At 39.8% G+C, this 144,179-nt stretch overlaps 2 protein-coding genes across 2 annotated transcripts; both read left to right on the top strand.

Annotated features, from left to right (window-relative positions):
- Positions 1 to 38,204: 38,204 nt before the first annotated feature.
- LOC114645728 (apolipoprotein L3-like) lies at positions 38,205 to 65,879 on the top strand. The gene is given in 7 exon segments (XM_028793552.2): positions 38,205 to 38,410; positions 46,099 to 46,166; positions 54,930 to 54,969; positions 55,848 to 55,899; positions 61,194 to 61,781; positions 61,783 to 65,202; positions 65,248 to 65,879. Coding segments are annotated over 5 exon segments (954 nt in total). The 5' UTR covers positions 38,205 to 38,410; positions 46,099 to 46,118; the 3' UTR covers positions 62,009 to 65,202; positions 65,248 to 65,879.
- A 24,602-nt stretch (positions 65,880 to 90,481) lies between these two features.
- Positions 90,482 to 143,682, top strand: LOC114645727 (apolipoprotein L3-like). The gene is made up of 6 exons (XM_028793550.2): positions 90,482 to 90,696; positions 108,819 to 108,872; positions 123,152 to 123,232; positions 126,660 to 126,699; positions 132,058 to 132,109; positions 137,750 to 143,682. Exons 2-6 carry the CDS (start codon positions 108,828 to 108,830, stop codon positions 138,540 to 138,542), a joined length of 1,011 nt encoding a protein of 336 aa, XP_028649383.1. The 5' UTR covers positions 90,482 to 90,696; positions 108,819 to 108,827; the 3' UTR covers positions 138,543 to 143,682.
- The last annotated feature ends 497 nt before the right edge of the window (positions 143,683 to 144,179 follow it).

The following is a 144,179-nucleotide window of genomic DNA, read 5'->3' as shown; positions in this document are numbered from 1 at the left end:
TCAGCATGAGCTCAAGCGCATGCAGAAGGAACTCCGAGTCTAGCTCAGGGCGGCGAAGGAGCAGTACAGGAGAAAGCTGGAGCAGAAGTTACAGAATAACAGCATGAAGGAAGTGTGGGATGGGATGAAAATCATCACTGGCTGCAGCTCGAAGCGGGGTACCACCATCGAGAGAGACGTGAAGAGAGCAAACCAAATGAACAACTTCTTTAACATGTTTGACCACCATAACCCACTCTCACACTCACCTCTGAGTATTGCACCCTCCACACATCCTTCTTCTGATACCAGCATAGGAAAGACATCCCCACCCATAATTACAACAGCGCAAGTGAGCAGAGAGCTGAGGAGACTTCGTGCCAGCAAAGCAGAGGGTCCAGATGGAGTATCGCCACGATTGCTGAAGGTGTGTGCATCGGAGCTGGGGGGTCCTCTACAGCACATCTTCAACCTGAGCCTGGAACAGGGGAGAGTCCCGAGGCTTTGGAAAACATCTTGTATCACCCCAGTCCCAAAGGTATCACGTCCTAGTGAGCTGAATGACTTTCGGCCTCTTGCTCTGACATCACATGTGATGAAGGCCATGGAGAGGCTGCTGCTTCACCACCTTAGGCCACAGGTTCAACATGCCCTTGACCCTCTGCAGTTTGCATATCAGGAGAAGGTGGGAGCAGAGGATGCCATCATCTATATGCTACACCGATCCCTCTTTCACTTGGACAGAGGCAGTGGTGCTGTAAGAATTCTGTTTCTAGACTTCTCTAGCGCCTTCAACACAATCCAACCTCTGCTCCTTAGGGGCAAGCTGACAGAGATGGGATTAGATTCATACCTAGTGGCATGGATCGTGGACTATCTTAAAGACAGACCTCAGTATGTGCGTCTGACATTGTGGTCAGCAACACAGGAGCGCCACAGGGGACTGTACTTTCTCCAGTCCTGTTCAGCCTATATACATCGGACTTCCAATACAACTCGGAGTACTGCCATGTGCAAAAGTTCGCTGATGACACTGCTATTGTGGGCTGCATCAGGAATGGGCTGGAGGAGGAGTATAGGGACCTAATCAATGACTTTGTTAAATGGTGCGACTCAAACCACCTACACCTGAACGCCAGCAAAACCAAAGAGCTGGTGGTGGATTTTAGGAGGCCCAGACCCCTCATGGACCCAGTGATCATCAAAGGTGACTGTGTGCAGAGGGTGCAGACCTATAAATATCTGGGAGTGCAGCTGGATGATAAATTAGACTGGACTGCCAATACTGATGCGCTGTGCAAGAAAGGACAGAGCCGGTTATACTACCTTAGAAGGCTGGCGTCCAACATCTGCAATAAGATGCTGCAGATGTTCTATCAGACAGTTGTGGCGAGCGCCCTCTTCTACGCAGTGGTGTGCTGGGGAGGCAGCATTAAGAGGAAAGACGCCTCACGCCTGGACAAACTGGTGAGGAAGGCAAGCTCTATTGTTGGCATGGAGCTGGACAGTTTAACATCTGTGGCAGAGCGAAGGGCGCTCAGCAGGCTCCTGTCAATTATGGAGAATCCACTGCATCCACTAAATAGTATCATCTCCAGACAGAAGAGCAGCTTCAGCGACAGACTGCTGTCACTGTCCTGCTCTACTGACAGATTGAGGAGATCGTTCCTCCCCCAAACTATGCGACTCTTTAATTCCATCTGGGGGGGTAAACGTTAACATTTAACATTATACATAGTTATTGTCTGTTTTTCACCTGCATTATTATCATTCTTTAATTTAATATTATTTATTGTATTAGTATGCTGCTGCTGAAGAATGTGAATTTCCCATTGGGATTAATAAAGTATCTATCTATCTATCTATTTTAATTGCCCTTTACTATTTCTGATGTACTTGACCTCCTCCTTGACTGTTCTTTTACTACTAAAATACTGAAAGAATCTCTTAGGGTCTTCTTTTGCCTTATCTGCTATATTCCTCTCCAACTGTCTTTTAGCCTCCCTGATATCGTTATTAATGGTTGCCCTCATGTTCTCATACACTCTACGATCCACTTTGCAGTCATTAGTATAATATGCCTTATAAAGCAGTTATTTCCTTTGCAACTTCTTTTTTAAATCTTTATTAATCTACCGTGAAGTTTTTTTTTTTGTTGTTTCCTATTAATTCCAAATTTAGGTATGTATCTGTCCTGCATTACATGTAAAACATTTTTAAACCTGTTCCATTGCTCCTCGACTGTCTTCACACTTAAAAGCTTATCCCAGTGTATCCTACTTAGACATTGTCACATCTGCTCAAAATTAGCCCTACCAAAGTTCAACTTAACAATTTTAGTCTTTGCATCTGTACTCTTACAAAAACTGAGAATTGTATTACATTATGGTCATTTGACCCTAGTGGTTCAATCACCTCTACACCCTCAATTCTATCCTGATTATTACAAAATACTAAATCCAGACAGGTTTCACCCCGTGTTGGTGCTTTAACATGCTGTGTTAGAAAACAGTCACTGATTACTTCTAAAAACTCCTGCCGTTGTGCTCCTCCATCTGCAAGGTTATCCCAGTTAATATTTGGATAAATAAAGTCCCCCATGACTATAATATCTCCCTATAAACTTGCCTTTTTGATATTACTAAAAAGATGTGTTGAAATTACTGTCTGAATTGGGTGGTGCTATAACAGTCCTAAAATAAGACCTCTTTGCCTAATATTTTCCAGGCGAAGCCACATGTCCTCACTAAGATGGGGCTCATCATCCAACTGAAGAGGACTTACATTTAAATTCTGTTTGGCATAAACAGTAACCCCACCTCCTTTTCTGTTCTGTCTATCCTTCCTATTAAATGTGTATCCCTCTATGTTACACTCATCCCCATCTTTGTTATTTAGCCAGGTTTCCATTATTGCTATAATATCATAATTATGCTCTGCTACATACAACTCCAACTCACCTTATTTTTGATACTCATAGCATTAGGGCAAGCTATTTTTAATGTTTTACTCCTTCTACATTTAAATGTTTGCTTAGAATTTACATTACTATGCAATTTTATTTCTACACCATTGTTTGTTCGTCCATGTATAGATCTAAACCTGGCCTGTCCTAAACTCCCTAAACCCCCATTCCCTAGTTTAAACAATCCTCGACTAGCCTACACATACGTCTCCCCAATACATTGGTGCCCCTCCAGTTCAGATGTAACCCATCACGGTGGAACAGGTCCCATCTGTTCCAAAAGTAGTCTCAATGCCCCATAAACCTATACCCTTCTACCCTGCACCAAGATTTGAGACACGCGTTAAGCCTTCTAATCTCCTCAATCTTACCTGGACTGGCACGTGGCACAAGCAGAACTTCAGAGAAGACTACCTTGTCAGTTCTGCTCCTCAGCTTGGCACCTAACTCCTTGAATTTGGATTGCAGAACTGACAGACTACCCTCATGTATGTCATTTGTTCCAACTTGGACAATGACAACTGGATCCACCCCTGCTCTGGCCAAGAGCCTATCCACCCTTCCAGGGAGGTCTCCCACCTGTGCTCCCAGAAGGCAACACACCGTGTGAGACTGACTCTCTGGAGCACACCTGCGCTTCAATTCCCTTAATGATTGAGTTAACAACTATCACTACCTCTCTCTTTTTGGGAACTGGTTTTGAGGTGGCCCATTGGGGCTCCTCATCCCTGCCTACCACCTCAGAATTATCAGAGACACCGTCCAGCTCCGCAAGGACATAATGGTTTGACACCTCTAATTCTGGGGTTGATGCCCTCGGACAGTGTGCACCCTTTTCCTTATGCCTTGTGACCATGACCCACCTATTTCTACCTGTCTGGTCTGGAATCTCCTCCCACATCACCTTGTGGGTTCACACTGTCTCTCTAAAGGACACCTGGGCCAAGTCCATCAATTCACTATTACAGTGCAGGTCAACCAACTCCTCCTCCAGTTCAGCGACCCTGAGCTCAAGGTGCTGGATCAGCTGGCATCCCTTGCAGATGTAGCCCTCAGACAACTGGCTCTTCCAAACCATCATCTAAAAAGTCCAACATCCAACAGGACTTGCATTGCACTGGCCTCATTATTTAAATTTGATTTGGGATTAGTAAACTGCCTTAACTTTTTTTTTTTTTTAATTAAATTTCTTCTTCTTTTGGCTTCTCCTTAACTTAAAATGGTAACACTAAGATCTGCTACAGATATTTTACGCCTTTTCCCCTTAAGCTCCTGTACTGTTCTTCCTGTCAGCTCCCTGCTATTTGTCTTTCTAGGAGGTTAACTTTACTTTTCTCTGTCTCTTCTCCCAACTTTGTGCTCCATAAGCTCTCCACTTGCACTGTTTGTATTCCCCCGTATTAATGAACCCTTACACCACAGGTGTTTTTACTGCTAAATTAACTTCTTTTGCTTTAGTTTTAATTAACTTGACTCAGGCCCCTTAATCATCTTTTTTCTTAATTAGTAGCCAAACAATAATGAGACATCAAACAAGCCATCATATGACCAGGTTGCCCATCACACAATATCTGAAAATAAATAAAGGTGAAGGTCTCAGTAAGGTTGATCTCTCAAGTCATTGAAACATTTTGTTGGTGTTCTTAGAAAAAACAGAAAAATCAACAGATTTGGAAATGTCTGCTGTGGCAGAATGAGAGCAGCAACAAGCCATGGAATTAAATAACGGGCTTAATTAACAGCAAGGATCAGCTTCTCATTAAGAGACTGTTTGGAGTGAAATTGGGTGGAGTTTGAAATCCCAGTTTAGCTGGTCATCTGTGGGCTCGTTTCACGTCTCATTTCTGTTTGGCTGCAATTTAATGATGAAACAAATCAATTCAGATGACTGAATCCTTAAAAACAGGACTATTGAAATGAAGGGAAAATGAGGTAAATTAGCATTGAAAACTACTCACTGATTAGGAAAAGGGTTAGAATGAAAACCTGTAGCTACTGCGGCCCTCCAGGCCCGGAGTTCGACACCCCTGCCTTACGCTATCGTCCACTTTACTGCTCTACCTATGCGCCGTTAAGGACTGTGTAATCTAAAATAAACAAATAAAACTTTACTACCTTATTTGCTCCTACAGCCCCTTGTGCCCGATCGGCGTCTTAACACTGGCTGCTTACCTTTGTACCTGAGCCTTCTCCGTTTACTGCTTGAAGGCAGCCGCTGCCTTTTTTTCTTTTACTTTAAACTAAGAGAAAAGCCAAGCAAAATGACACCTTTTATTGCCTAACTAAAAAGATTACAATATGCAAGCTTTCGAGGCAACTCAGGCCCCTTCTTCAGGCAAGATGTCCTTTAAACTAAGGAATCGCTGTTACGACGACGCGGTTATTTGCTTACAAATGCCGATATCAGTTACTGATACTTTCTACCCTACCTCCTCGATGTTAATTCAAATACAACACGAACACGTCCAAGTAACTTTTCCAAGCGCACCTCCAAACACCCAGCTACTTTTGCTCTTGTGCGGGAGAAGAAAAAAGTAACAACAAAAAACACACTTCAAAAGGGGAAAAAAGCTTTAAAAATCCCCACACGGTTCTTTAGCGGCAACCAAAACCCAAGTTTTTAACAGCAAAATGTATTTTTTTATTTAAATCTCACTACAGAACAGAAACTCTCAACAGCCTCTAGCGTTTGCAAAGCACACGTCGGCCACCATCCATGATCTATATCGGTTCGTGTGGTATATTGTCGGTTTGTATGTGAACCAGCACAAAAATATATGATTTATGGCCTGTTTGGCTCTTCATACAATTGCTTTCCGTCTCGACAGCCAGTAATCAGCTCGCCTTGCTGTCCAACAGCCGCTAGTCCACGGAAGCCGCGTAAACTCCTGGAGGAAGGCTTTAGTGCGAGTCGTGGTGGACATACAGGGATAACGGTAAAGAGGTTAAAGAGGATTGGATCACCCAGCCTAGAAGTAAATATATTTCGTTGAAAGCAACGAACAAAGATTTACTCATATGATTACTTACGGATGTCCCGTAGCCAGTGTTACCGCCGTATACGCTTTAAACTAATAATCCAATACGCGTAAAAAGATACAGCAATCTGCCATTTCTTGCCAAGCTTTGATAAACTGAAAATAAAAGTATTTTTCATTTAAAAGTGTAGTACTTCCCCTTTTCAACATGTATTTTACTTAACATAAGGGCAGGTCATCCAAATTCAATGCAAAAAAAGAAGAAATAAAACTATCAGGAAATGCTGCGCGACTTCATACTCGATTTTTGTTAATCACTGGAAAGTTTGCTAATAGAGGTTAACAAATTTCAGTTCAACAAATGATTTTCAAATCATCACAGCACACAGTATACAAACTAGGCTACAATCCAGCAGATGCCTTGGGCCAATTAATGTAGTCGCCCCAGCGTGTGTTAAGTGGATCCAGAAATTGCACCATTTGCTAAAACGACATGAAACGATGCACTTAATTCACACGGCAATACTTGTTTTTAAACAGGCTTCACGAAACAGTGTATTCTGTGAAAAACGGACGAAAATATATATTATCGGTTAAGATTATCTTTAAAACAATAAAGCACAAAAAACGTATTAAAAACAATACAAATGTATAATATGAAACTGTGTGACGCTCTTCTAGCACACTTCTCTAAATAACTTAGCTGCTTCAAAGCGTCCTGCAAGCTAAAAGGCGGCTGCCCTTTTTTCAAAGTACGTGCGGTGTGAGTTTAAGAAATTTCTAACATACATTGTAACTGTCACCTTAAACAGATAACAAATTAATACAATTTCACAAAATGGCATAATCAGTATTATGGTCTTATATTAATACTTGCGTTAAAACTCTGCAACTCTCCTCCTCTGTTGTACACATCCATTGTCTGGTCCCCACCCTCTTCCACCTTTAGTTTCCTCACTCCTAATACACTTCACGCCGCACCTCTGCCGCCTCTTAAGTCTCAGCCCTGTCACTCACCTGAAGAGGCGTGTCCGTCCTTGGGTGCCGCAGTTGTAGACCTGCAATTACAGACCTGGAAGTGACGTCACTTTCGTTTCAGGACTGACTTCGTAAAATTACTTTTGGAAGGTTTCGACAGGTCTCGTCAAAGCCCGGAAAATAACATCGGGTCAAAGACCCGTTCAGAAATTAAGCAATAAATATGACAAGAGAAAAACAGCACATCAAACCAAATAATAGTATCATTGTGGAATTCAGAGGATTTCTGCCATCACGTCGTGTCATACATCAAACTAAACAATACGGATCGTTTCTTTGAAATACACCATTAACATTTACTTTGTGTTCGGGTCTATGGAAACCATTTAACATGTCGACAAAATTAAAATCATCAAGATTTGTGTTCACTGAAAATTGTTTTTCGTTTACATTCATGAAACGAAATATACAATATAATTACAAAGTTTACACCACGTTAGAGTTTAGTAAAACGTTAATAATAAAAGTTATTGCATTTTTTTAAATGTACAATGCATGTGTGCAATATTGTTCTAAACCAATTTAGAATAAACATTTAAGCCAATCTATTATTTTTAAACATGTATGTGAAGAAAACGGCAGTACATATTCTACACTGAATTATGCTATATATTAATTGCCTTATATAGAACTGCTGTAGTTTTTGTCACTTATTATTATAAACGGTGGGCCACCAAAAGAAAAAAAAATTAAAATACTAATAAGAACACAATTTATTTATATAGCACCCTTCCTATGCCCAAAATTCAGAAAGAACAACAGGACCTATATAACATTGGCTACAAATAATATCTTCACTAAATAAAGATAAATACAGGATATACAAAACATTCAAATAGAATTAAAGACAATACTGCAGACTAAAATACAACATATAATACTACAAAAAATCTTGAACAAATAACATAAATTGTGATAAAAATGCAAACCCTGAGTACCTGGATATATAGAGGGGGTAAACTGAAAGAAGGGGCAGAATGTCTGGTCTGTTTAGTGTCCTCCTAAACAAATGAGTTAAAAAACAAATGAATAGAGTCAGCTGATCTCAATAATTTTGGGAGGTCATTCCACAGTCTGGGCGCTATATACTGTAGATGCTATATAGTGCAGGTTAATGGGGGGCACAGAATCAGAGGACCTTAGCGGGCAGGTCAAGAACAGAATTTGATATTCAATCCTGTAAGACATAGGGAGCAGTGAAGGTGCAGGAGGATGGCTGTGATGTGCTCGCTGAGAGCCTCACCTGACCGCATGTCCCTGTTTTGCAAGCAACTCCAAAAGTAATTCAAAATATACAAAAATAAAAATACCACCATTATAATAACAATTTCCAACCTTTTTAAAATTGTTTCTCCGGTGCTATCGGTTTATTCATAATAAATGATGCGCCACTGACGAGACTGAACAGTAGCGCTTTGAGAACAGACCCGAATGAACTCATCCAGATGTCCAGATGCGTATGAATCTGCAGAAGAAGAAAATCTCTTTGAACCGTCTTGCAACAATAGGCTCAATGTAACATTTGGCTGCATGGATCTTACTGAATTTTGGCTATCAGTAAAAGATGAATATCTGCTGCTAAGTATAAAGCACAGTGAATCTGAATTCCTTTTGAAAAATAATTATGCAAAACTGAGTTTTCGGCGGTTGCCGTGATAAAACGCAAATACTGTGCGAAAATCAACGTAGAACAGGAAAGGAGGGTGGCTGTATCCATTATGATTCCTAGATTTGAAGAGATGTGTAGTGAACAACTGTCTCACTAATTATTCCCATCAATAAATTGTTTGTGATTTTGGTGATATTTGTTTTTGAATCTTTTCAAGAAAAAGATTATTGTTGGTTCTTAACAATTATATTAATTTAAGTGTAAAAAGAATATAAATAACTTTTAATTGAATAAATTACAATGTATATGAAAACATCACTGCGGTGGGTTGGCACCCTGCCCGGGATTGGTTCCTGCTTTGTGCCCTGTGTTGGCTGGGATTGGCTCCAGCAGACCCCCGTGACCCTGTGTTCGGATTCAGTGGGTTGGAAAATGGATGGATGGATGGACGATAAGTCATCATAGTCAACTAATTCAGAAAATCTGCCTTTTTTCAACCATATGGTGCACCTCAGAGAAGAACTGTTTAAAAACTATTCTAAATATTTGTGATAATTCACGTTAAATTTTTAAATCTAATCACACCAAGCCACCATCTGCGCACTGCAACGGTAAGGTATGTATTATAGCACTATAAACTATACTATGGTTTAACTTGGGGCGCCATGGAAAAATCTTGAAACATTAAGTGCGCTGTGAACAGAAAAAGTTTGAGAACCACAGGCCTAGAAAAAGTCTGGAGTCAGATGTTAAAGGAGATCAGGGGCTAACCGAGTGTTTAACTGCAGAGCAGCAAGGAAGTAAAAATCCATGTACCTCAAATTTTCACTGTTATCTGGTATGTTTTAATTATTTAAATGATTTCATTTTTATGGGGATTTTAAATGGTTTATATGTTTTGGAGATTTTAAATGAAGAGAGATGAATCACGCTTCACTATCTGGCAGTCTAAAAGACATTTCTGGGTTTGGTGGACAGAAGAAGAATACTACTTTCTGGACTGCATAGTACCTACTGTAGAGTGTGGTGGAGGAGGGATAATGGCAGAGTTTGGGCTTGGCTCCTTGGTTCCAGTGAAGAGTATTATTAATGCTGCAATGTACAAAGACATTTTAGAGTATGGTGCACTCCCAACTTTGTGACAGCAGTCTGGAGAGGCCCTTTTCTGTTCCAGCATTAATTGTGCCCCTGTGCACAAAGCCAGGTCCATAAACATATGGAGGAACTTGAGTGGCAACGTTTTTAAGGCCCAGGAAAGCAGTGTTATGCCATAGACAGTTTGGGCGATCTCTGGCATGCAGTGCAGTGGATGAGAGTAAATAAACTGGTGGGCAGGACCAAAGGCATGACAAACGTGACAACTGAGGGAATATGGGAGGAATAAAACATTTTACTTGACTCCTTGTTTAGCCTTACCTGATTCTGCACATTACAGTGAGGGGTACTTGTCCATTCCTGGCACGCTAAAAAATATTCATTTGATGTTTATTGACAATCTTTAAGAAAAACCTGGATAAGATATTGGGGCAGATTGGGCTATTAGCTAAACAACAGGCTTGATGGACTAAATGGTCTCCTCTTGTTTGTCAAATTTCTTGTATTCTTATGTTCTCCCTAGTGGGAAAAACAGATCTCTTCTCTTCTTCAAAACTCTTGTATTCCACTTAAGAATTTGCATAGCCTGTCCTGGTAACATAAGAGCAAGTTAAGTCCCAAACCCAGACCTAACGCCAGACCATCTCAGGGCACACATACTTCCTAAAACTGGAGTAGGTCAGAATCACAAATCAGTTTTACCTGCTAGTGTTTGAGCTGGACAATGGTTTACCAGAAACATAACATGCATGACAAGGTGAGAACATGCAGACTCCATACAGTTATCTATTAGACTCTCCCCTTAGTCAAACACTTGCAAGGTGTGATGTATTGTAATGAAGATTTTCTCTCGTTCTCTCTCTTTATTTTTTTATATTTATAATTCGTTTTCTGTTCACTCTGTACACCACAAACTACAAATATAACACCAAATATTACACACTGTAAAAAATAATGCGTTAAAAGTACTTAAAAAAAAAAATAAGGCAACAAATTACAAGCAATATTTTTGAGTACATTTAATATACTGCACTATTGAGTAAACTTAATTTATTAATTTACTCAAATTTACCTAAAATAAATGAGTTTGATTAAATATAAGTAGTCAAAAATGGTTTTAGTTTACTCTGATTTTCATTTGAATTACAGTACTCAAAAGAAATTAGTAATAATGCAGCGCTGGACAATAATGACTGTATAACAAATACTGTACATGCTAAAATTCCATATATCCTGCGGTGGGCTGGCAGGGTTTGTTTCCTGCCTTTCTCCCTATGTTGGCTGGGATTTGCTCCAGCAGACCCCAATGACCCTGTAGTTAGGATATAGCAGGTTGAATAATGGATGGATTCCATATATCTTTATTTATTTGAACATACACAGATAGTCACAACAACTGAGTTATATTTTCAAAGGAAAATTAAATCAAACGTCTGAGGATAATTTTTACTGAATTACTCACATTCAAATGTCAATGCAAATTTTCTTTTTTTAAACTTACACAAAAAGTATATCTCAATCAAATAATGTTCCAGGAATGAGTGGGAAACGGGAAAGAAACATAAGAGAGTGAAAGAGTGAAATCTTGAGGCATATGGCGCTCTTCAAACACTCCCTACATTTACGCCAACATATCCGCTTAAATGAATGGCCGCCTTTTCCACTACTTTTCAGTATGCGATAGCGAAAATCCTGAAATAAAAAAGGACGTAGGAAATCAAACATCGCTAAATAAATCACAGTGTTAAAAATTAACCAGAAAATATATTACCTATGTAGAACAGTAATTAAGAGGTCAAATAATACCGTGACGGTTAGGCAAACGTCTTTTTATGTTGTTTACAGGTCGTAGTTTAGGACAAACGCCATAGCGTTCTCAAACTTATCTCAAAGTGTCATTTTCTTTTTCTGTGTAAAATCTGTAGTACTAGGGTGTTGTACCGTGTTAGCCATTATGAATGTAGAGAAAAGCCAAGCAAAATGACACCTTTAATTGGCTAACTAAAAAGATTACAATATGCAAGCTTTCGAGGCAACTCAGGCCCCTTCTTCAGGCAAGATAAAGTGAAGAAGGGGCCTGAGTTGCCTCAAAAGCTTACATATTGTAATCTTTTTAGTTAGCCAATAAAAGGTGTCATTTTGCTTGGCTTTTCTCTGTGTAAAATAAAAGTTTTAAAAGATAAAAAAAAAAAATGAACATACGTAACTATCCGAGAAATGTGCTTGCTTTTTAAAGCAAACCAACGAGGTAGGTTGTTAGAAAGACGCTACCTTGCTCGCCATGTTTTCCACATGAAGGGAAAGGTTTCATGAAAACAACAAATGCTTACGTCTGTAACTATACGAAATGAAATACTAGTTATTCATTACGGAATTAATATGCTTTATACTTACACATTCGTAGTAAAATAGCTCTTATTATGGACTAGCAAAATACCCGCGCTTCGCAGCGGAGAAGTAGTGTGTTAAAGAGGTTATGAAAAAGTAAAGGAAACATTTTAAAAATAACGTAACATGATTGTCAATGTAATTGTGTTGTCATTGTTATGAGTGTTGCTGTCATATATATATACATATACACATATACACACACATATACAGATATATTATATATACATATACACATATATTTGTTATATATATATTTTTAATATATATATATATATATATATATATACACATACATACATACATACATACATACATATACACACATAGATGCACTTACAATAACATAGAAATCAATATAAACAACATTAACATCATTATCATATGAGAATATGAAGTAATATATAAGAAGCACATTTCATATAAATATAAATAATTAAACAGTAAAATCTTCTTGTATAATTTGCTACCGTGGCTTTTCGTTGGTCTGTCCAGGATTTTAAATCACCTGTAGCTTGCAAACTGTTTCACCTATTGACTTGAAATCTGGTACACATATAATACGTCACGTCTGCTATCCGCTTTATGGGTGATGATTGTATTACTCTTTTTATGTTTATTTTATTTTAGAATCAACTCCTATCTGCGCACACCAGGGCGGCCGTGGGCAGATGCGTATGGTGTATTCACTCCATGTTATCGTGCATTGCGCTGTCACTGGTATTTTGATAAAAGAATTTGAACAATATATAAGAAGCGTATAAATTATTAAACAGTAAAACATTAACATTTAAGAAGTAAAGTTACATTGAGTACTACTGCAGTGCCTTCGGGTATACCTCATTTTTTCTTTGCCCATTACATGCTTAAATGTATACATTTTTTGGTGTACCTACTCGAGAACACGCGACATATAACCGACCGTGGGAGAAGCATGGATTTTAAAGAAGCGTTGAGTTCATCTGCTGGTCTCCCTCGTGGAATAACTGGTAATGTTTCACTAAAATCTACAGCGAGTAAAACGACATTACCTCCTTTTTTTTTTGTACGATCTCTGAGATGTTGCTTTTTTCGGTTCACGGCTTCATAAGCTCTTTTATGTTCCATGGTGTACTTAATAAGTACTAATTATCCCAAACCATCATCTTTGAATGTTGCAAGACTTTCGCCTTGTATGTAGATCGGGGTAATTACATTCATTGCATTCCTAGTCTGAATCACAATGTGATTGTATGGGTGGTTACCTGGCACTGTAGGGTTGCCACCCGTCCTTTAAAATACGGAATCGTGCCGCGTTTGACAATGAAATTGCGCGTCCTGTTTTGAATCAATACTGGACGGGATTTATCCCGTATTTTTTTAATCATTTTTTTTTAAAGCAGCGTCTCATGCAAATCATCCCACACGCATTTTATGAAGATGCCTCCTTTCCTACTTTTGATTGGGTAATACTTGATGTCATCGTTAGTTTGATTGTTGTTTTTAACTGTCCAGTGAGGAGGGCGTGTCTTTTAAGTACAGTCTGCAAAGTGTTGGCACTGAGATGTGGCGTCAGCACCATACTTGAAGCCCCTAACGTTGCGGTCAGCAAGTCGGCTAACATCCGCCATGTGCCGTCTTTCAGTTGCGAGAAGCAGATCATAGAATGGTTGAAACTGTTGCCCCTAACGTTGCGCCACGGCGTGTGGTTCGTTTATACCTCGTGTCTTCTCATTAAACTTTTATCTCACGAATATGTTATTGGAATCCGCAGCGGGAGCGTTTCTATAAACTTTATTTAAACTTACGTTTTACACCGTGGTTTGTTTCCCTTATGAACATGCTTGTATGCTTAACTCGCTCCGTTCTCAATTGTTTAATTAATTTTTTGCTCTTCGCTGTTTGCGGCTGTTCCTCCATTTCCCCCTACTTCGTTCTTTTATCTCGCGAATATGTTATTGCAATCCTTAACGGGAGCGTTTCAATAAACTGATTGAAAACAGTTTTGCATTTACCTTTTTAGTAAAAGGCGAGCTTTTAAGCCTGAGAAATCACCCCGTAAATGCACACGTTTAATTGGACATGTGTTAATATGTATGGTTACACAGTATTAAAAGACAGTGAACAACGTCAGTTACCTTTGTTCCCGTGTTTGATAAAAGGTGAGCTTTTAAGCCTGAGAAATCACCCCGTAAATGCACACGTTTAATTGCACATGTGTTAATATGTATGCTTACACAGTATTGAAAGACAGTCAAAAATTAACGTCATTTACCTTCGTTCCCGCGTGCGACTCGTGCTGTAAATCTCTTCCTTGTTTTTAGTTCACGTGATTACGTAGGAGGCGTGATGACGCGATACGTGACTCCGCCTCCTCCATTACAGTGTATGGACAAAAAATATGTTCCAGTTATGACCATTACGCTTTGAATTTCGAAATGAAACCTGCCTAACTTTTGTAAGTAAGCTGTAAGGAATGAGCCTGCCAAATTTCAGCCTTCTACCTACACGGGAAGTTGGAGAATTAGTGATGAGTGAGTCAGTGAGTGAGTGAGTCAGTCAGTGAGGGCTTTGCCTTTTATTAGTATAGATAAGCGTTACAGCTGAATGCGCTGTTGTAAAGACCAAGAAATCGATGTGAGAGGAAGTGCAGGGTCATTAAATTTAACTTAACTTAAATGTGTTCAATTTACAGTATAGTTTTTTTACATGGAATAAGTTATGAAAAAATGTTTACATTTTAAGAAAAATAGTGTTAACATTATTCTTAATTTTTTATTGAATTAGAAATAAATAATCAATTAAAAGGGTTAAACCCATTTTTATTAATTAAGGAAATGATTATTTTGTGTATAGTCGTCAGCTATTTTTTAATATTATTTTTCATACATGCAAGATTTATTTTTTACAGTGCAGAAATTCTCAGATGATTTTATATGTAATGGGTGTATTGATAAAAGGGATGACATAGAGCAGAGGAGTCAGGTGGACAAGTTTGTTTCTTGGTGCAAAGAGAATTGTCTGCATCTTAACATCAGCAAAACCAAGTTACTAATTATTGACTTTCACCACACCAAACATCCTTTAGGTTCAGTCAGTATTCAAGGAGTGGATTTAGAGGTGGTCCACATCTACAAGTACTTTGGGTTCCAGATCAATGACAAGTTGGACTGGTCTCTGATAACACAGAGGAACTACATAAGAAAGGGCAGAGCAGTCTCTTTTTTCTTAGTAGACTGCATTCCTTTAATGTGGGAAATGACACCCTTCACATGTCCTATAACTCTGTGATGGCCAGTGCCATTTCCTAAGCTGTGGTGTGCTGGGCTGGAAACATCACTACAACCAAGGCCTACCGAATCAACAAGCTAATTAAAAGGGCAGGTTCAGTTATGAGACACACACTAGACTGCTTAGAGGTCGTAGCAAAAGGGAGAATTAAAACAAAATGGAGCGCTATTATGAACAATGCTGCACATCCTATCTGAGACATTGACATTAAGGACTTTCTGCCAATTAATTATTGTGTCAAGAAACACTATGGGGGCGCCTTTATACCAACAGCAATACATGTGTATAATGCCTTAATGGGAAGAGGACTGCCAAGTGAGAAGTTTTCTTTCTTTTTAAAATTTCTTCCTTTTTTAGTCATTCTGGTGTTTGTTCAGACCATAGTGTGTGTGTGTGTGTAGTGTCTGGTCACACTTGCAGGTAATCTAACCTAGACACAGTTAAAATATTCAACTACACCACCCAGTTTTAGAAGACTGTGAACTCTTGAGATTTACAGATAGTAGCACAAAGTTTTCTTTAAATTGGGCGGTGAGTAAACACACAATGAAAGACACAGCAGCAATTTCAGGGAAAGAAACAATAACTTGTATCACACAAGACAATATAAACTACACCATAAAGATAAAAGAACATAAAAATCTAACAATATCAGGAATGAAAACACCTTTTTAAAAAGAAAAGCACACAGTCCACACTCTAGAAATCCATTAAAAAAATCAAGTGGAGGATACAACCTTTAGTGGTGCAGAGTCAAGTTTGTGCACTGTGTTGCCCCAACAATTAATCGTCCAACTGTCCAAGGATGCACTCTCTTTACTGGACGCTCGTTTCCCAACAAACGTTATGCCAAATTGTCGAATCCCTCACTGTTCCTCAATCTATGCCATCTCAACATCACTCACTGCCCAGAAGTATATATCTACTTCAGTCTCTGCCTAGATCAACAGGTTAAACAATGGTACATATCAATTTCCTGCACTTGACAAATAATGTAAACACAGGTTAAACAAAAAGTATTGCTGCCAACTATCAAGGAGTACACATATGCTGATTAGGACCCGAATTTCCCCAGATATGTTAATTTTCAGGCGGCGCAGTGGGTAGCGCTGCTGCCTCGCAGTTGGGAGACCTGGGAACCTGGGTTCGCTTTCCGGGTCCGCCCTGCGTGGAGTTTGCATGTTCTCCCCGTGTGTGCGTGGGTTTCCTCCGGGCGTGATTCTTTTGCAAGGCAGATAAATATCAATGTCCTGTAGACAGCTATCACAATAACTTTTAACACAATTACTCAGAAAGTTTACCTTTCACCCCAATACTAACAATGGGTGTCTACTGCCCCTTCATGTACTGGCTTGCACATTTAATATTTAAATGTTTCTTTGCCTAAGAGAAAAAAGAAAGCACCCAGTGTGCAAAAATGTTCCCCTCTGATTTTATTTATTTATTTATTTTACTGTCAGTTCACTACAGTCCTCAAAGGCTGATTTACTGTGTGCTAAAACGAATGAATTACAATTCATCTTTTTCTTTTTCTTTCGACTGCTCCCGTTAGGGGTTGCCATAACGGATCATCTGTCCGCATATGGATTTGGCAAAATTTTACACCGGATGTCCTTCCTGACGTAACCCTCCCCATTTATCCGGGCTTGGGATCTGCGTGAAGAAACACACTGGTTTGTGCATCCTCTGTGGCTGGGTTAAAACGAATGAATTACAATACAAGACGTATAAAAATCATATCTCTGTGTATTCAGAAGTTCACTTAATAATCAAAGAAAGCAGTGACCCTCAGCGGCTGATGGCAGCATAAGAATGTAGCCTCCTGAAGGTGTTTGTTTGCTTTTTGTTCTTTTTCCGACTTTTCTGCAATGAGCACATAAGGCAGATGAGAGTTATTTTCCGTCTTTAGGCATTTCTTTAATAAGGTTTTTGCAAATCATCCATCCATCCATTTTCCAACCAGCTGAATCCGAACACATGGTCACGGGGGTCTGCTGGAGCCAATCCCAGCCAACACAGGGCACAAGGCAGGAACCAATCCCGGGCAGGGTGCGAACCCACCGCAGTTGCAAATAATATCCCATAAAGAAGTGCCCAGTCCTGCAAAGAAATCTCTTTTTTAAAATTCGTCTGTTCCATAGTGCATTTTATTAGATAATATAGTGACCAGAAAAGTTCAGAATTGTGGTAGTACACTAATTCTCAGGGTCATTTTCACTCGTTGTCAGTAATTATTATATGCGCAGTAGAAACGCAGGTTAGTTGGTTGCCTTGGTGAACGGACGTCCGATAAAAGCGCTCCGTACTCTGAGCCAGAGAAACGACCTGTTAAGCAGCATCTACTTTATTAAATTCAGTGTGTATGTACTGCTGAATACTTCTGGATACTGTGCAGTTAATTATTAAAGGCTTCCTAACAAATATATTTGTCATGGACCAGTTTTTACCCACGCGGCAAGTGTCAGCATTGGGATGGATTCACAGATTTAGAGGACAAATAAAACAGCAGCTGCAATGAAGTAAGTGCTTCCCGTGATAATGAACTTGAAGACCGAAGCGTTCTTATAAGCGCTGATACGACAAATTAAACTAAAATTAATAAAGTGGAGAAAGCTAGGAAGACAGCCGGCGGCCCTCCAAGGCCACGTAATAAGGGAGCACGATTTTAGCCTGAAGCACCAGAGTAGCCCGCGGCACGGGACACGTTACGGTGCACTCAGTAACCTGCAGTTTATCATCGGGTACGGCTGGATAAAAACCCCACAAAAACCCTAGCACTGAGAGCTTACAGAGACTGTATTGGGGGTAAAAATAACAGCACTTTTGAAACTGCTATTCAGTTTGCGTGATAACATAAAAGACATTTTTTAATATTTTAGTTTATTAATGAATTGCAAAAGTACCATGCATATATAAAATATATAATACAACAAAACATACATACAACAATACAGCAAAAAAACAATTTTCATATTTACACAATTTGTAATTAAACAGAGCACACATAAGTCAGTTTAAATGGCCTTCTTTGCTATAAAAATATTAGAAAGTCAAAATACTTCCTTATAACATTTCATAAAAGAATGACTAAGGCAGCACAGTTCTCATTCCGTTAATGTAACCGGTTGGACCTTCAAAATATTGTGACGTTCCGCAGAAGAAAACACGCTCAGGAGCCGCTTTTCCAGGGGAGTCCTCCAAATGCCGACAGGCTTTTTATTGGATATGCCGCGATTTAAATGGTGCCCTACCGCCACCCGTTGTCTGGGTCACGGGGACACCTCCAAAATAACAAAAATGATTCGCCTTCTTCTTATCTACCTCTTGCCTGCTCTTTAAATGTTCGCTCCCTTCTCAACCTGATGCTGTCTTCCTCTTGCTCCAGCAACAACTAGTTTCCTGCATGCACCATTAATTAACCTTGATCCCTGTCACTCAGCTGTCTCTCTCTCTATGGAGGTGGCCCGAGCCCTTACAAAGTGTGTTTCCCAAAGACTCCACCCCAACACTGCTTCCACTCCCTACAGCCCATGCAGTGGCAAGACACATCACAATATGCACAGTGACCTGCTCCTCTGGGTTGTCCTATCTGGTATCCGTCAATAAGGGCGCGCACATAAAGGCGACCTTCAAAAGGGCGACCTCAATTGGGCGCGGCGAATAAAAGCGCACATAAATAAAAGCGATCTTCAAAAGGGCGACCTCAATTGAGCACTGAATAACTGCGCGCATAAATAAAGGAGCGCTTCAAAAGGGCGACCTCAATTGGGCGCAGCGAATAAAGGCAAACGCAACAAAATTACAGAAAATTTATTAGATAAAGGCAATGATTGAACGTATAAAAAGGTGAAAGCAAGAATATTAAAACATCCAATTAATTAATGCATGAACTTCTAACGAACTATTTCTAAAGCTCTCTGTATTTCGTTGTTTTCAAAATTACAGAAAATTCGATTAAGGCAATGACTGAACATATTTCGTTGTTTTCAAAATTACAGAAAATTAGATTAAGGCAATGACTGAATGTATAAAAAGGTGAAAGCAAGTTACACTTGAAGCTGTAGATTATGTGCAATGCCACGTAGATATTCGAGATGCGGTCTATTAGCATAATCAAGGACAATTAATTTAATTCGCTCCGAAGGTCATCCTTTTGAAGCGCTCCTTTATTTACGCGCGCCTTTATTCGGCGCTCAATTGAGGTCGCCCTTTTGAAGTTCGCTTTTATTTATGTGCGCTTTTATTCTCCGCGCCCAATTGAGGTCGCCCTTTTGAAGGTCGGCTTTTTGTGCACGCCCTTATTGAATAGAACCGTTGTGTCCAAACCGCTGCTCTCGCCTCCCTGTCTGCCAGTAAGAAGTACTCAGCAAAGCTTACATTCAGCTCCTTATATACTGTGGAGCTCTTTGTCAGTCGCCACAGTTCATCCGTGAAATGTCTCATTGCAAATTGAATAACAATATGGCGGTGTCTGCCCTCCTTTTTTTTCCCCAAGTCTATGAACTGAATCAACCATACTTTCAATCTTGGTGTACCAATTTGGAGATACTGTTGTCAGAATCTGTAAAACTCTCTCTCTATTATTTTCATTTTCTTTTTCTTGGGGCCAGCGTAGTTTCAAATTCCAGCATCTTGTATAACGTTCCACAGCCATCATTCTTGCTTGCAAGCTGGGATTTTCCATACTAGGCCTTGTACTGCTGAGTATCAATATTAAACTTATACAACCTTTTATTTCTCTTGAATTAAATTCTACACTTTTTACGTAATTCTGCAATCAGAATAGTGTTGGTTTGTTATTTTGTTCACTGTAGTTTTGCATCGTAGTAATTAGATTATTCACAGCTTCAAGTATAGTAGCATTAGACACCTCAGTTTCATTTCTCAACTCATGACTTTTAGTTGGAGTGTCAGGAAGAGAGTGGCCTGCCTTTAGAGATAAGGTTTCCATCTTGACGTCATCAGTACAAAGCAGTGCCTTAACTGTAGTATCCTTCTGCTGGTTTGGCTTCAGCATAACTAAGTTGTTAATAAAAAAAGATTAATAAAAAATAATGGAAAAAGCTGACCTTAAACCAGAGAAAGGGGTTGTGAGTTCCTGTTTGGCTGAAAACCTTACTTGAGCATCAAGCCCAGCAGTTTCAATAAATAATGTCACCAACATTACAGAAAATCAAGGCTGCGGTGAGAACTTTTCAGAATGCTAGGTACAGTCCTACAGTAGTGCCTGAAGGCCCAGAAGTGACTGCCAGAACATTTGAAAGAATAAGACCCAGTTTGCTGTTCTGCCAAGCAATCAGATCAGATCTCCCCACCTCAAACACTGAAATGCACCCCCAGACCTGCACCCATGACAGCAGAGCAGCAGTTTGCTTTTGAATTAGAAGTCATTCACCAGCAATCCCACACCTCCAGATCTGCTGCCAACACCATTCAGATCACATTGTACACCCCTGTATCTTACATAGGACAGCTATGACACCTCCATCTTCCACACCTTCTGGAGCATGGCAGGCCCAGCAAAATATTGACAACACTACTCGACTCAAATAGCTACTACCTCCATCATGTACAGTAGTGGTTCTCAATCTGTGGAGCGGGACCCCCTAGGAGGGTGCAAAGTTGCAAAAAGGGTGGCACAAAGATGTGAAAAAAAGAAAACGAATCAAAAATATGAAAAATACATCTATTGAAACCAAAACAAATTAACTTAAACTACATTATGATACAAGAAAAATAAATATAGGGTTAGTTAGATAAATGTCGATAAACGTTAAGTAGGTATAATAAAATATGCATCTATGATATATCATTAATTAAAAAAGAACAAATTGGTATTAGTGGGCTCCTTTCAAAAAAAGGTTAGGGGGAGCGCGATTAAAACTGTTATGAAAACTCGGGTTGCAAATACTTAAAAGTTGAGAAACGCTGATGTACAGCACTCTGCAAGGTTATGCTGCACAAATGCAAAGCTAGCCACATTTGATAGGAAGGAAGATTGTGAGATATTTTTTTATTCCTTTTGTTGGGGAAACACATAGGCATCCGTGAACTGGTGCTGGATGAGTGGATCGGCTATATGAAAGGCTCAGAGGGCCCACTATGTGTTATGTGTGTTCACTTTCTGAACACATCCGGGAGGACTATGTCCTTCTGGTGGAGCAGCTGACCCAGTGGTTTAGACAGGTGGGCCCCCCAAGCACCATTTGCAGTTGACTCAGTGAGCTTCATTGGCAAAAAGTGCCTGTGGCTGAGTTAGCAGAGGAAGTGTGTCATCTGGTGAGATTAGGATATCCTGCAGTAAACCTGGACCTGCAGAACCAGTTAACCGCTGATGTTTTCCTGAGCTGCTGACTAAGTCCTGCCATCTGTTAGCCAAGGGGTTTTCCAACTTTTTGTAGGAACTGAGCTGTAATCTATAAACAGGACTCTGGTGCAGAAGTTTGTATTGTCCAGATTTGCCAGGATGGTATAAAGTATAAGGGCTATGACATCCTCTGTGGAGCAGTTGCAATCATGGCTATCTGGAATATTCTGTTTAATGCATCCCAGCACCAGTCTCTTAAAGCACTTCATCACATTTGGAGTGAGTTCCACCAGTCTGTAGTTATTTAGACATTCAACTTTTGTTTTGTTAGGCAGAGACAGACAGAAACAACAAATTCCCTCAGTGAAATATTAAAGATGTCAGCTAATTGGTTTGTACAGGTTTTTGAAACATACATAACTCTCCACCAGAGCAGGTGCCTTGTAGGCATTAACGTCTTTAGCTTTCTTACATCATGCACTGAAAAAAAGGAGGAGGAATTGTGTTGTGCAATGGAATACTGCGCTACTTGTTCTCATAATCAAAGCAAGTGAGGTAAAGATGGAAGAGTTGTAAACCAGTTATTTGTGCTCTCTTTATTAACGGATTAAATGCCTTCTGTGCCATGCTAGTGATAGGAGAGAAGTCAGGAAAGAAATGGATTTTATTGCCCTCATATATCAGGTTTGGATCTTGCTCAGCTTTCCACAAAATCCTTTTCTGATGTGTAAGATGATGTAAGAATCACAAAATTATGTGTCTTGGATGAGCAGTGCTGTTTGATTCGGAGTACACTTTATGTTCCTAAATTAAGTTATAAGATAAAGTTTCTTCATACTCTTAAGATTCTCAAAATAAACACAAAAATGATGTAGGTACTGTGATGAGGATATTGTGAATTTCTGTATACTGTGCCTTTGTATGATTCAACTACACTATTTATGTACAGTACAATACTTACGGAGATCCATAGCTTATCTGCATGTCTAAGTAAAAGCCAGGTCACATTACATGACTTTTCCAGTGATTTTCAGTCGTAGCCTCCATTTATGTGATCTTAGCGAGCCTGAAGACATCCGCATAATCAGATAGGACTGATTTTGTTTTTAGTTGTAGGCTCTGTGTACATGAAAGCTGACAACCAATGAACGCTCGTCTGGAAATAAATTCATATAATTCAGCAGGGTGGAATAAAGAATGCTGGTGTTTTGGATCTCAGAAACAGAGGAGCATCTCGTCTGTCTGATGTCACTAGTTTTATGTACGACAACAGAATAGAAAAAAGAAAAAAAAGGGCCTAGAGATTGTGTCTGAACTCACCGTAAGCTGTTAACCTTTCATACAGTGCCAGCTCTGTCAGGCGACACACTATTGGTTGTCAGAAAAAGGGGAAAGCAGGACTATTATGGAAGATCAACAAACAGTAAATATGAAATATGCTGCAATTTTCAGTTGTTTAAATTGATATAGTGCGATGACGAGATCATGAAGACTGGTCAGCAAGTCTAACGTGCCACACAACTGACAGTCACATAATGTGACATGGACTTAACACACTGCTTTTATACAGTATACTGCTTCACAGACATTGTGTGCCTTCTCAGTGTCATCAATCATGTAGTGAGTATGAATGTGGTGAATCTCACCATTATCCTCTAATATATGATCCTGAATTTCTTTGAGTCTTATAGCATTATTTACCAACAAACTGTTCACTATTTCAGTCCCTTGTTCTGGGGTGAGCAGTTAGTGTAAGCCACCTAACACTGTTCTCTGAATTTTGCATACAAGCTATGCGACTGTTAGTCATGCTTAAAAATTTTGTCATCTGGCTTCTATGAGAGCCAAACATCCTGTAAGGTCCTTTGTATTTTTACCCGCTCACCTGTTCTCATGAATCTCACTACAGTCAATTAGTTCAAACTGGGTCACACTCTCTATCCTCGTTCCATGGTTGATTACACAATAAATGTGATTGTCTCTTATTTCTTTTGAAATGTGTTGTGTTCGCCTACCTCTTGTATTACGTGCCATTTTTTTGCTCCAGTGTTTTCTTTTTATTTTGAGAACTGAGTGAAAGTATTTGACTGATTTTATTTGTTAGTGAAGATTGTTGTATTACATTGTCACTTTGTATGGTTACCGGGTCATAAATTGTATTAATAATAATGGCCTAAATGTTATTACAATAGATATTATGTTTAGACATTGAGGATTGTAAGAAGTGTTTAGTAGTATGAGCCACCCTCAGATGGAAATTAAGTTGAAACAAGTAGAATGTGTGCTCAGTTCCGCAGAGCAGGTGTGTTGTTCTGGAAATTCTTTATTGAGATCAAATTGCTCTGTGTGAGCATTTGTGCACAGCTCATGAGCAACTGAGCAAGAAACTGTAAATTTGTAAAATTAAATTTTATTCACTGTACTAAGTAATAAGAAGGCTGGTGGCCCACCTGTTTTCTTTGTGTTTAGAGTTATTATATGTAGTGATGAGACTGGCACTACTACCTCATAGTGGCACATTCACAGACTGGACAGCACCTGGGTGGTGTTTGTGTCTTCTTCCCATGTCTCTGTGGCTATTTTTTCCACTATTTTAGTTTTTCTTCCACATACAAGAAATAATAATAATTCATTTTATTTATAAGGCACTTTATATTAGTAGTAGATCTCAAAGTGCTACATAAAAATATTTAACAAAGACAAAACAAGATAAAAACAGAAATAAAATAACAATAGTGGCATTCTTGTTAATAGGCTTTCCTAAAGAAAAAAGTCTTTAGTTGTTTTTAAATGTGTCTGTTAACTCTTTGAGGGCTGAATATTTTTTCTGAAACGCAATGGCTTCACGCAGAAATCAACATAAAACATCTGTTGCAGCATGCTGTGGCTGCCGGTTTGCCAAGAATGTGCGGCAGGCAAGCTGCCAGGCTGTGTTCACGTGGCTGCATGGGGCAGCAGCAGAGGTCACGGTCACAGTGCATTGCAATCTGGTTTCTACCTCTTATCATTGTTAAGTGGCAGTCCTCCCAGGCGAACAGTGTCATAGGCTGTGTCAGCTAAATGAACCTGTTCAGCACCACGATTAGCTGGGGACCAATCCGCTGAAGCTGCAAAACCTCATATTCGTTTTTGATCGCTTGTATCAAAATCAGTGTACGACAAATCTTAGTCCCATTCAGAGAGAACAGGCTCGCTAGATGGCAGTGCCATTTTTGCTATTCTCTGCACCTTGCTACTCAAGGGAGCGCAGGAAATCTCGGTCAAAACCAATGAAGAGAACTTTCCTTCTACCAATGAGAGTCTAACTAAAACACAACAGTTGGTTTTGTCACAGCTTACAGCTGATTACTGATTATTGTCAGCTCCTCCTATTGAAAAATGTCGACATCATCCCTGAAAGAGTTAAGTTAGTTGACAACTGCAAAATAACCCACATATGAATGAGAGAGTGTGTGACTATTTGTGTGTGAGTGGTAGTGTGCCATACATAGATTGGCACTTACAATGCTGTGAAAAAGTAGTTGCTCCCTTCCCGATTTCCTGTACTTTTATATATTTGTCATAATGAATGGCTTCAGATCCTTTGTTAAAAGAAACCAGAGTAAACATATACTAAATTGCTAAAGTAATAAAGTTTTCCAACACCTATATTGCCCTATGTGCAAAGGTAATTGCCTTCTCAGTCAAGTCTACTGACCAAAGTTAATTGATAATTAGACTCGACAGACTGAACAAGGTGAGCCCTGTTACAAACCTTACCATACATTGACCCTTACCATGACATTGAAGCCACCAGCACAAGATTTCTGGAGGAACACTATGCCAGGGTCAAAAGAAATTCCAAAAGAGATGAGGATAAAAAAAGTTGTTGAAACTTACCAATTACAGTAGTAAACACTTACAAAGTGATTTGTAAGGCTCTGGGATTCCACTAAACCACAAGGACAGCCATTATTTCTAAATTGAGTGCATTGGAAAATCTTCTCAGGTAAGCCAGGCTTGCCAAAATTACTCCAAGGGTACAGTGCCAAGTCATTCAAGAAGGTAAAAAAAGTCTCAGAAGAACATTCAAAGAACTTGCAGGCCTTACCACCCTTAGCTAAGGTCAGTGTTCATGACTCAAGTAAAAGTAGAGTGAAAATGTAATTAATGGACAGACTTGCAATGTGGAAACCTCTGTTAACCAATAGTAACATCAATGCTCGGCTGACATTTACAAGAATGATGATCATCAAGCTTGTTGAAATAATGTTTTATAGACAGATGAGTCAAAAGTAGACCTCTTTGGATGTCACAGGCCTCTCTATATGTTTGGTGCTCAAAAGGAAGAACATCCTGCCTTGAAGAAAACATGGGAATGCTCAGGGTGTTTTGCTGCTTCCATGAACTGAAAGACTTGCCAGTGTTGAAGGAGCCCTTAATTATGCACTTTACCATAATAATCTTATAGTAAATGTCTGCTCACCTGTCCTTGATCTGAAGCTGAAGTCTAAGTGGGTTATTTGGGACATTGGCCCAAAAGGCAGAAGCAAGTCTGTGACTGAATGGTTTGGACAAAACAAATTTTAAACTTTTGTAGTGCCCTAGCCAAAGTCCTGATGTGATTTTGTGGCCTGACCTGAAACAAGTAGCTCAAACTCTCAGACATTCTATACCAAAGATTCATCAACAACGATGTGAAAGATTGATACCAATTATAGGAAGTGTTTAGTTGTGATTTTTGCTGTAACCAAGTATGTAAACAATGGGGGCATTTACTTTTTCACTTTGGTAATAGGGGTGTAATGATTTAGAAATCATATTGGTATTCGCTTGGGTTCTCTTTCTCTAATATTGCATTTTGTCTAATGGACTCCGGCTATTAATTATGTAAAATATGCAAAAACAGACGCTATGTCGTATTAGAACAGCACTGCACTTTGATGATAGCATGAAGTGTTTTGCAACATGAACCAAACTGAACTGCAAATTGAGTCGAAACAATGAGAATGTGTGTTCATTTCTGTAGAGCTGCTGCTTTGTTCTGGGAATATTTTCTAGCTCTGTGTGTGTGTTTGCCCACAGTATACTGTAAGAAGAAAGGAAGAAACTGTAAAGGTGGAAGATAATATTTAAGGAATAGGTGTTAAACAATGAAAATGCAAGTGGCCCATCTCGTTGTTTTTGTATTTAGAGTTATTGTAGTTAGTGATGTGATCAGCCCTACTGCCACTCAGATTCATAGTCCTGGATACTGCCTGGCTGAAGTGTATGTGTTCTCACTATGTCAGTAAGGTTATTTCTTCACTCTCTTAGTGTTTCTTCTTCATCCCAAAAATGTGTATGTTAAGTTAATTGACAGCTGTATGAGTGAGGGAGTACAAGTATATGTTGTGAGAATTCACCCTGCAACAGATTGGCACCCACAGGATTAATGTAATTCTGCTTTGCACCCAGCACCCCAGATCGGCACTGTCTCCTGAAAACTCTGAGGTGGATAAGAGGTTTAAAAAAAGTAAAGATGCAAAATTTTTATGGTTTAAGGAGTATACACTTGCAATATTGTAAAAATAAAATATGCCTAGGGCAGCACGTTGGCGCAGTGGCAGCACTGCTGCCTCACAGTTAGGAGACCTGGGTTCACTTCCCGGGTTCTCCCTGTGTGAAGTTTGCATGTTCTCCCCGTGTCTGTGCGGATTTCCTCCCACAGTCCAAAGACATGCAATCCTAAATTGTCCCTAGTGTGTGTTTGGTGTGTGTGTGTGTGTGTGTGTGTGCCATGCGGTGGGCTGGGGCCCTGCCCAGTGTTTGTTCCTGCCTTGCGCCCTGTGCTGACTGAGATTGGCTCCAGCAGACACCCGTGACCCTGTGTTAGGATATAGCAGGTTGGATGCTGACAGACTGACTAAAATATTCCTAAAATACACACACATATATATATATATATATATATATATATATATATATATATATATATATATATATATATATATATATATATATATTATGTGTAAATATACAGTATATACAGTATAAATATATATTCAGTATGTACTCACTGAACAGATTAGGAACACCATCTTATCAATGCAACTATCCAATTATCCAATCATGTGGCAGCAGTGCAATGCATCATATCATGCAGATACAGGTCAGTAACTTCAGTTAACGTTCACATCAAACACCAGATTGGGGAAAAAATGTGAACTCAATGACTTTGACCATGACATAATTGTTGGTGCCAGAAGGGCTATTTTGAGTATTTCTGTAACTGCTGCTCCTCTGGGATTCTCACTCAGATTAGTCTGTAGAGTTTGCTCAGAATGGTGTGAGAAACCAAAAAAAAAAATCCAGTGAGCTTCAGTTTTGTAGATGGAATTGCCTTGTTGATGAAGGAGTTTAGAGGAAAATGGCCAGACTGATTCAAACTGACAGAAAGCATACAATAAATCGCATACTGTAAGCTCTATTTACAACTGAACCTTGAGGGAGGATGGCCTCAAACACAACATTGGATTTCACTCCTGTCTGCCAAGAATGGAAAGCTGAGACTGCAGTGGGCACAAGCTCACCAACACTGGACAGCTGATCCCTGGAAACACATATTATGGTATGCTAATTTTTAATTTCTGCTGAGGCCCACAGACCATAATGTCATATTTTAGAGTCAACAATAACTTATGTAATGGTCCAGGCTAGTGGTGGTGTTGTGGTATGGAGAATGTTTTCTTGGCACACTTTGTGTCCGTTTATAAAAATCAATCGTTGCTTCAATTCTGTGTGTTATTTGAGTATTGTTGCTGAGTATGTGCATCCCTTCATGGTCACAATTATCCATCTTCTAATGGCTACTTCCAGAATGATAATACACCATGTCACAAAGCAAAAATCTTTTCAAACTGATTTCATGAACATGACAATAACTTTAGTGTTCTTCAGTTGCCTTTCAAGTCACTGGATCTGAATCCAGTAGAACACCTTTGGGATGTGAAAGAACGGGAGATTCGCAGCATCTAGCAAATCTGCTGAAACTGTGCAACGTAATCATATCAACATGGACGAGAATCTCAAAGGAATATTTCCAACATCTTTTGGAATTAATGTCCCGAAGAACAGAGACTGTTTTGAGACCAGTATTAGTATGTGTTCCTAATAATGTGTAATAACCCAGCAAGCATGCCCATAATGGGCCATCGTGGGGCCGGTTTGGGCTGAAAACTGTGGCCTCACTTAAGGAATGAAATCATTGCCACTTTTGTAGCAAAAAGTTAGGGGCCATCATGGGAAGCCCACAGCAGAACCAAAATTTGTGCAAGTTTATTTGGACAGCTTTTTGGTGAGCCCATTGAGCCTACATTTTGTGGTTTTGGGTGATTATTACAGCTTTGGGTTCCCCATGGGTAGACCTTATTTTTTACCATATTTAAAATGAGCTGTTAAGAATTTAAAAAATATATTTGTAAAATGACAAATTTTCAACACTACAGTATATCCATATAAAAGCTAAATTGTGGAAGGCAAATAAGGAAGCAGAGAACCAAAGAAAAGATGGGGTACCAACCTGGTCACCCTTTTACTGCCAGCAAAAATGAGCGTGCAAAGACACAACAGAAAACAGTTGTAAAAGCTGCCTCTTAAGCTTCAATGGCTTCTCAAAACTCTCATCTCAGTTGAGCAGGACGTTGGTCTAGGAGCATGTGCATGCTGGATGTTGTTCCTCCAACTGAGTCACCATCTTCCAGGAGCCCTCAGATTTATAACCTCCTGACCGGAAGGGGTGTGGTTTAATTGAGTGGGGACGTGACTGGGGTGCCCTCTTTGGCTGGCTTCTCGGGGATAAAGAGGGGAAAAGGGATGATATGGTTAGTGTTGTTGCCCACTTTTGTCCTGGCAGGTTACTGCATACCACGTCTGAGCCTGGAAGCTGATCCACAGATGCCCACATGTTACATGTATGTAATCAAACTGAATACTATGAACTTCCATCCATCCATCCATCCATCCATCCATTATCCAACCCGCTATATCCTAACTACAGGGTCACGGGGGTCTGCTGGAGCCAATCCCAGCCAACACAGGGTGCAAGGCAGGAAACAAACCCCGGGCAGGGTGCCAGCCCACCGCAGGGCCACTATGAACTTACAATATATAAAATATTACAAACACACATTCTATAAACATATAATCTATAATGAAAATAACAGGTTTAAACTGTGCTCACCTGTTGTTTCAAAGGTACTCGTTCTTTCTTCCTCCATGCACGTCTTTTACATTTTGGATCCAACGTTTAATGGCTACCTTGACCTGAGAGAATGCTTTTAGTGCTTTTCAGTATTGCACCTATCAAGAAAAAATAAAAACATTTTATATAATTTCAATTTGAAACATCTTTTGTATAATAATGTAATAATTTTACATATTTTTTTATTGAAAAGACAAGTGTTTCTGTATAAATGTACTGGAGTTGTCCATGTTACTCATCTATATTCGTTTTGCCCCACTGAGTGTCCATACAGGATTTCTTCTGTCCAGATCTCTTACAACAAGGCACCTCAGAATTCTCTAATGGTGGTGCTGGTGTCTGCTCCTCACATGAAGGACAGATATTTGGTCTACAGATCAAAAAGAAAATGCAACTTACTTTTTTTTGTTATTTATACAAAATTATACAAAATGGGTGTGACAGTGTACACATACTTAGGCCACTTTGGTCCTCCGGCTTTTCTTCGATTTCTTCAATGTCAGACAGTGTCCAAAGGAAAGGTGATGTCTTCTGACTTGGTAGTAGTAGCAGGAACTGGTTGGTTTGTGGAGTTTAATACCACCTTTTCACTTCCACCTCTTCTATCAAATGCTGAAAAGTGGTCAGACTGTAGCACTCCTCAGCTGTTTTTAGTAAGACATTTAACACCAACACCAGAGTCCCTGGCTTGAGAGTATTTCATGGTGATGGAAAAAGAGTAGTCACTCTGAAGTAGCACAGTGCTGTCTACATAAAAGGGTGAGACCATTCAACTTAGTTACTATAAAAACAGACAATTAAATTGACAATATGTAATTAATATTATGCCTAATATTATTTAGTACATTTTTGGGGCAATACGTCAAATGCACTCTGTCTGAGGACCTCTCCAGAAAGTCTTGGGTGAAGCTCAACCCTACTAATTTCATGTTCCTATCTATTATATGTGAAGCAGTGGAGTGATTGTCGTTCCACTTCTGAAAGGTCCTAGTGGGAACTTTGTTTGAACATCAGTGAATCCTGACAGCTCTTCAGTCCTGATCTCATAAAAATAAAGGTGCCTGAGTGGTCCTTTAGAGAGGAGTCATAGGGGAACAATTTTAGATTCCCTAAACACCCATCCACATGAAGGTTTTAGAAAGAACCTTCATTTATTTAGACAGACTCCATAAAGTAAATAACCATGAAGAGATTGCAACAAAGGAGTCCTGCTTTTAAAAGTACTCTTACAACATACAATAACAGGCTAGGTTCAGGTTTTCTTAATCTATTAGTGTCCTGCTAGGTAGCTTACCTTTAATTGTAACCATGAAGCTTAAGTTCAACAAAATCATCATTACAGACTCCTCACGAGACCTGATGTCTTTTTCCTTTGCAGTTTGAACATCTGCAGATTAAAGTTTTCTCCAGTTGCCAATGTGCTCTGCAACTTTATTAGTTTCATTCTTTCTTTTTTTTGTGGACCACCGGGGCATGTACAACCACCCTAACCTGACACAGACAGGCAGACACAAGTTTCAGTTCAACACACACAATTTATTTATAGTTGGGGAGTGTTTTCCTTCTCCCCACAGCTTAGTACCTAAGCACAATTTACAGTCCTCTTCTCTTCTCTTCTCTTCTCTTCTCTTCTCTTCTCTTCTCTTCTCTTCTGCCACCTCTCCCTCTCAGGCAAGCTTCATCCACCTCTAGTTCCCCAAATGGAGCAAGGTGGCTGCTTTTATTCAGGTCCCTGAGAGTGTTCCAGGTGGCTCATTGGTATTAACTGAAATCACTCCCAGGTGTGGTAGAAGTCCGCTCTTAGGGTCTGCAGCTCCCTCTGGTGCCCCTCATGGAACCCAACAGGGCTGCACCAAACTCCAGCTCACATCATGCCCTGCAGGAGTCCATGATGCCACAGCTGCCCAGGATGGCTGCCCTGTAGCATCCCAGGGGAGGTAATGCTTCAGCAATGCTTTCTTCTCCAGGTCCTTTCATTCCACTTGTGTCCCAGGTAATGTCCGTGGCCACCCGTCACACTTTCTTTCTTTCTTTCTTTCTTTCTTTCTTTCTTTCTTTCTTTCTTTCTTTCTTTCTTTCTTTCTTTCTTTCTTTCTTTCTTTCTTTCTTTCTTTCTTTCTTTCTTTCTTTCTTTCTTTCTTTCTTTCACAAAACACCAAAAAAGTACAATAATGTTGAAACTGTCACAAGAACTGATGTGGATCTCCACTGTGGCAGACAACTAGCCTGAGAAATGGTATCCCTTATTAATCAGACTCACAAAAAGTTCACATCTGAAGCCACACAACACAGCAGTAAAAAACAATCAATTGCCAACACACAATCCAGCAAACCAGGCAAACATGGAATCAAGATATGGGCAATCTGCCAGGTAGTTTTGAAATATACGCATTTAGACTTGCCATGCGTCTAGAAACCATCTTTCTGACTGCGATGAGGTAAGTAATACCATCCCGAAATGGAAACAAAATATTACACTTTTCTAGCAATCACCCCTCATCAAATAAATGAAGTTGTGTTAAAACTTTGTTCAAAAGGGGTTCCACCTTTACAATGTAATACAAAGGACATGAAAAACAGTGAAAGACTTTTATCTGTTCCATCTGTTCATATCAAATGGCTACACCTAGTCATTTATCAATCAACCAGTAAACCCCTGATTCTCTAAAGAATCGCAAATCCAAGAATGGCAATTACTTTCTGTTCCCATCCATATTTGTAGGGATGAAAAATCATGGAGGGTGGGAGCGTCCTGGGAAAGTTTTCATTTAATTAAATATATTTGTACTAAAGCTGTTTCTTTTTGGAGCCTTGACTCCTTTGGTTCTGGTGTTTCAGAAGTGCGTTGTAGGCGCCTTTGTTCATTGTTTTTGTCCATGCAGTCTCGTTTTTGTTTTTCTATGGGTGTGTTGTTAGCTAGAAGTTGTTTGCTGTTAGGAATCATAATTGAACTTACTTTTAACACTGAATTACCTTAATGTGATTCAAATAAGCCACACTGAGTGCTGGCACAGTGGATTAGAGCACACTGACTCATGGCACTGTGTAGTGGAGTACTGCTGGCACTGTTGAGGCACACTGACTGTTGGCACTGTGTAGTGGAGTAGCTGCTGGCACTTTGGAGTGGAGAACACTGACTGGTGGCACTGTGGAGTGGAGAACACTGACCACTGGCACTGTGGAGTAGCTGACTGCTGGCACTGTCAGTAGTCACCACTACCTCAAGTTTAAATACATACACATACAGTGGAACCTCGGTTCACGACCATAATTTGTTCCAAAACTTTGGTCGCAAACCGATTTGGTCGTGAACTGAAGCAATTTCCCCCATAGGACTGTATGTAAATACAATTAATCCGTTCCAGACCGTGCGAACTGTATGTAAATATATATATATTTTTTTAAATTTTTAAGCACAAATTTAGTTAATTATACCATAGGATGCACAGCGTAATAGTAAACTAAATGTAAAAACATTGAATAACACTGAGAAAACCTTGAACAACAGAGAAAACTAACACTGCAATAGTTCACGCTATAGTGCTAGAAACCGCTCGCTAAAAACACTTTTTTTTAATGAGTTTTAAGCACAGGGAGGAAAAAATTAACATTTGAAAAATCCGTAATTTAATAAACCACCAAGAAAAGTAACATTGCAACAATGCAGGCTACGAACTGATCACTGTAAACAGAACTGAAAACAAAAACAAGCCTTCTCTACCTTATGAGTCCCTCACTCCCTCTCTCTCTCTTTCTTTTGCGAGCCTGGAGCGCCTGTGTGTGTGTCTCTCTAGCACGCTCCTGTGTGTGCGCGCGCCTCTCTCTCCTGCTCCTGTGTGTGTGCGCGTCTGTCTCTCTCTGGCGCTGCCTGTGTGTGTGCGAGGCTCTATCTCTCTCGTGGGCTGCCTGTGTGTGTGTGCGCGGCTCTCTCTCGCAGGCTGCCTGTGTGTGTGCACGGCTCACTTGTGCTGCCTGTGTGTGTGCTGCCTGTGTGCGTGTGTGTCGTGCGCTCTCGCTCTCTCGCTCTCTCTCTTGCTCGCTGCACAGGAAATGCACAGGGAGAGACTGAACATGTACAAACCGAAAGGGAACCTGGCTTGTTCGTATACCGAGTGTGTGGTCGTGAACCGAGGCAAAAGTTTGGCGAACTTTTTGGTCGTAAACGGATTTGTACGTGTACCGAGACGTTCGTGAACCGAGGTTCCACTGTATATAGCTAGACGCCACATTCACTGTGTTTCCCAATTGACACAATATGCCAGAGCGTCAGCCTTATTGCGAGTGGCAAAAGTGCCATTTAAACTAATACAGGTAGACGTGGAAACCGGGTTTTCTGATGAAAAAACAATAATGTTTAAAACAGTATTGTTTACATACAACAGATTTTGGCGAATCGTTTAAATGCAATTATTTATATTAATTTATACACTAATAATGGCAATTTTTAAAAAATAATAATTATAATTATATTATTATTAAATAATTCCTCCCATATAAGTAACATTTCGGGGACTGCCTTCTACCTTCAAAACGTTTCTAGACTTCAGTACTGTGTTGCGTAAGAAAAGGACGAAGTATTGTTTAATGCCCGAGTCACCTCACGTATAGGTTACTGTAATGGTATTCTATCTGGCATCCCACAAAAACTTACTGTATCCATCGCTTACAACTTCTTCAAAATTCTGCTGCCAGGATAATATCCTGCTGTTCTAAATCCACTGAACATATTACACCTATTCTCTCTCAACTTCACTGGCTCCCTGTTAACTACAGAATACAATACAAAATACCGCTATTAACATTTAAAGCTCTCCACAACCTCACTGATCTCCTCCAGACTTACACTCCTCTCGCTCACTCAGATCCTGTAATTTGAGAGTATTCAGTCTGGCAATATGGTGCAGCCTTAGTTTGTGGAAGACAGACACAACTAAAGACATGAGCATAAAATGGTGGTTGTCAATTTCAAACTGTGTTTCCTCAATGTGCTCCTTGAGAAAAAACATCATCAAGTTTGAGAAATGTTAAAAGCTAACAACAATCTACATAGTTAGTGACTAAATACGTTTAGCCAAAACATTGTTTGGAGGGTCACTTGAGCACATAAATGCATAGCTTTGCTAACTTAGCCTGGCTTAGCTAAAGTAAAGATTATAAAACGGGATTTTTTAATGGCCAAATATAACCAAAATAAGTGTTCAGCCTTACCTATGAAATGTAATCCCCCAGGATCTGGTTTGGAGCGTACAGCGGTTTGTACAATCCCAAGCAGCACATTATTCCTTACTTCACTCCACAGCAGTGCCACTCACAATATGGCGGCGACGTTGACGTACGTTTCTGCTGGGCATGAGGCCTCTAGTTATTCTATGTCTATGTTTAAATATGTCACCATGGCAACTTGTTGGCGTGCACGCTTTACCTCAGGTTTAGTTTACAGGTTGTGTTGTGTTGTTTGGACGCCACCTACTGACTCTGGGAAGCCGCTGGGTTTGACTCTGGGGCGCTGAGGCACTGGGCGAGTGCGCGTGCGCTGAGGCATGGGTTGCGTCTGGCACCCGTGCATATATACAACCTTCGTAAACATTACTAAACAAAGGTTGTATATCCAGTGGTGTACACGTTCGCGTTCGGGCGGTGGTTGTATTGTGACCTGAAGTTTAGTTTACAGGTTGTGATGTGTTGTTTGGACGCCACCTACTGAGTCTGGAAAGCCGCTGGGTTTGACTCTGGGGCGCTGAGGTGCAGTGCGCGTGCGCTTCGGTGCGTCTGGCCTCTGGCATCCGTGCATATATACAACCTTCGTTTAGTAATATAGATGCGTACGTAGAAAATGCCACAGACCTCAGAAAACAATTGACTGTGGCCCGATCCCCCATTCTGTCTTACACAGTCTTCCCTATCACTGTTGTGTATCTGTACATACAGCTTGCATCCTCTCCAGATCAGGGATCAGAATAGCAAATAAGCCTGCAAACACTCGGCAGACTTACCTTTTTAATGCTAAAAGTAGGAAATCGGCAGCAGAGACATAACACAGTTTACAGTATAACATGTAGTGCATGCCCAGCGGTACACATGGGACACATCTAAAACACTCGCAACACACATACAGTACAAGAACATCGTAATGCTGTCAGAAGGAAGGACCCACGGTCTTTGATATACACACATGCACATACAATTCAACTGAACATACATGAAACTGGGACTCGCTGCAAATAAAATTCAGGGCTAATACTAAAAGTGCCAGAGAGCTGGCTGAATCATGGCTAACAAACAAAAACGCCATCAAAAGACATTTGGACATGAACCCAGCATATTCAGGCTTAAAAAGAACATCCACATAATAAATAAGACTTTACAACCATCACCCTTGGAACTCCACCTTATTAATCCACCCCACCTTACACTCTCCTACCGCCCCTCTTTATTTTTATCTTGATTCCTGTATGTCTAATCATTTTCTCTTGATTATGATTCTTGGTAGAGGTTGAAAGTGTAGCTTAGGAATAAAAAACAATTTTAAGATATGTGACTCATCTTCTTCCTTTGTGGATTTCTAACTACAAATATGCAAACCGTATCACAGACTTTCACTTCTGTATTTTAATTTGCTCCCAGTATCTTTGCAAAAGGACAAAGGTCCAAGTCTTTAAAGCCTGGTTCTTCCTGTTTTGCTATATGGTTGTGAGACATGGAGGCTGTCTAGTGATCTGAGACAAAGACTGGACTCCTTTGGTACTGTGTGTCTTCAGAGAATCCTGGGGTACCGCTGGTTTGACTTTATGTTGCTCATGGAGTCCCGAATGAGGCACATTACCTACATTGTGAGGGAGTGTCAGTTATGGCACTACGGCCATGTGGTGAGATTCCCCGAGGGTGATCTGGCTCACAGGACCCTCATTGTTGAGGACCCAAGTAGCTGGTCCAGGCCATGGGACGCCCACATAAAACATGGCTGCGGCAGATATAGGGTCATTTCCAGATGGTGGTACTGGACCAGGTGTCTACCTGGGGGGTTACAAATAAGGACCCTGAGCTGTATTGTCATGTGGTGGATGTGGCAAAGAGCTCTACCAGTGCATGCTCCCCAACCTGACCTGACCTGACAACCTGCACTAAATGTTGTAAGTATATTTGCAAAAACCATACATTCAAAGTTTTCAGCTAAAGCCATGCTTACAAAGTGTACACTTTTTTATTTTTGCTTGTAATTTGATTGTATAATAGTATATGGGTAAAAATGTTTGTTCTGTTCGTTGATTGATTGGCATGTTGTTTAAAATTGAAGTAATTAAAAAAATGTAAGGCAAAAAAAAAATCTAAATTTTTGTTGTCATCTTTTCTGTGACTAAAGTTCATATTTTATGATTGCTGTATATTCTATTCTTAGGTATTTTCTTGGTGACTTACTGGATTACTTTGTCTAACAAAAATACTGTACAGTATAGTAATGCTCTATTAAAACTGAGCATGTGCAATGTGTGAATTCTTTTTGGACCAAGGGGTGAATTCTTTTTATAAAACCTGAAAGGGCTAAGTTTGGGCTGAATGTCATGGTACCCTGGTGGCATAGTGTGGGATAGTCCTAGGGTGTTTAAACCACATTGTTTCTTATATGAAGCTCATATGTAAATTGTGAAATGTGCCCACCTGCAGAAAACCCAAAGTGGACCCATACCAGTTTTTTTTTGGAGGGGGGGGCATACCAAGCCTATTCTGCCCACTGTAATCCCCAGTTGGGCCCACAGAAACATGTTTGCTGGCGTGTTTTGAGTGTATATTTTAGATAAATTATATTATTGATGAGGAGGCATTGTACTGCAATGGCTGGCATTGCTGCCCTGAACATCGAGGTTGCATGTCTGGGTGTCAGATCAAGCCTGAAGCGTACACGTTCTCTCCATGTCCGCACTGATTTTTCTTTCAAATCTCAAATTTATATTGGGAAAACCCAAATTAGCAATTTCTCAGTGTGGGCGTGACCGACTTCTTTAATAGACTGGCACCACAGCCAGGGCCTTTTTTTTTTGCCATGCACATTCTCCCAGAATCTTTGAATTGGATTTGGTGGATTTGAGAATGTTATGTGGGAAAACTATTTAATTTAAATTACCATATTATGAGAAAGTACTGATAGCTCCACTGACCTTTCGGATGTTCAAAGGCTGCTTAGTTTCGTTATTACTGACTCAATTGTAATCGAAACAATCCACACAGCCTTCACTTACAAAGCAAAGTTCAAAACAAACAGCAGCTTTTCCTGGTCCAGACGCCTGGCACCATTTGAGGCACACGCCCACCCAGACCAACAGAGGGAGGAAGCCGCCTCGGATGACTTGTCTCTCGTCACGTGACACGAAGAAATTCAAGTTGAACGAGCTACGGCACATCGTCAGAAAGAGTAATTACTAAACAATCTCTAGCAGCAACGAGGATTGTTTGTCCGATTATTTAAACGAACTGACAGAAGGAAGGAGAGAAGTTTGAGGTCGTGAACTTTTACTTTCAAATCAGGCACTTGGTGGCCGCTGTCGGACTTTTAAAGGAATAAACGGTAAGTTTCGTATCGAACTCCTGTCTTCGTGTTCTCCTTTAATTCAGGGCTGTCAATCTCCGACCCTGGAGGATCGCTGTGGCTGCCATTCTCCGAATTAAAAAAATTCTGGTACTGTGGCTAATGGATCACACTTCATTTTGTTTTATTTTGCTTTTTAAGATTCAGAAACTTTTTTTTTTCTTTAACAAGCAACTTAATACCATAATGAAATGTAAAGCGGGCGGTGGGTAGCGCTGCTGCCTCGCAGTTAGGAGACCCGGGTTCGCTTCCCGAGTCCTTCCTGCGTGAAGTTTGCATGTTCTCCCCGTGTCTGCGAGGGTTTCCTCCCACAGTCCAAAAACATGCAGGATAGGTGCATTGGCGATTCTAAATTGTCCCGTGTGTGTGTGTGCACGCCCAGCGGTGTGCTGGCGCTCTGCCCGGGGTTTGTTTCCTGCCTTGCGCCCTGTGTTGGCTGGGATTAGCTCCAGCAGACCCCCGTGACCCTGTAGTTAGGATATAGCGGGTTGGATAATGGATGGATGGAAAGCGATTCAGGAGATAACTAGCTTGCTCCTATTTGAACCTGTGCCTGTCGTGCAGTATGTTTAAATAAAACAATCGAAAAGAAAAAAGTGTAAAAAGAAAAATATGTTGATATACTCAGTCTAAAACTGGTTGATGGTGCTCTCAGAAAATAATAATAATTAAAAAGCAACATGCTGCATGTGTCTGGTGTGACAGAATGGGAGCACAAGCAAGCCACAGAGTAAAGAAAAGGTTTCATTAAAAGTAAAAACTGGCTTCTAATTAAGAACTTGGTTGGAACGAGAGTTGTAGAGTTTGAGAACCTGAGTTAGTTGCTTATCCAGTGCCGGATTAACCAATATGCACATGTAGCATATGCTACGGGCCCCGCAATTTCGGGGGCCCCCAAATGGTGGACCCAATATTTAATGGAAAAAGTGTAACATTGAAAAACTGGTCTTTAAAAATATTATCTTTACGTTTTTAAACTAAATTTCTTACACAACAAAACTTTAGGGGCCCAACACATAAAATTCACATAAATATTATAAGATTCTTATTATAATCAAGAGTAACATAATTATTTAGTCCGGTTTGAACTGTTCAGAATCTAAACTTCAGATGATGCAGACCAAAAGGGCCCCCAAATCTGAAATGTGCTACGGGCCCCCAAAGCTCTTAATCTGGCCCTGTGCTTATCAGTTTGCTCATTTACATAAATTAAATAAATAAAGGTTCTGAATTAAAAAAAAAAAAGTTTAACTGAAGACATTTGTTTCATTAACAGCAGTAATTTGCTACTAACTTATAACAAAAAAAAGTGGTAGTAATGAAAACCTGCAACCACTGCAGCCCTCTAGGCTGACCCCTGTTTCTGGTATATTCTATTGGATGAGGGCAGTTGGGTGTTTGCCCACTACATTCTGACGCTCAGTCTGGGGTAGAATTCTGCCTTATACTCATTGCTGCCCGGCCATCCTGAAATATAAGAGAATAGAGAAGATGGAGGAGTGTTGTTTTTTTGTTTTTTTTTCTGAATCCTGTTTCGGTATTTTTTTTCTGGGTATCTTGAAAGCTCAAAAACATGCAATACTGTAAAAAAAAAATCTCTAAAGCAGTTATAAATTCATTTTTTTGGTAGCAGCAGTTAGCACTGCTGACTTGCAGATCCTGTGTCCAGCCTGAAGTTTGCACATTTTCCTGGGGTCTGCCTGCATTTTCCTCCCACATCTCCAAAGACCCTCTGAACAGTTAAATTTCCAATTGACCCCCTCTCTATACGTGTATGAGTGGGTCTTGCGACAGACTGTCACACCGTGTCCAGGGTTGTTTGCTGCCTTGCACATAATGCTACTGGGGATTGGTTCCAGCAGCCTGCAACCTTGAATTGGAGAAAGAGTCTGAGAAAATTATATTTTATTTTATTAGTATTTTGTAAAATTGTTTACAGCTGTTGCTTTGCATGTTTTAGCCATGCAAATTCAAGGTTCCTCAACTTAGCCACAGTTACTTTTTGCAACATTATGGTTAAGCCTTTATCAGAGATAGATACTAGGAAGTACAACATTTTTAAACAGATACTGAAGATTAGACTAACTCTACCCTGTTGTCTCTAGGCCTAAATAAGCACATTTTCAATTACATGTTAAACTTTAGGCATGCTATCATGCATATATTAGTCACTCATTGCTTTTTAACTCAGATAATGCCTTTTATTAAGGTTTTGTTACATAGCAGTAATAGATACTGAATCTATCTATTCAGACTAACTGAAATGTTAGTCACTTTTTTTTTTACCCCTGTCTGTGAATCACCAGCCTTAAGACCACAGAAGACCGTTATAGTGGTTGTCACCAAGAATTAGCATTGCTGGCCTAACTAAAACTTTTCGAGGAATATTATGCCAGAGCTTGTTTTTATTTTGCCTAACGCAGCCCAGTATGCTGCCAGCATGCCACCCTATTTGGCAGTTCTATTTGTGAATGTGTGTCAATTTTCAGTTCGGTGCTGGCGTGACTTTGTGTTACTCAGTCACTGTTTTATGTAGAACCTTTCACACAACAGAAATGTCTGGCCAACTTAAGGAGCTGGGAAACCTACACAGATCTTAATTTAAAGCCAAGTTGTTGTTATTTTGTCTGGGTGGTCTTGGTCAGTGGATCTCAAGTTCAGTCCTGGGATCCCACTGTCACTGCAGGTTTTGTACCAGCCAGTTTCACAATCAGTGAGTTATTCTACCCCCATATTGATCTAATTGTCTATTAACTGGTGTTTCACTTGTCTTCTTTTATTCTACATTAAGAAGAGCTCACTAGAAAATGAACTGAAAAGTATTTTCTATTTTTTGTCATGAATTTAATGCTTCACATATCCTTTTGTCATTTTTCCATTAATTTGCCTTTTTTTGTAGCCTTTGCTGCTATAATTAATCCTGATAATGGTAATTTATAACGAGTGGAGTGGACGCCAGGGAAAATGACACTGAATGTTGATGTACTGTCCAAGGACTGAGCAGCACAAAAATGAATGAATACACAGGGCCAGGAAATGAGTCAAAGTGTGAGATAAAAAGAAGGGTCATTTTCAAAAAGAATTCAAGTGGTAAAAACCAGAATGCTAAACCAACTCTTAGTCAGAAGAGATGGCAGAAACTTTGAAACCAGAATAGTAAAGATACGCCCACAAAGGTTTGCGTTAGAATTTTTTTTTTTCCTTCAGACCACAAGGGTGAGTAGAGCATCATGTGCGTTTTTAAAGTCTGATTTAAGTGATGTCTGATGTCCTAGCAACAGAACCCACAAAATGGCAGCACCCATGAATTAAGTAAAATGGCATTGTGGATTTGTAAACAACATTAAAATAACAAATAAAACTTTTTTCTTTGTGCCATCCCCCACCATAACCTATTGTCTATGGGGAAAGAGAGAGAGCTTTAGCTTCATCCAGAATTTCGTTGTCTGGTTTTCGACAGGTCTCAATGTTTTAGGGTCCTCTGATACCTAAATCATCGATATCTTGATGATGGGTGCGTGTCTGTGTGTGTCACAGTATTCTGAGGAAGGTCTAGAGCTAAAAAGGCTGGATGGATAAATACCAAACTCGAAACCTAAGCCGGTTATGAGATGACGATGTGCTGATTAGTTTTTGAGCCAAACTGTGCAAGACAAAGAGGCACTCTAGAGGAACCCTCAAATACCATAATTCTTCAATTAATTATGAATTCTTCTAATCAATTGTTATCGTAATGACCTATTTTATGTTCAGAAAGATCAGCATCAGAGCGCTAAATAATTATTGAAATGTTATTGAATAGTTTGGGTAACTTGGTTCCTAGGGGGCAAAGCCTACTGATGCTTCTGTCCAAACTTTTTCTAGTGCATAGAATAGTGATTGAATTGAACTGGAAATCATCAATAAGACACTAATATTTCCATACATATTTTCCTTAGAGTCATAGTAAAATAATTTGTAAAGTAGCCAACTTACAACAGACAAAAAGCTGTAGCTATTTAAGTGTCATACAAACTAGCGTGTTACCAGGAAATAAAGACAGAAATAACTAGAAAATCATAAAGATGGTGAAATTTTAAAAATCAAGATAACAAATCCTAAATTATCTCTATATAGCATAATAATTCTTGTTACATTTCCATGAAAAAGAAGCTACCAGTGCTAAATTAACACTTAACAATGCCTTGCTCCATGCACTTCAAGTGTTATTTAGACATGGCTGATTTTGCTGTATTAGTTTTGTGATTTCTGAATTGATGCCATAACATACTGTAGTAACTGGGAAATAAGAGCTTACATAAATAAGGTAGGAGTCCAATTATAATTAAATTTAGTTCTGTTTATTTTTGCATAGGATTCTTGAGCGAGGGGAGGCACAGTGTATTATAAGCAGAAGTTGGGTGGAATGAAAACCTGCAGCCACAGTGTGCCCTCAGGACTGAACCTGAGAACCGGTGCCAGTGGCTTTGGACTCTGACTGTAAACCCCAAGCTTTCTGAGTCAATTCCTAACTCAATTTACCTACCTGTTCTTCAGTCCAAAAAAAAAAACAAAACAACTAAATGTTGGTAATTATGAAGCACCTTGAGATTCTATTCATCATTCAGTGGTACTTTATTAAATAATGGAATAGGAACTTACAGCTCTAGGAACTTACGTGGAACCTAAGGGATAGTTTTCTGGCCAGAGAAAGAAAGCATGCCAGCAAGAAGAGGAGAGGAAGATTTTGAACTAGGGTAGGGCCATCACCATTACATGACTTGCTAGTGTGTAGTAGTCATACAGTATAGTGTGCACAGTCTGGGGCTTATAAAAGTTCAGACCTCCTTCGAAAATGGAGCTTGATGAAGGAGAGCTGAGAACTCTTTGTTTTTTCACAAGTGTGAAATAAACATCTTGTTTACTGGAAACCTCTGATGTCTCTTAGTCAGTTTTGAGTTAAATGTGTGAATGAGGTGAAACCCGCATTAGAAAATTGGCCATTGCATGTCAGTCCATTTCAGCACACAGATATGATCTTGCAATGATGAGCTTCACCTTAGAGTGGAAAAATTAGTAACCTACAACTTTTTAGGCCTCATGAAATACAACAGTGGCTGTACTGTAGCCATAAAGGGAAATACTCCTGGAGCTAAAGCAACAACTGTTCTTTTATTTCAGCAAGTTACTCTCAGCATAATGGATTCACTCCTTAAAAGGTTTAAGCAGGAACAAGCTGTTCATTTTCTTACAACCCCAAATCAGAAAAAGTTGGGACGGTACAAAAAATGCAAAATTCTGAAATTTATTTTGACTTTTATGTCATTGCAGACAGTATTAACAAATGAATTGAAGTTGACCAAACAAAACATGTAATATCTTTGGGTTTATACTATCTGCAATGAAATAAAAGCCATACTTAAGAAGCACTGCAGTTTTTTTTAAATTTGTACTTTCCATACTGTCCCAACTTTTTCTAATATGGGGTTGTATTTATCAAACATATTTAAAATGCCAGCAATTTGACACTTCCAGTTATGTTATAAGGTTCTCCACTGTGATAATTTCAGTTACACTACCAAGTATTATCTAAAGTCCTCTACCTGATGTGTAATTTCTTTTTTAATTAAAATTACTTCAAAGGAATCTGAGTTGTCGTCTAATCTCCTGGCGGTGGCTAGTGTTTCTTTCTCATGAGGCTAGAATACTGGATTTGAATCTCACACCATCCTTGTGGTTTTTCCATTTCTCAGTGGCTTTATCGCCTGCTTCTCTGGGCTTCATCCTGTAGACATGCTTGCTAAATTAGTCATAGATTTTAAATTGACTTCCAATGAGTGAAACTGATCCTTATTTAATCTGACATCCCATCAAGAGTTGTTACTTGCATTGTGATCGATGCTGCTGGGATATGCACTGGCCTCCACCATCCCAAAATAAATTAAACCGCTACAGTCAGGGTAAGTTATTCTTATTTAGCCAGTTCATTATATGGACATACGTGCAATTTAACATAATTTTTACCACATCATCTTTATATATTAAAAACATAAAGACACAGATAACAAAAACCTACAGCACAGGTTGTGGCCTCTGAAGTAAATGCAGTTCAAGAATTAAGAAGCTCAGGTTCTCACCTTCCATACCGTGAGAAAAGTCAATTAAAAAGTAGTTAATGTCTGTGAGAACTGAAAGTAAATATTTAGGAACATAGAATTGCATGACATACTCAAACCTGCTTAATCCAATGAATGGTCGTACAGGATCAACACGTAAGCAGCACTTGAAGTGTGGGATAAATAGGCTTCACAGTTGGTGTGACGGGAAGATTAGAGAGCCTCATTGACATAAGCTGCTAATAAAGAGACTAAGATACTTATAGTGCCCCGACTCTAATAGAGAAGGCCAGAGTTTAGTTTTTATAGCCAGAGTATACACTGGATGTACCTCAGGGTTTTTAATGATTAAAACCTTCTAATGATTCCCTAATTTACAGATTACGTACCTGTTTACATGTTCAGTTTCTAACAGACACCATACCGTATTTTCTGATCTTTACAGTATATGGTCAAAGCTTCATCACATGACGTACTCCAGCACACACTTCCACGCTATCATTCTGGGTTAATCCATTAAATAAACTTAACACAGGTCTGTGGAGATGTGGGTTGTAAATCAAAATACTCGGAGAGAAACCCCCATGCACACTGAGAGAACATGAGAGAACATGCAAACTCTACACACGTAATGATCAAGCACATATTTCAAAGCCAGGATACTAGATCCGTGAAGCACCAGTTCTAACCACTCTGCCACCATGCCATCGACATTAAGGGACAAGAGCAACTAAGTGCACCCTGGATTAAAGGGCAGGTCATACTCGTATAACATAATGGATTTTCATGAGGGCCTAATATGGGTTTTCTCTTGAAATGATTATGGAACAGATGGGTAGATGATTTGGTTTTTCATGGCTCTGAAACAAAACTGTAGAGTGTTCAATAAAAACCAATACTTCAAGACACTTACAGAAAATTAGTACAATGAAATGAAGATTGTATACCATGAAGCAGGGGTGAATCCAAGATGGGGCATGTTGTTGAAGGTGATGGCCATCTCTGTTTAAGAAGAAATGTCAGGTTATGGTGGGATGGTTCAGGGACTGTCATTTGTGAATCATATTCTGCTTTTTTCCTACTACAATAATGACAAAGCAAATCCCTCCACTATTAATGGTGTTTGTTTGATAAAAATGACATGAAAGTCTCAAATATGTTTAATCCAGTTTAAAAGAAGCAATGGGTGCAAGGCAGGAATGGCCGTGGATGAGGTGCCACTTCCTTATATGGCCTACTCACACACACGCACAAGGTGTCAATTTAGAAATGCACATGAAATGTGAGCAAAAAAGCATTGGTCACAAAATAAACCCAATCAGAAACAGAGTGAATATGCAAACTTCATGCAGACAGTGGAAAGGTGAGGTATTCAAATTGAGAATCCTGGATTTATTATATAGCAGCTCTCAGAACTGCACCACAATGTCAATCTTATTATTATGCTTTATTATTGTTATTAACCTTAATGCAAAGTGTCACTACATATTTCAACCAGCACTAGTGAAGGTGTATTCTTCATGTTACCATGTTAATTTTAGTTATCATTTAATTAATTAAATGCTTTTTCAGTTTTTTAACAGGATTGAAGAATGGATTCAGACAACCAAAGCCAAATGCATCTGTTAATGAATGAAGAGGTCAGTAATTTAAATATCTTTACATACTGCGGGGGATTTGTGTCTGTTCAAGAAAGGACCTGTTTAAAATTGAGATTTACATTTTCATATGAAGCCCTCATTTCTCTAGTGGAGGCTGTGTACTTTCTCTTTTACAAATTACCCACATTTTTTGCATTTTTGAGCTTCTAGTGTGTAAAGTGTGTATCAGTAAGGGTGAAAGGGAAGGTCTACAGGACGGTAGTGAGACCAGCTGTGTTATATGGGTTGGAGACGGTGGCATTGACCAGAAAGCAGGAGACAGAGCTGGAGGTGGCAGAGTTAAAGAAGCTAAGATTTGCATTGGGTGTGACGAGGATGGGTAGGATTAGAAATGAGGACATTAGAGGGTCAGCTCAAGTTGGACGGTTGGGAGACAAAGTCAGAGAGGTGAGATTGCGTTGGTTTGGACATGTGCAGAGGAGAGATGCTGGGTATATTGGGAGAAGGATGCTAAGAATAGAGCTGCCAGGGAAGAGGAAAAGAGGAAGGCCTAAGAGAAGGTTTATGGATGTGGTGAGACAGGACATGCAGGTGATGGGTGTAACAGAACAAGATGCAGAGGACAGAAAGATATGGAAAAAGATGATCAGCTGTGGCGACTAATGGGAGCAGCTAGAATAATAATAATAATAATGTATTTTATTTATATAGTGCCTTTCCCATGCTCACGGTCTCAACAGCAATAGCAAACCCCAAGTAACATTTTCTATTGACTTTTTACATACCTGTCATGATGTCTTTATCCAATTATTTTTTTCTGCCTTCATTTTTAATTCTGTTTGATCTTTGTTTTTTCTGCTAAGGGTTAGATGTAGGGTTAGGGTCAAGTAGTTTTTGTCAGAACAGTTCAAGGAAAAAGATTTAAGGTATGGCCTTATATGTCCAGCCAGTGTAAAAAGCTCACCCTGTTTCATTCCATTCAAACTAGTGTGGTGCTGAGATGTCACCCATTGCATGGCTGGACTAGGGTCCTAATTTAGGATCCTGAGGTGGTTCGCCGTGTGGTGCTTCCAACAACATGCTGTATCAGTGCATGCTCCCAACCTTAAATGACCAGTCCTTACTCAAAAACTCCACAAATATCACACAGATAAAACAGCTTTGTAAAAGTAGTAGGCCAAAATTTCTCCACAGCCCTATGAGAGATGGATCAATAGCTGAAGAAGACATCTAGTTACCATTATACTGTAGGTCGTGTGGTGGCAAAGAGATTAACACTGTAACCTCATGGCTATAGAATTCTGGGTGTCTGACTGAAGTGTAATTTGCTTTGGCTTCTCTTGACCACATAGACATATCCTCCAGCACACAACAGACGTGTGTTTTTAGATTGTGGGTTTGTGTGTTTCAGCCTGCACTGGACTGACCCTCAGGTCAGGGCTGGTACTCGCCTTATGTTTATTGAGGCCAGAAATGACAAATATTCCCCAAAACCCTAAACTGAGTGAGAAGGTTACAAAGTAGACAAATGGGCAGTTTAAATTATGGCTGCATTGTTTTAATAAAGAGAATAAAATTAGTTTTTTGGGGGAGCTGCTATCTAGCAATAAGGAGATGTGCGTTCATATCCTGGGTGTTCCCTGTATGACGTTTGCATGTTCTCCACTGTAATATGCAGGTCATATGAACCAACACTGCTAAATTGGCATAGAGGTTTCTTGATTCTGTGACATCTTGGCATCATGTGGTAACTGATTTGTTCCCAATAATTGTTGGGATACATTCCATCTTCTTCATGACCTTGCTCTTGATGAGCAGGTTAAGATGATGGATGGACAGATGTTGTGTTTTGCCCATTTCAGATAAGTTTGTGTTTCAGGTAATGAATGATATGATAACATTTACCAAAAAAATATGGGGTTAATAATAAGTTTACCATTTACTTGAGGCAAAGTACATATTTACAGAAACTACGTTATTTATTCCAAGTCATTGCAGAGGCCTCCAAGCAGGCCACAGTTTCACTGTTTATTTTTAAGATCAGACGGAACTGACTTTGATAAGATCAGTTGTTGAGTATGTGTAGGTTCCTCCCAAGGGTGCTTCTCTATTTAGGGCTGGTGGAATACACCCCACCAGGTGCTGTGAAAAATAAATAAAAAGCTTTAACCAGTATTTATTCAAGTGTTTATAACCACTCCCAACTTTGTCTTCGTAAGCATATTCTCAATTTAATTTCTTATATTGATAAATACTGAATATTATAATCGCACAGACTGTTACCTCTCAAAAACTTCTCAGTGTCCAACTTCCTTTTGATTGTGTATGCAACTGTACTCAATCACCTTTGCTTTATTTTCAGTTTCTCTACAGGAAAGGCATATAATTTAAAGATCATAATGGTCTTTCTGTCTTCTTTTGTTAACTGCCATTTTCTCTCCTTTGTTGTGATATCAATATCAAGTGCAATATTGTTCAAGCAAAGCTTCAAAGGTTGTAGCAACAGTTTGTTCCAAAACTGTTTTTATACAGCTGGAGGGTTTGTCAGTAATCAATAAAAATTGAGACACCTTTAAGAATTGTATTCATCAGTTTTCAAGTCTTCGTTAACTTCCATTGTTGCAGAAAAACTGTAAGTTGTTAACCCATTACTTGTTTCCTGAAAAAGGCCTATTTGTATAACTCTGAAAATTACTTTATCTTCCAGTTTTTGGTAACCTAAACTTTTCTTTTTTTTTTTTAACTTCTCGTAGTGTTCTTATGCTTACCTTTGCGCTATTTCAGGCTACTCACTAGACTTGAATTGCTTAGATTTAAAAAAACAAAGGAACAATGGGAGCATTGTAAAAATTTTGATCGGTAGTATGTGTGTTTATGTATGTATACACACAGACACACACATATATACAGTATATCCATCCATTATCCAACCCGCTGTATCCTAACTACAGGGTCACGGGGGTCTGCTGGAGCCAATCCCAGTGAACACAAGGTGCAAGGCAGGAAACAAATCCCGGGCCAGGCGCCATCCCTCCGCAGGACACACACACACACACGCACACCAGGCACACACTAGGCACTACACTAATATGTGTATATGTGTGTTGTAAGAGTAGCGCTATATAGTGCCCGACCTGGCACAGACTGGACACAGGAGGCACATGTAAAATAAACAAATACTTTTTATTTCCTTCTCTGTGGGCACACATCTTCCCCGTGACCCACAGGCAACACACAGTCCCAAATAAAGCACACCAAGCACTCTTCTTCTCTCACTGGCACCACCACTCCTCCCAGGCAACCTTGTCCTTGGTGGTTGCTGGCTCCTTTTATAGTTCACCCATAAGTGCTCCAGGTACTTGATCACCGAGTTCCAGCTGCACTTCTGGGTGTGATGTATATGTTGCCCACACGGGCTCAGGAGTCCCAAACACAGCACCCCCTGGCGGTGCCTGCAGGACCTAACAGGGCTGCACCCAACTCTGATTCCCAGTTAGCCCTGCGGGAACCTGAGGCACTGCTCCATCCCAGGGGGGTGGCCATCTAGCGTCCACGGGGAGGTATTGCAGTGTCCAGGGCTGCTCCCCCTGAATACAGTATGCATGGACGCCAGCCGCCTGCCACAATATATACAGTAATCCCTCGCTACTTCGCGGTTCACTTTTCGCGGATTCACGACTTTTTTAAATACAAGTGATTGCCCACCTATCGCGGAAGTTATGTTCCAGACCCATCAGCAACAGGAGAAAATCCGCGATATAGAAAGACCATATAAATAAACATTTTTTTAGTTTAAGCCTTAAAATACCCATCCCACATGCTTTAAACACATGTAAACTTATAAAACACACTTTGTTAACACATATGATATGTGGATGTCGGGCTAAGGATATGAGTAACATCTCACTATTATAAAACATTTTAACTTCACGCAAGACTAGACAGTGAGACAGGAAAATTGGTGATGTACAGGCTTTTAAATTATTGACACGCAGAGCGACAACCAGCACAAAGTCCACTTCTCCTTAGCGTTCATTCAGCTACCCACCCCCTTGACAATGCGAAGTGGCAGGAGCGCTTCCGGGGAGGGGGGGTTTGAGCGAAGGTGCGTTCAGCTCTCACACACCCACACACACACACACACACTCCTCGCGCAGAGCGACAAGCAGGCATTTTGGCTGAAGCAGCACAAATTCCATTTCTGCCCAGCGTGAGTTCAGCTGCCCCCCTTCACAAAGCGAGTGCAGACACATTGACGTCTGATCGCTGCGTGCAGGCAGTGTGCAGTGTTGTTCTGAAGTGTTTAAGAATGTAGAAAGTGTTTAAGAGCATAGGAAGTGTTTATAAGAGCGTGGGAAAGGTTAACAAGAGAGTGAGAAAGGTTTATAAGAGTGTGGGAAGGGTTTATAAAGCCTTAAAATATGTATAAATAATAAAATAAATATAGGTCGCTACTTCGCGGATTTTCACCTATCGCGGGGGGCTCTGGAACGTAACCCCCGCGATAGGTGATGGATTACTGTATATATGTATGGGCGTATGTATGTGTATGTGTGTGTGTATATATATATATATATATATATATATATATATATATGTATATATGTATATGTATGTATGTATGTTGTGTATATATATATATATATATATATATAAAATGTGTGTATATAATATATGTATATATATATATATATATATATATATATATGTATATATGTATATGTATGTATGTATGTGTGTGTATATATATATATATATATATATATATATATATATATAATATGTGTGTATATATATATGTGTATATATATATATATATATATATATATATACTGTATATATATGTATATACAGTCACATGAAAAAGTGTGGGAACCCCTCTTAATTCTTTGGATTTTTATTTATCATTGGCTGAGCTTTCAAAGTAGCAACTTCCTTTTAATATATGACATGCCTTATGGAAACAGTAGTATTTCAGCAGTGACATTAAGGTTATTGGATTAACAGAAAATATGCAATATGCATCATAACAGAATTAGACAGGTGCATAAATTTGGGCACCCTAACAGAGATATTACATCAATACTTAGTTGAGCCTCCTTTTGTAAATCTAACAGCCTCTAGACGCCTCCTATAGCCTTTGACGAGTGTCTGGATTCTGGATGGAGGTATTTTTGACCATTCTTTCATACAAAATCTCTCCAGTTCAGTTCAATTTGATGGCTGCCAAACATAGACAGCCTGCTTCAAATCATCCCATAGATTTTCGATGATATTCAAGTCAGGGGACTGTGATGGCCATTCCAGAACATTGTACGTCTCCCTCTGCATGAATGCCTTTGTAGATTTCGAACTGTGTTTTGGGTTATTGTCTTGTTGGAATATCCAACCCCTGCGTAACTTCAACTTTGTGACTGATGCTTGAACATTATCCTGAAGAATTTTTTGATATTGGGTTGAATTCATCCGACCCTCACCTTTAACAATGGCCCCAGACCCTGAACTAGCCACACAGCCCCCACAGCATGATGGGACCTCCACCAAATTTGACAGTAGTTAGCAGGTGTTTTTCTTGGAATGCGGTGTTTTCTTCTGCCATGCAAAGCACTTCTTTTTATGACCAAATAACTCCACTTTTGTCTCATCAGTCCAAAGCACTTTGTTCCAGAATTAATCTGGCTTGTCTAAATGAGTATTTGCATACAGCAAGCGACTCTGTTTGTGGCGTGAGTTGCAGAAAGGGCTTCTTTCTCATCACCCTGCCATACAGATGTTCTTTGTGCAAATTGCACTGAATTGTGGAACGATGTACAGATACACCATCTGCAGTAAGATGTTCTTGCAGGTCTTTGGAGGTGATCTGTGGGTTGTCAGTAACCATTCTCACAATCCTGCACATATGCCGCTCCTGTATTTTTCTTGGCCTGCCAGACCTGCTGGGTTTAACAGCAACTGTGCCTGTGGCCTTCCATTTCCTGATTCCATTCCTTACAGTTGAAACTGACAGTTGAAACCTCTGAGATAGCTTTTTGTAGCCTTCCCCTAAACCATGAGACTGAACAATCTTTTTTTTCAGATCTTTTGAGAGTTGCTTTGAGGATCCCATGCTGTCTGTCACTCTTCAGAGGAGAGTCAAAGGGAAGCACAATTTGCAATTGACCTCCTTAAATACCTTTTCTCATGATTGGACACACCTGTCTATGAAGTTCAAGGCTTAACGAGCTCATCCAACCAATTTGGTGGTGCAAGTAATCAGTATTGAGCAGTTACATGCATTCAAATCAGCAAAATTACAAGGGGACCCAAATTTTTGCACAGCCAGTTTTTCACATTTGATTTAATTTCATACAACTAAATACTGCTTCACTAAAAATCTTTGTTCATAAAACACCCCAGTCCTCCTAGGAAATGAGACATACCACTTTTATCTTTTTTGTTCAAAGGAGAGTAAATTATTATGCAGACTGAGAGGGGTTCCCAAACTTTGTGTGTATGTATGTACAGTGGGTACGGAAAGTATTCAGACCCCCTTCAATTTTTCACTCTTTGTCATATTGCAGCCATTTGCTAAAATCATTTAAATTAATTTTTTCCCTCATTAATGTATGCACAGCACCCCATATTGACAGACAAAAAAAAAGAATTTTTGAAATTGTTGCAGGTTTATTAAAAAAGAAAAGCTGAAATATCACATGGTCCTAAGTATTCAGACCCTTTGCTCAGTATTTAGTAGAAGCACCCTTTTGAGCTAATACAGCCATGAGTCTTCTTGGGAAAGATGCAACAAGTTTTTCACACCTGGATTTGGGGATCCTCTGCCATTCCTCCTTGCAGATCCTCTCCAGTTCTGTCAGGTTGGATGGTAAACGTTGGTGGACAGCCATTTTTAGGTCTCTCCAGAGATGCTCAATTGGGTTTAAGTCAGGGCTCTGGCTGGGCCATTCAAGAACAGTCACAGAGTTTGTTGTGAAGCCACTCCTTCGTTATTTTAGCTGTGTGCTTAGGGTCATTGTCTTGTTGGAAGGTAAACCTTCGCCCAGTCTGAGGTCCTTAGCACTCTGGAGAAGGTTTTTGTCCAGGATATCCCAGTACTTGGCCGCATTCATCTTTCCCGTCGATTGCAACCAGTCGTCCTGTCCTGCAGCTGAAAAACACCCCCATAGCATGATGCTGCCACCGCCATGCTTCACTGTGGGGGACTGTATTGGACAAGTGATGAGCAGTGCCTGGTTGTCTCCACACATACCTCAGTGCAAGACACATGACTGCCCGCATGGAGTTTGCTAAAAGACACCTGAAGGACTCTGAGATGGTGAGAAATAAGATTCTCTGGTCTGATGAGACCAAGATAGAACTTTTTGGCCTTAATTCTAAGCGGTATGTGTGGAGACAACCAGGCACTGCTCATGTGGTGCTGAGGTGTCACCCGTTACATTGATGCACTCAGGTCCTAATCTGGGATCCTGAGTTGGTTTGTCATGTGGTGGGTGTGGCTACAGTATGTGCTGTATCAGCGTGTGCTCCTAACCTCCTCTGCTCTGTATGAAATAAAACAGAAAGACTGAGCATACAGTATACCTGTTGTGGTTTCGTTATGGTTACATTAATGAATACATCAAAATCCTGAACAATCCTGAGCAGTGTGGATGGAGCAATTGGAAGAAGGTATCAGGAGTGTTGTGTGATTAAGGCAAAGGTTAAAGGTAAGGATTTTAAGACAGTGGTAAGTCCAGCAATGATGTATTGGAGCTGAGACGTGGGCAGTAAAGGGAGCACAGGATAAGACATTAGATATGGCAGAAATGAGAATGTTGAGATGGATGTGTGGAGTTACAAAAAGGACAGAATAAGAAATGAAACAATCATTTCAATAATTTCAAGAGATAGCTAAGAAAGTACAGGAAGGTGTAAGTGGTATGGACATGTGATCAGGAGAGACATTAAATATGTGGGCAAAAGAGTGATGGGAATGGAAATACAGGGGGAGAGAATGCAAGGGTGGCCAAAGCAGATGTGGATGGATAAGTAAAAGAAGGAAAAGGGCTTGTCTGGGGTGGAAGGGCAGGACCAAGCTGTATGGAGAAGGTTGATCAAGCACATCAGCTCCACAAAGAAGTGGGAAAAGATGAAGAGGAAGAAGAATTTTAGTATAAAATATTCCACTGAGTCATTTTCCTAGCACAATGTTCATCTCATTTGGTGTTATTATAAATATTAACTAATTATTGCCCAAGAAAGTTGCATTATGAAAATCAGCATTTACTGTAAATATGCAGTGTCCCTCAGATCAGCGGTCCCCATATTGATAGGCTTGTTACACTGCAGCTTTGGCCTACTGGTATGATGGACCGAGGACTACCTTAGGAATGTTGCAGTGGTCTTAGGGGCCAACAAGATTTAATAGATCCAACTCAGATTCCAGAAATATTTCAGCAATGGTTTGGAAGTCAACCACTGATGGCATTTAAAGGGTGCCATTGTAAAACTGAGTGTAGCAATTGAGTGGTGAATCAAATAAAGGTGTGCAGGTAGGAAAGTAAACAGTGGCATAAGGTGAAAGTCAGGGTAGTCCTTTTTCATACTGGGAAGACGTGCCTCATGGAAGAAGGGCCCACCTGTAGAGTCATAGTTTTTTATTTTCTACTTGCTGTTGATTCTTTTTGCTTTTTCCCTTCTTTCAACTTTTTAATGTACTAATGTTTATTTTAGTCAAATTGAGCTTTTAATGATGATAAATCTTTGAGATTTCTATTTGGGTTGAAGCCATGTTTCCATTCACCAATATTCCATGTGATTTTTCAGGAACCTGATGACCTTTTGGATTGGTGGTATACTAAAGAAGGTACTATATATGTATTTTTATTACATTTTTAAACTACTTGTATACAGTGTACCAATTAGGGGAATGTCAAGGAAGAGCAAAAATATGTCATGCACACGGAAATATTTAAAACACAAATGGCTTCTTGTGTTTAAAAGAACTGAAATCCGAGGGAACTAGCGCCCCCTTTGCTAAATACACATTAACAGTCATAATAATAAGAAGAACAAAGTTGCATAGGCATGGTACCCACATTAGGTTTCCCTCCTCGGTATTTAGACCCGTCTTCTCTCTCATTCTCAAACTTAGAAAGATTCTCTGGGACTCAAACAACACCTAGCAGGATATCCAACATTTCTGTAACATTTCCTGTTTCCAAATACACTTCTTTTCTTTTCAAATGGGGACAATTAGAATCTTTGTTTAGATTTCCTTCTTAAACTATTTCAAATTAATCTTGGATTCAAATGATAAAAATGAACACCCTTGTTATTTATCACCATAACCACACAAAGTTTACAAAAGCAGGGAAAGGCCTATGAAATGTTAATTTGTCATATACTGTAAAATTAGTTGAAACACACCAGAAAATAAATCGTATCCATGGTGGCTGACCACAATACAATATAAAGTAGTTTTCTTAAACCAATCAGAGAATACTCCATTTTTAACATTTTTGTAATACCACATTTGTTATATAGTTTGTTGTTTGACATGAAGTAGTTGCACTTTTATGACAAAAGTGTTCTGAGGTTATTGAAGTCAGAAAGACAGGTTATGTAGCTATATTCACTAATCTTACTGCTAGAGAGTGGCCGGGTGTTGCATGTTGAATTTCCCTGTACTCTACAGTTTACACATGACAATAATAACCCTATAAACGTGTGTGTTTACTGCAGGCTGGGACGACTGGAGTTCTGATGAAGGCTTTACTGAGGAAGAAGAAGTCAGGTAATCCAGATCACTCCTCACGTCAATCAATCATCAATCAATATTTCTATACAGTATATTTAAAATCTGACATCTGTCTGTATGTATGTCTGTCCGCTTTTCGCAAGAGAACTAGTTAACAAATTTAGATCAGGGTTTTTTCTATAATTTGCTTGAACATTCCAGTTGATTTTTGCGACTTCTCTAATTGCGCTACGTGTCATAGTTTGCTTGCAATACCGATTTATTTGCGCAAATCTGAGAGACCCGCAGCAGGCCGAGGGGAGGGGGAGAGCGCTCTCCTCACTGACACGTCAGCCTTGGGGCTTTCCTTACCTCTGTTTAGCTAGCGAACAATAGAACTACTTAACAAATTTAGATCAGGGTTTTTTTTATAATTTGCTTGAACATTCCAGTTGATTTGGTGACTTCTCTCATCTCGCTAAGAATCATAGTTCACTTGCAGGAGCGATATATTTACGCTAATCCGACACAGAGGCTGCAGGCCAAGGGAAGGGGGAAGCATGACGTCAGAAGTAGGGAGCCGGGCCGGGCTCTCCTCACTGTCCTATTTCACTACTACATGGGCAGAGCTGCGGGAGACAGCTAGTTTTATTTATAAAGGACATTTAAACACAACAATTTTTTTTGGCCAAAGTGCTGTACATAAACACAGAATAAAACTAACTTCAAAATAATATCAATAAAAATATTAAGCATATAAAATTGTTAAATAAATAAATTAAACAAACACATCTCTGAGCAACCTATTAAAAGGCTATAGTAAAAATATGACACTACCACCTTTAAACATCTCTATGTGCCAATGAGAAAAGAAAAGATTATAATTGAGATTTAAAAATAAATAGTATTTAAAGACCAAATGTAAAAGCATAGACTGTTCTATAACACAGGAGCAGCCACAGAAAAAATATTGTCACCCTTAAACTTCAGTCATGACCATGGAATGGACAGAAGATTTGGATCAGATGATCTCAAAGGCCTAGAAGTGGAGTAGGGGTGAAGGAGGTCTGAGATATAATGTACAATTTGTGCTTTAAAGACAGATTATAAAACTTAAAACTGTATTCTGCACTTTACTGGCAGCCAATGACGAGAGGCCGGCAGACAGGAGACAAGCTGCTGCATTTCGGACCAACTGCAAATGTGGTAGGGAAGATTGAATAATGCCCAAGAATTATAATAATGAAAATGAGAGGAAATACATTCAGGAGTAACTATGTCTAATTCTTTAAACAAAAGCAGAGATTTCAATTTGGCAATCCTCTTAAGCTGCAAAAAACGGTCTTGTCTAATTTTAAAGATTGATCAAAGATGACACCAAGATTTCTGACATTTGGGTGCACCAAGGTCCTAAATTATTACTGATATTGCTGTTAGAATTTGAAGAACTAAATATAATAAATTCAGCTTTACTTTAATATCCTCTAAACAAGTAACAATTGTGTTTAGAGATTCATACATTGGCAGATATAACTGAGTGTCATAAGTGTAACAACAAAAAGAAATGTTATACTGTATTTTTGAAAAATTTAACCTAAAGAAAGCATATACAAAGAGAACAAGACAGGGCCCAAAATGGAACCCTGAGGATGGATGGATTGATTGATTGATTAACTTCTGACATGATTTATTGTTTAAATAACAGTGATGATTCTGAAAAGATAATGGCTTCCAATAAAAAATAAAGTTGAAGTATTTTTCTTTATCAGTTTCTTTTTTTTTTGCTAAGTTTATTAGAGATTCTTATTTGGTCACATGTGGTTATGGGTGTGTGTATGTGAGAGCCCAGTCAATAGAAAGTTTACTTTACATATTTTAATAAGGTTTAAAAGTTTTGTTTGTAAATTTACACCATATTTATGGTATACTTGGAGAAGTACAGTACTGTGCAAAAGTTTTAGGCAGGTGTAAAAAAAAATGCCGTAAACAAAGAATGCTTTCAAAAATGGAAGTGTTAATCATTTATTTTCATCAATCAACAAAATGCAGTGAATGAACAAAAGAGAAATCTAAATCAAATCAATATTTGGTGTGACCGCCCTTTGCCTTCAAAACACCATCAATTCTTCACTTGTACACAGTTTTTGAAGGAACTCGGCTGGTAGGTTGTTCCAAACATCTTGGAGAACTAACCACAGATCTTCTGTGGATGTAGGCTTCCTCACATCCTTCTGTCTCTTCATGTAATCCCAGGCACACTCGATGATGTTGAGATCAGGGCTCTGTGGGGGCCATACCATCACTTCCAGGACTTCTTGTTCTTCTTTACGCTGAAGATAGTTCTTAATGACTTTGGCTGTATGTTTGGGGTCGTTGTCCTGCTGCAGAATAAATTTGGGGCCAATCATACATCTCCCTGATGGTATTGCATGATGGATAAGTATCTGCCTGTATTTCTCAGCATTTAGAACACCATTAATCCTGACCAAATCTCCAACTCCATTTGCAGAAATGCAGCCCCAAACGTTCAAGGAACCTTCACCATGCTACACTGTTTGCCTGCAGACACTCATTTATTGTACCGCTCTCCAGCCCTTTGACGAACAAACTGCCTCTGCTACAGCCAAATATTCAATAATATTCAAATTTTGACTCATCAGTCCAGAGCACCTGCTGCCATTTTTCTGCACCCCCAGTTCCTATGTTTTCGTGCATACTTGAGTCGCTTGGCCTTGTTTCAACACCAGAGGTATGGCCTTTTGGCTGAAACTCTTCCACGAAGACCACTCCTGGCCAGACTTCTCCAGACAGTAGATGGGTATACCTGGGTCCCACTGGTTTCTGCCAGTTCTGAGCTGATGGCACTGCTGGACATCTTCCGATTTCGAAGGGTAATAAGCTTGGTGTGTCTTTAATCTTCTGCACTAAGTTTCCTTGGCCGACCACTGTGTCTATGATCCTCAACGTTGCCCGTTTCTTTGTGCTTCTTCAAAAGAGCTTGAACAGCAAATCTTGAAACCCCAGTCTGCTTTGAAATCTTTGTTTGGGAGAGACCTTGCTGATGCAGTATAACTACCTTGTGTCTTGTTGCTGTGCTCAATCTTGCCATGACATGAAACTGTCTTCCACAACCTCACCTTGGTAGCACAGTTTGGCTGCTCCTCACCCAGTTTTCAGCCTCCTACACAGCTGTTTCTGTTTCAGTTAATGACTGTGTTTCAACCTACGTGTGATATTGATGATCATTAGCACCTGTTTGGTATAATTGGTTGATCATACACCTGACTAGAATCCTACAAAATCCCTGACTTTGTGCAAGTGTACCTATAAGAATTGATGCTGGTTTGAAGGCAAAAGGTAGTAACACCAAATATTGATTTGATTTAGATTTTTCTTTTGTTCGCTCACTTTGCATTTTGTAAATTGATAACAATAAACAATCATTATTTATATTTCTGAAAGCATTCTTTGTTTACAGTATTTTTTCACACCTGCCTAAAACTTTTGCACAGTACTGTATGTTTTTGGATATTTATATATACATATTTCTTTTTTTCTCTGATATGGCACCAACATAAAACAGGCCATGTGATTTTTGGTGCTTATCTTTGTTTAAATATGGTACTATGTGAGTATTTCTGTATTTAGAGTTGCATTATCAGACAGTGGGGGGTTCTTAAATGGACTTGTCTCAGTGTGGTTGTGTATGTACTGGCCTTTTTTTGTGATGGACTGCTGCCATGTTCAGGGTTAGTTTCTTGTTTGTGCCCGATGTTGACAGGTTGGACTCCATCTACTTTCAACCCTCAACTAGTCACCAAGATTAAACTATCAGTGGATGGATACTTTTCATTGTAACAAGGTGGGGAAAAAACTGTAGTCTCATTACTTTGGCTTGAGATTTTCACAGAATCCTGTGATCCCTGAAGTGGTATGGTGGTGGTCTCATTTACAATATTCAGTGGGTGACTTAGTTTCATGGGGTCCTATAGCTGAATACAGTAATCCCTCCTCCATCGCGGGGGTTGCGTTCCAGAGCCACCCGCGAAATAAGAAAATCCGCGAAGTAGAAACCATATGTTTATATGGTTATTTTTATATTGTCATGCTTGGGTCACATATTTGCACAGAAACACAGGAGGTTGTAGAGAGACAGGAACGTTATTCAAACACTGCAAACAAAACATTTGTCTCTTTTTCAAAAGTTTAAACTGTGCTCCATGACAAGACAGAGATGACAGTTCCGTCTCACAATTAAAAGAATGCAAACATATCTTCCTCTTCAAAGGAAGTGCGCGTCAGGAGCAAAGTCTGTCAGAAAGACAGAGGAAAGCAAACAATCAATAGGGCTGTTTGGCTTTTAAGTATGCGAAGCACCGCCGGTACAAAGCTGTTGAAGGCGTCAGGAGAAGGGAGAGAGGGAGGGGGAGAGAGAGAGAGAGAGAGACAGAAAAAAACAAACAGTCAAAAATCAATACGTGCCCTTCGAGCTTTTTAAGTATGCGAAGCACTGTGCAGCATGTCGCTCAGGAAGCAGCTGCACAGAAGATAGCAACGTGAAGATAATCTTTCAGCATTTTTTAGACGAGCGTCCGTATCGTCTAGGTGTGCGAACAGCCCCCCTGCTCACACCCCCTATGTCAGGATCAGAGAAAGTCGGCGCAAGAGAGAGAGAAAAGTAAGTTGGGTAGCTTCTCAGCCATCTGCCAATAGCGTCCCTTGTATGAAATCAACTGGGCAAACCAACTGAGGAAGCATGTACCAGAAATGAAAAGACCCATTGTCCTCAGAAATCCACGAACCAGCAAAAAATCCGCGATATATATTTAAATATGCTTACATATAAAATCCGCGATAGAGTGAAGCCGCGAAAGGCGAAGCGCGATATAGCGAGGGATTACTGTATTGATGTACAATGTCAAGGGTAAAAAACAAAAGCTGAGTGTTCCTTTCTCGCAGTACCAGTAGGCTGTGCCTTAATTTCAGACCTCGTATTGTCTACACAGAACTTAAATATTCTTCCCTTACCTGCATGAGCATGCCTCCAGGTGTTTGTAATGTTTTCTTTTCAGGTTAATGTTAGTATTATTTTCATTGTAGGGTCCTAAACATATTAGTTGGTCTGTGTTTGAGCATGAGTGTGACCTGCAAAGAACTGTCATGTCATCCTGGGCCATTCCTGCAGCAAATGGCCCAGCCTCGCACAACCCCTACCTGAATATATTTTATAGGACTTTATTAATTTTATGAAGACACTTTTTCCAGTACTGTGTGTAAGACTTCAGGGAACTGAAAGATACTACTAAAATTACATTTTCATATACCAATCAATTCTTTCATTTCTTTTTCAGGAAGTATGAATATACTGCATGCAAAGTTTACAAGGGTCTTCAAATTTTTGTGAAACTCTTTGGTGACCGAGCTGAAAAATTACAGAAGTACATAGATGATCTACGCAATATTGCTGATGGGGTGGACAGATTTCACAAAGGAGCTACCATTGCCAGCATCACTGGAGGAGCTGTGAGCGCAGCAGGAGGAATTGCAACCATTACTGGATTGATACTGGCTCCCTTTACATTTGGAGCCTCCATTATAGTCACTGCTGTTGGTCTAGGAGTAGCTACCGCAGGTGGACTGACCAGTGCTTCAGCCACCATTTCAGATAGTGTCAACACTTCAATAGATCGATCAAAAGTAGAGACGATAATAGGGGGTTACCAAAAAGACATTAAGGATGTGGCAGAATGCCTGAATTTTATCAACACTGGCATAAAGAATATCGAAAAGCTGAATTATTCCAGGATCAAAGATTCTTTGAAGACTATGGCTTCTCCTAGTACACAGAACATGCTTCAAGCTGGTGCTAGAGCTAGCAAAGGACTGGCCAACATTGCAGACATTGTGAGAGTGGTCCAGTTGGCTCAAGTAGCAGGGGGGTGCAGTCAGAGCGGTTAGAATTGCAGGGGTGGCAACTGGCATACTAGCGGGGCTCTTCCTGGGTCTCGATGTCTTCTTTATTGCAAAAGACTCCATTGACCTGCATAAAGGTGCCAAGACTGAATTTGCCAAAAAAGTCCGTGAAGTGGCAGACGAACTGCAGGAGGGACTGTCTGAGTTAAGCCAAATCCAGAAAGAGTTTGAAAAATCTATGCAACTGGCATAACTCTCTTTATAGATATATACTCTGTGTAAACATCACATTATTGTGGCCAATTACAGGCTTAATCCTTTGGAATGTAAAATCTGGCAAGTTTTTCATTCTAATTTGCTAGACACCATACAGTTTATACATTTTAATGGAAAGCTATTCATTCTTTTAAGGAATTTGATGTGTTTATGTCCCACCTCAAGAATGTGCAGGGTGACAACTTCAAAGTCTGAGTATTTGAGATTATTAGAATTAGCCCTGATCGTTTCCTAAGGTGCTGTCCTACAAACTCGTAGACACCCCTTTAACTTAGCTAATTGATGTGGCAGGGGCCATTAACTTTATAGTATCACAGTGATTGTTAATATGATGTAGCACTTCAGCCAGATTACTAAAGACCTGTTTAGGGAAACTTTGTTAATTCTGACCTTTCTCATCTATGAGAAGCTCAACCTCATTGAGAAGTAATAAGGTGGCTTTAATATGCTATCAGAAATATGAGCTTCAACTTAATGGCTCTCAGTTTGGATGAAACAAAGTTGTGATATAAAACTGAACTCTCGCCTTATTCACTGTATTAAGTAAATAACGACAAGGTCAGTCAGAAATTACAGACACATTGCATTTGGTGTAAAGTGACAGATTCTTGTGATGCATTTAGTTTGCCATTTATTTTCATGAAAAAGATAAAAGCCAATCGAGGACAAAATCAAGAGCAAATTTGTATCGTCTCCAAAACTGCAACTGAAAATTCACATGAATACAATGCAGTGAAACTGAGATTCTTCATAATCATTATCCCCAAAAATTCTCATAGGAGTACTACATAATCACTGCATAACAACATCAGAAAAAATACTTTATAATGAGCAGAATCCACTCAACCCAATATAGCTAGTTAGTCAAGTAATGTTCAAAGTTAAAACTGTACATATAGTAAGGCTTGTTTTAGTAATTAATGGAATTGTTCCAGGTTAATCAAACGATATGTAGACAGCAGTAAATGTGCAGTTGTGGTAAGGGAATCGGATGAGACAGTTTAAATAGGTAGGCTGAAAATAAAGAATCTTCATCCACAGATATAAAAGGATTGTCAGTTTTAAAAAAAAACAAAAACTTGCCGATGAAGAATGAGAGGATTGCCATACAACTGTTTCAGGTCATCCAGTCTTAAACTAACTAGTAGGCTCACGCTGATTTTTCTCCAGTACTTAGTTTCTGTTTCATTTCCACTCCACCGGTCAACTGGTTGGTGACTACTGTTCAATAATGTGAACACCTTGAGAGGAGCAGTGCCCAAAGGGAATTAGTAAGATATGATTCTCATTCTCCCAGTATAAGGGGCATTTCTAGGATTTGGTGGTATCAGGGTCTTAGCCCCCTTTAATGGTGTCTAGTGTCATCCTTCATCAAGCTTTTATAGTCTCATTTAACCTCAAAACATACTTTGATCAGTTCTGGCAGTTGAACCATATTACTGTCAGTACTCTATGTTTTGTCTTGTCAGCATTTTGTTCTTCCTTGCAGTTCATTTTAAATTTTATACTTCTTTACCAAGCATTTGTCCCCCTGTGAGTTTCTAGCATGTTAACTTACATATGTAGAAGAGCATGTTGATAGTGGAACAATATATCAGGGGCTTAAGTCTCTAAAACCCTTCTCGAGGCATAAATCAAAGTTAGAATAAAGATTCTGAAGTCCACACACAGCCTTGTTTTGAATTGTCTCTAGCAAAACATTAATCATAAAGATTCTCCTTACAGTGATTCAGAAAGCTTGAATGCAGAATACCGCATGCTGCCATCTTATATAGGTGGGACAGGCTGACACAATACATCATGAGACTAGTACTGGGAACAGGGACCATAAACAGCATGACCACAGCTTTGTAATGATTGTGTGACAATCATCTTATGACAAAACAAAAAATGAAGATAATATGGTGTTTTCAGAAAAAAATGAAATAAGTAAATATAAACATTCTGAAATTAAACAGACGGTATCCCAGTATGCCAAAACCTAGATTCATTAAACTGCTCTGCTTTTTTGGTTCACTGGAATGCACTAAGTGTAAGACAGTGTTTAAACAACTTTGCACCTTTGATCCACAGATAAGTTCAAGATTTAAACAAATATCAGAGAAGGTGAGTTATTGTGAGCAGAAAAATTAGTTGAAAGAAACTATATCAAAATTTGAACATGAATGTTAAGATGAAGCAGTGGTTAAATAGGTGTGACGTATTGCAAGTTGTGTATTTAAAGGCTGAAAAAAAAGAACCAATCAGAACGCTTAATATTGAGTCACAAAGTACAGTGAAAATCCATCCAACATGCAAATAATAATTCCACTGTACTCTGCTCACATGACAGGATACCTAGCGGAAATTAAAGTCGGTATCCTTAAGACAGAAAACTTGCAACTCTGTGACTTAGTACACAAAGAACCATCCATCACATTTGATTTAACCAATTTACAGGTAATGCCTCCTTTAGGCTTCATGTTTATAACAGAAAAACAGCAAGAGCCAGATCATCAACTTTGGGAGAGTTTTTGCAGTAATGTGAAAATAGCCAAAGCAAACTGCATCTTTGGAGTCACCTAGTGGAAACTAAAGGGAAGTGCATTCAAGAAAGAAACAAACCAGCACTTCAGGGCACTAAGAGTTCTGGGATTCAGTAACAAAATACTGAAACACTAAGAGCCAAATTTTTAAAAACTCTCAAAAAGTTATATAACTTTATAACTACTGCATTTTGATACAGTTTTTAGAGTTTGTTTTATTTTTACTGTAAGGATGTAGGACGCTACATTTGTTAAATATTGTTATTTAAAAATAAATTCTTATTAGTGTGCCAGACATAGCTTATTGGACTGAAGACAGCCCTGGTTTTGGAGGTGACAATGCTGCAGATTTTCATTAATGTTTCTAGAGGACAACTCTTGTGTTAGATTCCATTTCCTACATTATCAGGCTTCTTTTTGTCTAGTTAGTCTGGCCATTCAAAGTGTATCTAGCCTATGAAATTCATGAAGGATGTTTATTGTATTTATTTATTGAACAAAAAATCTTGATATAGTGCCTTAGTATTGCAAATAGTCTCCTTATGCCTTATATGGAACTATAGTAGAGCTGTTAAGTTCTTCACATATATGTATGTAAATATATACAGTATGTGTGTGTGTATATATATATATTTATATACTGTATGTATATATATATATATAATATATATATATATATATATATATATAGAGAGAGAGAGAGAGTTTTGTTGTGTTTTTACATTTATAATTGTAGCACAGACCGTTTAAGTGACTTGCTCATCAGAAGTGGACGGCTCTACCTTCCACAGCTGCTTAATTTCCTCCACTTTATTCCACAGAATTGAGTGGTGCCTTTCTGCATCCTTGCAATAGACAGTGGCCCCAAAAATGGGCAGAAGAATGGAATTCCCAAATTTATTTAAAGATATTTGTTTAAAAAATGCTTTTACCCAGCAGGCTTGGAAGTCTGTATGAAGTAAAATCACATTCTTCATAACCTTCCTGCTCAATTGTTACTTATCTTAAATGTTTTATTCTACTGAAATAAAAGAATCTGGTGACACCTTAAATTTCACACCAGATTAGGAAAATCCTGTTTTATAAAGATTAAGTTAAGGGTATTAAATAACTGGATTGTGGAAGTTTTACTCTTTTTACTTCCAGAGTAGTTGCAAACCTTTGTATTATTCTCTACTTATTTTTCTTGTTTGGAACAGGAGGAGGAAGTAATAAATGGAACAAACAAAATGTCTAAAATTTGAACAAAGGAACATTGTGCTTATGTAATTGTTTTTATTGTACTGCTTTTTAAAATAGCTAAATAAAAATACTCTAAAGGAATTACATCTCGGTGTGTTGATGAGAACATTATGATACAAGCTTTGGCAAAATCAGCTCATATGATTACTATACACAGCAAGTCATTTCCTATTCATGTCGCATTTCCCAAATATCATGGAGTCCAGATGTGAGGGTCCTTGTGGTGTCTGTTCAGTTACACTACAAGCTGACTTGTTGCAGGTCACTGCTTCATTAAACAACTTTGTTCGGAAAACACCCGAGTAGTCAGATGTTCCTATGAAATCTTTTTTGTTGAAAGTAGAGTAAATTATTATGCAGGCTGAGAGGGGTTCCCAAACTTAATCATATGACTGTATATATAAAGATACATACTGTATATCTCATTAGGCATCTTAAAATTTGTGATGACATCCAAACATAAACCAAATCAATTTCAACTTAGCAAATCAATCAACTGCAAAGCATCCACCTGGTGCCCTGTGCTCATGAAAGAAGAGCTGACATCCACCCTACTTATTCCCATCATAATTTAAATATTTTTTTTATTCTCACCTGTTAAATCTCAATTTGCCTAAACTTTCAGCCATTTCAATGTCTCTTCACAGCTCATTCCTTGAGTCAGTCTAGTCCCATTTTGTCTTTTTCTAGTTCTGTTAAGCCATTATTGTAGTATGTGGGCCAAAGTATTCCAGAAAAGTCCTCACATTATACACAGTAACTATAACCTCTACAGTGGGCTGCTATACGATAGATAGATAGATAGATAGATAGATAGATAGATAGATAGATAGATAGATAGATAGATAGATAGATAGATAGATAGATACTTTATTAATCCCAAGGGGAAATTCACATACTCCAGCAGCAGCATACTGATAAAGACAATATTAAATTAAAGAGTGATAACAATGCAGGTATACAGACAGACAATAACTTTGTATAATGTTAAATGTTAACGTTTACCCAACTGGGTGGAATTGAAGAGACGCATAGTGTGGGGGAGGAACGATCTCCTCAGTCTGTCAGTGGAGCAGGACAGTAACAGCAGTCTGTCGCTGAAGCTGCTCCTCTGTCTGGAGATGATCCTGTTTAGTGGATGCAGTGGATTCTCCATAATTGATAGGAGCCTGCTCAGCGCCCGTCGCTCTGCCACAGATGTCAAACTGTCCATCAGTCTTCATTCAATATCCCATAATGACAAAGTGCAAACATGCTTTCAGAAAGGATTACAAATGTATTATAAAATCCAAAACTGAATCTCTTGTTTCTATATGTATTCATAACCGTTGATGTGGGACTCCTCATTGTGGTCAGGTGTATCCTGTCTGCTTCAGTTCTCCTTGAGATGTGTCAAGAATTTGTCCTCTTGGTATAAAATGAATTGAATTGATTAGACAGTTTAGAATGGCACATAACTCCCCTTTTTATACAGTGCCCTCCATAATGTTTGGGACAAAGATCCATTTTTCCTTGATTTACTTCTCTACAGATAAAAATTACAAATCATACAATTCAGATGTGATTAAAGTGCACATTAAAGGCTTTCATTTATGGGAAGTTGCATGCATTTCGCTCACTCCATGTATAAATGACTTCTTCTACAAGCCCCATTTTTCAGGGCATTATAATGTTTGGCTCACAGCAATGGCAGGTCTATTAAAGTCATCATATTTAGCACTTTGTTGCACATTCCTTGCATGCAATAACTGCTTGAAGTCTGCGATTCATAGTCATCATCAGGTGCTGAGGATCTTCTCTGGTGATGCTCTGACAAGCCTTTAATGCGGCCATCTTCAGCTGCTGCTTGTTTCGTTGGGCTTATCCCTTTAACTTTTCTCTTCAGAGTATGGAAGGCCTGCTCAATTGGAATTAAATCAGGTGATTGGCTTGGCCATTCAAAAATTTTCCACTTTTTATCTTTGAAAAACACCTGTGCTACCTTAGAAGTATGTTTGGATCCTTATCATGTAACATGAATCACTGTTCAATGAATTTGGAGGCATCTATTGGAACATGAGCAGATCAGATGTTTCTATACAGATATAGAGATCAGAATCTATTGTGCCACTGCTGTCAGCAGTTCCAATATCAAAGTGTGACAGCACCTGTGACAGCCACACATGCCCAAGCCATAACACACCAATGTTTAACAGATAAGCTGGTATGCTTTGGATCTTGGGCAGTTATTTTTCAACTCCATACTTTGCTGATTCCATCACTCTGATAAAGGTTCATCTTTGTCTTGTCTGCCCACAAGACCTTTTTCCAGAATTCTGCAGGCTCTTTGGAGTACTTTTTCCCAAACTGTAATCCTGTTTTTGTGACTAACAAGTGATTTGCATCTTGCAGTGTGTCCTCAGTATTTCTATTCATGAAGTCTTCAGAGGATAGTCATCTCTGACACATCCACATCTGCCTCCTGCAGACTGTTTCTGATCTGTTGGACAGGAGTTTGGAGCTTTTTCTTTACCATAGTGAGGATTCTTCTGTCATCAGCAGTGGAGGTCATCCTTGGCCTGCCAGTCCCTTGGGTATTACTAACATCATCAGTGGGTTCTTTCTTCTTAACAATATTCCAGACAGTTGATTTAGCTAATCCTAAGGTTTTACTGATGTCTCTAATGGTCTTCTTTGAATTTCATTGGCACAACTCTTGTCCTCATGATGAACAATGGAAACTACAGAATCCAAAGGGTAGACGCAAGCTGAGGTACCTTATGAAGCAGTGAAACACACCTATGGAATCACAAATACCTGTGACAGCAATTGTCACAAACATTATAGTGCCCTGAAATGGGGGGACCATGTAGAAAAACTGTTGCCATTTCTACATGCTGTGACTGAAATATATGCAAATACCCTTAAATGAATGTCTGCTACATGCACTTTAATCACGTCTGAATTGTTTGATTTGTAATTTTAAACTAAGGAACAGAGGGGTAAATCAAGGAAAATGTTTCTTTGTACCAAACATTATGAGGGTCACTGTATAAGCAGTAGCAGCCCCCTTCTTAATGATATCCAAGTCCAGTAATTGTCATTGGCTGTTGTACTTCATTGTCACTGTCAGTCCCACTTGAGGCTCAGTGTTGTCACCTATGTAAGTTGTCAAAGTGGAGGATTCAGCTTTGCTTCATTAATATGCATCTTGTATTGCTTCTGGGACTGAGTATCACCGAGTATCCATCTCTGTTTGTCTAATTTGTCTTTTAATTCAGATGTGATCCAGATATCTTGTTTATTTTGCTTTGAATATTAAATATCTCTAAGGTGGCCTATGTAGATCTCAATCTCAGATGAATTCTTTACATTATGGATTTTTCCTTCCATCATCCCTTTAGTTTTGTAGCACTGCAAATCCTTTGAACATGCTTTGTATTTCTCACGCATTTTGTTTTTTGAATCTTCACTTTAGTGTTGTGCAAATAGAAAGTGGATCTGAAGGTCACAATATTGCCCATATTGCTGAGAAAATGAAATTTTATTCTATAGAGGTAATAAATAAGAATTACATCAGATTTCTGTGATTAAGAGAATGCTTGACTAAAAACCTGTTTAAAGATTTATTAGATAAAGATGTTTTGCTTTGGCTTTTAGTACAAAGAAATCATGTGATTTCTCATCATATACCATTATTCTGAAATGAAACTAATAAACAAGTAAAAGTTCATCCATCCATTTTCGATACCTGCTCATCCTGAGAAGCTTACTAAAGGAAGAGTATAACATAAAAAAATAAAACTAAAATGTGACAGAGTGGTGTCTCATCTGGAGTCCATTCCTGCCTAGCATTCAGTACTGTTGGGAGAGGCCCGAATTTCCACTGTGAGGATGTTTTTGAATAAGGAGACTTAACGGTTGGAAAATGGATAAATAAAAATATATCCTTCACTTACATTCATATTATAAAGAAATTCAATATTTTAAAGACTGCAGTTTTCACTTGACAGCTCGCATACAACAATCAGCCTTGGAGGACTGTAGTTTGCTAACTGAATATCCAGAAAAAAGTAGTGTCAGAGTGAAGGGGCTTCTTGGGTCTTCTCATTTTCAGCTGTTGAAGATGTTTTCGCTCAAAGTGAATTTCCTAACTCTACGTATTTGTTGCAAATTTCTAAGTCACCTCTGTCTGAGTAACACATATAGCACATAAGATTTTAGTTTTTTCAGACATGCAGGTTATGATTATTACAAAAGCTTTATTAATGTAATAGCTTTTTTTAACTTTATTACTGTAACTGAAAAGAATGCTACAATGGCACCGCACACTTAGGTACTATCTCATAAGTGCTCAAATTGTCGGCCTTCATTGTTTGAACATTCTCGTAGTCTACTTGCTAATAACAATAATAATAATAATAATAATAATAAGAAGAAGAAGACAAATCAGAAAACAAATACTACAATAATTAATAAATACATAATAATACAAGAATAAACTCAATGTTTTGCGTATTCACAACTGTAAACCTATTTTTGCCTATCACTGTGTATATACAGTATTGTAGGACAGTGTTTCTCAACCTTTAAGTATTTGCGACCCGAGTTTTCATAACACTTTTAATCGCGCCCCCCCCTAACGTTTTTTTTGAAAGGAGCCCACTAATACTAATTTATTCTTTTTTAATTAATGATATATCATAGATGCATATTTTATTTATCTAACTCTATATTTATTTTTCTAGTATCAGAATGTAGTTTAAGTTAATTTGTTTTGGGTTCAATAGATGTATTTTTCATATTTTCGATTCTTGTTTTCTTTTTTTCACATCTTCACGCCCCCCGTTTTGTTACTTCGTGCCCCCCTAGGGGGGCCCGCCCCACAAATTGAGAACCACCGTTGTAAGAGAAAGCTTCCAATCTTCAACGCCTGTTTAATGTAATATAGTCACCCACAAAGTCTAACACCCTGAGATGATATTATTGCTAGATGCAGAAAAAGCATTTGATATGGTTAAATGGAACTACCTTTTCAGTACATTGGAGAAATTTTGGTTTGGCCCAAACACATCTGCATGGATCAAAATAGTGTATACCAGTCCAAAAGCTTCAGTTTGCATTAACAGAATTATTTTAGACTACTTCAAACTAGAGCATGGCACTAGACAAGGATGCCCCTTGTCACCACTACTTTTTGCAATCACCATTGAGCCACTGGCAGTTCACTGTCGAAATGCTTATGAGATAAAGGGGATTATTTAGAGAAGGACCTGAACAGAAAATTTCACTATATGCAAATGATATGGTGCTGTATATATCAGATGCACAAAATACTGTGCCTGTAGTCCTGACAGCACTATCAGAATTTCAAAAGATTTCTGGTCTCAGAATTAATTTGAATAAAAGTGTGCTCTTTCCAGTAAACTCTCAAGCATACAATATTAGATTGGACACCTTCCCTTTTATCATAGCAGATCAGTTTAAATACCTAGGCGTAAATATCACTAGTAAACATAAATCACTTTATCAAAAAAACTTTGCTGTCTGCATGGAAAAAAATAAGCAAGACTTGCATAGATGGTCTACCCTTCATCTCACTTTAGCTGGAAGAATTAACATTGTCAAGATTAATATCCTTCCTAAGCTTCTCTTTCTATTTCAAAGCATTCCAATATACATCAATAAATTATTTTTTAAGAAATTAGATTCAAGCATAACCTCATTTATTTGGAATTCAAAACATCCACATATCCAAAGGGCAAACCTACAAAGACTTAAGGCAGAAGGTGGCATGGCTCTACATAACTTCAATTTTATTACTGGGCAGCAAATATATCCATCCATCCATCCATCCATCCATCCATCCATCCTCTTCCGCTTATCCAAGGTTGGGTCGCGGGGGCAGCAGCTTGAGCAGAGATACCCAAACTTCCCTCTCCCCAGCCACTTCTTCTAGCTCTTCCGGGAGAATCCCGAGGTGTTCGCAGGCCAGCCGGGAGACATAGTCCTTCCAGCGTGTCCTGGGTCTTCCCCGGGGCCTCCTCCCGGTTGGATGTGCCCGGAACACCTCACCAGGGAGGCGTCCAGGAGGCATTCTGATCAGATGCCCGAGCCACCTCAACTGACTCCTCTTGATGTGGAGAGCAGCGGCTTACTCTGAGCCCCTCCCGGATGACTGAGCTTCTCACCCTATCTTTAAGGGAGAGCCCAGACACCCTGCGGATGAAACTCATTTCAGCCGCTTGTATTTGCGCTCTTGTTCTTTCGGTCACTACCCATAGCTCATGACCATAGGTGAGGGTAGGAACATAGATCGACTGGTAAATTGAGAGCTTTGCCTTGTGGCTCAGCTCCTTTTTCATCACAACAGACCGATGCAGAGCCTGAATCACTGCAGATGCCGCACCGATCCGCCTGTCAATCTCAAACTCCATTCTTCCCTCACTTGTGAACAAGACCTCGAGATGCTTGAACTCCTCCACTTGAGGCAGGATCTCACTCCCAACCCTGAGAGGGCATTCCACCCTTTTCCGGCTGATGACCATGGTCTCGGATTTGGGGGTGCTGATTCCCATCCCAGCCACTTCACACTCAGCTGCGAACCGATCCAGAGAGAGTTGAAAAAAGCAGTGACCCAATCCTGAGTCCTCCAAACCGGACCCCCCTCAACACCCTGGCTGCGCCTAGAAATTCTGTTCATAAAAGTTCCTGATAGGAAAGTCTGAATATATATAGTCTTTAGGAAAAGCTTACGAAAACAAGGATGACAAGGATGAATGTCTCAGGGAGGCGTTTGATTTAGCAATCAATATTCATGATGCCTTTCTGACGACCAATGCCGTCTTCGTCTGTTCCTCTTCTTCTCCTCCTTCTCTATGCTTCTTCTCCTTCTCATATTCTCTCCTTCCTCTTTCAAACCAAGGCATATTTATTATGAAATGTCATGCCTTGGTTTCACAACACATGCACCTGATTGGCTGGCTGTCAATGTGATTGATGAATTTTGCTCAAACTCTTTCCCAGATAATAAAGTTCTTTGATATTGCCTCAGTTTCCCTTTTCCCAGGCTGAAGACCACTTTCTTATCCCAAATGTCCATCCATAAAGTAATCAATAGCCTGGGGTGTCAGCACAGCATCCTTTCCCAGGTTATAAAATAATTGAACCACCAGAAATGGCTTCCTTTCAATGTTGGAAACAGCTGTTTTAAAAGTGAGATGTGAGAAAACCTGCTTTGATTGGTCTTACATGTAGTTCATCTGTTGTTTTATCTTGACCAAAATATAATGGAAAATTAAACCAAAATGTACAGATTTTATACACCATAACAGTATTAATTCACATTATATGATTTAGAGTTTACAGTTATTTCAGTATATTTATATGTCTATATATTGTTTTTGTAAAATTAAGTATATTTTAAAAATATATTTAACTGGATATTGAAAATGTTATCCTATTGATATCTGTAAAATGGTGAATGAAGTGCACCATTTCCATCAGAAATCACTGAACAATTGTTCCCCAAATGCTTATTAAGTCTGCCTTCTATTTGCAAGTGGAATTGGTACTATAATCATCAGGTCACATACCTTCTTCTTCTTCTTTCGGCTTCTTCCGTTAGGGATTGAACAGCGGATCATCTTCTTCCATATCTTTCTGTCCTCTGCATCTTGTTCTGTCACACCCATCACCTGCATGTCCTCTCTCACCACATTCATAAACCTTCACTTAGGCCTTCCTCTTTTCCTCTTCCCTGGCAGCTCTATCCTTAACATCCTTTACCGAATATACTCAGCATCTCTCCTCTGCACATATCCAAACCAATGCAATCTCGCCTCTCTGACTTTTTCTCCCAACCGTCTCACATAAATATTGACCTAAAATTAGTCAGGGTGTCTAAATTTTCAGTCAAATCCAAATCAACAGTTCAAAAACCGGACACATTCCATTTACAGACTGAATGTCTGTATGAGACTGAATTATTCAAATCCAATCTTAAAAGTTCTAATTCCATAGGCTTTTTTTTTTTTTGCTGTACAGACTTCTTTAAAAAGACCACGGGCCTCATGTAGAAACAGTGCATATGCACAAAAATGTTGCGTAAGCCCGTTTCCATGTTCAGATCGCGATGTATAAAACCAAAACTTGGTGTAAAGCCACGCACATTTTCACAGTAGCTAAATGCTTGGCGTATGCAAGTTCTCCGCTCAGTTTTGCAAACTGGTGGCACCCAGTGTTAAAGCAGTGCTACTGTTCCAGTGTGGTTTACCTTTCTTTTTTAGATCCACATCCCTGACGTGGCTTTTTAAATACACTGAAATTAACCACATATTGTTTATTAGTTGGGCCCCACTCTGGAGCCAGGCCTGGAGGTGGGGCTCGATGGCGAGCGCCTGGTGGCCGGGCCTGCACCCATGGGGCTCGGCCGGGCACAGCCCGAAGAGGCAACGTGGGTCCCCCTTCCCATGGGCTCACCACATATGGGAGGGGCCAAGGAGGTCGGGTGCAGTGTGAGTTGGGTGGTGGCCGAAGGCAGGGACCTTGGCGGTCCGATCCTTGGCTACAGAAACTGGCTCTTGGGACATGGAATGTCACCTCTCTGAAGGGGAAGGAGCCTGAGCTAGTGCGCGAAGTTGAGAGGTTCCGGCTAGATATAGTCGGACTCACCTCGACGCACAGCTTGGACTCTGGAACCAATCTCCTTGAGAGGGGCTGGACTCTCTACCACTCTGGAGTTGCCCCCGGTGAGAGGCGCCGAGCAGGTGTGGGTATACTTATTGCCCCCCAACTTGGAGCCTGTACATTGGGGTTTACCCCGGTGGACGAGAGGGTAGCCTCCCTTCGCCTTCGAGTGGGGGGACGGGTCCTAACTGTTGTTTGTGCGTATGCACCGAACAGCAGTTCGGAGTACCCACCCTTTTTGGAGTCCCTGGAGGGGGTGCTAGAGGGCATACCTTCTGGGGACTCCCTCGTTCTGCTGGGAGACTTCAATGCTCACGTGGGCAATGACAGTGAGACCTGGAAGGGCGTGATTGGGAGGAATGGCCCCCCTGATCTGAACCCGAGCTGTGTTTTGTTATTGGACTTCTGTGCTCGTCACGGATTGTCCATAACGAACACCATGTTCAAGCATAGGGGTGTTCATATGTGCACTTGGCACCAGGACACCCTAGGCCTCAGTTCGATGATCGACTTTGTGGTCGTGTCGTCGGACTTGCGGCCACATGTCTTGGACACTCGGGTGAAGAGAGGGGTGGAGCTGTCAACTGATCACCACCTGGTGGTGAGTTGGCTTCGATGGTGGGGGAGGATGCCGGTCAGGCGTGGTAGGCCCAAACGTGTTGTGAGGGTCTGCTGGGAACGTCTGGCAGAGCCCCTTGTCAGAAGTAGCTTCAACTCCCACCTCCGGCAGAACTTCGACCACATCCCGAGGGAGGTGGGGGACATTGAGTCCGAATGGGCCATGTTCCGTGCCTCTATTGTTGAGGCAGCTGACCGGAGCAGTGGCCGTAAGGTGGTCGGTGCCTGTCGTGGCGGCAATCCCCGAACCCGCTGGTGGACACCGGCGGTGAAGGATGCCGTCAAGCTGAAGAAGGAGTCCTACAGGACCCTTTTGTCCTGTGGGACCCCGGAGGCAGCTGATAGGTACTGGCAGGCCAAGCGGAATGCGGCTTTGGTGGTTGCTGAGGCAAAAACTCGGGCGTGGGAGGAGTTTGGGGAGGCCATGGAGAATGACTTTCGGACGGCTTCGAGGAGATTCTGGTCCACCATCCGGCGTCTCAGGAAGGGGAAGCAGTGCAGTGTCAACACTGTATATGGTGGGGATGGTGCGCTGCTGACCTCGACTCGGGATGTTGTGGGTCGGTGGGGGGAATACTTCGAAGACCTCCTCAATCCCATTAACATGCCTTCCAATGAGGAAGCAGAGCCTGGGGACTCAGAGGTGGGCTCCCCCATCTCTGGGACTGAGGTCACCGAGGTGGTCAAAAAACTCCTTGGTGGTAGGGCCCCGGGGGTGGATGAGATACGCCCGGAGTTCCTCAAGGCTCTGGATGTTGTAGGACTGTCTTGGCTGACACGCCTCTGCAACATCGCATGGACATCAGGGACAGTGCCTCTGGATTGGCAGACCGGGGTGGTGGTCCCCCTCTTTAAGAAGGGGGATCGGAGGGTGTGTTCCAACTACAGAGGGATCACACTCCTCAGCCTCCCTGGAAAAGTCTATTCAGGGGTCCTGGAGAGGAGGGTCCGTCGGATAGTCGAGCCTCGGATTCAGGAGGAACAGTGTGGTTTTCGTCCTGGTCGCGGAACAGTGGACCAGCTCTATACCCTTAGCAGGGTCCTGGAGGGTGCATGGGAGTTTGCCCAACCAGTCTACATGTGTTTTGTGGACTTAGAAAAGGCATTCGACCATGTCCCTCGGGGAATCCTGTGGGGGGTACTCCGAGAGTATGGGGTACCGGCCCCCCTGATAAGGGCTGTTCAGTCCCTGTACGATCGGTGCCAGAGCTTGGTCCGCATTGCCGGCAGTAAGTCGAACCCGTTTCCAGTGAGAGTTGGACTCCGCCAGGGCTGCCCTTTGTCACCGATTCTGTTCATATCTTTTATGGACAGAATTTCTAGGTGCAGCCAGGGTGTTGAGGGGGTCCAGTTTGGTGGGCTCAGGATTGGGTCACTGCTTTTTGCAGATGATGTTGTCCTGTTTGCTTCATCAGGCCGTGATCTTCAGCTCTCTCTGGATCGGTTGGCAGCCGAGTGTGAAGCGGCTGGGATGAGAATCAGCACCTCCAAATCCGAGACCATGGTCCTCAGCCGGAAAAGGGTGGAGTGCCCTCTCAGGGTTGGTAGCGAGATCCTGCCCCAAGTGGAGGAGTTCAAGTATCTCGGGGTCTTGTTCACGAGTGAGGGAAGAATGGAGCGTGAGATCGACAGGCGGATCGGTGCGGCATCCGCAGTAATGCGGGCTCTGCATCGGTCTGTCGTGGTGAAAAAGGAGCTGAGCCGCAAGGCGAAGCTCTCAATTTACCAGTCGATCTATGTTCCTACCCTCACCTATGGTCATGAGCTATGGGTAGTGACCGAAAGAACGAGATCGCGAATACAAGCGGCTGAAATGAGTTTCCTCCGCAGGGTGTCTGGGCTTTCCCTTAAAGATAGGGTGAGAAGCTCAGTCATCCGGGAGGGGCTCAGAGTAGAGCCGCTGCTCCTCCGCATCGAGAGGAGTCAGATGAGGTGGCTCGGGCATCTGATCAGGATGCCTCCTGGACGCCTCCCTGGTGAGGTGTTCCGGGCACGTCCAACCGGGAGGAGGCCCCGGGGAAGACCCAGGACACGCTGGAGGGACTATGTCTCTCGACTGGCCTGGGAACGCCTTGGGATTCTCCCGGAAGAGCTAGAAGAAGTGGCCGGGGAGAGGGAAGTCTGGGCATCTCTGCTCAAGCTGCTGCCCCCGCGACCCGACCTCGGATAAGCGGGAGACAATGGATGGATGGATGGATGTTTATTAGTTTAATGCATCTAATTGTAATTAACTTGTAACAATATAATGGTCCACAGAATGGTCAAACTATTCTAAATACCATAGCTGCTTTAGCGTTGTTACTCTCACTGCACCTTCTTCTACTTCTTTCAGCTGCTCCTGTTAGGGGTTGCCACAGCGGATCATCTTTTTCCATATTACTCTCACTGCACCACTCGGAGTATTTATATCACTGTATCTGAGTGTGGAGTCACAGCTCTACATCAGCTGATTGGCTGATTGGCTGATTGGAAAGAGAATTATCGGTATACAGCATCAAGAACATGTTGCATCAGTCATGCTGTCTATTGAACTGCTCTCATACGGCAAACGCTTCAGAGCCTTTCCTCACGGTTCAGAAACAGTTTTATCCCAAGAACTATAAACGCACTCAATCAGTCCATCAAGTGCTCCTGGTAGAACTGTTTGTACTTATAAGTACAATTATCTCACTGTAAACTTGAGATACAGTTATAATATTGCAGAACCTGAGCCACTTTATAAAGCACGTATTTACATATGATGATGATATCATTTTTAAGATGAAATGCAGCAAAATATGTTTATTATATTATACAAATAAAACTTTAACTTCTTTTAATTAATCTATATTTTTAATAATTAAACATGTGAGGACACGGTGTTGCTGTGTTAGCAAGGATTTGGCTCTCCGTTCACGGATTGTTCCTGCCTCGCGCAGTATTCTTGCTGTGGCTGGCATGACACTGGAAGGACAGATGGCTAGAATAATTTAACATGTACTACGAAGATATTTCAATGTTCCTTAAAAGTTTTGAAGAATCAGCTTTCTCAGCTTACAGATGGTTTAACGTCTATTACAGAGCTGATTGTGTGGCAATTGGGTATTTGGAGAAAGAAAAGTAAGGACAGGAATTGGGGGTTAGTACGTTTGAAAGAGACAGTACTGCTACAATAAAGTATTTCATTAGAGGAAGAGAAAGCCTGTTTAAGCCTTTCAGGGCTGATGTCGACTTTTGTCAAAAGGAGGAGTTGACAATGGTAATCAGCTGTAAACTGTGACAAAACCAACTGTTATGTTTTAGTTGGACTCTCGTCTGAAGGAACGTTAGATTTATTGGTTTGACCAAAATTTCTTGTGCGCACGTTAGTAGCAAGGCACACACAACGGCAAAAATGGAACTGACATCTGGTGAGAGATCAAAGCAAAATACTCTGCAGACGACATTTTGCCTGTTATCTCTGAACTGGACTATGACTTGTCGGACTTCGATTTTGATACAAGTGATCGAAAACGAATGTGAGGTTCCAGCTTCAGCTGATTGGTCCCCAGCTAATTTTTTTACTGACAATGTTCACCAGGTAGAACTGCCAAGTAACAATGATAAGAGGTAGAAACCACATTGCAATGCACTGTGACCATGATCGCTGCTGCTGCTGCCCCAGCCATGCGAAGACAGCCTGGCAGCAAACCTGCTGCACATTCTTGGCAAACTGGCAGCCACATCATGCAGCAACAGACGTTTTATCATGCAGCAACAGACGTTTTATATTGATTTCTGTGTGAAACCATTGCTTTTCAGAAACTGTTTTTTGGAAAAAATATTCAACCCTCAAAGAGTTAAGAAGCACGTAGTGATTCACTCAAATACAAAACAAAGCATTTAATGTGCTACTTTAGTTATGATGGGATTTGAGAAACTAGTAAATTAAGCTATTTTAAGATGAAGTTTATGATGTCCTACTTTAATGGCAAAATAAACTATGTGATTAAAGTGGAAATTTTGAGATTAAAGTTGACATTTTGTGCTTTTTTTCCCACTGTGTGCCTATTTTGTTTTTCTTTTCTCTATTCCCTAATAAGCTTTCATATGACACTCAGACTGTGGGCTACGACTTGCCTTTTCACCGTGACTTTGTTATCTGACAACTTCTTTTTTATTTCGGGCACTGTGTGACTTTGTGAACTTGAGCTTTTGAGTTTCTCCGACACTCTATGTCACTCGATCAACTTCCTTTTGTTGTTTACACCACTGTTTAATCCAACAAATAGTACGTTTTTCTTGTCTCCACTTGGTATTCGCTGAAATTGATATTTAACATATTAACATATTTTCCCCCCGTGCTTTTGCCATTGCCTTTTCACAGAATGCTGAGCTTAAGGGATATTTATATTTATTTGCATATTCAAAGGGGCGTAATTCTGGGAGGAGTTTGGGGAGTGGCAGCAGGCACGTGTAGGTGCATTACTTTTCACGCTGAACGGGATTTATGGAGCGGGAGAACGTGGAAGTTGGCAAATGCACAGATTTATGCATCTGGATTTTTTTTTGTGTGTGCACATTTCCGCTTTTGTCCTTACGCCATGTTTAAATGTGAATTCTATGCACGGTGTTATGCATGAGGCCCCAGTTCTATGTCATATATGGGTGAGAAAATCAGAATTTATCTTCTTCAGTGTGAACGTAACCTAAAACAGTGAATGTCCTAAGGAGCCACAGCCATGCATCAGTGTGGGCATGTAATGTCTTCTTATAGACAGAGCCAGATGTAAGCCTATGCAAACTAGGCATACGACTATGAAGGCACGACCTGGGGGGACCAATTAGAGAATGCCAGTGATGTCACTTTTTTCACAGTTTTAAAGCCAATTTTGCAAGGCAAATACTTCTTGGTATTGCCTATATAAAACTTAACAACTTTTTTTTTATCTTGTGTCTTCCAATACTTTGTATTTTTCAATATTCTGTAATATTTTGTATTATTTTATATCCGGTTCAGAGAATTCATTTAAATTGTTGTTTTGTATGTAATGTATTACATGTGTTAAACAAAATGTCTGTGTCTTCTGGAACTACTAAAAGAAAGTAAAAATAATAGAATAAAATTATGTGAATAAACAATGAGAGGCCATGTAGTGGTTTATTTCTATCTGAGGAAAGCAGACAGTCATTACAATGATGAGGAGCTTGAGCAAGTGTAGATCTAGTGTATTTTATTAACAAAATGAGTTAGGCTGACTCATGTTTTTTGTAACTGACTTGTTTTCTTGTGAGATTTTCAATTCAAATTTTGAGGGCTCCTTACATTTTCCCTTGAGCCTTACCACACACTCCAGACACCATTTTCACAGTTTTTGGATGCCCAATACAAAAACCCTTGCAAATTTATTTTTCTTTCTTAAAACTGAAGTGAAATGCAGACTCATTCATTCACATTATGGGCAACAAATGAGAAGGATTGTCCTACTTTTATTATATCCAGAAGAAATACAGCCTGTGCCAAATTCATCACGTTCCTGGCCTTTTATTTAGCTGCACGCTTACTCACACTAGAACTGGAAATGTTTTCAGACCTTGTACATAGTAAAATTAAAAACAAATTAGTGAACTGAAGAATGCAGGCATAGGATGCCAAGGAAGATGGGAAGTGGGGAAGTTATGTATTATTACACTAAACACAGAGAGCGAGAGATGATTTTGTTTGTATTTATGAAATATAAATAGGAAAAGGAATAAAGGATACAGGTGAGAGTGAAACCAATGGCTTGTAGACAGACATGATACCACCTGCACAATTCTGCATGCACCCTAAACAAATAAGTAATACATTCCAAAGTTGGGCTGACTTCCCTAATTCCATATAACTTTGTAAATGGACCAGGAATCGTGGTTCGAGAACATGCATGTTGGCTCAAGAAGTGATTGAAGGCACCTTCAAACCCTAGTCCAGTCCAATTGCATTAGTGCCAAAACCTGATGGTAACTGGCACATTTACAATTATTTCCACTGCAAAAACTATGTCTCTTATTTCAATGCCTATCCTATGCTACAAGTGGATGACTGTCTCGAATAGAATTGAAAGTCTCAATATTTAACCAAACTCAGCATAACAAATGGCTATTTCCCTTAACAGAATATGACAAAAAAAAAATGTGTTAAGAGTCTCTAGTGGGAAGGTACAAGCCTTTCTGGGACTTATTTGATGTTACATAAATGATCTGTGAAGATGGTGGTGTGGACTCAAAATGCTGAAGCAGCCTTCCTTGACCTAAAGAAGGCACTGATGTCAGCACCTATTTTAAGAACTCCTGATTTTACCCAACCATTTATTTCTCCAGACCCATGTATCTGACACAGGCCTAGAAGTCAGCAGTGCTGGACATCCCATAATGTACTTTAGCCAGAAACTGTTGATCCAGGAGAGAAGGTCAGTAGAACACGAAAGCGTAACTATTAAGTGGGCAGTCATGTAGCTAAGGAATTATCTCCTTAATCATGGATTGAACATAAATAGTGGTTTCAGTGGTTTGTCTATCAGAAGGAAACCTTCTCTAGGGTCACATGGTGGTTCTTGGATTTACAACCATAGAAGTTCAAGGTACTTCATTGCCAGGGACTTCTTCACACTAATGACGGTGCCCTTTCCTTCATCTATGACCTCTCGCTTACATCTGCAGGTCCCACTGGGGAGACACTAAGATGGGGGCTGTGGGAATTATGAGGGCTTAGAGCCTCTTCTAGGCTCTGAAAAAGTAGGCAACACCCCACATAGCAGCAAGTGGGTGCTGTCATTAACATCTCCTTTTTCAACCTCAGTTTCAGAGGACCACCAGCCAGATGCTGAGTGACCTTGTTTCTGCTTCTGCACACTAAGCCCCATCTCTTCCAGGTCAGCACTATATAAACCAAGAAGTCTTAAGAGGACCTGCAGCTGAGGAAGATGGAGCTTCTCTTCAGTTGCATCTTTTATTTTATGGCATCTCGCTGTATTTTTTGCATGTGAGCATTTATTTTTCCTACTTTTTTTACGACCTTATAAAATGGGGTTACCGGCTGGTTATGCAACTTTTTGGTATTTGACCTGTCTCATTTATCTTCACAACTTTCAGTGAATTAACCACTAGAGGTTAATTTTTCTCAGTTTTCAGATGAATGGATGGTGAATTCATGTTTACTTTATTGATACCATTTTCCAAGTTTCCAACTCCATTTTCACTGTTTTAGTATTTAATTCTGGTGTGATCCAGACAACATAACCACTGAACCTTTATAACTAGTCTCATATTAATCGTTTACGTTATATACATTTTTTTTTTTTTGAGTTTTTAAAATTTGTCTTTTACAATCTTCTTTAACTTTGTAGCACAGAAAATCCTTTGGATATCCTCTGTTTACTGGTATTCCCTACACACTACCCTGTATGGGAATAGTAAAATTAAAATGATGTTCTCACTGCACATATTGCTGAAAATGTTTTTTTTCTATAGAGATAAGAAATAAGAAGCACATCACATTTCTGTGACTAAGTAACTGCTTGACTGAAAAACTGTTTACAGATTTATGAGATAAGGATTTTGTATTTTTGCTTTCAGTGCAAAGGAAAACACGTGATATCTTGTTCTGTACAAATATTAAGAAAAAGAAACTAAACAGAAACTTTAAGAGCAGTATAAAATAAATAAAATTGAAATGGATGGATTGATACCTGCCTAGTGCTGTCAGGATTGGCTCCAGTTTCTCCTGTGATAGATAGATAGATAGATAGATAGATAGATAGATAGATAGATAGATAGATAGATAGATAGATAGATAGATAGATAGATAGATAGATAGATAGATAGATAGATAGATAGATAGATAGATAGATAGATAGATAGATAGATTTGTTCAAAAGAGTTTGCCACCAAAGCAAAGTAGGATGGATAAATTAAAAGCAAATTTGAAGGAAAAGTGTTTGACTGGGGAGAAGGTGCAGGCCCGAGCTGTTAGGAGGTTAAATCAGGCACATCGACCTCACATAGAACTGGGAAGAGATGAAGAGAAAGAAGAAGTTACTCATGTCAGAAAATATCAGTTCACTTTCAAAATAATTATTTATAACAATAAGGAAGTGTGAATTTCATCTTTCTTTCATTTTAGTCTGCAATCAAATTAGCTCTAGAAGAGTGGTGACTTTGGCTGGAAGGTGCTGAACAGCCGTTTGTTATTTTACGGACAGATGCACGAGTCTGGTGAGGCTTTGCTACTCGCTCTCATTTCTCTCAATGAGGTGCTGAGCTTTCTTATGTCAGGTGAAGAGAGGCGAGGTGCTGTAGGCAGCTTTCTTCCTCTTCTGCTCCATTTGGGCATGTGCCCTAGCTGGCTCTAGATGGGCTGGTGTTTGTGTTGTGGTTTGGTTTGTGTGTGTAGAAAGGTCTGCGTAGATTGTTTTTGTAGCTGCATTTGTTTTTAATAACAACAACATTTATTTACATTGCAAATTATCATACAAACAATGTAGCTCAATGTGCTTTACAAAATGTCAAAGATTAAGTTACAAGAAAAGAAAAACAAAATAAGATCAGAAAATATTAAATAGTAAATGACAAACAAAAACCAAACACATCAATACAATTTTAAAAAACACACACACACATATATATATATATATATATATATATATATATATATATATATATATATATATATATATATATATATATATATATATATCAAGTGGAAGAGCAACGTCCTTATATACGATACCATGATGTAAGACTTTAAAGAAGAGCCCGGGTGATAAGGTCATATGGCTGGGAAGACAGAAAGAACAAAAAACCTTCAGTTAAGCCAAAGAAAAAAAAAACAGAATCTGCAGGGGTTCCAAGGCCAAAAGACCGCCCAGCCCTTAATGGGCATTCTACCTAACATAAGTGCTTTTAATTCATTCCTCTTTGTTTAAACGTTTCTTATGAGGGGATTCAAAGTAGTTGGTTTCATAGACAGCTGGGCCATCTGCCTTCATTCCATCATCTCAGGGGGCTGCATGGTGCCTTGATCAGGTGGTTGTGGAGCAGTTCGCTACCACAAAAGAACCAGAAAAGAGAGCAGAGTAAAGTGAATCCATGAAGAACATGATCATTCTTTGCCTATATAGTCTATTAGGAGTACTACTAAAATAACAACTATCTATCTCTTGTCCATCCAACTGGTGATCAAACATCAGAAATGTAACAAAAATAGAATATTGTATGATAAAATAGTGTGCCATGAGTTTGTCAATCGCTAAGTGTAACTGTTGTGCATTATTCAAAGGTTACAAAAATTCCAATAATGGTAAAAATCAGTTTAAACTGTTGTTGGTGCTCCCATGCTCAAGGCCCAATCAGCAGTGGCAAACCCCAGTAACATTTACTGTTGACTTGTTACATACCTGTCATGATGTGCTTTTCCAATAAATTTTTTGTGGCTTTATTTTTACTTCTTTACAATCTTTATTTTGTTTTGCTAAGGGGTTTATTATGAGCTAAGTTTATTTCTACTATTAGATTTTTGGAGATTCCTCTAATTATTTTGTATTTTCCCATTTTGTTCTCTCATAGACGCTGTCCATTTTGTGTCATCTTGTTGCAGTGGTTGCTGTGGTGTTGCTCTGAGCGACATCCAGGGTGACGCTGCACGTCACTAGGGGTTAAGAGTGTAAAAATTTGCTCTGTCCACTTCCTGGTATTCAAGACTGCATAACAAATCTGGTGTGGGTGTGTGCATTCTTGTTTGATTTGAAGGATTAAAAGAATTCATTCTTTTGCTCTCTGACTTGGATTTTTATTTACGAGATATAGTTTTGGCAAAAAATAGGATGGACTTTTTGTTACAGAATCTAGAGTTGGCTTTTGAGAATGTTTCATTTTCTGGTTACACGATCGTTTTTTATTTATTTATTTTTTTGCTTTTCTGTGTACAGGCAATAACAATACCAAAGTGATTTCATTTTTTTATTATCAAGTATCCCTTACCAACAGAGGTAGAATCCTGGGCTTCAAAGTTTTATATTTTGGAGACAGTGTAGAGAAGATTTAGAAACAAGCTTTCAAATGGAAAACAACAAAAAACGTATCCAGATGATTTACATTTCTTCATAGAATTTAAGTAGACTTTTCGATCTTCTCTAGATAGATAGATAGATAGATAGATAGATAGATAGATAGATAGATAGATAGATAGATAGATAGATAGATAGATAGATAGATAGATAGATAGATAGATAGATAGATAGATAGATTTTTTCACATCGACCCCAAATAGAACTGGGAAAAGATAAAGAAGTTATTCATGTCAGAAGTTATCATTTCACTTTCAAAATAATTATCTATACTAATAAAAGGCAAAGCCCTCACTGACTCACTCACTCATCACTAATTCTCCAACTTCCCGTGTAGATGGAAGGCTGAAATTTGGCAGGCTCATTCCTTACAGCTTACTTACAAAAGTTAGGCAGGTTTCATTTCGAAATTCTACGCTTAATGGTCATAACTGGAACCTCTTTTTTGTCCATATACTGTAATGGAAGAGGCGGAGTCGCATATCGCATCATCACGCCTCCTACGTAATCACGTGAACTGAAAACAAGGAAGAGCCCCAAAGAGCGCTGAAGAAAACATTCATTACACAATTGAGAAGGCACAAGAGAGCGGCTCACGTGAACTGACTGAATGCAGCACAAGTGATCACTTCGATACTGCGGAAACAAAGCACGGTGTAAAACGTAAGTTTAAATTAAGTTTATAGAAACGCTACCGCTGCCGTTTGCAATACCATATTCGCGAGATACAAGTTTAATGAGAAACGCTCCCGCTGCCGTTTGCAATACCATATTCGCGAGATACAAGTTTAATGAGAAGACACGAGGTATAAACGAGACTTTGGATGACTTTGTAATGGATTAAAAATTGCTGTAGCAAGAAACTTTTAAGTGCCGGGTCTTAACTAACATTAAAAAAAGCCATGGACATCGCAACATCGACTGAACGCAGCACGTCGGAAAGAAAGCACCATGTAAACCTAAAGTTTAAATAAGTTCATAGATCTACAAAAGGTTTCCATTGATTTCAGGCAAGATTGCTTTTCTCCTGTACAACTATATGTTGCATTCTCAAGAGTGTGCTTGCACAGCTTGGTCATATTACAACCGGAGTGCTGAACTGACAACGTGGTATACAAACAGAACTATAACAATCCTAATAAACGAACAAAAAAACAGCGGACAACTTGTGGATTAAATAAAAAGGCTGCTTCCGTTGGCGAAGCAACGAAAAAGGAAGACCTTATATGCCGTTCGTTTATAAAACAGCGGAGAGGCTGTGTGAAGTCAGCTTCACAAAAAAACAGATCCTTAACAAATTGTTATTGGTATATTTTCCCTCAATTTAAAAAGGTTTTCTTTTCTTCTTAATAAAAATTTATAAGCAGTACTTCGCGGGGATTTAGATATAGATATATAGATATATATATATATATATATGTATGTGTATGTATGTATATATGTATGTCTATATATATATATATATGTAGATATGTAAATATGTATATGTATATATATGTGTCTTTATGTGTGTATATATATATATATGTATGTGTATGTGTGTATGTGTATATGTATATATGTATGTGTGTGTGTATGTATGTGTGTATATGTATGTGTATATATATATGTTGATATGTGTATATATATATATATATATATATATGTATGTATATATATATGGATGTGTATATGTATATATATATATATGTATATGTAGATATGTGTATATGTAGATATGTATATATATGTATGTATGTTTATGTATATATATGTTTACATAACCTCTTTAACACACTACTTCTCCGCTGCGAAGCGCGGGTATTTTGCTAGTTTATTTATAAAAATAAGGAACTGTAAATTTAATCTTTCTTTCATTTTTGTCCTAAATCAATGGCAATCAAATTAGCTCTAGAAGAGTGGTGACTTTGGGTGGATGGTGCTGAACAGTTGTTTGTGATTTTCGCTTATCACAAGACACAAGATCCCATGGCTGACTGGTGACAGTACATATCTACCATCTTGGGTCCAGGCTGTCTATTCAATAGAAAATCTAAAAAAGGGCCTGCTAGAATTCTGCAAAGCCCATGTTCAGATTGATCAAAAGAATACTTCACTTGAATGAAAATATATAAAAGACAACATTCCATTAAACAATCTGGTTAAAAACTCCACTGCCATCTCTCCTAAACACCTCCATGCTTCCACAGGTATGTCATCTGGACCAATGGCCTTTCCATTCTTCATCCTCTTCATAGCTGTCCTTACTTCACTTCCTGATTCACTATCTCCACATCATCCAACCTTCTCTCTTTCTCATTCTATTCATTCATCAGCCTGTGTAATCTTTCCATCTGCTCAACACACTCTCCTTGCTTGTGAGTAACCTGCTATACATCTTTCTTAGCTCAATCCCTCTGTCTTGACAATCAGTACAGGTCCTTTTCTCCCTCCTTAGTTTCCAACCTCTCATACAGTTTGTCATACGCCTTTTCTTTAGCCTTCACCACCTCTCTCTTTATTCTGTACCTTATCTCATTGTACCCCTATCTACTTTCTGCATCATTCTGACTATCCCACTTCTTCTTTGCCAGCCTCTTCCTCTGTATACTCTTGTACTTTCCCATTCCACCACCAGGTTTCCTTTTCCTCCTTCCTCTATCCAGATGTCACACCAAGCACCCATCTGTCTGGTAGCTCTTCACTGTTACCCAGTGCCTGTCTCACCTCCTCCCTAAACTCATCCTTGTAGTCTTCCTTTTTCAACTTCCACCATTTTATCCTTGGCTCTGCCTTCACTCTCTTCCTCCTCTTGATCTCCAACATCAAACTACAGACCATCATCCTATGCTGCCTAACTATGCTTTCCCCTGCCACCACTTTGCAGCTTACAATCTCCTTCAGATTGACCCACCTGCAAGGGGCATAATCTACCAGTGTGCATCTTCCTCCACTCTTGTATGTCACCCTATGTCCATCCATCTTCTTAAAAATGTATTTGGATTGTTAATTACAGCTGTTCAATCCATTGGGGGTGTGTATATGAAAGTTAAGGGGCAGTTGCTTTAAATACAAAGTGTTGCACACTCTGTAAAGTTCACATACACAGAGGAGTGCCAATTATGTAACTGAAGGGGCACGTGGCCTGGACACTGAGGTGGAACCCCAAAGGTTATTGAAGGCTAATAATGACACAGAGGGTGACATAGGTCTCCAAATGAGCTTTGACAGGTACCGAGCATTTGTGAGAATATTATGTGATAATTTGTTGAACAGTATGAATTCTTCTTGGATTGTTTATGAGACATATCTTGTTCAATGAACTTGTGCTATATAGTTTTGTGTTCAAAAAAGTAAATGAAAAAGATAATATCATGCAGAAACAATTACCACAATATGTGAGAAAGAAGTGACAGTTTGGATGAACTTTCAGATGGTCACAGGCTGTTTTTCTGTTATGTGGTCTCTTATGATCAAAACTGTGAAAGCCACTTTTAGAAACTTAATATTGCATCACCAGTGTGCACTTGAGAGCCCCAAACTGCAGACACAGTAATGCTCAACACAATTTTGGGTTTAAATAAAAGATATTTATTTATCCAGTACACCTTTCCAAAAATCACCTGTCATAAGATCAGAAATTAGAATAATTCTGTCAATTCTTTCTCCTTCCGTCTGCCAAGAATGCCCCTTCAAACAAAACCAGGGACTGCTTCTGGTGCCACCACATTGCCTGTCAGGAACACTTCCGGCTCATGTGGAAACCAGTATTGTCCTCCCCCAACAGCTCCCTGTGGCATTACCCAAACACCATGACAAGGCTGCACTTCCACACTCTAATTCCCATGCAACACTGCAGGTATCCTTATTGGGATCCAGTGTTGGGGAAAACTGTCATCTACTGTATTGGGGGAATGAACTGTTCTTGGAATCCAGGTTCTCAAGGTCCATTCATTATGGCTTGATCTTAGCCAGGACGAAGATTGTTGGGTGTTCCTGCCAGGTTGTGCCTCCAATCTAGCAGTCTTTCCATTAAGGCATCCAGTGTGGGCAAGAACATTGTCTAGATCTTGGTTGGGATGCCAGTCTGTCCTGCATGGGATTTACAATGTTAATGTTAAAATTCATAAGTGTTTGCTTAATTTGAAGGGAATATAAGTTTCAAATAGTTATTCAGATAAATCTATAATTCTTTACCCCCAGTAAGTTAAAATATTGTGGATTGTTTTCATTTATAAGAGAATGTTAATTAGCCAATTAGGAACATAGTCTCTCTTCTAAACGCTTGGACCGTTAGGCTCGCTTATAAACAGAACAATGACATATGACTTTCCGAACATTTAAACATTGTGATGGATGGCCGGCTACATATTCTGGCCCTCACCCCCAGGCCGCCAGGAGGAGCTCTCCTGACAGCATGATCGTGCCCCGAGTTCCAGCAGGGCCTCATGGACTATGTAGTGTTTATACACAGCCCTGCTGGATACCTTGGGGGCCACCGGGAATCGCTGTAGGGGGGCTCGTGGGCTCCTATGTGCCCTATAACCTGGGAGTACGTCACGGTCACGTGACAGGAAGGAACGACGTGCTCCCGGGTTGAAGAAAAGGACTGTTTACCCTGACCCGGAAGGAATGAGGAACTGTGGACTGTTGGACAGGAACACCTCCGGGTCAGGGTGTATAAAAGGATTGTGGGAAAGCCCAGACACTGAGCTGAGCTGGGAGGTAGGAGGGCGAAGTGTCTGGGCAAGGAGGAGTGATTATTGTGTTTATTATTGTAGTATATAAGTAGTGTGGTGTGGAGAGTGCTTTGTGTACGTTATTGTTATATAATAAAGAAGTCTTGGACTTTTATCCAGTGTCTGGAGTGGTACCTGAGGGTCCGAGAGGTGGACAAAAGCCTCTACTGCTACAACATAATGAAAGTATATCCTGCAAGTGTAATATAGGATCATAAATAAATGTAACAAGAGACCTAAGCATTCAACATCTTACGTAAGAAACTATCACTATTTTTGGAATACTGTATAAGTTTATCTCTTTATTTTTACGTTAGCTGTTTTTTGCTTTGAATTCTACTAAAACTTTTAAGATGAAGACACCAGACTTTTGGATTTATTTGCTCTTGTGTCACACTTATTGTCTGAATCATTCTATAAAGTAAGCAGAAGCTGCAGAATTTCAAACAGTTTAGACAAAAACAGCTACAAAGGAAATTCACACACGAACCAAACCGCAAGGCACACCCCAGCCTATCTAGAGCCAGAGGGGTTACACACCCAAACACTGTGGCACACGCCCCTCAGCACCTGACATTCAACCAGCCCTGGCACTTCATCGGGAGAAATTAGAGCGAGTGGCTAAACCTCAGCAGACTGAAGTACTTGACCGCTTAACCTTCAAGTAAAAAGGAGCTGCAACCAATATAATTCATTTCTGCAATTTCGTTAAACATTCTGCCAAAACAGAAGTTGAGAGGTGCACTTTTACTTTTACTTTCAAATCAGGCGCTTAGTATTCCACTGAAATTTCACTTTGGAGAGGCTGCTGTCAGACTTCTAAAGCAATAAGCGGTAAGTTCACTGCCAAACTATCGTCTTTGTTTCTTCCCTTTAGTCCAGGACTGCTGGGCTGCTACTTCCTAAACGTAAGACTTTTACTGCCTTTATTTGAACTGACATGCTTTCTTAAGATTCAAAAAACCATTCCTTGTTTCTTTTTTGCTGTAACCAGCAGCCAAACAATAATGAGATACAAAGCCAAAAAACAGATGACCGGCTTACTTGTGCAGCTGTGTCCATCACCCAAAATGTGCATCAATAAAATATTTTAAAAGAAAACTGTAAAGGTTAGAGTAAACGTTAATCCTCAAATATTTGGACGGTAAAATCAAGAATTTGGGACTTGTCTGGGGTGGCAGAATGAGAGCACCGAGTGAGGCATTTTATTAAACCTAACAATTGGCTTTTAATGAAGGAACTGATTGGAGTGAAAATGGTTGCCTCACCATAACCTCACGGTTATCTGTTGGCTCACGTTACATCTGGTTTAGCTAGTTGTTAATAAACAAGAAACGGTCAAGAGACTTAAATTACAATTAAGGTGAGGTAGTATGTTCGGTTTGCATCTATAGTTAGCTAATAATTAATAAAGAGGCAAGAAGGAAAATCTGCAGCCCTCCAGGATGTGAGGCAAGCACCCTGCTTTATTCATAAGGATTCTGGTATTTTGTGATGTATGATGGAGTTTGGGACATGAATGTGCCATGCCATATTTTGGCAATCTGTCAAATTATTATTATTATTATTATTATTATTATTATTATTATTATTATTATTATTATCATTGTTTCATCCTACTTTATACACTTGATGCTTCAGGGCTAGCGTCCAGCCTCCCACCACCCTGAATTGTAATACGTGAACAGAGAAAACAGATGGACATGCATGAATATGGCAGTTTTTGGTATTGCCTGTTTTACTAACAGAATTTTTTTTTTAATTCTTGGAGACATGCAGTATTGTAAAGAATGTTAAGAAAGCAGGGGTTCTTAAACCTTTTAATCAAAGGACCCAAATAAGTCCATGCTGGGACAAAAGAACAGGATTATTACAGTAATGACAGCAGAGCCATACATGGACAAATAGCAATGGCCGTATAATAATAATAGTAATAACAATAACAACAACAAAAGCAAAAACAGTAAATGTTTTACTTTCATTTCAAGTATATTTCTCACATGAAGATTACTAAAAGAAAAAAGTTGAAAATTAACATAATGCTAATGAAACAATAATTATTACTTAAAACGGTGAATAGATACGTAAAAACTTAGCATTTGTTCCAGTCAAGGTTATTATAGTTAACGAAAGCCAAAATTAAAACTGAAACAATTGTTAAAAAAACATTTTCGTAAACTGAAATAAAATAATTAACAAAACCGAAATGAAAAACTGAAACTAAACGAAACTATTAAAGTAGCTGGAAAGACTATCCATCCATCCATCCATTTTCCAACCCGCTGAATCCGAACACAGGGTCACGTGGGTCTGCTGGAGCCAATCCCAGCCAACACAGGGCACAAGGCAGGAACCAATCCCGGGCAGGGCGCCAATCCACCGCAGGACACACACAAACACCCCCACACACCAAGCACACACTAGGGCCAATTTAGAATCGCCAATCCACCTAACCTGCATGTCTTTGGACTGTGGGAGGAAACCGGAGCGCCCGGAGGAAACCCACGCAGACACGGGGAGAAAGCTGGAAAGACTAACTGAAATAAAATAATAATTTGCTAAAATATTTTTAGTTTTCGTTTTTGAATGAATATTCTTGCTGTTAGTCTTTAACCCTTGTAAGTTTTAACTCTAAAACAGAAATTCATCCACCACAAGCCACCCGCACATATTCATCCAGTGAACGGCGGTTGGTGACGGAGGGCGGCTGTTCACACAGCATTTGCGGTGACAGAGTAAAGTGAATGCGGGTGCATAAAGCGTGTGAAATAGAAAGCTATTTACATACCGCCTTTCTTTGCGCTTGTTGTGCATCAAGATGTAATTCAAACGGCTGAAATCAAAATGTGCTGGTCAACAGGTGACTGCTTTTTTGTTGACAGCAATTCACCTGTCACTTCACAAATGAGAAATCGTTTTTACTTTCTCATATACGAAGTATAGAGAAAGTATAGTAATCATGAAAAAATTCAACCTCAGTATTTTGATGAATCTTGACGTTATAGACCTCCAGGAGTCCAAAAATACAGTTTTTTGGAATTGTGCGTGCGTGTGTGTGTGTCCATGTGCGCGCGTGTATGTGCGTGCCTAAACATGATAACTCAAAAACGCAACTGGATAGATGGATGAAATTCGGCATGTGGTTGTTACACCACAATTGTAGATCTGTTTTAACTTTTGGGCCAAATCCATCACCCAGACGTGGTACTTTACCTGAACACATACTCGATTTTTTTTTTTTTTTTTATTCATTCAGCTGCAGAGTCCGATTTATTCAACTTTAATGTTATAATAATTGTTCTATATATTATTAATTTGATTTTATTTGTTGTTGATGGTTTCTTAATTTACATAATATAAAAATATAATTATTGTCTTGCAGTTTACTCCTCAAGTATCCATCCCCATATCCTATACTGTACAAGAAAGTCGAGGGGAGGCCACTCCCGGTTGTTGGAAATAAAACGGCACTCTGACTAGGTCATCATATAAGATCAGCATATTGTTACTGACCAATCACTTTTTCTTTAAAAACATTGTTTAACAATGAAGTGATACAAACAAAGGTAGGTAGGCAAAGAGAGTCTGCCAAGTGATGGAAAACTAAACATATAATGGGTTTTTGTATTTATTCTAAATTTATTAATTTATCTTTTATAGTTCATATTCACAACTCAAAATACCTGATATTGTGAAAGTAATCCATTAGCAGAATTATATTTTAAAATATTGTCTCCCTTTTTTCAATGTTTTTCTCTCTCTCTCAAAATAGATAGTTGAAATATCATATTCTTTTTGTTCTTAACATCAGCCTTATCATACATATTGCATACCAGGGATTTTTCCTGCCTTACATCCAAACCTGTTTGGGTAGGCTTCAGGTTTCCTGTAATCCTAATCTGGATAAACAGGTTTAGATAATGTATATATTGTTCTTAATCTCAGATGCTGTCTCTGTTGTTTTATGCCTGTCCGTACTCCTATTACCTGCTCTTGCTCTGCTCATTATGAGTTTACTGTCCTTTATGTTGGGCTATTCAAGTCTCACCACCCCTAACTTTGACACTACATGCTTATTGTTCTTTGTTTCCCTCAATACAGCTAGGTGGGGTCTACACACTCAGTCAAGTCTAAGAGCCCTGTTCTTCCTAAGCCCCCGTGATTTTCATGAGAAAATATTTTAAAAATTATAAAATTGTGTAAAATTGTTCATATTCAGTATCTAGTTTGGATTATGCTTGTTTTTATCAGACAAAACAAAACCAGATAGTAAACAATTTAATGTAGTAAGCTTCCACTAACATTAAACTCGTATCCAAAGCTGTTAAGTGTACAGTTCTGTCTGATCGTGACACAAAACTAAACTCCGTAGGAGCTCCATAATTACTAAAACTAAAATTGAAACTAATAGATATAAAAATAAAATAGAAATGTCTTTGTGAAATAAAAACGAAACTAAAACTAAAAATACACGATGAAGGAAAACTAAAACTAAACTGAATTTCCAAGTAAGGTCAGAAAAAATATAGAAATAAAAACTAATATAATAAGGCAAAACTATAATAACCTTGGTTCCAGTAAAACTGAGAGAAAGAAATTTGTGGGGTGCAGATCTGATGATTTTTTTAAAGGAGAGTATGAATGAGGTACTTAAATTATTCACTTGATTTATGCTGCCTCGCAATAAGGAGACCAGTGTTTGTGTCTGGGGTCCTTCAGACGTGAAGTTTGCATGTTTTACCTGAGCCTGTGTGGGTTTCATCAGGGTGCTCCAGTTTCCTTTCACTGTCACAGACATGAAGGTTAAGTGAACTGGTGGCACTAAATTGGCCCTGGTGTGTGTATGTGTGCGTGTGCGTGTGTGTGTGTGTGTGTGTGTAGTCACCCTGTGATGGACTGGCACCCAGTCCACAGTTTCTTCCTGCCTTTTGCCTTATGCTAGCTGGGATAGGCTTCAGTCCCCACCACAGCCCCCAAACCACTGCCCCCCTATTAAGGAACCCTGGTCTGGATTAAGCAGAATAGAAAATGGCAGGGCATGTTTGAGTACAGTATACTTCATTGGTATTTTGTGAGATGTTTTACAGATGTTGCTTTGTGTCTTTTGGCTACACAAATTCAAAGTCTCAACGATGTTCTCTAGTTTCACATTCACTTCACTTCTGGAAAAGTCTTTATTGGAGGTAAGAAGCTGGATGACCTAAAGTTTGAAACAGACGCTATAAATTTAGAGTTTAAAACCCAAAATTGCTGGTTCAGTTCTTATATCTGACTATGTCTCACTGTGTGTTTCAGCTAAGTAAGTCCTTCTACCTGCTTGTGTTCCTGTTTTAAAAAAGAAATACTGTAATCATTTTAATAAAGTCACTATAATTGTAAAACACCATGGGAAAGCTGTTCACTACTGAACTGCGCTATATAAAGTAAAGATTGCTTGTTTATGAAATACTCTTGGAGCATACGTGGAAGAATGGCTTCCAGAACAAGAAAGAATGAAACAGGGCCAGTGACGTTCCGCAGGGCAGTAGCTCTGAGGTTTTTGAATCTGCAGGGCCGGTTAGGTCCAGAGGAAAACAGAACTAGATGGAGGAGGAGCTGACAAGCTGCAGATGCCCCTGGTGTGCTTAAACCTACGTATTGTTTCATGTCAGGGTTTCCAATTTTGATAAAGGCGCTATATTGCGCCAGACCCGACACAGACTGACACAGAGGCACGTGTAAAAAGACACAGGTTTTTATTTTTCTTCAGCTGGATGGCACGTCTTCCCCGTGAACCCTCCAGCCACAACACAGTCCCAAAAGAATTTAATATACACAGACCAAACACTCTTCCTCTGGAATCACCACTCCTCCCAGGCAACCTCATCCTCTTCCTCCTTATTCTGGCTCAGTGGTGGTTTTCTGTCCTTTATATAGCCCACCCGGAAGTGTTCCAGGTGCTTGACCACCTGGGTCCAATTGCACTTCCGGGTGGGGCTGAAGAGTTGTCCAGCTGGGCTGTGGAATCCCTGCAGCACCCCCTGGCGGCCACCTCAGCTCCCAATTGGGCTGTTGAGGACTCTATCTTCCATGGAGCCCTGTGGGAGGTTGAGGGATCACTGCCAGCCAGGGAGGCTGCAACCAAGTGTCCCAGGGGAAGTTTTAAGCTGCCCATAGTTGCTCCCCCGGAACATATGCAGCAGGGGTGTCCCGGCCGGGCATGGAACCTGGCCGCCCGCCGCATAGTTTACTCCCATGGTTACTCTTCCCTATTGTGCAATAAACTGTTTCTGATTGAAGTGCCTGAATTCTCTAAGTCTGTTTTAAGTTCAAGGGATGAATGAAGTGACACTTGCATAACAGTTTATCATCATGTCTACTGCCTATTGGAACCTCCTGCACTCAAATTATGATCTTGCATTAGTCATCTCCAGACTGCTGTATCACTTTCACTAAACAAGCCACATTAAAAATGAAGACATTTTCACCTTTGTTATAGCACTTTGTCATTCATATGCTCTTCTTACTTTTCAAAGTCCCTCAAGCTCTAATCTGACACAACTCCTTAAACAAACATGGCTGTCTCCTTCAATGACTTGCTTCCTGTTCTTCACATTGATTGCTAGTTCCTTTATTTTCCACCAGTGTTCTGAAGGGTTATTTTTCTCTTAATATTTTTAAGAAGCCTTCAGTGAATTTTGAAAACCCAGACTATATCCATCTATCCATTTTCCAATCCGCTGAATCTGAACACAGGGTCACGGGGGTCTGCTGGAGCCAATCCCAGTCAACACAGGGCACAAGGCAGGAATCAATCCCGGGCAGGGTGCCAGCCCACCGCAGCCCAGACTATATATCCATTCATTTTGTAATCTTTACAAGAAGGAGGAGAAAACCCAAATTAGGCCCTATTAGGGATCGTGTGAGAAGGCAAGAGGAAGTCCCAAAATTGCTGGGGTGCTGACTGGGTCAAAATCCTGTTTAACTTGCAGCAAAAACCAAAGACAACAGACACACGATGGAGCCTCTGAAACAGTAAATAGGCAACAGCCTCTTTGTTGCCCTCTACAGGCTCTTTCTGGTAGGTTCTGGCATTAGAAACGTTCTGGTCAGTCAAGCACTCAGGTCCAAATGTGACACCACCTTCCAGGGAAGCATCCCTTTATATCATCTGGACTGGAAGGGGCAGGACTTCTTATACTCTGTTGCCCTAAAGGGGCAGTTTCTCACCATTGTGAGGGGAAAAAGGAGAAATAACTATTAGTGACAGCACCCTCTCTCATTCTGGGGTGGTACTGCATACCTTAGATGAGTCTGGAAGGTGACCCTCTGGTGCGCATGTGTGGCAGACCCATGAAATCTCTTAGGCTACAGGAGTAGCACCTGCCCTTTAGCCCAGAGTGCACTTTTTTGGTCATTTCTGAAGAGTGTCTAGAGCAGAGTTTAGTGTATTTGTGGTATGTTGGCAACAACTGTGCAAGCACTGTAATTCTAATGGATTGTAGTCTTTCAGAATAATTTCTGTTGATTTCACACTTATTTTTGTGCAATAGATTTGTCAAAGTGAAACCAAAAGTACAAATAAATAACAGAAGTAAATGCAAATCCCCCGAATTAAGAATACTTATCAAACTATAGCATGGACTCTTTTTTTTAGTTCAGGGTGGTGGTGACCCCTGGATCACTCTATAAAAAAGCTTGGTCAGGAAAAGGTGATTCAACCCAACCAGCACTGTATTTCTCATATACTAAACATGTCCAGGGAAGATGTGAGGGTCTTCAATATTTCCATTTCAGTTACACTACAAGGTGTTATGTACTTGATTTACATATTTTCCATAACTATTTACTCTGGGCAAGTTGTTATTATGGAATTCCAGTTCCCTTTGCAGCACATGAGATAACAGCAGACCCTAAAGAAAGTGGCATCATTAGGGGGAGCATCCAGGGCTTTAGCCTCTGATCTCAGGTGTGTACAGCTCAAACATTCCAATGGGGGCCCCTACAGATGACAAAGAGTGTGAGAAGTCCAAGCTGGGGCTAAGCCCCCAATAAGTACTGAAGCAGGTGAATCCTAAAGGGGTACTATTTTAAAGTGGTAGAGTACTGAAGAAACCTAATATATTCTTGTCAATATACATGAAGCAATTCTGAATATCAAAGAATTTATAATTAATGTTTTTAATTAATTCCAGTTTTTATTGCCAGAGTATACATACAATATGCAATTTAAATATGCTAAATGATATCCAATCGCTGAACCTTCTCCTGATTTCATAGCTTGTAGATCCTATAGCTGTTTTCATGCTCAGTTTCCTGCAGTCTGTGGCAGGCAGCACAGTTTGTGAACTTTACATAGTCAAAGCATTTCAGTTTGTTTGAATTAGGAATGAAACCGCTACTGCTAAGCAGAACCACAGAATCTTTCACCTTGAGGAGGATACTGGGATACTTGACTAAAGCACATATGCTCACAGAGCAAATTCTTACGATTTCTTAGGAGTGCTATACTAAAAACTGGGTAGGGCAGGGGTCTCAAACTCAAACTGGCTTCGGGCCACTACTGGTATTGCCATGTCATACAGAGGCCACATGAATGTTCAAGTACAACAAGAGATAGTAGCATTCTTTAAATCTATTTTTATTTCCATTATAATATATTTTTTCAAAACACAAACTGTACACTATAAATATATTACTTTAAAATGTGCAATTCTTTTTTCATTAAATTAACTTAAAAAAACTAACAAAACTTTGCATTAAACTAACACATGCAATTCCATGAATAAATTTAACTTTATATTCTATTTCTGTCCAGAAACCTGGCAGCGTTTCTGCTCACACAGCCTTGCCACATTTGCTCTAATGGAGTTTACAGTGGACACTCTGAGTTCAACTTCAATATTAGCATCAGTAAACCTACACCTGTACTTATATTTATTAAAGTTCATAGTTGAGAAAAGTTTCTCACACAGATATGTGCTTCCAAAAAGGCACATTACCTGACTGAACATTTTGGACAGCTCTGGAAAGGATGGAGGTAATTCTCTCAGAAACTGCCCAGTCAAGTCTGCATTTCCCTGTGCCTCTCTGAACTTACATTTTAGCTCACTATTGCACTGCAAGTCAATAAGTTCCATTTGGACCAAACTTGGAACACTTTCCGCATCAGCTAAAAGGGGGTCTGAAAACAGCTGGAAGGTGTTGCGGTGTTACCTAATGTCAGCATAACAGTGATCAAATACCTGCAGTAGGTTTTCAGTAGCAGATATATATATACAGTGCATCCGGAAAGTATTAACAGCACATCACTTTTTCCACCTTTTGTTATGTTACAGCCTTATTCCAAAATGAATTAAATTCATTTTTTTCTCAGAATTCTATACACAACACCCCATAATGACAACGTGAAAAAAGTTTACTCGAGTTTTTTGCAAATTTATTAAAAATAAAAAAACTGAGAAATCCATTGTCTTCCCATGGGCTCACCACCTATGGGAGGGGCCAAGGAGGTCGGGTGCAGTGTGAGTTGGGTGGTGGCCGAAGGTGGGGACCTTGGCGGTCCGATCCTCGGCTACAGAAACTGGCTCTTGGGACATGGAATGTCACCTCTCTGAAAGGGAAGGAGCCTGAGCTAGTGCGCGAAGTTGAGAGGTTCCGGCTAGATATAGTCGGACTCACCTCGACGCACAGCTTGGACTCTGGAACCAATCTCCTTGAGAGGGGCTGGACTCTCTACCACTCTGGAGTTGCCCCCGGTGAGAGGCACCGAGCAGGTGTGGGTATACTTATTGCCCCCCAACTTGGAGCCTGTACATTGGGGTTTACCCCGGTGGACGAGAGGGTAGCCTCCCTTCGCCTTCGGGTGGGGGGACGGGTCCTAACTGTTGTTTGTGCGTATGCACCGAACAGCAGTTCGGAGTACCCACCCTTTTTGGAGTCCCTGGAGGGGGTGCTAGAGGGCATACCTTCTGGGGACTCCCTCGTTCTGCTGGGAGACTTCAATGCTCACGTGGGCAATGACAGTGAGACCTGGAAGGGCGTGATTGGGAGGAATGGCCCCCCTGATCTGAACCCGAGCGGTGTTTTGTTATTGGATTTCTGTGCTCGTCACGGATTGTCCATAACGAACACCATGTTCAAGCATAGGGGTGTTCATATGTGCATTTGGCACCAGGACACCCTAGGCCTCAGTTCGATGATCGACTTTGTGGTCGTGTCGTCGGACTTGCGGCCACATGTCTTGGACACTCGGGTGAAGAGAGGGGCGGAGCTGTCAACTGATCACCACCTGGTGGTGAGTTGGCTTCGATGGTGGGGGAGGATGCCGGTCAGGCGTGGTAGGCCCAAACGTGTTGTGAGGGTCTGCTGGGAACGTCTGGCAGAGCCCCCTGTCAGAAGTAGCTTCAACTCCCACCTCCGGCAGAACTTCGACCACATCCCGAGGGAGGTGGGGGACATTGAGTCCGAATGGGCCATGTTCCGTGCCTCTATTGTTGAGGCAGCTGACCGGAGCTGTGGCCGTAAGGTGGTCGGTGCCTGTCGTGGCGGCAATCCCCGAACCCGCTGGTGGACACCGGCGGTGAAGGATGCCGTCAAGCTGAAGAAGGAGTCCTACAGGACCCTTTTGTCCTGTGGGACCCCGGAGGCAGCTGATAGGTACCGGCAGGCCAAGCGGAATGCGGCTTTGGTGGTTGCTGAGGCAAAAACTCGGGCGTGGGAGGAGTTTGGGGAGGCCATGGAGAATGACTTTCGGACGGCTTCGAGGAGATTCTGGTCCACCATCCGGCGTCTCAGGAAGGGGAAGCAGTGCAGTGTCAACACTGTATATGGTGGGGATGGTGCGCTGCTGACCTCGACTCGGGATGTTGTGGGTCGGTGGGGGGAATACTTCGAAGACCTCCTCAATCCCATTAACATGTCTTCCAATGAGGAAGCAGAGCCTGGGGACTCTGAGGTGGGCTCCCCCATCTCTGGGACTGAGGTCACCGAGGTGGTCAAAAAAATCCTTGGTGGCAGGGCCCCGGGGGTGGATGAGATACGCCCGGAGTTCCTCAAGGCTCTGGATGTTGTAGGACTGTCTTGGCTGACACGCCTCTGCAACATCGTATGGACATCAGGGACAGTGCCTCTGGATTGGCAGACCGGGGTGGTGGTCCCCCTCTTTAAGAAGGGGGATCGGAGGGTGTGTTCCAACTACAGAGGGATCACACTCCTCAGCCTCCCTGGAAAAGTCTATTCAGGGGTCCTGGAGAGGAGGGTCCGTCGGATAGTCGAGCCTCGGATTCAGGAGGAACAGTGTGGTTTTTGTCCTGGTCGCGGAACAGTGGACCAGCTCTATACCCTTAGCAGGGTCCTGGAGGGTGCATGGGAGTTTGCCCAACCAGTCTACATGTGTTTTGTGGACTTAGAAAAGGCATTCGACCGTGTCCCTCGGGGAATCCTGTGGGGGGTACTCCGAGAGTATGGGGTACCGGCCCCCCTGATAAGGGCTGTTCAGTCCCTGTACGATCAGTGCCAGAGCTTGGTCCGCATTGCCGGCAGTAAGTCGAACCCGTTTCCAGTGAGAGTTGGACTCCGCCAGGGCTGCCCTTTGTCACCGATTCTGTTCATAACTTTTATGGACAGAATTTCTAGGCGCAGCCAGGGTGTTGAGGGGGTCCGGTTTGGTGGGCTCAGGATTGGGTCACTGCTTTTTGCAGATGATGTTGTCCTGTTTGCTTCATCAGGCCGTGATCTTCAGCTCTCTCTGGATCGGTTCGCAGCCGAGTGTGAAGCGGCTGGGATGAGAATCAGCACCTCCAAATCCGAGACCATGGTCCTCAACCGGAAAAGGGTGGAGTGCCCTCTCAGGGTTCGTAGCGAGATCCTGCCCCAAGTGGAGGAGTTCAAGTATCTCGGGGTCTTGTTCACGAGTGAGGGAAGAATGGAGCGTGAGATCAACAGGCGGATTGGTGCGGCATCCGCAGTAATGCGGGCGTTGCATCGGTCTGTCGTGGTGAAAAAGGAGCTGAGCCGCAAGGCGAAGCTCTCAATTTACCAGTCGATCTATGTTCCTACCCTCACCTATGGTCATGAGCTATGGGTAGTGACCGAAAGAACGAGATCGCGAATACAAGCGGCTGAAATGAGTTTCCTCCATAGGGTGTCTGGGCTTTCCCTTAAAGATAGGGTGAGAAGCTCAGTCATCCGGGAGGGGCTCAGAGTAGAGCCGCTGCTCCTCCGCATCGAGAGGAGTCAGATGAGGTGGCTCGGGCATCTGATCAGGATGCCTCCTGGACGCCTCCCTGGTGAGGTGTTCCAGGCACGTCCAACTGGGAGGAGGCCCCGGGGAAGACCCAGGACACGCTGGAGGGACTATGTCTCTCGACTGGCCTGGGAACGCCTTGGGATTCTCCCGGAAGAGCTAGAAGAAGTGGCCGGGGAGAGGGAAGTCTGGGCATCTCTGCTCAAGCTGCTGCCCCCGCGACCCGACCTCGGATAAGCGGGAGACAATGGATGGATGGATGGATGGAGAAATCCATTGTCCATAAGTATTCACAGCCTTTGCTCAATACTTTGTCGATGCACCTTTGGCAGCAATTACAGCCTCAAGTCTTGTTGAATATGATGCCACAAGCTTGGCACACCTATCCTTGGCCAGTTTCGCCCATTCCTCTTTGCAGCACTTCTCAAGCTCCATCAGGTTGTTTGGGAAGCGTCGGTGCACAGCCATTTTAAGATCTCTCCAGAGATGTTCAATCGGATTCAAGTCTGGGCTCTGGCTGGGCCACTCAAGGACATTCACAGAGTTGTCCTGAAGACACTCCTTTGATATCTTGGCTGTGTGCTTAGGGTCGTTGTCCTGCTGAAAGATGAACCGTTGCCTCAGTCTGAGGTCAGGAGCGCTCTGGAGCAGGTTTTCATCCAGGATGTCTCTGTACATTGCTGCAGTCATCTTTCCCTTTATCCTGACTAGTCTCCCAGTTCCTGCCGCTGAAAAACATCCCCACAGCATGATGCTGCCCCACCATGCTTCACTGTAGGGATGGTGCCAGGTTTCCTCCAAAAGTGATGCCTGGCATTCACACCAAAGAGTTCAATCTTTGTCTCATCAGACCAGAGAATTTTCTTTGTTATGGTCTGAGAGTCCTTCAGGTGCCTTTTGGCAAACTCCAGGCGGGCTGCCATGTGCCTTTTACTAAGGAGTGACTTCCGTCTGTCCACTTTACCATACAGGCCTTACTGGTGGATTGCTGCAGAGATGGTTGTCCTTCTGGAAGGTTCTCCTCTCTCCACAGAGGACCTCTGGAGCTCTGACAGAGTGACCATTGGGTTCTTGGTCACCTCCCTGACTAAGGCCTTTCTCCCCCGATCGCTCAGTTTAGATGGCCGGCCAGCTCTAGGAAGAGTCCTTGTGGTTTCGAACTTCTTCCACTTACGGATGACGGAGGCCACTGTGCTCATTGGGACCTTCAAAGCAGCAGAAAGTTTTCTGTAACCTTCCCCAGATATGTGCCTCGAGACAATCCTGTTTCAGATGTCTACAGACAATTCCTTTGATTTCATGCTTGGTTTGTGCTCTGACATGAACTGTCAACTGTGGGCCGTGAATACTTAATGTACATGTGCTTTCTCAATTTTTTTATTTTTAATAAATTTGCAAAAACCTCAAGTAAACTTTTTTTACGTTGTCATTATGGGGTGTTGTGTGTAGAATTCTGAGGGAAAAATGAATTTAATCCATTTTGGAATAAGGGTGTAACATAACAAAATGTGAAAAAAGTGATGCGCTGTGAATACTTTCTGGATACACTGTATATCACTCCTGAATGTTGTGCCATCCTCCACAAGAGATCTACATGTTGGGAAATTAATGAGATTTTTTCTTGGCAGAAAGCTGTGTTTTCCATAGTTTCAATTTTCTAGTGAAGGCTTTCACACTTTCATAAGCTGCTGTGATGAGCTGATCAGGCCCCTGGAGCTTTCAGTTAAGTATGTTCAGCTCCTGTAAGAAAGCAAGGTCCATGACCCATTGTGTATCTTCCAACTCAGGAACATCCATTCTGCCATGAAATTTTTCACCTCTGTTCTCAATACAAAAAATCTGAGATAGCACACCTCAGTAAAGAACATCACTGCAGCTGCGTTTTTCCAAAATTGTCAAAGTTTGGCAGCTCTAACTTAAAAATGGGATTCACCAAAAGCCTGACATGCTGAAATGATTCCACAGACAAAATATTTTAGTTTTTAAAAGTTTTAGTTAAAATTTTAGGTAAAATAGTTCACACAAAAAAGAAAATTAAAATAGCAAAAAAAGGGAAACATTCTTGTTAAGAAAAGTTCTGTTCAAAGCTTAAATCTTGTTGCATTTTAAATCGTTACTAATTACTTAACATTTCTGAACCATTTCTAAACGACGACGGTCAGAAAACTGTATGCTTATCCCTTCTCTGAGTAGAAAATGAGGCTTTCAAGTCCCTGCTTACTGGGACCTGTTCTAAACACAACTGAACTTATTATCACACTGTTTCTCAGTTATAGCAAGAAGGTTCTATCTCTTACTAACTTATAGGGGAAAAGACTATACCATTGTCTGTGAATACGGAAGAAATTTAAATTCTATTCAAATTAAGCAAACATTAATATGAGTTTAACTCAAAACTTTAACTTTATAAAATTGGCTCTTTCAATCACCATAAGTTGACTCAATTTCTTCTAAAAAGGCTCTGAACTGGCGATGCTGTAAACTCCTTGACCTGATGTAATCAATACATTTCAGAACAACAGATATGACATGCAAATTTTAAGCATTTGCTGCACAGTGCTTGTTGATATTGAAGCAGTGTAAAACTACTGCTGGATCAGCTTTTTCCTCTTCTAATTGTTTTGAATCAACGCTACCAGTCTATTTTGTTTGCCTGTCATGGACGGGGCTCCATCTGTGGTGATGCCTACCAGTTTATTCCATGACAAACCAGCACGCTCAATCGCATCATACTGAAGCTGATATATACCATTGCCAGTGATAATGGACATAAACTTAGCAATTCTTCAGTCACATCAAAGTGGGAATTAACACCCCTAATGAAAATCACTAGTTGAGCAGTGTCGGTTTTGTCAGTGCTTTCGTCAAGCGCTACGGAGTATGCAGTAAAAACTTTAGCTTTCTCGCGTAACTGATCACAAATGTCTTTTGATAACTCGCCTATTCTCTCTGCCTTTTTGTTTGATGATAAGGAGATATTTTTGAACAGCCTGTCTTTTCTGGACACAATATTTAACATACAGTCCTTAATAAACTGCCCTTCGGTGAACAGCTTTCCTGGCTTTGCAATTAATTCACTTACCACATAATTGCTTCCTCCACACTGTCAGCATCCTTCTTTGCTTTGCAAAAAAGACTTTGCTGTAATAATCATTCAGCCTTTGTGTAGCTGCGTAGCAGGGATGTGTGATAATAGGGATGCAGGTGAGGCTCTCATCATGAAAAGTAAAAAAAACTAATAATGATAACATAAAATAAATGTGTCCACTGGTCTATGCTATAAATTTGTTTTCTGTATGATTCCAATAATTTTGATAATTTTTATAGTCAAAATCGTTGAATTTGCACCCTTCCTATTCAAATACAATGGAGAAACGCAAGGTGTGGCAGCAACGAGACGAGCCTCACCTTGGACTGCGCTCTCCCTCACACACGGGGTTGATGCATGCGATTGGTGAGTGTCTGTTGCTGTCTCTCTGTATGTCACCAATATAATGTTTGCAGACATGTTTATTATACACCATGACTTTCCACAATCTGGCTAATATCTTTAATGAATGTGTGTGACATATTTAGTCTTGCTGATCGGACATAAAACCGCAGTGAAAAGGCACAAGGTGAGGCAGACAGCACCATGCCGTACAGAAGGGGGCGGATGTGAGCTCAACAGGTGCTCATTGCTGCTGTTCTTCTACGCAGAGGCTCTGGGCGCCAATAAATTATTGATATCAGAAAGTCAAGGGCACTGCAGCAGTCCATTTATTTTTATTTTTTGTTCCGACTGACTGCCAAAATGGAAGATTAAGATTTTTAAAACTAAAGGAAAATAAGGAGGATTTTTACAAGAAAGTGGCAGAGATTTTCGTGGAGAAGGATAGGCACATGGACTTCATTTATAAAGGTAAGACCATAAATGGTTTTCAATTTTATAAAAAAATGGGACGAGACTAAGAAAAAAACAATATAATATTTACAGTAAAAACTAAATTTTGACCTTAAATAAAATATTCTTTTGTTTTTCTTATTATCCTTTTGTTGAACAGTCTGTATTAAAATTGATTACTGCAAAGCTTCAGAATTACAGTAAAAGCTTTTGAGAACAACTAAATATTTCAATTAAGGTCACAATTGAAATCCGTTATTTTGTACACCAGTCAATACTTTCATTTGCATGGGATAAGTATGAATTGTGATTGTGGAATTGCAACAGCAAATTTAGAACAAATGGAGGGTTCAGAGTAAATGTGCTCTCTCCGCTCTGTCTCACCGCTATGAATGTAACAATACTCAGATAAGCTGTGGCAATTAGATGATGATTTATTGCTATTAACGGGCCCAAAGTGTGCCAAGAAAACATTCTCCACACCATTACACCAGCAGCAGCAGCAGCCTGGACCGTTGACACAAGGCACGTTGGGTGCATGGATGTATGCTGTTTGCTTCCAAATTCAGACCCCAACCTCTGAGTGCCTCAGCAGAAATCGAGATTCATCAGATCTGGCTACATTATTCCAGTCTTCAGCTTTCAAGTTTTGGTGAGCCCACTGCAGTCTCAGCTGTTGGAGTGTCATAGTCTTCTACTGTTGTAGCCCACAAAGATTTGACATTCTGAGATGCTTTTCTGCTCACCATCGTGCTACAGAGTGCTTATCTGAGTCAGCATAGTCTTTCTATCAGCATGAACCAGTCTGGCCATTCTCCTCCAACCTCTCATCAACACTACTTTTCCATCTGCAAAAATGCAGATGTTTGTTTTTTGTAGATTCTGAGTTAACTCTAATAGATCAGCAGTTACAGGAGTACTCAAACCAGCCCATCTGACGCTAACAATCGTACCAGGGTGGAAATCACTGAGATCACATTTTTTAATGTTCTGTTGTTTGAAGAACAATCACTGAAGCTTCTGACCTGTGTGAGTTTATGCATTGTACTGCAGGCATATGATTGGCTGATTAGATAATTGCCTGGATAAGCAGGTGTACAGGTGTCTCTTGTAATTTTTATGAAGTAAGGCAAAATATAAAATACATAATGTGGCAAGCTGTATGTAAAGTAATGTACCATTTTCAGACCAACTTAATCCATTTCAGAATTGCAGGATTGGAACAGGTGGCTCCGTCACAGGGCCCACTCAGGCAGACACTCTCATCCATATGGCCATTAACCTGACCTACACGTCTTTTGGATGTGGGAGGGAAACCCTCAAGCATACAGAGGGAACATGCAAATTTCACAAGCATAACGACCAATCACACATTTCTGTCATGAGTACCTTCAATTTTTATTCTGTTTTGATTGTTTTCGTGTGTTGTTTCTTCATTCAGTGGTTCTGCACTCATTTCTGTCATTTAGTTTCAGTTTCATTTTGACAAAGTTATTGCGCCAAAATGTAAGTGAAATTAACAGAAATTTTTATCTCTACAATCTACAGTCTATAAGTGGTGTTTGACTAGTTTTGTCCAACATAATACAAATACATAAAAATACAGAAGCTCTTCAGAAATGACATACCAAGTGCATGCTGATCTGAATGGCAGGTTCTGCTGTAGTTGCCTAAAGGCTTTGTCACATTCAACAACTTTTCCAGAGATTTCCAGTCATAGACTTTGTTTAGATAATTCTAGCGAGTTGTAGGCAGTTGGTGGCCACTCACTTGAAGTTAGTTACGTAATTTTAAATCATACAGGTTTTTCCTTTAGTTGTAGGGGCGAGCTCTTCGTGCATGAGAGCTGACAGCCATTGAACGCTCAAACCGAAAGCACAATGCATAGAATGTAGTGACGAGGAATAAGAACCTCACAGACAGGAGGGAGGCTCATCTGTTTGATGGCTCATGTTTTACATACCAAGACAGAATGGGAGGAGATAGTAGCTGAACTTGCTGTAGCTGTTAACTGTTTGTACAGCACCGGCTCTGTCATGATTCACGCTATTGGTTGTCAGAAAAAAGGGGCAGACATGACTGTGCTAGAAAGACATCCTGTAGGTTCTAAATTTGACATGACCAACAATTTGCAGCCATTTGATGTGGTCCAGCGGTGAGAACAACTTATTCTGAATGTCTGATATACCTTACAACACATATTGTGACATCGGCTTACAGGAATTTCATGTGGGCCTATTTTGACTTTTCTTCGCATTCTTGAAATTACTACAGAATGGATGGATATGAGATTTGTATTTTTAAAATTCTAAAAAGACTTGATAAAAACGCACTCTTCAGAACACTGTTGGAAAATAAAAAAATGCAATCAAGATGGATAACGAGAAGTTTGAGATAAAGCATGTTATTGAAGGAGACTCCATGTTTGTTTAAGAAGAGATGTCAGATTAATGTAATTAATGAAAATGACATAGCAATCTCAAAGCTGTTTAGCTCAGTTTAAGAGAAGAATTGGGAGCAATGCAGGAATTAGCCCTGGATGGGGCAGCAGTCCATTGTATGGCCCAATCACACAAACACCCACATGGGGTCTTTCTAAGACCGAACTTGGGATGTGAGCAGAAAACTGGAGTTCATGGAGAAAACCCTAATTGGACATGGGGAGAATCCAGGGTGATGGTGACCAGGCAAGGCATTCAAATTCAGAATCATTGATTTCTTAAACTTACAGCAGCTCGGTGCCGACCTATCGCAAGCTACCTGAAGATTTATTCTATATGTTTCCATGTTGGTTCTACTGTACATTTTACTAATTTACTAATTAAATGCTTTTCAATTTTTGAACAGGATTGCAGAATGGATATCACTCACCATAAAAGCCAGCTAAAGGAGAACTCAGAGGTCAGTTGTGTGTATACCTTTATATATTGCAGGGGGGTTTGTGTCTCTTAATGGAATGACCTATTTAAAATGATGAAGACCACAGATTTTATCAGTGCCTTTTACATTTTCATTTGAAGCCCTCATTTCTTTGATGGAGGCTGTGCACTTTGTCTTCTAGTAACAATTCATATTTCAAAGCAGTCTTTTAAGAAATGTAATTTTTTAAAACTTCTGAACTATAAAACATTTAAAAATACCAACAGGTAAGTTGATATGTTTTCATCTCTTGTCAATACCTTTGATGGTACGATGGTATTGCCAATAAACACTCAGGTCTTTTTTTAATCCTTGAATGCTTGACACATTCCAGATTTATGGCCTACATCATACATTCAAATCTTCATCAGAACAGCTCAAAAAAAAGAAATTGAAAATTTGTCAATGCCCACCCAACTTTAGACATCAAACCCATTGAGATGTCATGGTGGAAGCTTAAATGACCAGTACTTGCTCAAAAATCCAACAAATATCACAGAGATAAAACCATTTTGGACAATGTAGGGGGAGAAACGGATCAATAATTAAAGAAGGTGTCTAGTTTCCATTATGTGCATGGCGGCACAGTAGATATCTTCATTTTTTGTTTCTTTGTTTCATTAGAAAAGGCTTTGTGTGGCATGAAGGTATAGCCATTGTTCAATCCCTGGATGTTTAGTCTTTTATATGTATTTTACCTGATGTGGTACTTTATTAAAAAAAAATATGGATCTTCTTCTTCTTTCAGCTGCTCCCGTTAGGGTTTGCCACAGCGGATCATCTTCTTCCATATCTTTCTGTCCTCTGCATCTTGTTCTGTTACACCCATCACCTGCATGTCCTCTCTCACCACATCCGTAAACCTTCTCTTAGTCCTTCCTTTTTTCCTCTTGCCTGGCAGCTCTATCCTTAGCATCCTTCTCCCAATATACACAGCATCTCTCCTCTGCACATGTCCAAACCAACGCAATCTCACATAATTAACCAAAATCTGTGTGAGATGTTGATGTACAGTATTTAGCATCTGAATGAATGAATAAACACACAATGGGGGATCTGGAACTTCCTTACATCCATCCATTCAATCTCAAACCTACTTAATTTATTTTAGGGTAAAAAGAATGGAGTGACTCTGGCTGCAATGGGTAATAAGCAGGAACCAGACTCTTGCAGGCTGGTAGTTCATCATATGGTATATTAATACACACACACATACTCATATGAAAGACCTTCAACTTATTTAACCAAAATATGCACATGCTGAATATTACATCAGCATATTCCATATCTATTAATATTTATTAAATGCTAAGAGTTGTGCCCATCTGTCACACAATTACTCATGGACCACTGAAGGTAACACCTTGATTTTGGTCTTCATCAAAAGCTTATGATGTTATATGTGCTGGTGAAGCAAAAAATATGGCTATTGGCACCCTCCCCAAAGTTATCAAGGTTTGCGTCTCATCTATGACAACCTGCATAGGCAAACTGATTGAGAAGGTGACTTGGAAGAAACTAAAAGAAGAACAGGAATATCTGCTAGTTTGTGAGGCAAATTGCAGGAGCTGATTATGTGATAGGAGAAAGAAGAATGATAGCTCTAGCATTTACAGTGTGTCAAGCACATGTGGTGTGGTAACCTGCCGGTACACATGAACTACTGGGGCTGAAATGTTGATCTTGAGAGGACCAGAGGTTCACGTGTTTCCTAGTAAGACATAAAATGGTATTCTCAATACTGCTCATTCCAATTCATCCATGTCTTGGCAGCATCAGGTGTGTTTTGTTGTGGCAAGGTCCTAAGTTGACCCTATTTTCTGATTATATTCTTTATTATGTAGGTCTTAAAAGAATGCCCCAAATCCCATAATCAGTTAGAATTGACTGCTATTGTGATCAATACCTCCCCTTTCTTTTACATTCTATAACCCCAGACAACTATATTGAGTACCAGAACAGGCAGATGAGAAAGTAACAATGTAATCAATTATGTGTTATTAAATGTCCAATAATAACAAATAAAATGAGTGTGACAAAAAATACTATTACAACTTAAGTAGCAGTTCATCTTGCATCTATAGGCTTACTATCAGGTGGCTTTGTCTCTGGTCTGCTTTAATGAGCAATGGATTGGACTCCTCTGTGGATGGAAAGTGGCAGAGACAGCATGGTTTGTAGTGGGCAGCTAAAAGAAATGCATGGCTTTGCAGATCTCATTTATCCATCTCTATTGGTCCTTGACATGCCTCATGTAGAGTGGGGATGTCAATGATTAAGCTCAGGCAGACTCTGCCCCATTCCAGCCCATGCTTACTTCCTGGAGGGGTAGAAGATGGCCACCTGTCCCTTACACTCCAGCCTTAATGTCCTCACCACATGTATTTCCTCTGGCTATTTGGCTTGGCCAGTCAGTTCCTGCTTTGCAATTTCAAGTAGGACTACCTGCAAGTAAAAATCCTACCTTGATCTGGTACGTCGCAGATATCCCCAAGCAAGAACTGGCTTAGATAGGTCCCCTGCATTTTAAAATATGATATTGTTAGACATTAATAGCAAAACATATTTAACCGATATGCTAGATATTATTATCGATTATAAGGCAAAAGGCAAGAACCAGTCCAGCAATACCTGCCTATCATAGGGCCCTCAGTCACATAAAAATGATACAGAAACTCAAGGTTCCTTAACCTGCACATCACTGAGTATATGGGAGAACAAACCAAGGACCTGGAGGAAGACCACCACAAACACAGAGAGAACATGCAAACTTCACATTGACAAGGACTGGGCATGGAATTAAAACCAAGAACACTGGATCCAATACCAGCAGCATCAACCAATAGCTACCAAGCTACCTTCTTGCCCATGTATTTGTACATAGACAGACCACAATAAAGAGTTGGGACCCACCCCACCCGGTGATCCTGTATAAATGAAATGCAGTAGATCAAAAAACCAAGTAATAACTGCAAAAAAGAATGCCTTTTCAGACAGGAGTTTCACAGTGAACTGATTTCAAAATGGCCTCCAGTCCTATGTGAAGAGGTGCGTCAATGCGGCCTGATACCGGAAGTGATGTCAGAAGTGTTACAGCTGTCAGTTATCCGGTCTGTAGAGGGGGGAAGATAAAAGGCATTAGAACACAGGGCTAACACCAGGAGAGATAGGTCATTACAATCATCAGAGCCCTTAAGTTGTCCCCTATGCACACACACGTGACAAGACTCCTCCCCTCAGCCAAGACCCATCAAGTCCGGCAGCCCAAACTGTGAGGTCATGAATACGAGAGAGAGAGCATCAGCATTGACATGTAGAGAACCTTTATGATTGGTTGAAGTTCCAAGAACCACCTGGTGACACGTGGATTTGATTCAAAGTCTCACCCACTGGTGGGGTGCAAGGTCAGTCAATACAATGAACTCACAGCTGAGGAGGCAGTGTCTCAGTTGGTTAATAGCCCACTTTGTTGACAAGGCTTCTCTTTCCACCAATACCGTGTTTCCCGATCCAGTATTTTCCGTCTCAGGAACATCATGGGGTGTTTAACACTTTTGGCCCTTTGGCTCAGCACAACACGAAGACCTGTGTCCAAAGTGTCAGTCTGTATGTGGGCCTCCTTCTTTGTAAGATTGGTCAGAGAAGTGAGGGACAAACCAACAGTAGTGCCCTGATAAAGAAGGCTCAGACCTGACGCTTGATCTTCGGATGGTGCCATTTCATGATAGAATTAACTTTGGCACATTGTGGTCAGACTGTACCCCTGTCCACTTAGTAGCCTAAATACTTTGCCACAATCAATTCAAAATAACATTTCTAGGGGTTGATCCTGAGGCCTGCTTCGCTCAGTGCCAGGAGTACAGCATAGACCTGCTGGATTCTTCCCATGTGATGGAACAGATATCCAATATCCCCCTGGGTTGTCACCCATGTAATAATTCAAAAGGTGAGAAATCCGTTTAGGCTTGTGAGACCTCCCGATATGCAAATAGTGTGAGGGGGAGTAACTGATCCCAGTTCCTTCCATCCTCGCTGATCACCTTGAGTAACATTTGTTTGATTAAAGTGCTGCACTAAATCATCAGTCTGAGGATGATACACTGAGGTTTTAAGGTGCTTAATATTGAGTAATTTGGTAACCTCCCTGAACGTCTCTTGCGAAAGGCATCCCCAGGTCTGGTTTGTAAACAAAGCACAGAAACACAGATAAAGGGTTAGGGCACCTTTAGGCAAACCTTGTGTGACAATTAAATGTGTCATATAAGACATGCCTTTTCAGACAAGAGTCTCAGACTGGAGAAAGATGGTGACAGTGCCAGTTATGAAGTCGGTGAGGCTGAAGGGGCGGGTCCAGGAGCACCGGAACTGGACGTGATGTCATGAGCCAGTGATATGTTCTTTTCTTCAGAAAGAAAGAAAGGAGAAGCATTAAAAGACAGCGCCAATCCTTGGCTTGGAGTGGGATTACAAGTTGACAAGCCTTGTGGCTGTTTCCCATGCATGCGTCTGAGACAGTGATGATGATTGTGACATGTTCTAGCTCTTTGTTAAATACCTGGGCTACTTGCAATGAGACTAATTTTCATTTCAACTACAATATACACATACACACACACACACACACACGGACAGAGTTTCTACTACTTTTTTCTTCACTTGTCTGTTCAGGCTTTCTTCTTGCCTTGTGCCCAGAAAGACTGAGAAAGGCAAATAGTTGACATTAGTGAACTGGATCAGCAGATTACACAATGGATAGGTGGAGGGCTGCAAGTATGGAAATTAAGTGGAGTGTAACCAGTTATCGATTCCATCAGGGTATTTTCTTTTCAGATAAATACTTCCTTAAAATGTAAGGTTTTCATTTATATCAGGGTAATGGATTCCTTTTCTGTATTTTCTCTTTCAGCTAAAGATCTGATACCATTCAGTAGCAAATGAAAAACAGTTAGTGCTGTTTTTCACTTTGGCGTCCTTAATAAATTAACCATTTGCTGTGATGATACAGCAGTATCATATTAAGTTTGATTTTTTTTTTGTTATTTTTTTTTCTTCAAGTCATCACAAAAGCCACAGTTTGAAATTTCATCATCATAAGCAAACGGAAAAATGTGGCTGGTGAGATCAACTGCTGAATCTTCACTTTTAACTGAGAAATGCATGTCTAGAAAAGGCCATTTCAGTACAGAGAAGCAACATCACCTGACTTGAACCTTTGCTGTCAGTTTTAGTAGAGCTGTTCACTTTGAAGCAGTGTGGCCATTTAGAGACTCAGTTCCATTCTGCTTTGTTAAACTACTGATATTCACTTAGAAAAGATTTAAATTTTGAAGACAGGTTTAGATAAGAGCAGGCCATGTAGGCTCGCAAAGGCCATTTTTACCATTTCCTAGAAATTTTGCGTTTTTGAAAGAAGGCCCTTAAGGCTCTCCTTTTAGCTACACTCTTGTAAATTCACATGGACCAAATGATCAAATTATGTTTGATAATTTAAAAAGTTTTCAATTCAGGCCTTATGTTCTTACTATCAAACATATTGTAAAGTATAGAAGCAGAAGACAGCAGGTCCAGAAAAAGAATAATGGACAGAAGTCAAGGAACACTGATGACTGCCCCAGCAAAAATGAAGAGAAGAGAGAAACCCATCATGGACGGGATGTCACATATGTGGTTTGTGAATGTTAAATGTATGTTCTTAGTTATACTACTTTGAAGTACGCATTAACAACATTTGGTATCATGATATGAGCAGTGGCATCTACACTCTTTGATAGAGCGCATCCCTCTTTATATCTGTATATTCAGTATACATTGCAGTGTATTAAGAAAATATTCAGACTCCTTCACTTTACATATTTTTTATATGTTGTAGGATTGTGCTTAAATTATTTAAATTAATTTTTCCCTCATCAAGCAACACTCAATACCCCACAAAGACAAAACGAAAATAGGACTTTAGAGGTTTTTGAAAATTCATTAAAGAAAAAAAACTTAAATATCACACTTAAACAGGTATGCAGACCCTTTATTCACTCTTTCATTGAAAGTCCTTTGGTACTGGTTATAGCCTTCTTGAGTGTGACATGCCAAGGTTCATTCATCTGGTTTTGGAGATTTTCTGCCATTCTTTTCTGCATATCCTCCCAAGCTCTGTCAAATTAGATGGAGGCCATCGGTGGACAGTTACTTTCAGGTCTATCCAGAACGGTTTGTCTGAGTTCAAGTCTGGGCTCTGGCTGGGCCACTGAAGGGCATTCCCAGAGATGTCCCTAATCCACTTCGGTGTTGTCTTAGGACCTGTCTGAGCTCCTAACTAGTCTGGAGCACGTTTTCTTTAAAGATATCTCTGTACTTTGGTCCATTCATCTGTCCCTCAACCCTGACTAGTCTCCCAGTCCATGACCCTAGAAAATAAAACAACCCCACAGCATGATGCCTTCCCCACCATTCTTAATTGTTGGAATGTTATTGCACAAGTAATGAGCATTGTCTGTTGTCCTCCAGACATGAAGCTTGCAATTAGGCCAGACAGTTTAATGTTGGCTTTATCAGACCAGAGAATATTGTTTTGCACAATCTGAGAGTCCTTTAGGTGCCTTTTGTCAATGTCTTTTAGGTGCCTTTTTGCAAGCTCCAAGTAAGCTTCCATGTGTATTTTACTGAGGAGAAACTTCCATCTGATCACACTGCCATTAAGCCCGGTAGAGTGCTGTAGTTATGGTTGTCCTTCCTGAAGTTTATCCCATCTCCACACAAGTTCTCAAGTGCTGAGCCAGAGTGACCATTGGGATCATGGTCACTTCTCTTACCAAGGCCGTTCTTTTCCATTTGCTCAAATTAGCCGGCTGGCTGACCAACTTTAGGAAGAGACATTATTGTTCCCAGTTTATTTCCTTTAAGAATTACAGAGGTTACTTATATTTCTTGTAGCCTTCCCCAGATCACACAATAACACTTCTTTTTTTTTTTTTTTTTTTTTAATATTTTTATTTTATTAATTTTCATTGTAATCATTCCATACAAACAGATCAATTTATAACCCAACAAATTTGAAGAATAATCAAACCCCACCCCTGAGAAGGAGAGCTTAGCTAAAGGAAAATTGCTTAAGGCTTTTTAATAAGGCAACATTAAACAAAAGAAAGGGAGAAGTAAATATCTATGTAAATAAGAGATGGAGAAGGGAGTTAAATGCAATAATAGTTATTTCTCTTATTCTAAAATAATATTGATTAAATCCTGCCATGTTTTGAAAAAATGTTGTACAGATCCTCTAACTGAAAATTTGATTTTTTCCAATTTCAAATAATATAAAACATCGGTTTCCCACTGACTTATAAGAGGAGAATTAGGATTCTTCCAATTTAACAAAATAAGTCTGCGTGCCAAAAGTGATGTGAATGCAATCACCGTTTGCTTGTCCTTCTCCAATTCCAGTCCATCTGGAAGGACACCAAACACAGCTGTTAGTGGGTTAGAAGGGATTGTGATGCCAAGGCTGTCTGAGAGGCACTTAAAAATTTTTGTCCAAAATGATGTTAGTTTGGTGCAGGCCCAGAACATGTGACCCAGTGAGGCAGGAGCTTGGTTGCAGCGCTCGCAGGTTGGATCCTGGCCTGGAAACATTTTGGACAGTTTTAAGCGAGACAGATGAGCTCGATATATAATTTTTAGTTGAATAATTCTATGCTTTGTGCATATACAACTCGAGTGAATTCTCTGCTTTGCTACCTTCCACTCCTTTTCTGATATATTGATTAAGAGATCTTCTTCCCAATGTCCTCTTGGATCTTTGAAAGGTAGGGACTCTAATAAGATTTTATATATTGCAGAAATAGTGTTTGTTTCCTCAAAATTGAGCAGTATTTTTTCCAGCATTGTGGAGGATGCAAATTGGGGGAAATCGGGCAATTTCTGTTTAACAAAATTTCTAATTTGAAGATAGTAAAAGAAATGTGTAGCTGGGAGGTTGAATTTTGAACGTAATTGTTCAAAAGATGCAAATATGTTGTCTATATAAAGATCTCTGAGCATTTTAATCCCAAAACTTTTACAGGTATTAAAAACTGGATATACTTGCGAAGGTTGAAAGAGGTGGTTCTCTTGCAGAGGTGCCACTGATAAAAGATTTTCCATCTTAAAATGCTTTCTAATTTGGTTCCATATTCTGAGTGAGTAAAGCACAATTGGGTTATTAGTATATTTGCGATAACTTTCATTTATTGGAGAGCAGAGCAGGGAATATAAAGAAGTACTACAGGATTTTACTTCTATTGCGGACCAAGCCTGTGTATGTTCATTTATTTGTGTCCAGGTTTTTATGGCTTGTATGTTTGCTGCCCAGTAATAAAACTGAAAATTAGGTAAAGCCATGCCACCTTCTGCCTGAGGTCTTTGTAGGGTCGCTCTTCGGATACGTGGGTGTTTTGAGTTCCAAATGAATGAGGTTATTATTGAATCTAACTGTTTAAAAAACGATTTATTGATATATATTGGAATGTTTTGAAATAAAAAGAGAAGTTTAGGAAGGATATTCATCTTAACAATGTTAATTCTTCCGGCTAGAGTGAGATGAAGGGTTGACCATCTATGCAAGTCTTGCTTAATTTTTTCCATACAGACGCCAAAATTTTGTTGATAAAGAGCTTTATGTTTACTTGTGATATTTACCCCTAGGTATTTAAACTGATCTGCTATGGTAAAAGGTAGGGTGTCTAATCTAATATTATATGCTTGTGAATTCACTGGAAAGAGTATACTTTTATTCAGATTAATTCTAAGACCAGATATCTTTTGAAATTCTATTAGTGCTGTTAAAACAACAGGGACAGTGTTTTCTGGGTCCGATATATATAAGACCATATCATCTGCATATAGAGAAATTTTCTGTTCCAGTCCTTCTCTGACAATCCCCTTTATCTGATAAGAATTTCGGCAGTGAACTGCCAGTGGTTCAATAGCGATTGCAAACAACAGTGGCGACAAGGGACATCCTTTTCTGGTACCACGTTCTAGTTTAAAGTAGTCTGAGCAAATTTTATTAATACAAACTGAAGCTTCTGGACTGGTATACAGTAGTTTGATCCAAGCACAAATATTCGGGCCAAACCCAAATTTCTCCAATGCAGTGAAAAGGTAATTCCATTCAATCATGTCAAATGCTTTTTCTGCGTCTAATGATAGTAATATCTCTGGGGTGTTTGATTTTGCTGGTGAATATATAACATTAAACAAGCGTCGGAGATTTGAAGATAGGTGTCGGCCTTTAATAAATCCAGTTTGATCTTGTGATATTACCGAGGGCAGCACTTTCTCCATCCTTCTAGCTAGGATTTTTGAGAGTATCTTAACATTATTATTCAGGAGTGAAATTGGTCTGTATGATGCACATTGTAACAAGTCCTTATTTTGTTTAGGAAATACAGTGATTAATGCTTGTCGAAATGTTTGAGGTAGTATTTGGTTGTCTCTAGCTTCTGTAAATGTTGCCAATAAGAGGGGAGCTAGCTGAGTGGAGAATTTCTTATAAAATTCTACAGGGTAACCATCAGGGCCTGATGATTTCCCGCTTTGTAGTGACTTTATAGTGTCTAGTAATTCTGTTAGCGTTAGAGGTTTATCCAGTTCCTCAGCACTTAAAGCATCTATTTGTGGTATCTGTGAAGTATCCAGAAATGCATTAGATTGTGTGTTGTCTTCTTTGGGCTCAGTGGAATATAAAGAGTTATAGTAATCTCTAAATGTGTGCATTATTTTATTATGGTCGATGATTTCTTCTCCATTCTTGTTGGTGATTACTGGTATTGCATTGTGAACTTCTTGTTTATGAATTTGTTGAGCTAAAAGCTTATTAGCCTTTTCTCCATGTTCATAGTAATGCTGTCTAGACTTATAAATAAGTTGTTCAGTTTCTTTAGTTGTTAAGATGTTAAGTTCTGTATGTAGGGCCTGCCTTTTCCTGTGGAGAACTTCATTTGGACGTCTGGCTTGTTCTTCATCTATTCTAGTAATTTCATTTCTTAGCTCTGACACTTTCTTGGTTTCTAATTTATTTCTGTGGGAAAGATATGAAATAATCTGTCCTCTTAAGAAGGCCTTTAGAGTTTCCCAGAGTGTTCCTGCAGAAACCTCTGTGGACGTGTTTGTCTCTAGGAAGAAGCTGATTTGTTTGGATATAAATTCTGTGCAGTTCTCGTCTGCCAATAAAAGAGGGTTAAGACGCCATCTGCGAGGTGAGTGTGAGGGGCTTATTGATTTTAGCTCCAAGACTAGAGGGGCATGGTCAGAGATAACAATTGTGTCATATTTGCATGATTTAATTGTAGGCAAGAAATTATTATCTATACAAAAATAATCAATTCTTGAGTAGCTATAATGCACTGGTGAGTAGAACGAATATGTTCTTGAGTTTGGGTTAAGAAACCTCCAGGGGTCTGATAAGTTGTGATCATTCAAAAACTGTGTAATTATCTTTGCAGTATTAGATGTCGTCCCCCCTGTCACAGGAGTCCTATCTAAGAGTGGATTTAAAACACAATTAAAGTCCCCAGCCATTATAATTTTATGAGTGTTCACATAGGGAACGGATGCAAATAGATTTTGCATGAATTCCTTATCATCAACATTGGGTGCATAAACATTTATCAAAATAATTTTACTGTTATATAAGTTGCCCATGACCATCACATATCTCCCTTCAGGGTCCGACACTACATCTGATGCTACAAATGGAACTGTTCTATGTATGAGAATTCCCACCCCTCTAGTTTTCTTTATAAAGCTAGAATGGAACATTTGGCCAGTCCAGTCTTTTTGTTGTCTGAACTGATCCTTGGTTAGTAAGTGGGTCTCCTGTAAAAATACTATTTTAGCGTTTAAGCCTGTTAGGTGAGAGCATACTTTCTTTCTCTTTAATTCGTGATTCAGGCCTTTAACATTCCAGCTCACAAAGTTAACTGTCCCATCATGGAGACATTGATTCTGAGTTTTTAATGTCATTTTATAGTTTTAATTGGTAATATGGCAGTTTTAATCTTAGTTTCAAGATTCCCCATGAGTTATTGCATTTTAGCCTATTGTTGCATTGATATTTATAATTATAAGAATTACAAGAATAGATTAGATATAACCTGCTCTCCTTCTCTCCCCCCTTTATCCCCCCACCCCCCAATAACACTTCTAAGCTCTGTGGGCAATTCGTCTGACCTCATGGCTTGGGATTTCATACAAAAGGTCTGAATATTGGGTCTCAGGGTAGTTTTTTTGCTTTCTTTTCAACACCTCTGGGTTTTGCTTCTGTCTAATGGTCCATTGGATTAAATAGGTTGAACAATTTTACATTACTACAGTTTTCCACCCAAATCCTAATGATGACAGACTTTTAGAGTCTATCAGTAGAGTCTATCAGTAGAGAATATGTTTCCCTTGAAGCACTGACATCCTGTCCAGAGTGGTTTCATACACCCAATATGGTTATAATCAGCAGCAACTCACTGCAACCATAAGTTAGAATTAGACAGATTAATGAAGGGATAGATGGAAAGAAATTCTCTTCTTTCAGTCATTCCTTATCTCTCCTTTATAAAAAAAAATCTTTGAAGGTTGGAAGGAAACGAGACGTGAATTTCTCAGAGAGACACTTTCACGTCCCGCGAGACGAGACTTTGTGCCAAGAGATTTAACCAGGCCCAGGGCCAGAAATAAAAAAAGAGTAGATGACAAAGTAGAACGTCATAAAGAATTCAAAAATGTTGGCGCGGTACACATGCAGAGAAGGTTAGAGATAATGGAAGTACAAAAATTCGAAAGTCTCAAAAAAATGATAGTAAAGATTGCACTAGCACAAACAAACGGAAATTATTATTCGAAATAACAGAACAGTGAAAAGAGATTGAATATATTGTTCGGATTTAAACTTTAAATGGGAGACTTGTAGATTGTATAATTTGTGTTGCCATCAGGGAAAAAAATAGTGTTTCTTCCCAATGAAGAGGCGTATCTACGAGAATAAAGCTTTGTTGTTTGGTGAAAGTGAAATCCCACGAGAGAAATTATTTCTCATTTGTGTGAATGCTATTGTCAGACACATTTCTTGTAGAGAGAAAGAAACGATATTTACTCACGGCAGTTATACGTTGCGTTGTCACAATGTAATTCCAAACACAGAATCAAAATTCAATGCGATATTGATGAAAAGGTAAAAGCGAAAAGAGATTGAAAATATGGATATAGGTGATATGACAGAAGTGCACCGCAAGAGATGCAGATCACGTGGCATGGCAGCAGCAGGAAGCCAGCAGCTGATCGAGCAAAGAGGAGGTAAAAAAAAACTATATTTGTTTCCCATTGTATCACCATTTAAGATGGGGTTTCGGAGGAGTGACCGCATCTCCTTGGGGTACGTTCAGCCCCCCTCTTCACAACGTGAGCAAAGTGGGGGGGGGGGGGTATTTGGTGAGCAAAGTGTGCAGGGGGCAAAGCCCCCTAATAACTCATAAATCTAAAACCTTAATCCTTGTAGCTCTTCTGGGCCCTTTTTGAGACAGGGGACCATCAATGCACAGTAGTCAGAGGCATATTATAAACTTATCAAAAGTTTGTAGTCAACATACATAGATGCAAGTCATTTTCTAACCACTTTAATCCAGAAAAGGGTTGCAGGTGGGAGAGCTGAAGCCTATCCCACCTATAACAGGGCACAAGGCAGGAACAAACCCTGGACAGGGTTCCAGCCCATCACAGGGACCAATTTTGCATGACCAATTCACCTAACCTGCATGTCTTTAGGCAGTTGGAGAAAGCCAGAGCACCCGGAGGAAACCCAAGCAGAAACGGGGAGAACCTGCAAACTCTATGCAAGGAGAACCGTGGACGTGAAACCTGGTCTCCTTACTGTGAGGCCCTACATTAAGGCCTACTGACAGATATTCAAAACAGCTTTGGCATTTTCAGAATATTATCATCCGTGCTTGTAACTGTATGTTTTCTTTCCTGTTGTTGATGATGTTATTTGTGGTAGCATCACCCTGGTATCTACAAAAGCTTTTCTGTTCCAGCATTGTTTCAGTATTAGGTGGTGATATGGCAGTCACTGTGTTATATTTAAAGCTAGGACAGCAATTAATTAAAAATAAAAGAAAGGCTCCATCTCACAAAAGAATTAAGAATATAGGTTTATGAGTTTCTGGCCCCCAATAATTAAATCTTCTTTTATACCTTTAACGAATGTTTGCCCAATTGATTAAACCCTGGTTATTTGGTATCAGTTTCTAGTTAAATGATTGCAATTTCTGCCACATGGAAAAGCAAAGAATACATGCTGTATTTGTGTGAAATGAAGGTACTCATGGATCACAAAAAATAGTTTGCCTTTGTAAATTCTTGCGTTTTAAATCTCCTTCACATTGTGAGCTATTTTGAAAGCAGAGAACACCAAGCAGAAACCCACAAAAAGACATCAGGTAATAGTAGCCCCCTCAACCTAAAATAATAAACACCTTTGGAGCTTTTCAAAAGTCTGCTACCATTCCACACCTCCATCTTTCTTCTTCAGACAAGCTTCAACACCAAACTGATGTGCACCAAATTCTGGTCAGCTTTGTAAAGAGGAGCCAGACAAATACAGATGAATGAAAGAGCAGATTTAACCCACAGGTGACATAAACAAATTAATGAATTAATTAATCGTACAAGATCCTAGCACACCACACAACAGATCCAAACAGTCTGATCGGGTAAGAAACCAAATGAGTCTACAACTGGGTGGTCAGTTGGAGGTAAATCTTCATAAGTAGGGATGAAGTGAAGCTAGAGAAGAAACAAGGTAAGAGTGAGCATGGAACAGAGGTTCTGGGGAGGCATCTGTGACTGGGAAAGAGAAGAGCCACCCGCTTCCTAAAGACGAATATGTCACCCTTCACAGGTAAGCCCAGAATGTGGCTAAATGATTTGCTTTTCTTATGTCTAAGACACTTGGCTCTTCCTCTAATCACCACTTGGTTGAGTTTTTGGTTAAAACAAGACATATTTGAGATGTCCTTGATGTTATTGTGGATCAACACAAGGCCAAGGTGGTGCTATCATGTCACAATGTCCAATGAAAGTGTTTTGGAAGATGTATTTTTTACATGTAGCCATTCTTGCTGCATCTTGGTGGTTCCATTTTCTGTTTAAACGGGTATGGCATGCGTTGGTCGCAAGTCTCTGTGGGACTTTCATTCCTGGTGACTTTTTAAATTTTGTCTATTCTGCTTATGCATTCACAGTGTCCTTCTGCACTGCACCAGATCAGCAGTTTGGCAAAAGAAACCTCATGGTTTATGAGTAAGCAAGAATTATGCATTATGGTAAGATGGACTTCAATTCTAATTTTTTGGGGGATAAAAAGCAAAAAACATTCTAAATGAATGCACCCTCATCCATTTAATGCACCAAAAAAAGTTTACAAATAGAGGTTGCAAAATATTTGGTCAAAATAATACCAATAAAAAGGTCACAATTATCCCCAAATGAGGAAAAACATGTAATCGCCATTATAGTATTACAAATCTGGAAATGCTGACATTGGAAATAATTATATTTTCAAATAACCTAATTTAGTTTGAAACAAAGACAAAAAAGATGCCAGAGAGAAGGCAGAATACTTACTTGTCCCAGAGCATCAGACCCTTTAAGAACAATATCTTCTTTTGTTTAATCTTTAGTCCATTCATTCACACACATGGTGTGTATTTTGTTCTTGTTTCCCAAGATTTCAAAGCTGGCCACTAATTGAATTATTAATTGAAGATTAATCCAGCCTATCACTAAAAGAGTTAAAATGTCTTATTTGTGTTTTTTGGTGAATTTGTTTTTTTATGTCATTTCTGTTTTATGGATTTATTGATAATTTTGAATTATTTTAATGCAGCTAAAAATTTTTTGTTCTCCACTCATTTCTTCCCTTGTCTGTGCAAAGTGGTGGGATGCCTTGTGTGACTGCTATTGTCATGTGTTTGACATCATGGGAGGTGACAGTATCAATATAATGGCATTTTCTGTTTACTTTATCCATGTCTCAAAATCAAGTTCTTTATTGGTGATAGTTGGCTTCTATACCAAGTAGGACCTAACATCAAGTTCTGTTCTCTTGTTATTTTTAAACTCCTTTTCTGCTTAGATTTTGACTCTCGTTTTGCCCTTGTTCCTTAGTTTCCTTGTCTTTTGAACCTCCTAACTTTGACCTTTCCTTCCTGAGTACTGTTTTTGGCTCATGTTATCATCTTCTGATTATTTCCTTTTGATCTCACAATAAGCCTCAGATACCTTGTGTTTCAAAACAGTCACCACTCATGACTTGAGGAAGCAGTAGCTTTGTAGGTTTACTAGCTGTGATGACCATCTAAGATGGGTTGAAATCTAAATAATCAACATAGACCTCACTGCATTTAGTGTTAACATTTACAGTGCACCATCTATTGAAATGTATTTTACAAATGCATGTAGTATTAAAATTTGTTGCATTGTTCATTCCAACAGATGGTGCATCACAAGCATTAGCACTGTTTTTATGCATCCCATACCAAATTGTATATAACAGAGACATAGCAACTGTACAGACAAACAATTATTTCTCCTTTTATTAAGGTGGATAGGGTCCTTATTATCATGTGTACAGAGTACAGTGAAATTATTACATTCACATTTACAGTACACTTATTAGCAGACACCTTATCCAATGTGACCTAGAAAAGAGGTTAGCGTATTCGAGTAACATCTTGTTTAGGGACAAGAGTAAAAGAACAAGGGTACAACATGGATTACCACGAGTGAATAGCTCAATACAAAATATAAGTGACAAACTACAATTCCCAGATTTACAAAACCTAATTTAGACAGAAATTTATCAAACAACAGAGTCTTCTTCAACACATTGAGGGAGTCAGCATTTCAAATGAAGGTGGGCACCTCACTCCACTAGCCAGGAGTTACACATGAAAAGAGTCTGGACTGTGATTTGAAACCACATAAGGTTGGCATCACCAGACACTGTTCAATGGCAGACCTGAGTGGTCAAGAAGGAGTATAGGGAATCACAAATGTGTCCATACTGTATATATAAGTGTAAGCCCACTGACTACTCTGTAGGCAAGCATCAAGGTTTAGAATTATCATGTGCTGCTACAGGAAGACAGTGTAGTGATCTGAAGAGATGAGTAACACATACCCTCCTCAGCCGGTTGCACACAAGCCGTTCCACTCCAGATGATTGAGAATGCAATGGTGCATCTGGTGTTCAAACAGCTGAAACGGACATGTGTCACTCCTCTCTTCAGATCACTACACTGTCTTCCTGTAAAAGCACATATTGAGTTCTAGCATGGTGCCACATGTTAATGCTCCTGTCAGCAGAGTTGCAGTACTCCAGCCACAGCAAGACCAGAGCCTGGACCAAGAGTTGTGCTGCAAATTCTATCAGATACGGTCTGATCTTGCAAAGTGTGAATGTGCCAGACCAAGACAATGGAGCAACATGGTCCTTGAAGGACAGCTAGTCATTAATGAACTCCCCAAGGTTGCTTCCTGACTTGGCAGGTGTAAGAAATAAAAAACTAAGCCAAGTAGAGATGGGTTCTAAATAGATGGATGATCTGGGATATCAAGAAGGTCCAACTTCACCAAGTCATGCTGGAGTTGGTGTTTCTTCATCCAGGTTGCAATATCAGTGAGACATGAAGAGATTCTAGCTGATACCATGTGGTTCTCTGGAGGGAACAATAGGTATAGCTGTGTAACACCAGCATAGCACTAATTATTACTTATAAGTACTAATCAACTTGCAACATTGCATCATTGCATGGTTCCATGATTACAGGAAATAATTACCTTAAGTTGAAATTTAAGTCTTCCTTATATAGAAAAATCTCAGAAAAATATAGGCATTATATGAGAAAATTTCAAAACACAAGTGATATCTTTAAAAAGCACATCCTGCAAACCACGTGGACCTAAGGCAAATAGCATCAACAGGATCTCCATTTCCAGTGAGTCATGGAGGCAAGTGGTTTTGAGCCTGGAACAGGCAAGATTCTAATTCCTGTTGTGAAGGGCAGGAGACCCAAAAGCTACAAAGGGTACCTAAACATTTCAGAAAAAGTAAGAAATGCAAGGGGACAACACATGTACTGCTACTAAGATAAACCAAGGACCACCTAACGACAGGTCAATAAACAGTGATGCAAAGGTTTCGGGATCTAGTAGGAGCTCTCATGGACAACACAATATTAAAGACCTAACACTGATCCCAGACGCAATTTCAGTAATGTCCTGGAAGTGTGACAAAGATGGGGAGTGAAGAATAGAATGGAAGAGTGAAATTTAGATTGAGGACAGAGGATAACATAACTGAAGGCACTCAGCTAGAAAGGTAAAGAGGAAAGAAGTGTGAGAGAGACAGAAGGTGAAGGTTAGGACAGTCCTTGGTGGTACTGTGAAACTTCTACACCTCCAGGTAATTCCAGTCACATACGTCTGCAGCTTCACTCTGTAGGCTGAACCTGCTATGTCTGCAAGATTTAATTTTTTGCTTGATGTTGTTCCTTTTTTATTTTCTTCATCCCTCACATGTACTCTTTAAGTTAAGTTAAAACTTTTTTTTCTTTCTATAATAAAAGATTTTTGGTATTTTTATTCTGGTTGTGGTGACCCCTAGTAGCATTTTGGTGTTTCCACAGCAATCATTTCAGTTCATTATATCAATGATCATATTTTTCCCTCATGTGATTTTTCTTTCAGGAAAGTACTGACCTTTATGAATGGTGGGATACCAAAAAAGGTACTGTATGCATTTATAATACAACTCAGTTTTAAACCGCTTGTTTGCTTATACTCTGTCTCTTCCTGTAACATTTTAATAAGTTATTTGCTCTGCATTAGGAATAATAAATATAAGTGTGAGATCTTAGGCTTGGAGATCCAAAGTCAAGAATATTACTATTTCATATTATTTTTTAGAAAGGAAGCTTTTTATCCCTCTTTCCTTTATTTTTCAATAGTCACATGTTCCAGAACAGAGTTACAGTGAGCAAGAACCTATCCTGACAGCAGTGAGCTTTAGGCAGGAGATAACTGGACCGTTGATTAGTGGCTGTGCTTATGGAGACAACCACAGCCAGCCAGTATACCAAATATCTTGTCTTTGGGCTGTCAAAGGACAGGAGATTCTCCAGTTTGAATTCATGTGCAAGGCCAGTAGGTTCTGGAGTTCATTAAGGTTATGTTAACTTTGTCATTTTTGTATTCTGTGATTTTTTTTTTTTTAATTTAGAAATCAATATTTAAAGATTTTTTTATTCACATCTTGCAAGGACACTGCATTCTTTCCAGATACGTGCCTTGGTGTTTGATGGCATCATGACGGCTATTTTGATTAAGAATAAGTCTTCTATCCGCAAGCTAAAAATAGCTTAAAAATGTTTAAGATAAAAAATTAATGTTGTCTAATTTAACAAATATAACAGAATTTAAGGTATCTGAAATTGGCCCACCTAAAGATTCTGAGCTATCTTTGCCCTTAAAACTAAGGGCTCATTTATACTTCACTCTCAGAACGCGCATGCATCATGGCTGCCACACGTTCCCAGCATTCATTTGACGCGTCCTCTGAGCAGGTCTTCAGAAAAAAATGGTTTTGCATGTGTGAGTTGCAGTCCCAGCAAAAAGTCAGTATGATAAAATTTGGAATGTGACGTCAGAGTCTCTGTTTACTGTCTACGTGTGACAGAAAGCTGCTTTGAGGATCCCCCAGGATCGATGTGCGCGCTTTGATGTTTGATGAATTGTTGATGTTGGTGAAGCAAAATGCCGACATACAAATGCATTTGTGGTGCTTTTATATTCAGGCATCGCATATTCCCCATCATAATGACACGATATGGCTGAAATGAGTTTCCTCCGCAGGGTGTCTGGGCTCTCCCTTAAAGATAGGGTGAGAAGCTCAGTCATCAGGGAGGGGCTCAGAGTAGAGCCGCTGCTCCTCTGCATCGAGAGGAGTCAGATGAGGTAGCTCGGGCATCTGATCAGGATGCCTCCTGGACGCCTCCCTGGTGAGGTGTTCCGGGCACGTCTAACCGGGAGGAGGCCCCGGGGAAGACCCAGGACACGCTGGAGGGACTATGTCTCTCGACTGGCCTGGGAACGCCTTGGGATTCTCCTGGAAGAGCTAGAAGAAGTGGCCGGGGAGAGGGAAGTCTGGGCATCTCTACTCAAGCTGCTGCCCCCGCGACTCGACCTTGGATAAGCGGGAGACAATGGATGGATGGATGGATGGATGGATGGATGGATGGATGGATGGATGGATGGATGGATAATGACACGATACATTTTAAAAGTCTCATCATCTTCTGTGTCGTCTTTTTTTTTTTTTGCACCTTCATAACAGCAACAGAATGTACAGCGCTGTATTTGAGTCACAGAGAAAAAAATTAAGGTGTATATTATGATTAAAGTGGAAATTTCGTCATTAATCTTGTAGTTTACTTTATCATTAAAGCAGACCGCCGTAAACGTCATCTTAAAACTGACCTAGTTTTTAATCGCTATGTGCTTCTGGGGCTTCCTCCTTGACCTGACAGCAGCGGCAAATAGCAATAGATCACCACACAGAACACGTTAAATTTATGATATTCTAACTCTCTGCACATTTAGAATCCTTAGATTTATACTTGATATCACTTTCACGATGAAATGTGTTAAAGTATGTATGTTACATTTTACAGATAAATCGTTAATTTCATTTAAATAATGAATACTGTTAATAATTACACACATGGGGGTGACACAGTGGCGGAGCGGTAGCACTGCTGTCTCTCAGGGAGTCACGTCCCTTGTGTTCCCTGCCTGGAGTTTACATGTTTTCCTGGTGGGTTTCCACACTGTGCTCCAGTTTCTTTCCAAAAATATGCAGATTTGGGGACTTGGTGCCACTAAAATGACTCCAGTGTATGTGTGTGCTTGTATTCACCTTGCGATGAGCTGATGCCCTGTCCGGGGATTGTTTCTGCCTCGTGCCCGATGCTAGCTGGACTGGGCGCATCCCCAGATTGATGGATTTAATCATTAAATATCCTTTTCAGAGATACTGTGGCAAGGTGTCCCAGGTTTTATGTTTGTTGCAACAATTACAGCTTCTCTCTGACTAGGATACAGTAATACATAATAAAAGCATTATAATATTTGTCTCTTTCTTTCATTTCTGCTATTTTTGATCTCATACCTTTATGGCACACCGGAATAGATTTTGCTGTGAAATAAAACAGGGTTTTGCTGTACATTCATAATGTGGTAAATGCATGGTTGCAAATTGGAAAAATGATTTTAACAGTTCTCCAATTCGCAAATGAGTATGATGCATCTGAAGTTAGTCAAGGGCTGCATCAGCATGAGTCTGCAAAGAAAAAAAAGTTAAAGGTTATTTCCACATTGAAAAGATAAGAAGGTTAAAGACACAACATCTCAGCTGTTTAGCCTTCATTGGATATGCAACTGAAATGGAAAGAGGTAATGTACGGTATATAGGAGGTGAAGATGAGGAAGGAACAGTCAAATAAATTTTATAATGTGTTGAAGATCTCATTTGAAAGAGATAAAGAATTTTAAGGTCATAAATGGGGAAGGTGTGACAGTGCAGCATAAAGTGGTGGTGATGGACTCAGAGATCAGAATCAGCAGGACAATAAAATCAGAGCAAGCAGCACCAAGGATAAAGTGGTGGAGATTAAAACAGGAAGGGCTTAAGAACAGGTTTAGGGAGAACATTTTGAATGAAGTGCAGTCATTTGAGAATGTGGGGGAATAGTGGGAGAAGAATAGCTAAGTTGTATTAAGACCAGCTGAAGAGGTGTTGGGCAGGACAACAGGAAGGAGCCTATCTGGGGACAGACACATTGTGGTGGAACAGAGAAGAGCAGGATATGATAAAGGCTAAGATGGAGGCAAAGAAGAAATGATACCAAGATGGAGAAGGGAGGATCATGTATGGCTTTTGTTTTTACCCGAGAAAAAGGTAAACACAAGCATCCCAAAGGATCCAATTAATTGGCTTCATCACATGTAGGTTGTGATGTGTTCGTTCCACTCTGAAATATGTACAGTATGCTTGAATTTTTTTGACATTTCAAGACAAATTGTTAAAAAATGAGGTGAAAAGGAGTCACCAGCTATCCATTTCTGTTTACAACGATGAATGTGCATCATGAAGTATCTGTGTTAATATAATGTTTAGACATAAATGAGAAAAAAAGGGGAGGATTGTGAAGCACATATCTGCTCTGATCCTTGAAACATATGGGCAATGTTCTCAAAAGAGGACATTCTCCATTGTAATTAAAATTTGTCTTGGATAAATGAAAGCACTAACCAGCTGCCTCTTCCTCTTCATCTTTTCCCACTTCTATGTGGGGTCGATGTGCTTAATCAGTCTTCTTCAAACAGCTCGGTCCTACACCTCCTTGCCAATTAAGTCCTTTTCCTTCAAATATTCTTTACTTTATCCATCCACCACTGCTTTTGTCTTCCACTGTACTTCAGTTTCTATCACTCTTTTGCCCACATATTCCTTGTCCCTCCTTATCACATGTCCATACCACTTCAAACTACTTTCAAGTACTTCCTTAAATATCTGTCCCGCTTTTGTAGTACCTCTGATTGTCTCCTTCCTTATTCTGCCCTTTTTTTGTAATGCCACACATCCACCTCAACATATTAATTTCTGCCACATCTAACTTCTTTTCCTGCTTTCTCTTTACTGCCAACGTTTCAGCTCCATACATCATTGCTGGTCTTACCACAGACGTAAAAATTTTACCTTTAACTTTCACCAAAATTCTTTGATCACATGATACTGATAACCTTCTTCCAGTTGTTCCATCCACACTGAACTCCATGGGTTACCTTGCATCGAGTGTATCTCTTCAATATTAGTTTTTAAACATAAATAATAAATCTGTAGTAATGCTAACAATTTGTACTATAAATACTGTATATCAATAATATGAAAGCATCTGTTCTTAAGCAAAATGTCTTTAAGTGAAAAGATTCTATACAAAAAAGACACAAATACATTAAAATATACTGAAATATCTATCTACTCTAAAATAAATTATATAGTATATTTTAACTAGAATTTACAGTATATTTAAAAGTACCATGAAATAAATATGCTTTATAGTATATTATCCTCCTGTTTTAAAATAGATTGAGAAATACATTTTTATACTTTAAAAAATATATTGCAATAAACAAAAATTTCAATCATTTAAATTATTTGCAATATATTTTGCAACTGTGCCAGATATTGTAGTATACTGTATTTATCCTTGATTTTGTTTTGTTTTTTTTTATTTGATATACTTTGTTAATCCCCGAGGTGAAACTGTCTTTTCGCATGACCTTTGGGGGTCAGAGTGCAGGGTCAGCCATTGTACAGCACCCCAGAGCAATTTTCAGGTTAAGGGCCTTGCACAAGGGCCCAATGGAGTAGGCGGTAGCATATTTTAAAATATGTTTTTATTGGTAGCAATATTTAAAAAATATATTTTTAATGTATTTTATTTTTTTTAGGGCCCATACCCTAACCCTGACCATATCCCTTAATTACTAGATATCATGAATCTCACACAGTAAGCATATGATTAAGGCAGCAAATACAATAAAGATCCACAAACAGTCCAAAATCTTAATTACATTTGAAGGCCATGAACATCAGCAATGATAATGATAACAAAAGCAGAATGGCTTCCGCATGGTCAACACATTTAGACCTGCCTGCCCTTGTAACTAAGAAAGATGTACTCTGAGACTCTTTATTCATAAGAAGTGACTCAAAGCAGAATGACTGACATTTCTGAGACTTTGCCAGTTGTCAAAAACTTGAATCTTAATTTAAAACATTTTAAATTAGCTACAGTACACATCAACAAAGCCACACATACTCTTAAAGGCTTACTAAAGCAGGCAGAAAATAAGACTAATACCTGTAAAATATAACTTTACAATACACTACCAAGTAGAGAATGCCACCAAAAAATTGTTGTTCACATTTGCTGGGCACATTACAGTATAAAGCAGTTGTCTGGTGCTGCTCAGTCATGGCTACTGTGTTTTAAACTTTGACTTCTCACTGTGTTTCCTACAGGGAGTGCCAACTTTGGATCTAATGAAGGTTCCAACAAGAAAAAAGCTGTCAGGTAATTTAAGGCACTCCTCACATGATTCATTATTTACAGAACAGTGATGCGTCTGGAAAAATGATGGTTAACAATGAAACTGGAGTAGGTGTATATTCCTTAATGTAATTTATGAATGTCTAAATTAAAACTTATTCTTTACCTTTGTCAATATAATCTAAATACATTGAAAATGTCAAAACTTCCAGAGTTATCATTTTTCTTGGGCAATCTACAGGCAAGAAAATATGCAAAATTATGTGGTTGAAAATATTGGACCTAGGATGAATGTTCATGTCCAGACATTATCTGTGCGGAGATTGCACAATCTATCAGTACCTTAATTCATTTTTTATCTACAAATTCACATCCAAAGACAAATGAGTGTTAAGGTTTTTGGTGATTCTTATCTAACCCTTTTGTGGAAGTGTGTGTGTGTGTGTGCAGTGCATCCAGAAAGTATTCACAGCGCATCACTTTTTCCACATTTTGTTATGTTACAGCCTTATTCCAAAATGGATTAAATTCATTTTTTTCCTCAGAATTCCACACACAACACCCCATAATGACAACGTGAAAAAAGTTTACTTGAGGTTTTTGCAAATTTATTAAAAATAAAAAAACTGAGAAAGCACATGTACATAAGTATTCACAGCCTTTGCTCAATACTTTGTCGATGCACCTTTGGAAGCAATTACAGTCTCAAGTCTTTTTGAATATGATGCCACAAGCTTGGCACACCTATCCTTGGCCAGTTTCGCCCATTCCTCTTTGCAGCACCTCTCAAGCTCCATCAGGTTGGATGGGAAGCGTCGGTGCACAGCCATTTTAAGATCTCTCCAGAGATGTTCAATCAGATTCAAGTCTGGGCTCTGGCTGGGCCACTCAAGGACATTCACAGAGTTGACCTGAAGCCACTCCTTTGATATCTTGGCTGTGTACTTAGGGTCGTTGTCCTGCTGAAAGATGAACCGTCGCCCCAGTCTGAGGTCAAGAGCGCTCTGGAGCAGGTTTTCATCCAGGATGTCTCTGTACATTGCTGCAGTCATCTTTCCCTTTATCCTGACTAGTCTCCCAGTTCCTGCCGCTGAAAAACATCCCCACAGCATGATGCTGCCACCACCATGCTTCACTGTAGGGATGGTACTGGCCTGGTGATGAACGGTGCCTGGTTTCCTCCAAACGTGACGCCTGGCATTCACACCAAAGAGTTCAATCTTTGTCTCATCAGACCAGAGAATTTTCTTTCTCATGGTCTGAGAGTCCTTCAGGTGCCTTTTGGCAAACTCCAGGTGGGCTGCCATGTGCCTTTTACTAAGGAGTGGCTTCCGTCAGGCCTGATTGGTGGATTGCTGCAGAGATGGTTGTCCTTCTGGAAGGTTCTCCTCTCTCTACAGAGAACCTCTGGAGCTCTGAAAGAGTGACCATCGGGTTCTTGGTCACCTCCCTGACTAAGGCCCTTCTCCCCCGATTGCTCAGTTTAGATGGCCGGACAGCTCTAGGAAGAGTCCTGGTGGTTTCGAACTTCTTCCACTTACGGATGATGGAGGCCACTGTTCTCATTGGGACCTTCAAAGCAGCAGAAATTTTTCTGTAACCTTCCCCAGATTTGTTCCTCGAGACAATCCTGTCTCGGAGGTCTACAGACAATTCCTTTGACTTCATGCTTGGTTTGTGCTCTGACATGAACTGTCAACTGTGGGACCTTATATAGACATGTGTGTGCCTTTCCAAATCATGTCCAATCAACTGAATTTACCACAGGTGGACTCCAATTAAGCTGCAGAAACATCTCAAGGATGATCAGGGGAAACAGGATGCACCGCAGCTCAATTTTGAGCTTCATGGCAAAGGCTGTGAATACTTTTGTACATGTGCTTTCTCAATTTTTTTATTTTTAATAAATTTGCAAAAATCTCAAGTAAACTTTTTTCACGTTGTCATTATGGAGTGTTGTGTGTAGAATTCTGAGGAAAAAAATTAATTTAATCCATTTTGGAATAAGGCTGTAACATAACAAAATGTGGAAAAAGTGATGCACTGTGAATACTTTCTGGATGCACTGTATGTGAATGAACCCTGATTATGGAAATTAAATTTAATTTTACACATTTTAATAATGCCTATAAGTTTATTTGAGGTGTTTTTCACTTAATTAATGCATTGAATGATTTGAGGATGTTGTGGGCTGGAGCTGTGTATAAAGTTTAGAGTTTCGTGTTTAGCTAATTGGTTGTTTGTAATTGTACCTGTCTGAGTGTGGTTCTGTGTAAGTGGGCTTTGTGGTGCATTGCTGCTTTGTCCAGAGCTGGTTTCTGGCTTGTGCCCAATACTGACTGGCCACGGCCCTCAAATGAATAATAGGATTAAATTGATATACTTTATTAACCCCAAGGTGCACCCTATTGATCATTGTTGAGATGTTACTTATTTCGAGTCCACCTGTAGTCAATTTCCCTAAGGGAAAAATGTCTTTTTATATACCCTTTGGAGGTCAATGCACAGGGTTATCCATTGTACAGCACCCCTAGAGCAATTTTCAGGTCAAGGGCCCAACAGAGTAGGATTCCTCAGAGTCCCTACTCCACCCAGATGGATGCTTAGGCATTTAAAAAGGAGGGTAATGAGATATAGTTTCATTACTTTGGCTTCTGGTTTTCATAGAATCAAATGAGCCTTCTTTTAAAAATTAGTAGGGCACTCACTTTTGCTCAGAGTGGCACAGTGGTGACTCCAGGAGATGGAACTTGAATTTCAGCCTGTTTTTTGCCTACTGCACCTTAAGAAAGTATTCAGACCACTTCATTTTTTTCACACTTTGCTATCTTACAGCTTTGTGCTAAAAACATTTAATTTTCTCCCCACATCAAGCAATACTCAGTACCCAGAATGACAAAATGGAAGCAAGATTTTAGAAATGTATGGAAATTTATTAAAAACAAAAAAATAAAACAAAAATTACATCAACACAAGTATTCAAACCCTTTACTATGACACTTGAAAAATGGCTCAGGCGCATCCCATTCTATTGATCTTCATTGAGATGTCTTTTTATCCTCATTTAGAATCCATCTGTGGTTAATTCAATTAATTGAACTTGATTAGACAAGACACATCTGTTAACATGAGGTCCCACAGCTGGCAATGAGTATCATATCAAAGACCAAATCATGAAGTTGAAGGAATTTCCTGCAGAGTTTAGGGACAGGATTGTATCAAAGCATAGGTCTGTGGAAGGCTACGAATGAATTCCTGCTGCATTAAAGGTTCCCAATAGCACAGCTGTCTTCATAAATCTTAAATGGAAGAAGTTTGGAATAACCATGACTCTTCCTAGAGCTGGTTGCCTAGACAAAATGAGCAAGTGTGGAAGAAGGGCCTTGGTAAGAGAGGTGACCAAGAACTTCATTATGACTCTGGTTGAGCTCCAGAGACCCATGTGGAGATGGGAGAAACTTCAAGTATTATTGCAACAGTCTGGGCTTTATGACAGAAAGGCCAGAGAGAAGCCTCTCCTTAGTAAAAAAAAAACACGTGGAAGCCCTCTTTGAGTTTGCAAAAAGGCACCTAAAGGACTCTCCAATTGTGAGAAGCAAGATTCTCTAGTCTGATGAAACTATGTGTGAGGGACAGTTGTACGTTACTGTGCTGATTATACACCTGCAGGCCTAATTTGTCGGCTAGATAGGACCGCAGCTACACCATAGAGTAGTTTACACCCTTTTCAAGCATGCTTCAAGCACTTTAATAGATGTGTATATGTAAGTGTGTGTGGTATCTAAACAGAAATAAATAAATATAATAAGTACACAAATACAAATGGAATACTTATATGAACATAACTGATTAAATGTCAAACTGGAACATTATTATGTGTATTCAGGAAGAGCAATGTTAAACATCAGCTCCTCAAACTTTACGTATTCTTTAAGCAAACCAATAGGTGGCACTATTACCCAGAATAAAGGTACAGCATAATGCCCAAGACGACATTCATTTAAAAAAAAAACTTTACAGTTAATACTACAATAATCAACATATTTTAACGTCTTGGAGTGAAGTAAATTACAGTGCATCTCTCCTTCAACAGTGCACAAATTTAACAATATATTCGATTGTGAACGGCAAACATAGCCATAATAGCACATTTGTATATTTGCAAACTGAACGTTAATATATATTAATATATAATATATATTGCAATATTGGTTAAGGTATTAAGCTACATTGAAGACTGCAAAAAGGAGAACAACTTACTTTGTCAGTAACACACAATACACAGTTACAACAAGGTAGCAGCAAACTATAACTTGAAAACGCAAAAAGGCAGGCAGACTCTGTGAGCACGTTACAATGCAAGAACAAAACGCCTTGCATACACGCACTAGTCTTGTGGAGCGTGTCTTGCCCAGCTTAAGCATGAAGCAGGGAATTTTGCACACTAAGATTAATATCTTGTCTGGAGGGAACCTGGCACTACTCATCACCTATGCAATACCATTCCAAGAATGAAGCATGGTGGTGGTAGTATCATGCCATGGGGTTGATTTTCAGCAGCACAGTTTGGGGAACTATGCAAAGTTTAGAGAAAGCTGAATGGAGCAAAGTACAAAGATTTCCTTAATATTAACCTGCTCCAGAGTGCTCTTGACTTCAGACCAAACCAACAGGACAAAGATCCAAATCACAGAGCAAAGCCAACACTGGAGTGACTTAGCGACAACTCTGGGAATGTCCTTGAGTGACCCAGCTAGAGCCCAAACTTAAACCCAATTGAACATCTCTGGAGAGACTTGAAAATATCTGTTCACTGACGGTCTCCATCCAGCCTGACAGAGCTTGAGAGGGTCTGCAGAGAAGAATGGAGAAAATTGCCAAATCCAGGCGTCTGAAGCTTGTCATGTCAAACCCAACAGGACTCCAGGCATTAACTATTGACATAGGGGCTGCAGTGAAGTACCGAGTAAAGGGTCTGAATATGTGTGCCAGTGGGATATTTCAGTTTTTTATTTTTAATAATTTGTAAAATATATCCTAAATTATGTTTTTGCTATGTAATTTTGTGATATTGATTGTTGCTTTATGCAGAGAAAAAATGAATTTAGTACAAGGCTCCAACATTTTGAAACATGTGAAGGTGTTTGAATTCCTTCTGAAGGCACTGCACATAGACTTCAAACAATGTGCCCTTCACCTCTGCGGGTTTGACTTCTTGTACTCCAGTAGTTTTGTTTCACGTCCCAGAGATGTGAGGGCCAGTTTAACTGGAGGTTAGTTAGTTAGTTAGTTAGTTAGTTAGTTAGTTAGTTAGTTAGTTAGTTAGTTAGTTAACCTTTGTTATCCACAAGTGGATGTTTGCTTTGATCCAGTCAGCAGCATACAAGAACACATTTCAATACACAAGACATGCAATATAATACAAATTAGTAAAGCAGTTTTTAAACTTCTTAGTTATTAGGGATTTGAGCATAAGTGTGATCTGCACTTAGGTGTTGATCCATCCAGGGATGTCCCTGCTAGGATCAGCTCCTTTTCCCACAACCTTTAAATGTATGGGTCAAATTAATCCAATATAGCATATAGGACTTTCTTCAATTTATTCATTCACTTGTCACAAAATGGTGTGTAGGTAACTGAATTTAATTTTTATTTCTTTTCTAGCGAGTACGAAGACACTACATATGACGTGTACAAGGCCCTTCTGCTTTTTGTTAGACTCTTTGGTGACCGAGCTGAAACTTTACAGAAGTACATAGATGATCTACGCAGCATTGCAGATGGAGTTGACAAATTTCACAAGGGAGCTACCATTGCCAGCATCGCTGGGGGGGCTGTGAGTGCAGCAGGAGGCATTACAACCATTGTTGGATTGATCCTGGCTCCCTTTACATTTGGAGCTTCCATTATAGTCACCGCTGTTGGTCTAGGAGTAGCTACCGCAGGTGGCCTGAGCAGTGCTTCAGCCACAATTTCTGATACTGTAAACACTTCTATAGATCGAAAAAAAGTAGAGGCAATAATAGAGGGCTACCAAAAAGACATTAAGGATGTGGCAGAATGTATGGATTTTGTTAACACTGGCATAGAGAATATCAACCAGATGAAGAGTTCTCCTGAAATACAAAACATGTTCCAAGCAGGTTGCAGAGCTAGCAAAGGCTTTGCCAATATTGCTGAAATTGTCCGAGTGGTCCAGTTGGCTCAAGTAGCAGGGGGTGCCGTCAGAGCAGTTAGAATTGCAGGAGTGGCAACTGGCATACTAGCAGGGCTCTTCCTGGGTCTCGATGTCTTCTTTATCGCAAAAGACTCCATTGACCTGCATAAAGGTGCCAAGACTGAATTTGCCACAAAAGTCCGTGAAGTGGCGGACGAACTGCAGGAGGGGCTGTTGCAGCTGAGTAAAATCCGGGATGAATTGGAAATATCTATGGAATTGGAATTAATACCTTATTAGATTTGCATTCTGCACAAACATTATTATTTTGTAGTCAGTCATAGGCATAATCCTTTTGATTGGAGAAATCGGTCAGTTAAGCATTTAATACATTTTTCAGGTATTATACGGTTTAACAGAATCATTTTTTTTTATGTGTTTATGACCCGTCCCAAGAATTTGCAGGCTCAGAACTTTGCTGTCATTTTGATGAATACCATTGGGTGAGAGATTTATATAATGAACATCTGATTGTTTCCTAAGGCATTGTCACTGAGGTTCCTACTGTAGATATCCCTCAAATTAAATGGCAGGATGGTGTTAACTTTATCACACTATATCTTAGAAGAGCATGAGTTTGTCTTTCATCCACACTGATTAGACCTTTTTAGGCATCTTTGTTCACTCGGAGCACCATTATATATCACCAAGTCAACAACACTAAAGTCTAATGTGGTGATCATCATGTGGTATGAGGTGGATGGCAAATACTTGCTTCCCAGTTGGAAACTTCATGTGAATGCTGTTCAAACTATGAGATCCAAAAGGTTAGACAATTTGGAGAATTACTAGAATTGAATTCTCACCTTATTCATGATATAAGATACTGTAAATAATCACCAGGTGAATCACAAATGAAATGTTTGTGGTGACAGAGTATTTAAAGCAAAACTACACAAGCTTAATGTGTTTTGTTTCATGAAAAATATGAGATGTAATCCTAATTTGCTAATTGAGAGTATTCAGGAGCATATCAAGAGCAAACCTGAATTTCCTCCAAAACTGCAACTGAAAATTCATATGCAACACAAACCAGTGTAAAGGTGAGATGCCACAAGTGGTAGCTCCAAAAATTCCTGTAGAGCACATAAATGGCACCTATAGTAAGAATATATGAAAAATGATGATGAGAAGAGGCCACTCAGTCTAATATCGCTCATGAGTCAAGTGGCATTCAAACCTAAACTGTGCATATACAAAAGCTTATTTTAGTTGTATAATCAATTAAATAATTACTGGTTTATTAAACAATGCAAATACATCAGTTTATATATATTTGCGGCAAAGATAGTTTTCAAAAGTAATTCTCTCAAATATTGTGGCTCCTCAAGGTTGTGTTCTGTCTCCATTGCCATCTGCACTGTACACAAGTGACCTGAAACAGAACACTGACTGCTGGTCCATTATCCTGTATGCTGATGACACCACAGTGATGGGATGCATGTCTCGGGAGGATGAAATCCAGTACTTTTACTTCAGTGGTCTGTTTAGTAAATTGGTGCAAAAAGAAATATCATACTCTGAACGGCAACAAGGCTAAAGAAATAATATTTGACTTAAAGCGACAGAAATCTTCACATTCACCCATCTTTGTTCTGAAGGGAGAGGTAGAAATAGTGACTGAATATAAATACTTAGGAACTATCCCAGATAATAATCTTAATTGGAATATTAATACAAAATATATATACTTTAAATGCAATTCATTCTTATATCTCCTCCATAAATTCAGGCTATTTAAAGTCAACAAGGATCTTGTGCTGTCCTTTTATCGCAGTGTGATCCACTCTGTCAACACTTTCAGCTTCAATTTCGTAGTCTGACAAACCAAACTTTAAAAAAAAACCTCCAGCAGATTACCAAAGATGCAGCTGAAATTATATTAGCTGACTTACTGTAGATAGTTTGGTAAGAGTGTGTCAGGGGGCAATGCTGAAAAATCTGGAAATCGTCTCTGCCGATGAACTCAACTTCAGTAAATCCGGGAGGAGTGTCGCTTTAAAAACCCACACAAATTGTACCAGAAACTCCTTTCTTCCAGTGCCATAAATCTTTTTAATAAGGAATATCAGAGATAATAAAAATTTCCCAAAGTGTAGAGCTTTTCATATGTATTATATCAAGGCAAAAACATACCATCACAGTACAAGAGGCAGTTATCACAGAATTTGTTTTCAAATGATGTCAATATTTTAGAACTTCTGTGTAAGTTTTAACCTGTCTTGTCTCTATTTATTTATTTTTTAAACTTCATTCCTGTCTGTTGTTGGATGGGCGGCACAGTGGCACAGTGGTAGCACTGCTGCCTCGCAGTAAGGAGACATAGGTTCGCTTCCCCGTGTCTGCATAGGTTTCCTCCCATAGTCCAAAGACATGCAGGTTAGGTGCATTGACAATCCTAAAATTGTCCCTAGTGTGTGTGTGTGTGTGCCCTGCGGTGGGCTGGCGCCCTGCTCGGGGTTTGTTCCTGCCTTGCACACTGTGCTGGCTGGGATTGGCTCCAGCAGACCCCTGTGACCCTGTGTTAGGATATAGCAGGTTGGATAATGACTGACTGACTGACTGTTGTTGGATGCAGCTGAGGAGGGAAATTTCATGTTTTTTTTGTGTGAACATGACTATATTAAAGCCTTGAACCTTGAACTGGCAAGACAAAAGCACATTTCAGTGCTATAAATTAAGACCAACAAGATCCATGTTTAGACTCAATACAGTTGAGCTCGGCCAGGTAGAGTAGGAATTGTGAAATTGGAGAATCATCATCAAAAGACATGAGATATTGCCTGTTTAGGAAAAAAAATGTTGAAGGTGGATGATAGAATTGTTCTAACCTGAGAGTAGTACTAGGGTGGTTCTGTATGCTGCTTTCCACTAGTAAATAGCTCAGCTCCTGTTTTCACTTCCGTTTTTTAACCACAGATTGATGGAAAAGCCCTTAACCTTCATGTCTCACTCACTTTCTGCTTCATATTTTAAACCCATACTGATGGACATACCTTTGGTGAGTTTGTTGTGACTTTGTGGTCAGTAATTAGTTCAGACCTCGTTGTCATACTGGCGAAAAGACGGCAGTCAACGCATTGTAACTCTTGATGCCTTCTTTAAACATTACTCTGGTTTGTTTAGATTTGTTTTGTTGCATGTGGCACTCCGTCCTTATACAGAACAGATCTGTACTTTCATTCTGAGCAAACAAGCACTTACTGTACTGACAGTGTTCAAAGTGCCCCAGAGCCGGTGATCCGTGATGATCCAAATGATTTAAACGGAGGAACCGGAAAAGAGCATTAAGTAAATACTTAAACAAGAGTTTAAGAAAACAGCAGTGGCATAATGGCTAAGCCATCAGCCTTAGAGATGAGGGTTGTGGGTTTAACATCCACTGTTTACACATGTTTTAAGGGATGAATAAATCTAACCAATATACAATTTTAAGTAATTGTTCACATACTATTGAAGGAGTAGCAGTAATAGTATTTCCAATTGTGCAGACTGCAGTGAAGTTCTTACTTGCACTGCCGACCACCACGTGAATAAGACTTTCACTGTACTCTGTACACATAACAAGACATTTATTAGAAATTAAGAGGAAGTTCATTTAAGACAGAACCTTACTCTCTCTGTGACAAAGTACACAAATATCCATCAATCACATCTTATGTAATTAAAGTACATTGTAATGCCTTCTTTAGAGTTTAACTTTGTAACAGAAACACAGCTTGAATCAGACCATTAGTTTGGTTCTTCTTCCTAGTATTGGTGAACATTGCCTAAGTCAACAGTATGCTTGGGGACACCTAGTGGAGGCTAAAGTGAAGTACATTTCAAATTAAAACAAAGGCACACTTCATCACACAAAAGGCTGTGAGATTCAGAAACTAAATGTTGAAGCTTTGAGACTGAGATTATTTTTGAAAACTTTCCAGATGATAACATACTCTGTAAAATTAGCTTTTAATTACAAGTAAAATATGTTTTATTTCTTTTTATTATTAATGTATTCATTCAATTTATTATAGCACATTATATACTGTGTGTGTTACATTTTTTTGAAGATTTTTGCTATTAGAAAATCAAAGAAGCTTACTGGACTTAAAGAAGCCTTTCTTTTGGCAACAGCAAATTGCTGTAGATTCTAATTATAGGTTACTAGACACTAATTGTCATGTTTAATTCAATTTCTCTGCTCGTGTTCTCATTAATATTCAAAGTGTGTCAAGGTTATAAAATTTACAAAAGATGCTTACTAGTGATAAGCAAAACATTATACATAAAAATTCTGTGCTTTGCAAAAAAATTCTCAAAATAAATTGTCTTTTGCTTCCAGCGAAATCTGTGCCCTATAAGAAGAAAGGCACTTAATTCCTTTGTGGAAGCATTTTCTTGCATTAATTCAGCACATGTCTGCTTGTCATTTCATATTTAAATGAGGGTCTGTAGTGAAAGAAAAACTGGAAGTGTGCATATCCTCAAATAGGATGGGGGGCTTGAAGGTAATGTTGGGTGGTTTCCTGTGAAATGAGATTTTTCTTTGCAGAAAACACATCAGTATGCATGATGGTGTGTTTCAGTGAGTTTTCATGTCAAAAGTATGTAGACTGTCACATAAACAACACCGAGTTTACTGGCGCAGTACAAAATATATGCATTACCCAGTGGAAGAACAGAGCCCAGGTAAAAACAGAAGAGTGAATGATGTTTTAGGGAGCAGGACCCTTTAGACAGTTAGTTAAGGGTCAGTGGGACCCTTTAGTCAGCTAGTTAGTTCTGCAAAATCAACTGTAAAATTAACTTTAGTGACAGTGATTCTTTAAACTGCATGCAAATCAAAACTTGCCTATTGTGCTCATCTCTTATGTTTCCCGCTTTCATTTCTTTGGAATGGAAAATGTGAGATCCAAAAATGCTTGGATAAAAGAAATTTCCCAATATTTGTAGATGTTTAAAGGAAAATAATTCTTTTAACCGGCAGATCTGTCGATTCTGTGAATTAAATTCCCATTCTTCATAAATGTCCTATTCAGTGGTTGCTTATGTCACATTTTTAATCTTGGCTTACATGGAATAATCCTATGTCACCTTATGAGTTACATAAACTAAGTAAAAATCTAAATTTTTCTCACTGTCATCTTTGCAAAGTAACTGGACTACGGAGACCTTTTAGATTTTGCTTTTCCACTTCCAGTGTAGTTGCAGACATTTTTGTGTTTTTCCCTTCTTTCTTACTTCTCTATTTTTTGGATTAGAAAGGAGAAATAAGAACTGGAACATCTAATATTTAAAAATTACTTAAAAGCTCATTGCCTTAATATAACTTTAATTATGTATCTAAATGGTTTTCATAATATTTCAATAAAAATAAACTTTATTTTGTACAGATATTCACTTAAATGATAGTTGTTGTGATTTTATTGACTATTGGGTGTCTACAATTATAATTCACTTATTATTACAGATGGAAAAAGGAAACATAACATTTTTTGAAATGGGAAAACTCTTGTTTTATCTTGTGCATTTTCAGAAAAAGTTTTTTTACATCTGTTTGACCAGAATGTTGACTGAAGCTTTGCAACTTACCAAGCAAGCTTATCAGAAGCACTTTAATTGAATAAAGTCCTGGTACAACAATGACTGGTCAGGTCACCCTCAAAAAGTCCTCATGTCACAGCTAGACAAAGGTCACACTTAGTCAGATGTCTGTGCATTCCAGAATGCTTCAAATATCACCAGAACCAAATGAAATGGCCATTGACATTGCCAGAATTTTCAGGCACTATCCATTAAGCTGTCCTGGAATGAGGACAGATGAATATCCAGTATCTGGTGCCATTGATGGACAACAACAGAGCAGGACCAATACATCTGTCTGGTCCACCT

The sequence above is a fragment of the Erpetoichthys calabaricus genome, chromosome 2 (genome assembly GCF_900747795.2).
Source record: "Erpetoichthys calabaricus chromosome 2, fErpCal1.3, whole genome shotgun sequence".
NCBI lineage: Eukaryota > Metazoa > Chordata > Cladistia > Polypteriformes > Polypteridae > Erpetoichthys > Erpetoichthys calabaricus.
The sequence above is the reverse complement of the archived record's forward strand: the minus strand, read 5'-3'. Positions and strand labels throughout refer to the sequence as shown.

Excerpts from the sequence above, each read along its gene's own strand:
- LOC114645727 (XM_028793550.2), top strand. The coding sequence starts at position 108,828 with ATGGATATCACTCACCATAAAAGCCAGCTAAAGGAGAACTCAGAG. Across the intron at positions 108,873-123,151 it reads AGCTAAAGGAGAACTCAGAG|TGTCCTTCTGCACTGCACCA; the intron begins GTCAGTTGTGTG and ends ATGCATTCACAG. Across the intron at positions 123,233-126,659 it reads AGCAAGAATTATGCATTATG|GAAAGTACTGACCTTTATGA; the intron begins GTAAGATGGACT and ends TTTTTCTTTCAG.